The sequence below is a fragment of the Arctopsyche grandis genome, chromosome 1 (assembly GCF_051622035.1).
Source record: "Arctopsyche grandis isolate Sample6627 chromosome 1, ASM5162203v2, whole genome shotgun sequence".
NCBI classification, from domain to species: domain Eukaryota; kingdom Metazoa; phylum Arthropoda; class Insecta; order Trichoptera; family Hydropsychidae; genus Arctopsyche; species Arctopsyche grandis.
Genome location: NC_135355.1, coordinates 23,208,598 through 23,352,776, shown reverse-complemented (window position 1 = coordinate 23,352,776; position 144,179 = coordinate 23,208,598). Strand labels below are relative to the sequence as shown.

At 34.7% G+C, this 144,179-nt stretch overlaps 7 protein-coding genes across 13 annotated transcripts in view; 2 read left to right on the top strand and 5 right to left on the bottom strand.

Annotated features, from left to right (window-relative positions):
• The window catches only part of LOC143911363 (uncharacterized), a 2,977-nt gene extending 1,119 nt beyond the window's left edge, over positions 1–1,858 (top strand). For both annotated transcript variants that reach the window (XM_077430240.1, XM_077430230.1), the window contains exon 3: positions 1,170–1,858. In XM_077430240.1, coding sequence (XP_077286366.1) covers positions 1,170–1,745 — 576 coding nt within the window. In that variant the 3' untranslated portion in view covers positions 1,746–1,858. The remainder of the gene's footprint in view (positions 1–1,169) is intronic.
• Positions 1,859–5,737: 3,879 nt separating this feature from the next.
• On the bottom strand, positions 5,738–9,772 carry LOC143922417 (uncharacterized). 6 transcript variants are annotated; one of them, XM_077445749.1, is made up of 8 exons: positions 8,227–9,772; positions 7,283–8,018; positions 7,093–7,194; positions 6,875–6,961; positions 6,733–6,804; positions 6,453–6,632; positions 6,176–6,272; positions 5,738–5,953 (listed from the first exon to the last, which is right to left on the bottom strand). In XM_077445749.1, exons 2-8 carry the CDS (start codon positions 7,559–7,561, stop codon positions 5,925–5,927), a joined length of 846 nt encoding a protein of 281 aa, XP_077301875.1. In that variant the 5' UTR covers positions 7,562–8,018; positions 8,227–9,772; the 3' UTR covers positions 5,738–5,924. The 6 variants fall into 6 exon arrangements, with proteins under 6 accessions (XP_077301875.1, XP_077302107.1, XP_077301798.1 ...); XM_077445981.1 differs by having other exon boundaries at positions 7,283–7,518; positions 9,513–9,771; XM_077445911.1 differs by having other exon boundaries at positions 5,739–5,953; positions 6,739–6,804.
• Positions 9,773–11,128: 1,356 nt separating this feature from the next.
• Positions 11,129–15,093, top strand: Rpt3 (26S proteasome regulatory subunit Rpt3). Its single transcript, XM_077427670.1, has 10 exons — positions 11,129–11,342; positions 11,432–11,533; positions 11,612–11,783; positions 13,570–13,731; positions 13,812–14,015; positions 14,089–14,236; positions 14,321–14,417; positions 14,523–14,617; positions 14,685–14,843; positions 14,915–15,093. The coding sequence occupies exons 1-10, from the start codon at positions 11,310–11,312 to the stop codon at positions 14,997–14,999; spliced, it is 1,257 nt and encodes a 418-aa protein (XP_077283796.1). The 5' UTR covers positions 11,129–11,309; the 3' UTR covers positions 15,000–15,093.
• A 91-nt stretch (positions 15,094–15,184) lies between these two features.
• On the bottom strand, positions 15,185–26,294 carry LOC143917244 (adenylate cyclase type 10-like). The gene is made up of 21 exons (XM_077438731.1): positions 26,200–26,294; positions 25,977–26,116; positions 25,563–25,835; positions 25,385–25,485; positions 25,135–25,297; positions 24,352–24,529; positions 19,416–19,624; positions 19,240–19,313; positions 18,989–19,149; positions 18,776–18,914; positions 18,589–18,693; positions 18,279–18,512; positions 17,941–18,206; positions 17,660–17,746; positions 17,469–17,593; positions 17,169–17,276; positions 16,944–17,087; positions 16,495–16,790; positions 16,228–16,429; positions 15,865–15,977; positions 15,185–15,319 (listed from the first exon to the last, which is right to left on the bottom strand). The coding sequence occupies exons 1-21, from the start codon at positions 26,292–26,294 to the stop codon at positions 15,185–15,187; spliced, it is 3,348 nt and encodes a 1,115-aa protein (XP_077294857.1).
• A 3,355-nt stretch (positions 26,295–29,649) lies between these two features.
• Positions 29,650–40,981, bottom strand: LOC143922269 (trypsin I-P1-like). Its single transcript, XM_077445497.1, has 7 exons — positions 40,779–40,981; positions 40,564–40,655; positions 40,361–40,473; positions 32,516–32,678; positions 32,019–32,130; positions 31,631–31,773; positions 29,650–30,363 (listed from the first exon to the last, which is right to left on the bottom strand). The coding sequence occupies exons 1-7, from the start codon at positions 40,816–40,818 to the stop codon at positions 30,148–30,150; spliced, it is 879 nt and encodes a 292-aa protein (XP_077301623.1). The 5' UTR covers positions 40,819–40,981; the 3' UTR covers positions 29,650–30,147.
• Positions 40,982–41,229: 248 nt separating this feature from the next.
• LOC143908988 (uncharacterized) lies at positions 41,230–101,707 on the bottom strand. The gene is made up of 11 exons (XM_077426860.1): positions 101,455–101,707; positions 100,972–101,102; positions 100,754–100,854; positions 87,720–88,816; positions 56,253–61,949; positions 43,560–43,726; positions 43,241–43,435; positions 42,870–43,124; positions 42,609–42,793; positions 42,302–42,510; positions 41,230–42,226 (listed from the first exon to the last, which is right to left on the bottom strand). The coding sequence occupies exons 4-11, from the start codon at positions 88,648–88,650 to the stop codon at positions 42,093–42,095; spliced, it is 7,773 nt and encodes a 2,590-aa protein (XP_077282986.1). The 5' UTR covers positions 88,651–88,816; positions 100,754–100,854; positions 100,972–101,102; positions 101,455–101,707; the 3' UTR covers positions 41,230–42,092.
• A 4,443-nt stretch (positions 101,708–106,150) lies between these two features.
• Positions 106,151–142,370, bottom strand: CenG1A (Centaurin gamma 1A). Its single transcript, XM_077438721.1, has 13 exons — positions 142,087–142,370; positions 137,646–137,913; positions 127,296–127,528; positions 115,301–115,442; positions 115,087–115,221; positions 108,526–109,229; positions 108,278–108,449; positions 107,868–108,140; positions 107,584–107,793; positions 107,377–107,494; positions 107,185–107,304; positions 106,832–107,057; positions 106,151–106,753 (listed from the first exon to the last, which is right to left on the bottom strand). The coding sequence occupies exons 2-13, from the start codon at positions 137,809–137,811 to the stop codon at positions 106,151–106,153; spliced, it is 3,102 nt and encodes a 1,033-aa protein (XP_077294847.1). The 5' UTR covers positions 137,812–137,913; positions 142,087–142,370.
• Between the last annotated feature and the right edge of the window lie 1,809 nt (positions 142,371–144,179).

Sequence of the window (144,179 nt, the reverse complement as noted above, 5' to 3'; positions counted from 1 at the left end):
TAACTAGAGGTAGGATAGTCACAGTGCTATACATTGTTGTAAATCCTTTGTAAAAAAGGTTCCGCAAACCTTTAACAATGCATTTACAACCTTTGAACAATACGCGGCACCTTCTGGGTCCGGTGACTAGATATAACCATGTCTTTGAATATATGTATATAAATATAATGTAGCATAGCAATATGAAAAATTATTACGGTAAATAATAATTACGGATCACAAATGAAATTATTTTATTTAAAAAAATCAATATAATACAAATATACATAAAAAAGAATAACAAAGATAGTAAAAAAATAAAAAGCAAGAAAGAAATATGTATAGTAAAAAAACAAGTAAATAATAATGATAATTATATAGGTTGACCTACCACGGTGTCTACAAGGTTACAAGGCTGTTCTTCTTTTCTCTTCGAAGAAATACTGTCGAAACTCGTCTCTGACTGTTTTTGCATCTGACTTAGCATTTCGATTAAAAGAAGTGGAAAGGCTAGTTATTGTGTCTTTGTCTTCTTCTAATGCAATATAGCTACTATCATTCTGTTTAAGAAGAAAGTTATGCAAGTAGCAACAAGCTGTTGTCACGATTGTCGCTTTTTGCGGTTCCAAGTGTATGGGCGAATGAAATACGCGGAATTTAGTGGCTATCAAACCAAATGCACATTCAACCACTTGTCGTGCAGAAGATAAGCGCGTATTAAAAACTTTCTCTTCGGCATTACAACTTTTGTGTGCATAAGGTTTCATAAGATTCGTGTCTAGAGCAAAAGCTTCATCAGCTACAAATACATATGGAAAATTCGTCGTGGTGTTGGGCAATGGACATGGCTCTGGCAAATTTAATTTGCGTTGTTCATAGAGTTCCCAAAATTTCGTATAGAATAAAACTCCACCATCTGAGATTTTTCCGTTTGTTCCTACATCAATCATGATGAACTCTTTTCTCGCATTAACCAAAGCCATGAGGACAATGCTATAAAAGCCTTTATAATTGTAGTATGAGGGACCCGACATTCGAGGTTTAATAATTTTAATGTGTTTGCCATCTAGACTTCCAATGCATCTGGGGAAATTGTAAAGTTTTCCAAATTCATTTGCGATTTCGATCCATTCTGCATCTGTTGTTGGCATCTGAAAAATTTTAAATTTAAATTTTTTTTTTTTTTTCAGGAAGATTATTCTCAACAACACCAAAATGAAGTAGTACAAAAAGAGTCTTTGATATATTCGTCTCTTAATGATGACGATGAAGGTCCGATGCCGAAAATAACAAAGAATAGGCCAAACAAAAAAAATGAGCTGCTTGCACAAGCGTGCACTATTCTGTCTCGGCCCATTGTTGAATCTCCCCAAACTTCTTTCGATCTAATGTGTGCGTCCTGGATTGAGAGTGTAAAAGGCTTAAATCCGAAACTAAAATTAGATACAGCACATGCCATAAACAATTTAATATATGAAGCTCAAACGAAAAATTTGTATTATACTAATAATTCATCATCTCTCACATATTTATCAAAGTCATCGCCACCTGTTATCCACATACCCGAAAATGCTAGCTTCAATTCACCCAAAATACAAGTAATAGAAGGGTTGGAACCATCAACACACATTACCAAACGTCCGCCAATTATCCACATTCCTAAAAATATTAAATACAATCCAACGGGTATACGAATAACAGAAGGGTTGGCTTCAAAAATTTTTATAAAACATCAAACAACATCACACATAAAGATAATCATCTAGTCATCATTTATTTTTTACATACCTCCTTTATTATTGTATTTCATTATAATTTGTTTTTTGTTTATGTAAAATGTTTACTATATAATAAGTAATATAAATAAAGTTTTTATATTACTGGTTGGTTTTTATTTTTACCTTTATATACTTCTTGATCATCGGGCCGAGACTAAAGTTGATGTGGTCGAATAGTACCTAATAAATAAATTATTTTCTAAAAGTAGTAATATAATCAAGATGATTACCATAGTCAGCACGGGTTTTTCTACGTTGGCCAAAAAGCTCAGTTCGTGAAATGTCGAGGATGATGGTATATGTATATATCTCATCAGCTCCGCAGCCCGACCTTTTAGATTGCTCTATTTTTTTCAACTCTTTCCTGAAAATCACATTTTTCAATAAATTAGCAACATTTTTTAATAAATGAGGGTCACAAAACGAACTAGGTAGGTACTTCAATATTGACATTTTGATATTTGTGAATTCTATAAATCTGTCCGTTTTTTAAAATAAAACAATTTTGATTTTACATATTCTATCTTCTGTAAATGGTCCGATATTACCTAATCAATATATATATATATATATATATATATATATATATATATATATATATATATATATATATATATATATATATATATATATATATATATATATATTTGTACTCATATACCACCCCCATATATGTATATATGTACATATATATGGAGAAGGGCGAGAGAAGTGACGGTGTAGTTTAGTCATGTCATCTCGCTTGGAGTTGAGATTGGTAGAAGGCTGTGGTGTGGGTGTGCTGCGAACAATAAAAGTTGCGTGTTTAGATGACCAGTTATGAGTAGAGTACGATAATTGAACAATAAAGTGGTTATGAGGTGATGGTATGCACTGCATTTTGTTATGACAGAAGAAGCGGTATCACACGTTGGTTTACGGCCAGTACCTGGGGAGCTGCCACATTAGATTGGCCATGTTTAAGCGGTTTATATTACAAATACCGAGCGAAGCCGGGTAAATAGAAAGATAATTGAATAAAGTAATGAGCCGAGCAAATGTCGTAAATATGTTCGCGACACGCTCTCTGAAATATCGACGACATCCCCCCAAGGCAATCCTAGGGGTACTGCCCGAGCTATGGAGGGGCGTCGTGCGGCTCGCGGATTGGTGAAAAATTGGATCACGCTGTATGTTTCCACGCCGTCAAATACCGCGGTATCAACCGCTAGTGTTAACGCTGCCATTGTCTAGTGTGACCAACAACGACCATACTCTTCAGTCTTCACACTTCATATTGCTTTTGACGCTACTGTATGCCAAATTCCAATCAAATACCAATTCACACCACTATATAGCATATCATCCCTGAAACGATCACTTTGTTTTCATCATTATATGTGAGCCTCGATATACTGAAGATTGGACGACCAATAACACTGTTCGACAAATGACGACTTTTAAAATGTTTCAGAGACGAGATATGACTTTTCTTATAGATCTATGCCCAGTGAACACGAATCTGGTAATAAAAAGTGTTGATTGGCTCGAGATTCGGAGATATATGTGTTTTTTAAATCGCGCGATTTTTCTATATCTTGGTGTTGTTCGGTCGATTTCTCAAAATCTGTTAATTTTCTGTTCAAAATGAATATTGGAAACTACAGTCGAGTATTTTACCTTTCATTTGCAGTACTTTTTAGCTTTCAAATCTATCTAAGTAGAGTCATCCAGTTCAAATCAAAAGTCAAAATTACGTATTTTCACTTGGGATTGGATGTGTGCTGAATTTTTTGTTTTGTGCGCGTAAACGGTGCTCTTTACGCACCGTTTACGCTGAAGGCGCGAGTGTGTTTCACTTCTCACAAATGTTGAAAAAACTCTCATTGGCTGTAAGTATGCACGGCGCTCTTTTCATTGTATACAATGACGCACATTACAAGCGAACCATGCAGCCAAACACAAATTCGTGCTCTACTAATACGAATTTTTTGCTCGTAAATTTACAGATTTAAAATTCAGCACACATCCAATTAACCCTTTTAAACGAAATCAAAAAATAGTATGGCCAGAAAACTATTCTAATAAACATGTTTCAATAGAAAATACTCACTATAATATAGTATTAACAGTGGGAAAAAATCCCAAGTGAAAATACGTAATTTTGACTTTTGATTTGAACTGGACGACTACTTAGAGAAATTTGAAAGCTGAAAAGTACTACAAATGAAAGATAAAATACCCGACTGCAGATTCCAATATTCATTTTGAACAGAAAATTAACAAATTTTGAGAAATCGACCGAACAACACCAAGATATAGAAAAATCGCGAGATTTAAAAAACACATATCTCCGAATCTCGAGCCAATCAACACTTTTTATTATCAGATTCGTGTTCACTGGGCATAGATCTATAAGAAAAGTCATATCTCGTCTCTGAAACATTTTTCGTTTCGAACAGTGTAATCGTTGACCGGTGGGGAGCTATCATCGTTTAATCAACAATCGACACTCTATGACCGAGTTGTGCTCAACAGTCTGAGATCTCGCGACTAATTGACCAATATTTATCACCGCATTAAGGTCTGTTCATACCTAGTCGGCACGAACCGACTTCAGCAGGTATCCGGCCGTACGAAAAGTATTCTTTGGTACATTTTGTATGGGTATGTTCATTTCAACCGTCACGTTTACGCCACGGCAGGCTTACAGCAGTACCCGACATTTCCTGTTCATACCTTACAGCAACATCCGTCAACGTATCGTATCCGTCTTTTTAGCCATCGTGGAGATATACATACACGCGAATTACGTGCCATGAGTCTGCCGCTTTGCTGTTTTGGACCAATTATCGATAGTGACAGTTGACAGCTGTTCAATCTTTCGACATGCTTTTGGCGCAAATATTTAAAATATATTTTAATTTTTTACGGAAATATTTAAAAAAATGTTGTCCATCATCCACAAGCTCCTTATACAGTGTCCAAAACTCTCCTTCGGTTTTTCTATTTTTTAACATGGGATGCACATCAGAACGCCTCCGTGCTTTTTTATTGCCTTCTTGAGCTTCTTCTTCAAACAACAACGCGATTATACATAATTTTTCGTTCGATAAACGCCGAAACATTTTTGCTGACTTGTATTCTGACGCGTAGCTACGAATGCACGTGTATGCATTCATATTGTAAGTACTCGACAATACGGCGTAAGCAATATTGCGCCGTATCGTCATGGCCTGTAATGTATAATTAAGCCGATTTTGCCTTGCAAAAGTGCTGTAAACGTGACGTGACCGCGACGTGTAGGTATGAATAGAAATGTAATAAAATGACATATTTGAAACGGAGTCGTGCAGTGCTGAAGCCGTGCAGTGCTGTTAAGTATGAAAAGACCTTTATGTATATTGCGGGAACCCTACGACATTTTCTAACTTCGGTTTGCCGTCCTACTTGGGCACAGGTTCGAGCATATTGGTAGACCCCACTTTACTTCCCGCCGTCATAGTAAATAGTCGTGTCTTCAAACTACATACAACATATTCGTTTACTCCTACCGCCACCCATGATACGTTTTATATAAAAGATCGATGGATTGCTCCGTTGATTTATTCGAAGCTGGCTGTCTGAGGTATGAACGATGCAGTTATTCTACCACTACTACTCGTTGCATCTTTCACTCCGATCTGGAAACACCTCTTCACGACCACGCAACAATACCATCAATTTTTCTTCAACATACAAAGTCAAAAAGAAATTTTAAAATATTAGCAAAGAAAAACTAAAAAAAAATCCGGGGTTATTTGTTTTAATTCCAAAAAGTACTGCTCATGAATGGTAAAGTTTTTACCATTCATGAGCAGTACTTTTTTCCCATGTCAATTGACCTCTGGTCTGAATATGTAGTGCTAAGACCGTGGCTTGACAGCTCGCTGTTGTTGTTATTATTCTATCATTTTACGAACCTCCTTAATAGAACTAATATAATTAAATCATATTTTTTTAAATATTTTTTTATTAATAGAACAAGTACTACACATATATGTTAATATTTGTATTTCATTTTAACATTTGAAACACATAAAATATTTAGAATTATGAATTAAAGTTCAATTGTTATAAAAAAGCTCTTAATAAAATGAGAGTTGAAGACATTTAATCAACATGCATAAATCTTCTCTGATGAGGAATTTATGAGCTTCTTGATGGATTTCCAAAATCTATTAAACAAGAAAAAAATAATATAATATTTAAGTGAAGATTATCATACTTTATAGCGTTTCGTGAACATTATTTGATTGCATTTGGGCTACATATTTTTATAATACAAAGAATCTTTATCGGATGAAACGACGGAAGCTATAAAAATTGGTCATTAAAATCATACATATTTACATATGCATATTATACAATGAATAATAAATAATGAAATAAAGTTTTACCTGTAGAAAAATCATTGACAAAAAGTAGATTCTCATCTTGAATCATCAGATAATTTAGCGGATTATCCTTCAAAAACTTACTTACATTTCTACTAGCCTATAAATCATTAAAAAAAAACACTAAAAAATGGTTCAAATATATTCAATATTCGACATAAGAAATTACTCCCATCGTGGAACACGATGAAAATTCAATCTGTTCAATTGTTTTATTCTGGTGAGAGCCAATTTTTTCGTCACAAATTAATATTTTATCCTCGTGTTGATGATCACTTACCATTTCTACGCTATCTTCCGATTTATTGTATTCAATTTTAGACTCATTTTGAGTGTACCCATTAATACTAGCCTCGTTTATCATTACATTCATACGAGTATCGTCGGTGAATTGTGTCAAAGATGTATCACAATTTTTATCATAAAAGTATTTGGAATATTGTAGCTCGTTGCTAGAAATCTAAACATACAAAATTAAAATATAATGCGTTGGATTCAAAAACGCCATTTAAATTTTGACTCAATATGGTTTTGATCAGATTTGAATAGTTATCGTTTACCAATACCAATTTCTCATCTTCTTTTTGAGCCGGATACGTAAAAACGGCCACACTCTCATTGAATTTTACTCTCTGAAAATATTATTTTATTTATATTTTCATAAAATGTGTAAAAGATAATAGATTCGTTTGTATTACTTACTTTGTTCTGTTGACATTTTGTTGAGGAATTCGTTTGGTTTTCTGACAGATATTTTCTTTTTAAATTGCAATCCTTTTTTGATGTACCCTATAAAAATCGTAATGCATATCATTATTATAAAATATACATAAAATAAAAACTGTAATAGAAAGTTTACAATTAAAGCATTCATATGCTCATTTATTTCAAAAGGACGTTACTTATTCTAAAAACATTACTTTTTCTTCCTCAGTCAGCTTAACAGATGAAGATTCGGAATTATACCAAACTAATTCAGTCATTTTCGATTCGTTAGAATCATCAAACAGATAAGGCGGCAACTGAGAAATCATAATATAATTTAAAAATATTTAATAAATATGTAATTTTTGTAAATAATTGAAATACAATATATGTATATATACAAACATTCAATTCAGGAATTATTATATCCTGAAATTCCAGAATAGGCAAATCGATGGTGTTATCGTCCACGAATGTATTAAAAGGATTTTCTTCTGTTTCTTTCAGATATTCAATATCATATAGAATAGGTTTTTTTTCTGCCATCAATGTTTCACATTCTATTTTTCGTGGTTGTGACATATTTAAACTTTTACTGAATAGACCTTCAGGTTCGATGTCAATTTTCTTCGAGCTCATCTCTTCAAGAATTTCCAGAGGGCAAGTATTAGGAAAATCAGCCATTTTGTCAGCTTTGGAAGCGAATGCAAATGCAAAGCGGTCGAAAATGGCGCTTGAAAATTTTCCACAGCCGCGTTCATTAAACTAAAAGCGCAAATTTCGGCCATGTCTAGGCATATTTTTTATCGGTTTAACACTTTGGTGGACACGACTGCAATTGCAGTCATTTTGTTGTATGCTCGTGGGACACGACTGCAATTGCAGTCGTCATATAAAACTTGTTTATTGCGCCGGACTAGCCATATACGGTCTCCGTCACGGGCCCGAATGTGAAACGCCCGAAAACGCAAATATCGGAAGGTGGGCCCGTGAGGTAGACCTGTGTGTGTGCGTGCGTGCGTGCGATTTCAATTTCGATGTGAGCGTGTGCGTCCGTCCGTGCGTGCATGCGTACGTCTGTCCGGCGTACGTGCGTGTGTGCGTGCGGTGTTACGCACACAAAATTTCAATCACGTGACAACTGGCTCACGGGCATTATCGAATGTACCGATACTGGTGGTATTAGTATTTGACCGAAAACAAACCTTTGGAACTACCGGTAATACAAACTAAATAAATGCTTTTAAAAATCCGCAGATTTGTCAAAATAACTGTTGTGAGCTGTTGTCGCGTGAGTGAAATTTCGTGCGCGTAACACCGTCGAGTCCGTGAGCCAGTTGTCGCGGAACTGTTTGTAACGGACCGTCCACTTGTTTTTTTTTTATATATGTACATATACATGTTTACCTAGCCCGACAAGTCTGTGCATACAGGGGCGAGTGAAAAAGTAAGTTGGTGTGCCTACACATCACAACAGTGTATTTCTGTTGTTTTTCACAATAGTGTTTTTCAGTTGTTTTTCACGACAATACATACAATTTTTTGTTTAAATACGAATACGATTTTGTGTATAAATACGATTTTTGTATAAATACGAATACGATTTTTTGTATAAATAAAAAAGTAAGAACAACTGCTTTTAATTATTATTACTTATACTACTAGTTGATGTTTATAATATGTATCGCAAAAATCAAATTATTTATTAAAATGATCTGAACGATAGTTGCAGGGGCTGCATGCGTGTATGTGTAGATGGATGAACAGCGGAATGTGTATCGTGTATGTGTTGTCGTCTTGATCAGCTCGCTCTGGAGCACGTGCTGGAATGGTGCGGGGTGGGGGAATTAGACAAAAGAGTAAGGTTATGACCTCGTTCTTATTGACTTGAATGGCCGCATCTGCCCCCTTTAAGGCGGGGCTGTGGATGACGCCTGCCTGACGCCGGCCGGTCAGGCAGGGTAGACCAGTCACGCCAAGACCTTCTCGGTCGGCGTCTCACGAGCGTCTGAGAGCTCGCCGTGTTCGAGACTTGGGTCGAACACGGGGTCGAGCTGGCCATAGTCGGTAAGGCACGGCTATGGAAGAAGCCAGACTCCTCGGAGGGCTTCTATTATGCCAATGAGCGCTCGCCGTGATCAGACTTGGGTGGATTAGGGGGCCAGCCTGCCTTGGTTGAGGCCGGCTTTTACGAGAGACGCTACATCTGGCGGTCCGCGCCGGGATCACCGGGCGTACGGACCCACGGGAGCGACTGACAGATGGTCGGTGCAAAGAGAGGGAAAAAAAGGCCGAAGCCGTAAGACAACCAACGGCCATGAGGGCTTTCAGCTCGAACATTTTCTTTTTTAGAAATTAGAAATTAGAAATTAGAATTACGAAGTTGTACGCCCCCCACTTCCCATGCTGAAATCAAACATCAAATCAAATACGATATGACCACGGTTACCAAGCACGACCAGTCACGATAGTGACCGGCGGACAACTGCCGAAGTAGAAGCGACTATGGGGGATGATCTAGTTGTGAAGGTGTTCTTCACCACCAGTCCGCCATGTATTATAGACGAGTTCGTCTGTGTTTTAGTAGTTAATACTGCTGTTTGTTTGAATAAGGTACTTAATTGTTTGAATATACAAGTGTATAAATATGTTGTTGAAGCGGCTGGAATCGTAGTGTTCTCGAGACGGCTATTGGCTGTTGACTTGGTGTCATGCGGGCCGCTGGATCTGCAATGTGTCGTTGCTCTGGATCCGGCTGAGTTGCAAGCGTTCTTCCATCGTAGGGTAGTGCAGTGGTAGCTGGTCAGATGCTGGATGTCGACTGCTGTCGTGGTGGCTGCTGCCTGTTGACTGGTCTGCTGCTGTGTGTCGACTCTTGTTGCTGTGGGTCGACTGAAGTTGTTTGGGGTAGACCTCCTTTTATATTGTTTTTGGGGATCCACGTGACATGTGTTTGGCGATTGATTCCGAGAACCGCAGGTGGTGTTTACGTGTGCGAGTTATGCGAGGAATGTGGTTTGGTGTTTACGTGTGCGAGTTATGCGAGGAATGTGGTTTGTTGTTTAGGGTGGACGTTTCTCGAATGTTTGGCGTCGTTCCACTCGATTTAGTTTAATGGATGCAGGTGTTCTTCGACTTCGTGTCGTTCTGCTTGGTTTGTTGGGGTGGAATATGCTCGAATGTTTGGCGTCGTTCCACTTGATTTAGTTTAATGGATGCAGGTGTTCTTCGACTTGAGATGACGTCAATGGTTGAGCGTGAGAAATGTATTCTCCGTCGCAATAGATTTTGATAGTTTCGATTGCGGTGACGAGATTCCTACACGACTATAAACGATATAAGCGATATACGATAATTGTGGGTTTTAGTGACGGTTTATCTATGTTTTAAATGTTCATGAATTGCATCGATAACACTGAGCAACAAAAAAAAATACCAGAGCGGAGACTAGCCAATCTTTACTAAGTTTGACCCACTAAATTCGAATATGATATTGATTTTTGTTGGTGGGCGACCGTTTACGAGATATGAGCGTTTAAAAAAATCCGCGATTTTTACAGTTTCTTGGCTTTTGCGGGCTTTAACTCAAAATTTAGGATTGTTACGCTCAAACTGAGTATTGTAATCAATAGTCCGACCGCTGTACTCTGTGAGGTGGATTATATGCCATCTCGCTTGCACCTAACATATTACGCGATACAACCATATATACAACGAAAGCATTTAAATTGCAATTACCGCTTTAGTTAGTACGTTTAGATAAAAAAAAATATTGAGATAGAAAACCAATCCTTATAAACGTGGTGAAATAAAAAATTTGCCAAATAAATGAAAAACAGCACAGGAAAAAAATCCGTAAAAAAAATATATTTTTGATTTTTAAAATTCGCTATACAATTAATTAGAAGTATTTTAAAGCAATGAAATTACAATACTCAGTTAGAGCGTAACAATCCTAAATTTTGAGTTAAAGACCGCAAAAGCCAAAAAACTGTAAAAATCGCGGATTTTTTTAAACGCTCATATCTCGTAAACGATCGCCCACCAACAAAAATCAATATCATATTTGAATTCAGTGGGTCAAACTTAGTAATGATTGGCTAGTCTCCGCTCTGGTAACTGAAAAACGTGATTTTTTGTTGCTCAGTGTAATTGGTGTCCCAGGCGAGGCGCAAGTAATTTTGAAGTATCCAAGAAGGCGTTAAATAGGTAATGCATATCTAAAGGAGCAATGGTTAATCGTTTTAATCCTATATCGTGGCCAAAAAGTGAGTCTGCCAGTTGGGACCTCGAGAATTGTGATGCGTAATGGTCGTGAATAATATCGTTAAGAGCGGTGCGTGAGTCGCCGCTTCGAATCCACCAGTCACTCGTCAGCCGTCAGTTTTGAGTTGAGGCCTCGAGTCTCCGATCGTGATATTCGGATATTGGGATGGAGGAAGTGGTCGTACTACCGGCCGACAAAGTATTTTCTCATTGCCATTGTGTTGAATTACGCGTGAATTGCGTGAATTATGTGAATTGTGTGAATTGTGTGAATTGTGTGGGTTTCAGGAGGAGATGGCAGTGGACGCGAAAGGAGTGTTGGGCGCGGGAGCCGCCGGAGCGCCAAATCTTGACGAGCTCGACACGGAGGACCTCTACACCAAGTTTAAGGTTCGATATCGCATCGCATCGCATCGCATCGAATCGCATCGCCGGCCTAACCTCGACACTATTTTTATTTCCTTACAGAAACTGGAGCGAATGCTCGAGTTCATTCAAGTGCAAGAAGAGTATATCAAAGACGAACAGCGCAATCTCAAAAAGGAATATTTGCACGCCCAGGAAGAAGTCAAGAGAATACAGTCGGTGCCTTTGGTCATAGGACAGTTTTTGGAAGCTGTCGATCAAAACACTGGAATTGGTTAGTGTTTTTTTTTTGTCTTTGTTTGCTTTTAACTTTGGCCTCCCATATTTCCTACTACTATTCAGTGTATGCGTGTGTATTTGACGTAAGATACAAAATGGCCGCCACGCCAGTTTTTGTTTGTTTTTCACTCGTTCGTGTTTTCAATTCGTTCGTTGTCCACCAAGAGAACTTTGTGGATCCAAATGAATGTGAATTGCATACATAAAATGTTGAGAATATGTCGAATACACACACACACAGACTCACACTGAACCGCCACTGACCCTAAAATGAACCTTTGCAGTCAATTTTCTCATTTTACTCGCCACCTGTCCTATTTTCTCATCAGAATTTGTCAATGTCTTTGAGATCATTTCATAGAGATTTTTGCTTAGCAAACAAAAAATCAAAACAAATCTTCCTCTACTTTTTTTACTATCCCATTCACACATTTCCATCATTTTATATGTATACATGTGAAGATATCCTATTTAAATGTCCATTATAATCATTAACTATTGCGCAATTTGTTGACCGGCTAGAGCAGTGCCGCTTTACTTTTCTGTATACCTACACAAGCTACTTTTTTAAACACGGATACCTCACGATCTACCCAAGTATGATCTAAAAATTATAAAAATAAAATCCAATTTCAATTCCAATAAATCTTTGGAATGCACTATTTTTTTTATTTTTTAGTTTATAAGACGGGAGGATATGTGTTAAACGTGTTCCTGGCCTATAGAAACTCGGTTGAATTTTTAAGAGGATCTTTTATAATGAGATTATGTATGGTGAAGAAAGAAGTTGTTTGAGAAGTGGTCTGGCTAAACTCAGTGGGACTCCACTGGTGTTCAAAGCTATTGCGGTTATTTATATCCTGTTCGGTTGTGCAATGTGTAGCTGTGTGATGGCATTATGTTCCCAGGCATGAACGGGCTCGAGGTTATTCATGTGGAGCCAGTTGAATCTTTGCCATTGTGTGAGCGAAGAAATTTCGGCCAAAGTTGACTCTGCATGCTCGTACAGAAACGTAATGATGCATTCATGCGACTTGGGAAAATGAATGAGATCACTGACTTCGATTTGGGATTGTACAAGTTGTACTACATTCGTAGTTGATAGTCTTTTAAACCTGTTAATGTTCATATACATATTGTTGTGTAAGGGTGGGTTCAAGATCCAAATGAAAGGCCAAAGTCGTTTCACAGCATTTATTCAACAATTCGGGAGGTCCACACGTATCCACCGCTCACTCCAGAATAATCTGATCTACCTTATAAAGGACAAGTCGCACACCATAGCTTCCTCGATCCATTTATGTATATATTGTCTAGGCACATACAGGTCTACCGTGGTGAGTCGCACACAGTCGCCCAGGTCTGAGAACTTAGTCCAGGCACTTACTGAGTCGCATTAGCCTAATCCGAGGTCTCTGTTGTTCACCCACGAATGCACTTAGTCAGTGGATACTCTCCTATGTTCCCACCGTACAATATGTATGTTAAAAGATGCAGTTAAATATTCATCATATTTTGATGGCTCTTCTTACACTCTACACTGTTGATCAGATGGCTTTTATCCCAAGAGCCACCCACTTTAAATGTGATTTTCATCCTAATGAGCATACATTGACAAATTCTATACAGACATTATATACGGAAAGCGTCATAAGGTTTCTAGTCCACTTTCCACCACTTGAGCTTCACATTTGGTACTTTTCAATACATTGGTGCTGTTTTATATCCATTATATGTATACGTTGTTTACATTTCACATGTGTTTATTAAATATTTTTTAGTTGGAAGCACGACGGGATCTAACTATTATGTTCGCATATTGTCAACGATCGATCGTGAATTATTAAAACCATCGGCATCGGTAGCGTTGCATAAACATTCAAATGCATTAGTAGATGTTTTGCCACCTGAAGCTGATAGCAGTATATCAATGTTACAAGCTGGTAAAAGTCTTCTTTATTTTTTTACGTGATTTAGTATTTATTTTATTTTGCATTATGTAATGCTGGTGTATTTTGGATAGATGAAAAACCTGACGTTCAATATTGTGATATTGGTGGGATGGATATGCAAAAACAAGAAATAAGGGAAGCAGTTGAATTGCCTTTAACACATTTCGAACTCTACAAACAAATTGGTATAGATCCTCCACGCGGAGTTCTCATGTATGGTCCTCCCGGATGCGGTAAAACAATGTTGGCTAAAGCTGTTGCCCATCATACTACAGGTATTTTGTAATATCATTATCCTTAATATACGTAGTATTGTGCATCAAATTTAAGTGAGATTTTATGTTTTAGCTGCATTTATAAGGGTGGTAGGGTCAGAATTCGTTCAGAAATATTTGGGCGAAGGACCTCGGATGGTGCGTGATGTATTCAGACTAGCTAAAGAAAACTCGCCAGCTATTATATTTATTGATGAAATTGATGCGATTGCTACTAAGAGGTATTGGGCTCTGTTTTAATTTAATATGCATATGTATATATTTTTAAAAGCTTCTATTTCAATTTACTTTGTATCCTTTTTTAGATTTGATGCTCAAACTGGTGCAGATCGAGAAGTTCAAAGAATTTTGTTGGAATTGCTTAATCAAATGGACGGCTTTGATCAAACAACGAATGTCAAGGTAACGAGACGCGTAATATGTAACAATTTTTACATTTTGTAATAATCTGTAATTATTACAAAATGTAAAATTATTTAATAATCTGTAATTGTATTTATTCCAAAGGTTATAATGGCAACAAACCGTGCCGATACTTTAGATCCTGCTCTTCTACGTCCCGGTCGTCTTGATAGAAAAATTGAATTCCCTTTACCGGATAGGTGAGTTACATCTTGCAAAGTGCAATTTGTGTGTTGAATATGTCGGAAATGCATTTTTTTTTTGCAGGCGGCAAAAGCGCCTTGTCTTCTCTACCATCACAAGTAAAATGAACTTGTCAGAAGAAGTTGATCTTGAAGATTATGTAGCTCGTCCAGATCGTATTTCTGGCGCTGATATAAACGCAATTTGTCAGGAAGCTGGTATGCATGCTGTTAGGGAAAACAGGTAAATAACTATTTACTCAACATATTATAATTTATTAGTACATATTTACAAGTATTATTATTTTTCTGTAGATATATCGTTCTTCCAAAAGATTTCGAAAAAGGATATAAAAATAATATCAAGAAGGATGAAAGTGAACACGAATTTTACAAATAATTAATTTTCATTTTTCTAACAATTTTTTTCATTTATATCGCTGATAATGTCATTAAAATTTTTATAATAAAATAAATATACATTAAGAAAATTTAAGTGTTTTTTTTTTTTAATTTTACTTATAGTATACTTTTACGTAACCATAATGATAATTTAGAATTATAATTGTCTAATATAGTGGGAAATTATTTTAAATGTGAATTTGCTATTAATAAGTTTTTCTTGGATTGATGTACCAATGGATTATCTTTATTCAATCTCAGAGTCAACTTATATGATCTCTTGGCTACCATGAGAGCCATTTTCCAGTCTTCCAACTCCTTAAGGAAAGCAATTAAAATTTATTTATGTATGTAATTATTTTTTAACTATTTGATTGAAAACGTACAACAAATAATTCAAATAAATGACACAATGTTTCCACAATCAGCTTGAAAAGTAGTTTAGTTATACCAAAAACCTCTTGCGATTTGTTTAAAAAGCGTAAATTAAATGCAATATTGGATATTTTCAAATTGAATAAATTTCTGTAAACGAAGAAAAAAGCAAATCAAATATTATGATGAACAATAGAAGTAAATATATTTTATTTGTGGAGATACATGCATTTTAGTTGGCAAAGATACGTTGAATGATTTCATTGCTGTATATAAATATAATTTTGCCCTGTCAAAATTTTTATATTTCAACATTGCGTGTCCTTTCAGTGAATAAATTGTGCCAAGTAGAATATCTTTTTGCCATCTGGGAATCTCTTTAAACCAATCCGTTGTAGATAAATTTTCTTTCTGCGTTTTATATTATATATATATTTCAGCTAAATTAATACGTTATAAAATATTAGTTATTAACTAAATATACTAACTTGCACTAGTTTCTCAGCAACCTCTATTATTTCCATTGCTTGAGGAATATTTCCAAGCTTAATGCTTATACCAATGTATTCAATAAAAGTCTCTAAAGCTTTGTAGACTTTGTCTAAAAAATTACCTTAAATAATTAAATATGAACAGAATAAAACAAAACAAGTTTGCTGTGATGCTTTATGTATTACCCAATTCCAGACAATGTTTTACAATTTGTGTGTACATAGCAAAAATAATTTCACATGTACATTTTTCAGATACGTTTTTGGAATCACCTTAAATATTAAACACATGTATGTATAACTTAAAAAAAACTTTTTATATGATAAGAAATTATGAAAATAAAACAATGAGGAAGGAACCCTTTTCTATTGCATCATGTAAGTTTTCTTGATTGTGTACATTCACAGTGTTTACAAAAATCTTTTCCGTAGAAAATTCGTTATTCAAAATATTTGTTAAAAATTCTTTTGATACTTTGTGATAGTCTGTTTCGAGTGATTCAATTTGAAGTTGCCGTAAATGTTCGCTCAGTATACAATATGCAATTGTGTGATATGATTGCTATAACGTTTAATTGTGACTTATTTTTAATGCATTTAGAAATTAATAATATTGTTACCATTTACCTTTTGATTTTCTGTTAATGAAGTGTAAGTAGTTTTGTAATAATCTTTATAACAAAATCTCATATAACCGCAAAACAATCTAGCTGTATTTGTGGTTGAAAATTTCGATTGAAAATTTAGTCCTTTACAGTAACATATCATTTGCTTTTCTACGATTACTTCTTCGTTATTGGACAACGGCTTAGCCAATAAATATTCTTCATTTTCGGTAAAGTCTCCTGCAGCGCATCTCAAAATCTTTTTTTTAAATAGGCTAACTATAGCCGAAGAGTAACTTCTCTCAAAATTAATTGTATCTGAAAAACATCCAGTGTTTTTATTCAATGCAAATAAAATAAAACGTCTTCAGCATCTGACATACATATTTTTAAATGAACTCGATGGTAAATTGTACTTGGAAAATCTTATATTATATGTATTAATTATTTAAAATTTATGACAATATTTACTGTGAGTTATTGATGTTGCTTTAATAACTACTTCTAACAATTTAAACAATAGGGCCCTTGTAAAATTTTCTCCCAAAATAGATGCACACTTTAGAGTCAATTGTTCAAATGTGGTCAAACTATCATAAATATTCAAAAACAACACTGAAAAATTAAACATCGAAAACATTGCTTGATGTGAAAATTAATAATTAATATGCCCACAATAACCTCAACCAGACTCACCTTCCAACGGAGAAGTGTGTTTAATTATAAGTTCTTTATTAGAAGATTGCAACGTTGCAACGTGCACTTTTGTATCGTCATGGCTGTGTATAACACGGGTTGTAATGGCTGTCAAATTAGTCTATAAATTTAATACATTATCACAGATATATATATATATATATATATATATATATATATATATATATATATATATATATATATATATATATATATATATATGTACATATGTATGTATGTAGTAGATAATTTTATGTTGTTATTATTTTACTATATAATTTGATTTGAAAACGAGCCAACAATTAGGCGAGCTGTCAGCGTCTGGTAAAAATTTTGAAAACCTTTCTATCTCGTCATCTTCGTTAAAATGCCACCTGAACGGCATCATTACACTCGACAATCTTGGATCATCTTGTTGCAGTGACCTTAATATATTAATTTTATTAACAATCGGTCTGAAAATATCGAAAGTTGGTTTGTAATGTGCTAACCTTATGGTTATTTGACCTTCTTGCACTAGAGTCCATATAAAATTTTCAATCCAACCTGGGGTTTTGTCACTGTTGACTTGGATCAAGCTTAAATTTGACACATCCATGTTTTTATATCCAAATTACACATTTTAAGTATGCATTATTAATAACACGTAATTAAAACCTTTCTAACTAAATAAAATTTATAGAATGAAGGATATGTAATATGTATAAGAGAAGATTAGTTAGACATTCGTTCGACAGTGGTTGGTGAAAGACTTGATGATGACGATAATTACCTTTCTAGTTCGGGTGTAATCCCTTGAACGTTAAGCAGGTTACAGACGATGTCAGAATTAAACGATCGATCAATGCCTTCGAGCTTAAGAACTGTGCAAAAGTTTAATATTTCTTTGTTATCTGTTCCTCGAATAACTTTATGATTATCATAAGTCATCAATATTATTAGATTTTTATTGTTTGCTATTGCAGAAAATATATGTGATGATTTGTTATCAATGTAAATTGCTCCGACGACTGCTATCACATAGATCTTAGAAAACACCTAATATGCGTAAAACCAATCAGGAGTAGATATTATTTTTAAATTACAAAAATTTGAGAATTTTAATATTACTTGTGAACAGATGATATCTAATATTTCAGTTGTTACTTTTTTGATTTCCAATTCAGACAATATTATAAAATCAGGATTCACAGGAAATTTCGTCCCAAATATCGCATTTAAGACATGTAACTTGCTTGTTGCTTTTCGATTATTTTGAGTAATTTTTTGGATATTTTTCATGAGTTCTTTAGAAAATCGACCTAATTTTTGTTCGAATATACATCTTATGAAACTATAATTTTTCTGTAAAAATTAGATTATATAAAATAATTAAACATTTTAGGGTACATGTTCAAATAAATAAAAGTCTTCATTGTACATGTCTGTCTTCCAAAGTAAGATGTATTCTATTTATTTCGATATCATCTGGGATATATTTTAGTGTTTCTCTAAGAAGTTTTGTTTTTCCAAGCATCGCCTCCCCCTAAAATATTTTAATTTTCAGTATACATACATATATGTTTGTAAATGTAGATGCTTTATAAGCATGGTAAAACAAGAAAAACTTTAGGTACACGAAGTATGATCACGTTACTCTTCTCAGTTACATTTTCTTTATTTATGCAATCATTAATTTTTTTTTTCAATTGGCGTAATTCATTATTTCTTCCAAACATGGGGGTTTTATCATCTATAAATTTGTGTCTGTGTTCGGAACAACAATGTATGTAAACACCGTACACGAAATCTTATAATATGAATCATTCGAGAAAACTTACTGTTCAATATTTTGAAACTCGTAAAGAAGTCCAACTTGAGTAATTCCCTTCATGTACTTTGTTTTCAACAAAATGAAATTGGCTTTGTGAAGTTTGCTGTTTAAAAATGTAGATTTGTCGCATGTCACTTGATTTGGATACGTCATCATCATCCTAGCAGCCTGATTAGTATGAAGGTGGACATTATTCATATATATATTTATACAATGAATATTAGATCTCTTTAAAGTGAAAATTTATTAAATACAAGCCTTATTGACAGTCAAACCGATAGCAGTATATTCTTGCCTTTGAGGATGACCCACAATGCCACAATATACATTTCCTGGATATACATACATATGTCTTGTATACTTACATAAGTAAATATTAAGAACAGTAAATTTATTTATGTACATATTTTCAGTTGATCAAATATATCCAATACCTGATGTTATAGCGACGGAAACAGAAACGACTCCTTGAATTTCTAATAATTTTTTTCTGACTCTATGTCCACATTTCAATGCGAATTGGGCTTCCAACTCAGACTTGAAACCCTTCACTCCAAACATTATCAAGAACATTAAATCCTTGTCGAAGAATGATAATTTGTTAACGCTGCCACCATATTTTACTATATTCCTGAAAATTATTTTACAAACAATGTTTATCAGATTTCAAGATCTTAAAGATGAGAGGTCCTAAGTAGTAAATTTTCAGGACAGTTAGATAACATCTTTAGAAATAAAATAACTTTTATGTATAAATAACTAGCTGTATTACCCGGCTTCGCTCAGTGTTTATAATATAAACCGCTTAAACATGACTAAGCTAATAGTAAACATTTAATTTAAAAAAAAAAAAAATTTTAAATTTGAAAAAAAAAAAAAAAATAATATAGCTGATTTGAAAAATTAATATACCATAAAGCTGCGCCCCCTTCGGGGCCCCATGCGGTTGAGCTCCATAAGGCGGCGCCCCATAAAGCTGCGCCCCATAAGGCGGCGCCCCATAAGGCAGCGCCCCATAAGGCTGCGCCCAATAAGACTGCGCCCCATAAGGCTGCGCCCCATAAGGCTGCGCCCGATAGGGCTGCGCCCCATAAAGCTGCGCCCCCTTCGGGGCCCCATGGGGCTGCGCCCCCTTCGGGGCTCCATGGGCTGTGCCCCCTTTGGGGCCCCATGGGGCTGCGCCCCATAAAGCTGTGCCCCATAAGGCGGCGGCCCATAAGGCAGCGCCCCATGAGGCTGGGCCCCCCTGCGCCCCGCTGCGCCCCCTTCGGGGCCCCATGCGGCTGAGCTCAATAAGGCGGCGCCCCATAAGACGGCGCCCCATAAGGCGGCGCCCCTAAGGCTGCGCCCCATAAGACTGCGCCCCATAAGGCTGCGGCCCCTTCGGGGCCCCACGTGGCTGCGCCCCTTGTGGCGCCCCTGGCGGGGCCCCATGAAACTACTCGCCTTGCGCCCCCGCGGGGGTAAATCCATTGAATCGAAAAAAACAAATCGGCGCCCATGGATCGAAAAAAAAAAATCGAATCACGTGTTCGATGACGTCACCGATCTACGGACGACGACGACGAAGGATACTTACATACATACATACATACATACAAAGTCTATTTCCAAATTATATATTAGACTAGCTGAATTACCCGGCTTCGCTCAGTATTTATAATATAAACCGCTTAAACATGACTAAGCTAATAGTAAACATTTAATAAAAAAAAATAAATAAAAAAATTTGAAAAAAAAAAAAAAACGATTTTTTTTGCCTTCTAGGGCTTCGCCCCCGGCGCCCCCCTGAGCCTTTGCCTTCTAGGGCTTCGCCCCTCCACGCCCCCATGAGCAATTGCCGTTTAGGGCTTCGCCCCCCTTAGCTGATGCCTTTTAAGGCTTCGCCCCTCCGCGCCCCATGATTAAATGCCGTCTAGGGCTTCGCCCCCATGATCATTTGCCTTTTAGGGCTTCGCTCTACCGCGCCCCCAAGATTAATTGCCGTCTAAGGCTTCGCCCCCATGATCAGTTGCCTTTTAGGGCTTCGCCCCTCCGCGTCCCCATGATTGATTGCCGTCTAGGGCTTCGCCCCCTTTAGATAATGCCTTTTAGGGCTTCGCCCCTCCGCGCCCCCATGATTAAATGCCGTTTAGGGCTTCGCCCCCATGATCAGTTGCCGTTTAGGGCTTCGCCTCATAAGGCTGCGCCCCCTTCGTGGCCCCATGCGGCTGAGCTCCATTAGGCGGCGCCCCATAAGGCGGCGCCCCTAAGGCTGCGCCCCATAAGGCAGCGCCCCATAAGACTGCGCCCCATAAGGCTGCGCCCGATAAGGCTGCACCCCATAAAGCCGCGCCCCCTTCGGGGCCCCATGGGGCTGCGCCCCCTTCAGGGCCCCATGCGGCTGAGCTCAATAAGGCGGCGCCCCATAAGGCGGCGCCCCTAAGGCTGCGCATGAGGCTGGGCCCCCCTGCGCCCCCAGCCCCATGAGGCTGCGCCCCCTTCGGGGCCCCATGCGGCTGAGCTCAATAAGGCGGCGCCCCTAAGGCTGCGCCCCATAAGGCAGCGCCCCATAAGGCAGCGCCCCATAAGACTGCGCCCCATAAGGCTGAACTCAATAAGGCGGCGCCCCATAAGGCGGCGCCCTTAAGGCTGCGCATGAGGCTGGGCCCCCCTGCGCCCCCAGCCCCATGAGGCTGCGCCCCCTTCGGGGCCCCAAGCGGCTGAGCTCAATAAGACTGCGCCCCATAAGGCTGCGCCCAATAAGGCTGCGCCCCCTTTGGGGCCTCCCTGCGCCCCGCTGCGCCCCCTTCGGGGCCCCATGCGGCTGAGCTCAATAAGGCGGCGCCCCATAAGGCTGCGCCCGATAAGGCTGCGCCCCATAAAGCTGCGCCCCCTTTGGGGCCCCATGGGGCTGAGCTCAATAAGGCGGCGCCCCATAAGGCGGCGCCCCTAAGGCTGCGCTCCATAAGGCAGCGCCCCATAAGACTGCGCCCGATAAGACTGCGCCCGATAAGGCTGCGCTCCATAAAGCCGCGCCCCCTTTGGGGCCCCATGGGGCTGCGCCCCCTTCGGGGCCCCATGCGGCTGAGCTCAATAAGGCGGCGCCCCATAAGGCGGCGCCCCTAAGGCTGCGCATGAGGCTGGGCCCCCCTGCGCCCCCAGCCCCATGAGGCGGCGCCCCTAAGGCTGCGCCCCATAAGGCAGCGCCCCATAAGACTGCGCCCCATAAGGCTGCGCCCGATAAGGCTGCACCCCATAAAGCCGCGCCCCCTTCGGGGCCCCATGGGGCTGCGCCCCCTTCAGGGCCCCATGCGGCTGAGCTCAATAAGGCGGCGCCCCATAAGGCGGCGCCCCTAAGGCTGCGCATGAGGCTGGGCCCCCCTGCGCCCCCAGCCCCATGAGGCTGCGCCCCCTTCGGGGCCCCATGCGGCTGAGCTCAATAAGGCGGCGCCCCTAAGGCTGCGCCCCATAAGGCAGCGCCCCATAAGGCAGCGCCCCATAAGACTGCGCCCCATAAGGCTGAACTCAATAAGGCGGCGCCCCATAAGGCGGCGCCCTTAAGGCTGCGCATGAGGCTGGGCCCCCCTGCGCCCCCAGCCCCATGAGGCTGCGCCCCCTTCGGGGCCCCAAGCGGCTGAGCTCAATAAGACTGCGCCCCATAAGGCTGCGCCCAATAAGGCTGCGCCCCCTTTGGGGCCTCCCTGCGCCCCGCTGCGCCCCCTTCGGGGCCCCATGCAGCTGAGCTCAATAAGGCGGCGCCCCATAAGGCTGCGCCCGATAAGGCTGCGCCCCATAAAGCTGCGCCCCCTTTGGGGCCCCATGGGGCTGAGCTCAATAAGGCGGCGCCCCATAAGGCGGCGCCCCTAAGGCTGCGCTCCATAAGGCAGCGCCCCATAAGACTGCGCCCGATAAGGCTGCGCTCCATAAAGCCGCGCCCCCTTTGGGGCCCCATGGGGCTGCGCCCCCTTCGGGGCCCCATGCGGCTGAGCTCAATAAGGCGGCGCCCCATAAGGCGGCGCCCCTAAGGCTGCGCCCCATAAAGCAGCGCCCCATAAGACTGCGCCCCATAAGGCTGCGCCCGATAAGGCTGCGCCCCATAAAGCTGCGCCCCCTTTGGGGCCCCATGGGGCTGAGCTCAATAAGGCGGCGCCCCATAAGGCGGCGCCCCTAAGGCTGCGCTCCATAAGGCAGCGCCCCATAAGACTGCGCCCGATAAGGCTGCGCCCCATAAAGCCGCGCCCCCTTTGGGGCCCCATGGGGCTGCGCCCCCCTGCGCCCCCTTCGGGGCCCCATGCGGCTGAGCTCAATAAGGCGGCGCCCCATAAGGCGGCGCCCCTAAGGCTGCGCATGAGGCTGGGCCCCCCTGCGCCCCCAGCCCCATGAGGCTGCGCCCCCTTGGGGGCCCCATGCGGCTGAGCTCAATAAGACTGCGCCCCATAAGGCTGCGCCCGATAAGGCTGCGCCCCATTTGGGGCCCCATGGGGCTGCGCCCCCAGCCCCCCTGCGCCCCCAGCCCCCCTGCGCCCCCTTCGGGGCCCCATGCGGCTGAGCTCAATAAGGCGGCGCCCCATAAGGCGGCGCCCCTAAGGCTGCGCCCCATAAGGCAGCGCCCCATAAGGCTGCGCCCGATAAGGCTGCGCCCCATAAAGCTGCGCTCCCTTTGGGGCCCCATGGGGATGCGCCCCATGAGGCTTCGCCCCCCTGCGCCCCCTTCGGGGCCCCATAAGGCTGCGGCCTCTTCGGGGCCCCACGGGGCTGTGCCCCTTGTGGCGCCCCTGGCGGGGCCCCATGAAACTACTCGCCTTGCGCCCCCGCGGGGATGAATCCATTGAATCGAAAAAAACAAATCGGCGCCTATGGATCGAAAAAAAAAATCGAATCACGTGTTCGATGACGTCACCGATCTACGGACGACGACGACGAAGGATACATACATACTCGAAACAATCGAAAGTCTCTTTCCAAATTATAGATTAAGATTTTAGAAAAAATTAAGCATTCCTATAATAATCTTAATTTCCTTGACAAACTTACAACATTTTAATTTGATGTCTTCGAATGATTAGCAGATAACAAAACGGAATACCTAATTTTGTGAAGTATTGAGCGTATCATTTATGAATTCTAAGAACAAGATTTTCACATAGTTGATTTGGTTCGGTGATTATTCCGCAAAAAGCGCACGTCACTAAAATCTCGATCACGGAACATATGTGTCACTCAAAAACTTTATCGATCGAAAGCTACCCATATAATATAATAATACGAAATATTATACTATCGGAAACTTGAGTGCCAGATATTCCGTATTCGCGATTTGTGTGGCAACGATTATTGCGCAATTTTGCGTTGTTTACCAGTTGATTTATAATGCATTCAGTGATTTACTTTGTGATGGTACAGTAGATTGCGTTTAGCTGATCAAAACTGTTTGGCGTCGCTATGATGTTGATGCATATCACAACAAGTGATCGTATTTCAGCTTGGAGTTTGAACTGTGCCTCCCTCGGAACGAAGTGTCTTAGTTTATACGTCTCGACTCCCTGTTGCTTCAGAAGCTCTCGTCCTGTGATTTATTATACATACATTAGTCATCATCATCGAGTACAATCAATGGGTTTGACGCATAGATATAGAATAACCATAGATGCGCCCTTACGCTCTAAACCGGTCACCCTGTTGGACCACGCACAAACAAAGTAGTGCATGATCCAACTCTCAGTAGCTAGTTAGCTTCTGTTCGCTGTTCCATTACTGCATAATATCGGCGCGATTCTATGCAGTGATGGAACAGCGGTCGACAACCTCTGCCATAGGTTTTATTAAATGCATGCTTGTAGAAGTTACTAATGTTTAAATATTGTAATAGTTAATGATGGTTTTATTATAGTAACATAGATTTGTAGTTTAATATAGTGTGGATAGCTAAATATTTTTTTCTTAATATGGCTTTATTAGTTTGGTTTACTGTCACGCGGAGTGTCCAATAAAATAAAGTTATAAATAAATATATACATAAACTGATTGCCGACCGCTGCGTCCTTCCTTTTTTTCACCACTTCCCCGCACCCCTCAGTTAATGGCGACAAAATCTCCGACCAAAAATGTTCGTAAGGGCGCATCTATGGTTATTCTATATCTATGGTTTGACGCTAATTTTTGTTTGTGTACCTCCCATCATAAGTTCAGTGCGTTTCCACGTCTTAGTAATGCCTTCGATCTTCATATGCGTTCCATTTGTCTTTTTAATAGTTGAATATTGCCCAATATTCATATATTTCCAAACACTCGCCGTGACTAGTATATCGCCAGCAGTGCAAAACTTTTCAACAATCTGTGTGAAACTTTTGATTTATTATATAAAATATAAAGCACACAATTGTATATGCAAATTTAAATATTGCTGTAAATAAATTGTAACCTTTAGATTTGATATTTGTTTTCCGAGAATTATATAGGTTGAATATTTACTATCTCCTAGTATATAAAAATCTGTTTCTCCGGCTGCTATTACTATTTTGACTTAGTAATAATGCATAAAATTAATTAAATTATTTTATATAATTGAAATCTTTAATGGAATGATTTTTAAATTGTACCTCTTAAAATAGTCTCGATATCCGTTTTGTAAAATCCAAATTTCTCTTGAATAAGTAGAGCACAATCAATTGCCGCTTTCACCGCATTGTCCATGGAAAGTTCATGTGTGCTTTTCCACATGGCAAGAAAAGCATCACCAGCAAATTTAAGCAAATCTCCTTTCATAGATAATATTTCTGCAACCATATCTCCGATATAGGAGTTTAATTCTTGAGTCAATCGTGATACACCATCTTTCATTTTAGTATACTTTTCGCTGAGATCGGTGAATCCTAACAAAAGGGCTATTAGAATAGTGGCATAGCGCGTTACGATCAATGTGATGAATCTGGTTTGTAATTATCATTAATGCTATTGATTTTTAACTAAACCTACCTTATATAATTACCTAGCATACATATGTATTAACCCACCTGACACATCGACTAGCATGAGAGCCGAGTTAAATCTGCGTATCTTTTCTGTAGGATTGTTAATTATTTCATCAGGTAACATGAATGAAGTTCTCGAAAGTGTTGGAATATTTTTATCGATTTTTTTAACAAAATCATCACTAAAAAAATTAAAAACTTATATTAAAAACATTCTCATTAGTCGAATTTGATTTGGTTTTATTATATAAGTAAGTATTCAAACTCAAGAGATGGAAATGGTTTGAAAATTGATGTTTGATATTGTTTAGTGTTGGTTCTAAGTAACATTTGCACAATTTCTTCATGTTTACTTGACATTTTTAAAATGTTCCCATAAAAGATAGAACAATCAAAAATAATCTTAGTAAATAGCAAATTTACTTTTTAATTCAAGGAAACAAAACATAAATTATTCAGTATTTTTTATTTAAATATTTAATTTTGTTTTTATCGACGTTTCAAAATTTTAAAAAGGTCAAAAAATAATGAAATATTTTTCAAAAGAAAAATACCCACCAATTCCATTTGATTGGGAACTCTTATCAACTGTGGTATATTTTGTAAGTTAATAATATAAATATGTTTTTCAGCTGCCAAATGTATTGTGTTAAATAACCTTAATTGTGATATCACTCATATGTACTGAACGGTTCAGTTTAACAAATATTTGAAAAGATACTATTTTACTAAACTCGTTAAACCCCGAGTTTTGTTAAATATGTATGCATATAAAAACGTGAAGCTAAATTTGTTTACAAGTTGAGAAGAGAAGAAAAAAATTTGAAAGGAAAATTAAAAAGAGGAGATTGATATGAACAACTGATTTTTTTAAAATTTTTGTACATGATTTATGTGTATTTTATTACTTTCTATTTTTACCTTTTTTATGATCACAAAAAATATGGCATTATTCATTTAATTATGGCTTAAATGTATTATATATACAAACACAAATGTTCTCTTAATTTTAGGGTTTGGAGTTTCTTTAAATGAACACATGTACAACTGCATGAATCAAAAGAAATACGTCGACGTCAATTTTAATGTACGCGGTGTGAGGTTTGTCTTCAAATTTAATCTTAACAAATGCGATGTCATAATAATGCTTATTAATCGCATATATTAAAAATTAAAAATTTTTGGCGACATGCGGAAATTGACGCGGCTTCTTATGGAACTTTTTTATTTATTTCATCAATGATTGAAAAATAAAGTAAAAGATGCCTATAGATAAATCAACGAATCTAATAATTGTATCAATTTGATTTTATATATGTAATTATATAATATTAGAGCAGTGGTTCTTAACCTGCGTTCGATCGAACCACCGGGGTTCCGTGAGTCAATCTCGGGGGTTCGGCGGAAATTCAGCAGAGCCAGGTTCAACAGCAACTCTTCAGAACAACAACGCTCTCAACGTTTTGGTGTCAACAAATGGTAACGTACCCTGTTATTGCTAAGAAAGCTCTGGAGATTTTCATACCGTTTTTTACAACATATCTTTGCGAGCAATCCTTTTCGAGGATGCTGGACATAAAAACGAAGACAAGGAACAGACTTTGTTGCGAAAATAACATGAGAGTAGCACTTGCCAAGGTAAAGCTTCGCATTTCTGAACTGATCTCTGAAAGGCAACAGCAGAAGTCACACTGATTTGCAGTAAATATTCATTATTATGTTTTTGTTTTTATGTGAAAATCATGTTTTAATGGTTTTGTTCTATGAACACAGTGATGTTGATGCACGGTTCATTTTGTGCACCAGTAAAATACTTACCTATGATTTGAATTTGAAAACAATCATATTTTATTTTTCAAATTAAGAGGGGTTCGGTGAATGCGCATATGAAACTGGTGGGGTTCAGTACCTCCAACAAGGTTAAGAACCACTGTATTAGAGTGAAAATTATAATCGATATATTGTCTATTATTATTTTTAGGTGGAATGTATAGATTTGACATTTTTGACAAATGGAGAAAAGTCATCTGTGGCATCTTTAAAGCAGGGACGTTGGAATGCTGTTGCAGTAATAATAATATCAGGACTCTCTACTCACATATATATCATTAGAGGTGTTATTAGTGAGGCTAATCCGTTTAGATCAGTAGAAAAGTAATATATACAAACAACACTTTAAACATTCATATCTCAGATGACATGAATATGTTTGAAATTATCAAATTTAATTTGTATTTAGGTGTAAGTACTGTGTCACATGTACAAATACCATGACGTGGGAAACTGACGATGCTAACATGCTGGTGCCATGTCATGCTCATGGTGCTGCTGTATTTAATGGTCACATATGTATATGTAAAAGGAGGTGCCACTCCAACCATCGTCAAAACTGTCCAAGTTTACACACCGGAAACCAACTCTTGGTCATATTGTGCGCCTATGATTAGAAACAGATATGATATCTGTAATATTTATTCATTTGAATCATTAGTAAAGAGGTGGTCATTTCAGATAACAAAAAAAAATATATTTTTCATGATGGGTCAAACATCTTTACATTTAAAGAAGGAACATTTTGTTCAAATCTAATATTTTGTATTTTTGAATAATTAAAAATTTACATATAAATTTTAGAAGAGTTTTATGCAATTTATATACACACGAATACATTTTCCATAGATAAACTTAGAGAAAAACTTAGTAAAAATGATCTCTTTATAAAAAAAACCGAATATAATCTGCTTAGCATAATATATGTATTTTTGTGTAACCAATAGCCAAATAATTGATTTAATTTAATATTCTAATTTTTTTTAGAGTGCTGCAATTAATGGAATTAATGGTGGTCAGTGGTGCCACAGATTACAGTAACTCATCGACTTTTATAGCAAACGTAGAGTTGTATGATCCGAATTCAGACGTGTGGACTTTATTTTGTGAATTGCCAAGTCCTCGAACAGCTGCTAGTATTTGTCTATTCCGTAACAAATTCGTATTTATAGGTGAATTTACCTATTGATATTGTAATAAAAATGTGTCACATAGTTAAACTAAAATATTGTATTTAATTTTCAGGCGGGAAGGAAATTCGAGTGGTTTATTGAATCAAGTTTTGGAGTACGATGTCGATAATAATAGAACTTGGAAAAATCTCGCGAGTTTCAATCTAGCGAGAGACGGAACTCATTCACTCTTGGTACCACATAATGCAGTTGTTTAGCCATATTATCCAGTACTGATTCGAATGATGTTTTATATTTTAGAATTTTTTGTTGTTTTTAAAAATAGAACTTAATTCAACTATAATACAATACACATAATTAATATTATATGTAGATGTAAATATGTTACGCATTGAAAATATATTTCAAAACAAATATATATATTTTTCATAAATGTTCATAACCGGGGAGATTTACCAGATGCAGCCATTTATGCCACATCAAAAATTATGCCACTAATTATAACAAAAATTCAACGTTACTCAGACTTCATAAACTGGGAAACGAATTTAGCCAATTTGATTTTTTTAATATTAGTAAACAAAATTGTAAAAATTTGTTACATTATCATTTTTCCAATTTGTAAAAATGCTAAATGCATTTTATTTTATTCCTTTCATTTTATTTATTTTATCACTATTGTTCTATTGTTTTATGGTGCAATGGTCCTTATGGCTGTATATGTAAAATAAAATAAAATAAAAACAAATAATCCAGGGCTCATTTCTGTCATATCATTGACAAGTCATTAGTCATTATAATCTGAGAATGTGATAAAATTACGTATATTTATTGGTATTTTTGTGATCGTTGACATTATTGTGATTGAATAGAGTAATGACTAAAGAACGGCGATCAAAAGACCTCTCCACTGTCCGAGAAAACAGGAGACCAAAAAAATGATAAATAATAGAAATTTATTTTTATGGCCGTTGAGCAACCTGACCGCCATCCCTTAGTAATGACTTGCGAGTAATTGTTGTAGACTAGATTTAAATGAAGATGACACTTACAAGAAATCATGGCTCACCCTCTGATTTAGGGTTACTTGATTATTATATTTATATTTAATTTTTGTAAAATAAATCTAAAAAATCTTTAACACTATAGATAAAAGATTTTAGTATTTCTCAAAATAAAAAGGATTGATTTAATGAAGTACAGAAATGAAGACAAATATATGAAATACATACAATCATAGTATTACAATTTTATTTATTTAGATAATATGAAGAAATAATTACGGAAACAAATAAAAGAGGCAATGAAAAATTTATATTATTTCCTGTTGATTGTTTCGTAATCCATTCTTTATATCTATACACCTCAGTGTATACTCCAGGATAACCACGTTGTGCGCATCCAATACCATACGAAACAATACCGACTACTTGTCCATTACATGTGAGTGGTCCACCCGAATCTCCCTATAAATTATGGATAAAAAATAATTAAATATTTTATTAGACCATTAAAAACAGTTTTGTAATTCAAAAATAAAATGAGATCATTATATGCAATATGCATCTATGTATGTACATCAACATTAACATCTGTTTGAATGAGAAAAAAACGATACTGTGATATGTCCATATAAAGTATGAGGAAATAATTCTGGCTACAGCTGTGATGTAAGTACATACATATGTATGTACTACCTATCCATAATCTATTAATCAGTGGCGGTTTATCATACTCGGCGCCCCCAAAATAGGCCTTTTCTACCAAAATTTACAGCTTACAAATTATTATCATTTTCCACAATACGTTCGTAAGCAAAGAATAAATGAAATTAATACCCATTTTACATAGTATTTTAAAATATTAGCTATTTTATTCCAAAAACTATTAGTGTTTCATGTACATATAGCAAATAAATAAATAAAAAATGGTTTTGTATGTAAAATCCTAATGAAAAAGCATATACTGAAAATCATGGTAAAATACGATGATAATATATTTTGTTACTGAAGTGGGGGCCTCAAATTTCAAATGCGCTTGGGGCCCCCCATTTACTTGATCCGAAACTGCTATAAATAATTACATGTTTTGTATATTTTACTAATTTTAAGCCCTCTATACACGGGCGATATGTTGCTGTGCAGTCTCCGTGACGGGCCCGAATGTGAAACGCCCGAAAACGCAAATATAGGAAGGCAAAGATCGAAAATCGAAAGATCAAAAAAAAAGGTTGCATGGTAAACGGTACATACTCACTTAATTTGCGTGAGCAGGATACAACAGGAACAAGAGGAACAGGCTTGTCCTCCTGTATTAATGTGCGCGCGCAGAATACGGGAGGAAAAGTCTGTTCCTCTTGTTCCTGTTGTATCCTGCTCGCGCAAATTAAGTGAGTATGTACCGTTTACCATGCACCCTTTTTTTATCTTTCGACAAGATCTTTGCGTTTTCGGGCGTTTCACATTCGGGCCCGTGAGGTAGACCCGTTGCTGTGATGTGCAATTTATCGCCTATTTGTAGCGGACTTTAAGGTGATTATTACATAAAAATCATAAATATTGGCGGTTGTGGTTTGGTGACGTTGCAGCATAAATGCACATTTTCTTTTGCTCTAATGCATAAATAATTCATTTTGAGGAACAAAATTGTTTTTTTCAATGCACAGTTAAGTCGTATCCAATGCAAATGATATGTACATATGTATGTAATTATTATATTCTATTCATGTAGTACCTGACAAGCATCTTTTCCCCCTTCAGCATAACCTGCACATATCATATTTCCAGTAAGACGTGACCCATAAGCAGCTTTGCACTGATTGTAATTATATAATGGCACGTCTACTTTCATTAATTGATTGGGTAGTAAAGTAATATCTATATCCGAAAAAAACATGTATTCATATTTTATCATACTAATCATTATGGGTATGTATATTTCACACAGTGACTGCTCGTGACTAGGAATTACGGCGTTGCAGTACCCCCAGAAAAATTATGAAACAATCGCATTTACATATATGTAGATATTTGACATACTCATTATTAATGAGTATATATGTCAAATATCTAAAATACGAGCGGTCACTGACTTCACATCTAAATAGATCATATTATCTCACCAGGTGACAATCTTCCCCATCCACTAACAAAACACATTTCACCAGCATTCGATTTTGTTCGTCGTAATGTCGCTAATCTTACTGTTGTCGTTACATAGAAATCGGGATATACCTATGTATAATAATATTCAAAATAAATGGTTAAAATACATATTTATAAAATAGAATAGCTTGCCATAAAATAAAGTGGTCAGACACCCTGCATTATGCTGGACAGAATTGCATTTGAGTATTTTATCCCATATTGAAAAATACTCCCATTTGTAAAGTTGGCCTCATTGGATATAACCTTTTTTGTTTAACATTTTAGCAACAAAAATTACTAATAAATAATATCTGTACGTATATATTTAATATTTAAATATAGTTATTTGATTAAATAAATACTTTTACATATTTTTTTGCTCATCCTGCATTCGAACATAAAATATCTGGCCACTTTAAATAAAAAAATTAAAATACATATAACAGTATACATATTTAATTAAATGTCTCACTTTCATTATTGCAATATCGTTGTTAAAATCATTAGGAGCAGTTCTGTAACCATTGTGAGCACTGATGAATGAAACTGCACGTTGTTGAGTATACATTGGTGATGTTTGATTTATAAATTCGTATCCTGCCACAATTCGGAGAGAACCAGGTTGAAGTAATTTCCTTTAATTGAAAAACATTCATTAGTTTATTATGAGCAACAAAATTTTATATACTCAACACAATATATATATATATATATATATATATATATATATATATATATATTTATATATATATATATATATATATATACATATATATATATATATATATATATATATATATATATATATATATATATATATATATATATATATATATATATATATATATATACATATATATATATATATATATATATATATATATATATATATATATATATATATATATATATATTATATCATCATCATCATCATCATTTACAGCCACTCGCCATCCACTGCTGGATGAAGGCCTCTCCAACACGCTTCCACCCGTCTCTGTTTTGCGCAACACTCATCCATCTCACCCCGCACATTTTCCTAATTTCGTTCACCCATCTTCCTTGCGGTCTTCCTTTTACCCTTTTGCATTCTCTCGGGTACCATTCAAGCAATTCTTTTGTCCACCTTTCGTCCATCCTCCTAGCTACGTGACCCGCCCATTGCCATTTCAATCTCTTCACTCTATCCACTATGTCCACTACTCTTGTCATACTTCTCACCCACGTGTTCCGCTTTCTGTCTTTTCAGGTTATGCCAAACATACAGCGCTCCATACTTCTTTGAGTGCATTGGATTTTATGTAGCATCTTGGTGTTCAGTGTCCAAGTTTCAAATCCATACGTAATCACTGGCAAAACGCATTGATCAAAGATCTTTTTCTTCAGGCAGAGTGGCATTTTTGATTTAAAAACAGCATTCATCCGTCCAAATGCACTCCATCCTAATTTCATACGTCTCTTTATCTCTTCATCTTTATTACCAGACATGTCAATTATTTGACCTAAATATAAATAATTATTTACTACTTCTACTGGTTTATCATCTAATGGGATGCTATCAGGCATGCAATACCTATTGAACATTAGTTTGGTCTTATCTACGTTAATTTTTAATTCTACTTTTCTACTTTCCCTGTCCAGCTGTGTTAGTCTGTTAAGTAGGTCAGCTGAATCACGAGCTATTAAAACTATATCGTCTGCGAACCGAAGGTGACTCAAGAAGCGACCGTTGATGCTTACTCCGGCTTTGTCCCATTCCAAGTTCCTGAAAACTCCCTCAAGCACCGCATTGAATAACTTGGGCGAGATTGTATCTCCTTGTCTTACTCCTTTTCTTATGCTAAATCTATCTGTACCTGAAAAAATTTTAACCGAAGCTGTGGCATTCTTATATATTGCAGCTAACAGCCCCACATAGGGTTCCGGTACTCCCTGTGTTTGTAGAGCGTAAAGTACTGCATTGTGGCTCACTGTATCGAAGGCTTTCTCATAATCGACGAAACCTAGGCAAAATGGCCGTTGATATTCGTTGGCGCGTTCGATTAGTTCGCCAACTACTTGGAGGTGGTCCATTGTACTGAAATTTGCCCTAAATCCTGCCTGTTCTATAGGTTGGTTCTCGTCGAGGATATTCTTCAGCCTTTCTGTAATAACCTTCGTGAAGAGCTTGTAGACCGCTGAAAGTAAACTAATGGGTCGGTAGTTCTTGATATCGCTTTTATCACCTTTTTTGTGTATTAAGATGATAGTTGCGTTATTCCATCCTTCCGGTATAGCTTGGTTCTGGATGCATTTGCTGAAAAGCCTAGCTAAGATATTATTTAGGGGGGAGCCGCCACATTTTAGTAAGTCAATGTGAATATTATCTTCCCCTGGGGTTTTACCGTTCTTTGCAGTTTTTAGCGCGGCCTCTACTTCGCTAGGCAATACTGCAGGAACCCTTTGGCCGTTTGTCGATTCCAGAGCGGGGGATTGGCCGTTGTCGTTCTCGTATAGTTTTGCATAGAACGTGTAAACTCTGTCTATGATTTCTTCTCTATTCCTAATTATTACTCCGCTCTCTGATCTGATTGCGATCAATTGGTTTTTGCCTAAGAAAAGATCCTGTTTGCACTTTTTCAGGCTACGGTTATTCTTAATGGTACTTTCTATTAACTTGCTGTTAAAATCCCTGACATCCCTGACTATTCTCTTTTTAATTTCCTTATTTACTAGATTGTATTCTTGCTTATTATTATCCCTATCTAAACTCCTTTTATGCTTAATTAGGTTTTTTGTTTCCGCTGAAATTTTGCTTAATTTAATCTGTTTCCTGAATCCACCTAATTTCTTACCTGTTGAGGTTAGAACCGAACTAATTACAGTGTTCAATTCCTCGATGTCTGCTTCTGGGTTTAATTTCTCGTATCTATTTCCAAGTTCGAGTTCGAATTCCTTTTTCCTAGACCTTAGTTGAGCGAAGTCTGGAGAGCTACTGCATCCTTTTATTAGTTTCCTACGTTCGCAATTTATATTAATGGCCATCTTGGCCCGGACTAATCTGTGATCGCTACCTATATCTACTTTACTTAAAACACTAACGTCTTTAACGGAGTGCAGGGTATTTGTTAGGATGAAATCTATTTCGTTCCTGTCTCCTTTAGGACTCTCCCAAGTCCACTTATTGTTTGCGTTTTTCCTGAAAAATGAATTAGTGATAAAGAGCCTGTTGTGTTCTGCGAATTCTATGAGGCGATCGCCTCTGTCGTTTCTTTGGCCGGTACCAAAATTGCCTACTGCTCTTTCTGTGTTTGCCTTTTGTCCTATTTTTGCGTTAAAGTCGCCCATGATTATTTTAAAGTGGTGGCGGCTATTATCGTATGCGCCCTGTAGTTTTTCGCAGAAGTCTTTTATTTCCTCGTCTGGGTGGCTAGATGTGGGGGCGTACACTTGGAAGATTTGACAAGTGTACCTGCTCGAGATTCTTAATACTACATAGCATATACGTTCCGATATGTCGCTTATTTCTATAATATTTCTTTCTATTCTCTTATTGATAAGAAACCCTACTCCTCCTATTCTACCATTTGGTAGCCCTCTCCAGTAGAGACAGTTACCACTTTTTAGGATTATTTGGTTTTCCTGTTTTCGTCTTACTTCGCCTAAGTCCTAAGCCTTAAGTCTTAAGTCTAAGCCTTAAGTCCTACTAAATCCCATTTGATACTTTCTAATTCATTCTCTAATGCAAGCACACTTCCTTCACTCGATAACGTTCTTACATTGTACGTGACTAAATACAGGTTTCTATTAACTAAGCTATCATCCATCGTCACTCTTACCTTGTTGGAGGTTTGGATATTATTTTTCTCGCATTTATCCAAGATGTGTTGAGAAAAAGGCGGTACTTGAGAGAGATTTCCATTCAAGGAGTGAGTTCTTACCGCCATAGACTTGTAGGCGGGGTACACGTGTGTTGACCGTATCCCGGCCTAACGAAACACTGTTGTGCTAGTTTTATAAAGTTTTATTGTTTGCCTATGGTTGTACAAAGGTATTATATTTGTGGGCAAAAGTATGTCGTTCAGCGGTCTCTGGATATGGTAGAGTGTCGCTGGCTCGGCATTCAGCTATGTTCAGAAGGTCTCTGGATGCGGCAGTGTGTTGCTGGCTCGTTGTTCGGCTATGTTCGGAAGGTCTCTGGATACGGCAGTGTGTTGCTGGCTCGTCCGGCTGGTTGATCTTCCAAGTACACGTAGTGTAGTGGTGGCTGGTCAGGAGCTGTATGTCGACTCTCTGTTGCTGTGTGTCGGCGCTTGCTGCTGTGGGTCGACTGGCGTTGTTTGGGTTGTACCTCCTTTTATAGTGTTTCTGGAGTCACCTGATCGATGGTGGGGTTGTTGATGCGTACGAGAGGAATTTGCTTTTGTCGAGGCGTAGAATTTTCTGGAATGCTTGATGGAAGTGGTTGTTGATGCGTAAGCGCATGTGGTTGTTGATGCGTAAACGAGGAATGCACTTTTGTCGAGGCGTAGAATTTTCTGGAATGATTGGCGCCGTTCCGCTCGATGTAGTTTAATGGTGGCGGCGTGTTTCGACCGTTTTGGTTCCACTCGACTGGTAGGGGCGTTCCGCTTGAGTTTAATATAATGGTTGCAGGTGTGCGACGTCTGGTTTTCGGGAATGTATTCTGCGTCGCAGTAACTGCTTTGATGAATGTGAGTTCCACAAGGAATGTGGTTTGTTGTTGCGGAATATTCTCGAATGTTTCGATGACGATGACTATGACGAGATTCCTACATGGCTCTCCGGTGAGTGTTAGCGATGTGTGTGGTTTTGTGGGAATCTTGATGTGTTGGAGTCTGTTGACTCGATGGCGTCGTTGTTTGTCCGGTTGTGCTGGAGAAAGTTGTCTCGACAGCGGGTCTTGTGTTGCATGCCGGTCCAAGTCTTGTTCTCCACCAGGTTGCTTATTTTGGGCGAGCTGCGTTGGTAGTGAAGGTTTGTGATGGCTTGGATGGTGCTGTTGTGCAGGCTGCTGTGTTCTGCGTGGAGTCATTCGCGTGACTGTTTTGCTGGTTGTGCTGGAGTTAGTTGTCTCGGCAGCGGGTCTTGCGTGAAGAACGTTGGTTGACGAAGTGCGTTGAGTGCTGGTCTTCGTTGGTTGTGCTGGAGTTAGTTGTCTCGACAGCGAATCTTGCGTGAAGAACGTTGGTTGACGAAGTGCGTTGAGTGCTGGTCTTCGTTGGTTGTGCTGGAGTTAGTTGTCTCGACAGCGGATCTTGCGTGAAGAACGTTGGTTGACGAAGTGCGTTGAGTGCTGGTCTTCGTTGGTTGTGCTGGAGTTAGTTGTCTCGACAGCGGATCTTGCGTGAAGAACGTTGGTTGACGAAGTGCGTTGAGTGCTGGTCTTCGTTGGTTGTGCTGGAGTTAGTTGTCTCGGCAGCGGGTCTTGAGTGAAGTCTGCGGTTGCATGAAGCTTGCGGTTGCGTGAAGCTTGTGGTTGCTCGAAGCTTGCGGTTGCGTGAAGGCTTCTGGCTGTTGCCTTGTCGTGGCGTTTGTTGGCTGCTATGTAGGCTGCGATGTGGGCTGCTATGTAGGCTGCGATGTGGGCTGCTATGTAGGCTGCGATGTGGGCTGCTATGTGGGCTGCGCTGTGGGCTGCTATGTAGGCTGCGCTGTTGACTGCTGTCGTGGCGGCTGTTGGTTGTTGTGGAGGCTGCACTGTGGGCTGCCGTGTTGACTGCGCTGTTGACTGCTATGAAGGCTGCGTAGTTCAAAGATGGGGTCACCAATGTAGGCGGGGTACATGTTTGTTGACAGCGCTGTTGAATGATCAGAAGGTTGCGTAGATCACGTCGGGGTCACCAATGTAGGCGGGGTACATGTGTGTTGACCGTATCCCGGCCTAACGAAACACTGTTGTGCTAGTTTTATAAAGTTTTATTGTTTGCCTATGGTTGTACAAAGGTATTATATTTGTGGGCAAAAGTATGTCGTTCAGCGGTCTCTGGATATGGTAGAGTGTCGCTGGCTCGGCATTCAGCTATGTTCAGAAGGTCTCTGGATGCGGCAATGTGTTGCTGGCTCGTTGTTCGGCTATGTTCGGAAGGTCTCTGGATACGGCAGTGTGTTGCTGGCTCGTCCGGCTGGTTGATCTTCCAAGTCCACGTAGTGTAGTGGTGGCTGGTCAGGAGCTGTATGTCGACTCTCTGTTGCTGTGTGTCGGCGCTTGCTGCTGTGGGTCGACTGGCGTTGTTTGGGTTGTACCTCCTTTTATAGTGTTTCTGGAGTCACCTGATCGATGGTGGGGTTGTTGATGCGTACGAGAGGAATTTGCTTTTGTCGAGGCGTAGAATTTTCTGGAATGCTTGATGGAAGTGGTTGTTGATGCGTAAGCGCATGTGGTTGTTGATGCGTAAACGAGGAATGCACTTTTGTCGAGGCGTAGAATTTTCTGGAATGATTGGCGCCGTTCCGCTCGATGTAGTTTAATGGTGGCGGCGTGTTTCGACCGTTTTGGTTCCACTCGACTGGTAGGGGCGTTCCGCTTGAGTTTAATATAATGGTTGCAGGTGTGCGACGTCTGGTTTTCGGGAATGTATTCTGCGTCGCAGTAACTGCTTTGATGAATGTGAGTTCCGCAAGGAATGTGGTTTGTTGTTGCGGAATATTCTCGAATGTTTCGATGACGATGACTATGACGAGATTCCTACAGACTCTTCTCTGTGGTCAGCTTTGTCTGATAGTCATCCTAGGTATCACTTGGATCACTTATGAGTTATTACATGCCATTTAACAGGGTTACTTTGTAAGTGAAAGTAGTTAGTTATGATAATAATAGATTAGCAATTGTTATACTACTTTCTTTACAGATCTTTATCGTGAGACGCCTCTTTGGAGACAACGGATTTATATATGTGTGAGTGCGGTTTGCAATTTAATATTTTAATAATAAATTTAGTAAAGAATATAAAATTACACGAATTACTTTAATATAAATTAAATATGAAAAAGAACTATTAGACAGTTGGGAAACACCGTTTCTGTTTGCTATTATTCTATTAAGTAAAGTTCGTTAAAAATTTTTGTCTGAAAGCAATTATGTGGAAGATTTATTGCTTCTGTGGGACCGAATTTTGGCTGACGAGCAGGGACCCTTATTTTTTTTTGTATTCAGGTAGGGAGATGTATCTCGTTCGTATACGCTTTTGTAACTGACACAAAATTAACACAAAAATTTTACGCAATCACTGATATTAAAAAACGCTGTTAACGGCCGATCATCTGTTTATTTTTACACTTAAATTATACTAGGATGCAATTAGTTAAATAAGTGAGTAGACGGTTAGTTTTGTAGTGATAGATGGGTGGGGAGTCCGAGTATTTCGAAATGCAAAGTGAGAGCGAGAGAAACGCGCGCGGACACGGTGACAGTCGGACTCGGACTCCATATATATATTATATATATATATATATATATATATATATATATATATATATATATATATATATATATATATATATACATATATATATATACATATATATATATATATATATATATATATATATATATATATATATATATATATTTTGCAGTTTCAGAACTTTGATTACACTGTTCGACAAATGACAACTTTTGACGAGATATGACTTTTCTTTTCTTTACCGATTTTAAATTCAGCACACTTCCAAATAACTCTTTTAAACGAAAAAAATAGTGTGGCCAGAACACTATCCCAATAAACATGTTTCAATAGAAAAAACTCAATATAAAATAGTATTAACAGTGGGAAAAAATTCCAAGTGAAAATATGTACTTTTGACTTTTGATTTGAACTGGACGACTACTTAGAGAGATTTGAAAGCTGATAAGTACTACAAATGAAAGATAAAATACCCGACTATAGATTCCAATATTCATTTTGAACAGGAAATTGACAGATTTTGAGACATTCACCGAACAACACGAAGATATAGAAAAATCGCGCGATTTAAAAAACACATAAAATCTCGAGCCAATCAACATTTTTTTATTACCAGATTCGTGTTTACTGGGCATAGATCTATAAGAAAAGTCATATCTTGTCTCTGAACCATTTTTCGTAACGAACAGTGATATCACTATTTTAAAATATTAAATTTGAAATATACCGCTTCACTACCATTTGGAAGAGAGAGAAATTTCGATATTTTAAGTTTTCAATAGAAAATACGATTCCATGTTGTGTCGTAATTAAAAAACATATATTTTAAACGGAATATCAGGATTTATGTTCAAATATGATAAAGTTTGGAACTATATAGGTTAAACCTAGGCAAAATATAACAAGCATACCCATTATAATCATATACGCAATGTGCAGCTGTAAGAATATGTCGAACTGTAACCAACATTCCACCACAAAAATGTCTGTATCCCTGTATACCATAATAGTTCTGTATAGACACCTAAAATATTCAAATACATGTAATATATACAGAATACGAGTAATATATACATACATACACACACATCAAGTCATATTTTTTTTTAATTACCTGATAAGGTATAACCGACGAAGTAGTCGGTATACCTCCTACAATTCTATAATCCGGTTGGGTGTTTTTACTGATATTTAGACAGTTTACCACTAAAATATTACCATATTTATTTTATTAGATTATCATTTTATACTTTGTTCAATGTACATATATGTATAATGGAACACAAGGTACTACATAAGTTTGTATAATGTGATATAAAAATTACTTACTGCTAAAAAGTAAAAGTACATAAGCTGCACAGGTGTTCATGGTGTTGAGTTAATATATAAAACTTTGGAGAGAAGTTAAGTCTTCTAAGGTTTTTATCACACTAAAAATTCATTTACGTACATATAGGTTTAATTGAATCATTATAGTGTGGTGATATGGATAACAATGTGATTTACGGGTAGATAATGAGTCATATGATATTGTCTGCTATTGCGAGATAAAATATAATAAAATCATTGACGTTTACGTCAAAGATTTTATCATAATAAATTCGCACTAATCTATGATGTATGTACATTGTATCTATATAAATATTGGTGAATGGATTACGTATAGTTCGATTTGTATTAAAAAATATAGTAATTTAAATCCACATGTTATGTAAACACATTTTTTTTCACTCATTCACTAAATTCAATATTGTACAAATAAAAAAAAAAACAGTATATTTAGAGAAAAAAAAAAGTTATATTCACGAAGTAGTAATTATATGAAGCTTAAAATGAGTAATTAAATAGTTTTCAAATTTATACAAAATTTATTTAAAATATACTTTTCATATAAATACAAAATTAAAATTAAGTCATCATATCAATATTTCGATCACAATAAGTGACAGTTTTAAAATACAATCTTATCACATTCCAATTTCATTATATAATATTTAATAGGATTAAGAAAGAAGATTAAAAAAAATCAAGTGTATTTTTAATGAAAATAAAAAACTATTTTGTGTCATGTGTGATACAATCCAATTTGATTACATGGATATGTTTCTGCAAGGTATTGATTTTCCCTTTACAATTGGCGGGGTCATTAAGTTTTATCATAACAATAAATATAAAAGTCTAAAAAGACATAAATGGATAACGAAAAACAGTTTCTGAAGATTTCTATATTTAAAACATGTTTTAATTTGTCAACTCTAAAATATTAATATCAATAAAAATAATAAAAAAATTAAGCCCTCTAATGACAATTCAACAACTCGAAAACATTATCAAATATATTCTAAGAAAGATATTAAAATTGCGGCAAGAAAATAACAATATTTATGAATTAACAGATTTTTTACAAACGCAAGTATATCACACACAACATTTTCAATATTGAAAGCATTATAAATTCAAGTACATAATTAACATGTACATATATAATATTATTAACTAGATGATTAGAAGTGAAAAGAAACAATGTATGTATATAGATGATTAAAAATATTGCAATGTTAATTATTTCGTTGTTCGACATTTGTGCCTACATTATATGTATTATAAAACGATCAGCCTTTTGAAAGTGATAAAATGCAAAAATCAATTGCTGAGTGACGGCCTCAGTGGTACAGATCCTTCAACCCAAAAGTTTGGTCGCTGCATCATTGTTTGCCATAGTGATACTTCTTTTCCTATACTATCCATCCACTGCACTGGGGCACCTAAATATGAGCCTAAAATTTGATAGAAAAATATTTATATACGTACAGTATTAAAACTAAATAGTACAATTATGAATATTTTATTACCAGTGCCTAGTGAGAATCGCACACCACCCATGAAATCATTGGTACTTAGTCTATCTCTATCCCAAACGCTGAGTTCTAATGCTCGCTGTTTTAGTTCAAATAAAGAAACACCCCTGTATAGAAAAGAATGCTCCCAGCGTGGTGATAATGTTCTTCGTATCACAGGTGTTTTTTGCTTAACACTACGCCCTCTCTCTGGTAGAAGGTAGCTGAAATTAAGAACAATTTATATAATATATATGTATATGGAAGATATAATAACAAATTCAAAGCTACATATATGTATATTTTCTCATTAAGATTATACCTTTTGCAGAAAACATCACATAATCCATTTGGTTTTGTCGCGTATAAGTTCTTTGCTTCTTTAACAAGAACATGAAGTGTACCTTTAGTTCGCATATTGGATGTGCCTGACTGTTCAGGAACTTCAAATTTAAGACCAATTATCAAATCGCCCTTGCTTCCTTGTTGTTCTTCGAATTGTTCAGTCTGAAATATTCACGTTACAAAAATAATTGAAAATTTACCCAAGCGCTTCGAGAAGCAGTTAAAAAAAAATACATACCCTTTCTTGTAGATTGTACCATTTTGGTGTGGGGTCATCGAATACCTTGTCTTCGAGAGATAATATCACTTCACCTAAGAAGTCATTACGGCCAAACATGTCCGCATGCCAAATGCTCAACCACAACGAACGTCCACCGAGGGCTTCAATCGGTTGTATAAATCGCAAGGTCTCATCAAAAACAGGTCTGAGCGTATGCTTACGAACCTTTGTTTTTCTTTTACCACTTTTTGACTTATCCGGTAATAAATAAACCTAAAATTTTTAAATTTAATTATAAAAACTGAGTGAAACATTCGTTTGGGAACTCATGAATTTGTTTGCTATAAGTATTTTGAATAAATTTTGATGAATTGTAATTGTGGGCTTACCTTAACGTAAGGATCTGATCTATTTCTTTTTGTATCTACGGGTGCTAAGTCGCGACATCTTTTGATATTTATTTCTAGAGCTCCCATCTTGTAATTATATAACAATCCAAATTCAACTTGACCTCTCACTGTAACCGAACCATAATTACCATCTCCTGCACCTGAATACACACTGGCCATTGATTCTGAGCGTGTCTAAAAGTAAGAATTGATTTTTTTAAGTAATTTTTTATACATTAAAACATTTATCAGATTAAATTTTATCGATGTTAACAAAACAAGCACATATGTACATAACAAACTCAATATCATATTATACCTGAAGTCCACTTCTATTTTGATGCAAAGCCACTAGTCTGTCGATATCATCGTCAGATTCTCTAGTTTGTAACGGTGAAAGAGGTGTCATTGGTGGAGTTGGTGATGCTGATCTCCGAGAAGCATTGACTCTTGGCGTAGATGTAATATCAGCTGAGCAAGATTCATCTATAAAAGAAAAAGTAGAAAATTGAGTACTTAGTAAAGTATTAAACTTTTATTATTAATTGTGACGGATAAATGATTTACAATCTAATATATAATTTCGAAAGAGACTTTGTATGTTTGTTTGGTTCGTAGAATCCGTGACGTCATCGAACAAATCAAAGTTTCTATGCCGACGATATTGATATCGATGAATATTATTTTTTTTTCGATTCAAATAAATTTAATAAATAAAAAAAATAATGTTTAGGTTAGCCATTTGTTTAAGCGGTTTATATTACAAACACTGAGCGAAGCCGGGTAAAACCACTAGTATATTATATAAAAGACCTCAAATTTTTAATAAAAAAATCCCAATGGATCACGAAAACTATTAAGTACCGTCAGAAAAATTTGTGATCTTCAAGTTGGGCACATTCTTTTTTGTTTTTCCGAGTGTTCCGTCGTTAGAGTATTCCAATTTTTGCAAGAAAGTATCTTTACAATTCAAAACATCGCTGATAAATTTGGCAGCATTCGTAGATTTCTCCCCAAATCTCAACGTGCTGTTCCTGCTAGGAGATTTAACATCTTCATTGATACCACTCTTGTCTTGTTCATGGTTGACTAGAGGGAATTCCGCATCCACTCGATCTGAATTAGCTGAAGCGTCACGATCTACGCAGCAAGGACAACAATTGGATAAAATCTTTCTCCATACTCCAGCAGGTTTCCTGTTATCGACTTTTATCTTAGGAGCCGGGACTTGGTGAAATAGATCAACGGTCGTGAACTTGTTCACGTCTTCCATGGATCCTGGATTAGTTGAACTGAATTCGTTACAAAATGACGAATACTTTGATAAATCGTTGTTTGCACGGTATCCCACTAATTTGGGCATTTTCAACACTTAGCTATCACAAGCATAACAATAAAATCGGCATACTTGAGAAACCAAGTAGAGAAAATTAAAACACACACATAATCGCTTATGTCCGGTGCAGATTAAAAGTGCATGTGGTTTGTAATATATATTGATATAAAACCGCAAAATTTGTTTGGATCAACCGAAGCGAATAGTGCTCCTGCTAAACCCACAAATGGAACTGAACAAATTGTCCTAAATGTTTAAATGTTATAAGGTTTTCGAACGCATCCGTTAACTGGGTCTGACATGTAATTACTGGCTGCGTAGGAAGTATGGTTTTCAACATATATATGTTAATTGAACATTAAAATTTATGCTGTTACGAAATGTAACCTTATGGTTATATTTAATTCAAATATTTGACTTCGAAAATAAATTTTATTAATATGTCAAAACATCTGAAAATTTATGTATGATAGGCAAGTTAAGCTACAAATGGACTTTGTTGAATTTTAAACAAAATTTAACTTTCATAATATGTATATGTAAATCCAATGTCTGTAACAGAATTTAATGGCACGGTGTGAGGTTACGTTAACAGATACGTAAGGCGAAATAATTGGTGTCGGAGAGCATGAGGTTAAACGATCAATTAAATTATTGAAAAAAATCATAGGTGAAATAAACTCAATACAAGCTCACAGATGCGTACGTACATTTATACAGACGTATGAGAAAATACTCTTTCCGCTAGCGTTATTTGCGAAACTTAAGCAATATGTGACGGAAATGTGGGAAAAACTTGTTTATTTTTTAACTTGTAGATCGAATTGCTATCCACATGCGGTGGTTGAAAAAAAACCGAAATTTTTGAAATTGGGGATAAAAGAAACAAATAACACTGAGTAACAAAAAAAAATTACCAGAGCGGAGACTAACCAATCTTTACTAAGTTTGCCCCACTGAATTCGAATATGATAATGATTTTTGTTGTTTGGGTCTCCTTTACGAGATATGAGGGCTTAAAAAAATGTGCAATTTTTACAGTTTTTTGGCTTTTGCGGTCTTTAATTCAAAATCTAATATTGCTGTGCTCAAAATGAGTATTGGAATCAATAGTCAGATGTTTTTTCTATTGATTGGGATTTTTTATTGTTTTAAAATACTTTTTTAATTTTTTAAATAATTAATTTTCTAGCAAATTTTAAAACGATTTAAGATTAACGATTAAGATCGATTTGAGTTTTAAAATTTGTTTGCGATATCTAATAACTGTAAAGGGCGGATAGGAAGCGTGCTTTTTCCAGCAATCGGGGCGGTTCGGCTCTATTTACAAAGATACGCTTTGGATCTGCGTGTCTACTTATTACTGTAGTGAGCGGATCGGAAGCGTGCCGTTCATTGTTAATTGTTTGCGGTGCTTTGTTAAAGGTTCGCCGAACCTTTTTTTTTGCACTCTAGCCTTGTAAATAGACCCAAAACGCCCTGATTCCTGGAAAAAGCACGCTCCCTATCCGCCGTTTACGGTTATTAGATATCGCAAACAATAATTTGACGTATATTTTTCACTCCAAATTTTAGATCAATTATATATTATGTAACTTAACTATATTTGTAAAAAATATCGGTAATTAATGAATCTATGTATGTACATATGTATTAAAAATGCCCATACATGTACATATGTATAATATAATGATGCCATATATAATATTAAAAGTCCTTCCGTGACACTTAAAATTTAAAAGTATATTTATAGCGATAACACGCCATATACTTTTACAAAACGTCACACAAGGAAACTTGTACGAAGGTTATTGTCTTATATTTAATGTGAGAAAAAGCACGTTAACAAAAAGAAAAAGAGACTTTGTCCAAAACCCACACGCGCTGAGGCCAATGGCCACGATTTGTCAAAAGCATGGACGAGATTTTAATACCAGATGTGAGATAGACATTTAATTGAAATTGTAAAAATTATGTAGGACACACAAAATATAAAATTATAACCAGACCATAATTGTCATAATGGGGGAAACGTAATTAACATTAGGGCAGGGCAATGCATGGACTTTGCTTTAATTACGACGGAAAAATAAATTATGTATGCGAAATTGTACTCCTGAAAATTGATGGGAGCAGCTTTGCGTGTCATTATCCCATTTTTTTCCACTGGGACACTCCCACAATGGTGATAATTAAACACGACCTCAAAATATCGCTTGTCTGTGGACATTTTAAAATACAATAACATGTAAAGCCCACAAGGCAACCTCGACACAATGCGACGTACATTTCCGATAGAGACCAGCTTTGTAATAAACTGAACACCGTTCGTTGCTCAATAATTGTGATGATTCTCAATTTGAACGCGACAACGCATACACGTATGTATATACATACATATGTACAAACATATGTGAGTCAAGGTTGGGCCGAAACTGTGCGTTTGGATAACCCAGTTGCCAAGCGAGTAATTTTGCCGATCAAAGTCCGAATTTCAAATCGAAAGTGTCCAGAGAAATGCTCTCACTGGCGATCGACCACTTCTCTCGAACATTGCCTTACATTTGATGTCTCGAAAGCGATCATTCGGTTCGGTAAATGGACTGCCTTCGTTGGCTATAATTGGATAAAGGTACATACATGTTTGACTGTAATCTTATTATTGAAACAAAAATTTCTGGATGTATGACATTGTATGAAAAATGTAATATGTAAGTGCAATTTACATATATATAAAAGGTATTTAAAAATAAAGCTTTCTTTCTGTCACTGTAAAAGTTCAATGATTGATAAATCTTCGTCCGAATACTTTACTTGTGTTGTACTCACTCAACTCAACTTACTTTAATTAATTTAAAATGATTTATTGCCCAAATATTAAAAAAAAGTAATGGAATGTTTTGGTAGAAGCCCGAAATGGAAACAAGCATTTTTTCGGATATTTACCACGAAAGCTACGATTTATCGGCAAAACCTACTTATGTAAATGTAACTATTTTCAAAATTTTAAAGTAGCATCCACATATATATCGTTGTAGCGAAGTGATATAGGATATAGGAAAGAAAGTGAAAAAGTTCTAACATTTATTTCCAATTTTGTGTGTAAAAAAGTACGCTATCGACTGTGTCGTTAACTGTACACTATATTACTATAACATTGATGAAATAAGCGTATTAATTTGTTAAGCATGACCGAAATCAAGGGGAAAATTAAAAATTTCACTAAACTATTGTTTCTCAACTATGGGAAATCGTTTTTATGTAGTGTCATCAAAACAATGAACGAAGAGGTTAATTTATCAGTTGCAACTTTGCCACTTAAAAAATAGTCGAAAAATAAATAGTTTTGTTTAGGTGAAATATAAAACCATACAAAATCATCATTGTATTTGATGTTGTAAACTTACTTTGATTAGTTAAGGCAAAACTACGGCCATCTTCTTAGTTACATATGCACACTCCAGTATGCACACATCATTTTTCTCCAAGTACAATGTGTGATATTTCTATTGATTGACAAAACACCCTATAGCTGATTTAAAAATAAAACTAAATGCTATCACTACAATCTGAGAAATACACAGCAAGTGAAAAGTCTTCATACAAAAATAAATAAATAATTCGTTTAATATCTTCTTATAATATAACATATGCATGTAGAAAATCATGCAAGTTCACAAACCCCAAAGAATCTACATACATACCTATATATGCAGATATTGTTAGTTTAAGTAATCGTATTAGATGCTCAAATGAAAGATCAGAATTTTCGCAACAAAGATTTTTCACTGGTATCGAAGGCGTTGCAATCAAAAAACGAATTCGTTTTGATAGTTGTATGGGACATAAATAGACGCCATTAAATTATTATCTCGTGGTGAGCGCGGGTGCGTGGGTAGACGATTCACAGAAGGACAAAATGTCATGGCCGCAAATGTCTGAATACAAGGCACGCAAACTATTTTATTCGACACACACATTTATGTATGTTTAAAATGTTTTAAAACTAGGTAGCAGTAGCTGCAATTACACAAGCTAAGTCTAAAATCATGTACACTTCTAGTAGCAAATCACATGAATTATACATGCAGGTATAATCAGATTGAATAAAAAAAAGATGGTAATATTGAATGTAAATATCGCCTATACATAACCCACATTTGGCATCGAATTGACAGCGTCTGATTGTATGTAATATATTATGGGAACGTGGTATGTCTTTGTCTGAAGTAAAGAAATGAAGCATTCCATTCTAGGAGCACCCACGATCTGACATATCTGCATGAAAATTAGTGCAAACGGTCAATCAGGAAATTCAACTATATTGTAGGCGTAAATGACCGCGCATATCCATCGCAAATTCAGTATTTTTAAGTATAGTTTGTTTTTTAATAAAAAAAAGGATGGAAGAAAAATTTATCTCCATCACTGATTTGCTTCGGTAACGTTACGTTTAGTTGACAATGTATCCAATTGACACAACTCAACGCCCTACTCCTATTTTTAAACCAATGCGTGTTGGATTTTGCTACATTCTCTCTTCGTAAAAATCTTTATATGTATACATATCATTGTCAGGGCCGGCTCAAAGGGGCAGCAGTTAAGAAACGTGCCTAGGGGCACCCTCATTTTTTCTTTTTTGATTTGATTTGTTTCTGTCGCTAGCGCGGAAAAGAGCTTTTCTCAACTGTTATTTTCTCAAAGTTATTTAATAGTTTCTGAATTCAATTTTATGTATTTTTGCAAATGTTTCTCTGGCAAATTTTAGTTTATTAATTTTTATTAACATTATACATACATACATATATTGAACATAAAACGTGCCTATTTTCAATAAAAAATTTCTTAATTAATTTAATTTTAAAAGGTATATTTCGAACGTAATTTTCTTCAACAAATATATTTTATAAAATTTATTGTTTTAAAAAAATTAAAGGGGAGGGAGTGTGGTTTACTTTCGTAGAACAAATATGAAAGTAAATATACATATATATGTATAAATATGTGAAGAGATGATACAAAATATACCTTTTTTTATTTTTATTCACGAATATGTAGTAGTAACTTAAAATTTTGTATATTCGAACATGCAAATATAGCCATCGAAGTTTAAGTGCATATTAACTGTGTGTTTGTATTATTAAGGGTTATTTGTACAAGTTCGAAATTTCAAAATATTATGGTAAAATTGTGATTTTGTGGTCGTATCCTGTTTATTCCCTCGCATCTATTGTTACTTCAGACAAAATAAGGAAACGCAAACAATGGCAACATTTATGACTCAACGGAAAGAATCCAAGTGGAAAACAATGTAAGACGCCACTGAATCGAACTAACGACGTCAGATCGATTACCAACTCAAACATATAATAACTGAAATTTTTTTAATATATAGTATATCTGTATATGAATATATACTTTACAAGTGTGAAATGTTTAGAAAATAACAGTTTCCAATGGAGCGATTTTCGTTTTTATAGTCGGCACAATACAGGGAGAAAAAATAAGTTAACAGACCGGTATTGAAAGAAGTTAACGTACGTGCGTGGAACTGTTAACCGCAACCAGACAAACCACTTTCGCTTAACTCTTAGGAGAAATAGAAGAAGTCACCTTCGGAGGACATGGTTTTACAATTCGCCAAGTCGACGAATAAAAGTATACCTCCAGGTATTTCTTTCAAACGATGCTAAAATATTTTTTAACCGTGAAATGGTTACACGATCACATCGACCTATACGAGAGTATCATGCAAAAGAAGCAATTATCGAGTAATTAAATCAGAAAGAAAATTATAAGAGTGGAACTTTGTATTAAATATAGCATATTAAAAGATATACATACGTCATGTTACGCAAAGCGAGTTTCTAGTCTATTTGCGTCTAAAATGTTACTATTTCGTATCAAAGTACATAAATTCCTGTAAATATTTAGGAAGTACTGGAACACTAGTTTACTATCGACATTCATCAAATTAGAAACCTATATGTATATTATAATAACAAGCCTCCACTGTTTTAGTGAGTATTAGAAAAGTACACTAAATAATAAATAAATAAATATATTAATATATTTCAATTAATAAAAAAGTACGCAAAAAATTTCAGTGAATGGCAAGTTACTTTTACCGTTTCTAATGTAATTATAAAATTACAATACTTTCTTTTTGACATGTCGTTTACGAGTTATGTCAACATTGAAAGACAGTTGAAAAGTTTTTCTTTATGGTAAAATTCATCGGAAACGCTACAAAAAAACAAGAAAAAGTGAACTCAAAAACGAATACAGTACACGATAAAACGGCGATAAAGATCAACCGATCGTCCCAGTTTCTATCGCTAAGATTTATGAGATGTTAATCTATTAACATGTGAAACGAACGAGAAGAAAGTAATTTTTTACACAAATGTGCAACCGCATAACGACATTATCCGAAAAATATATCAAAATCTCTGAAAATAGCCACATATCACTAACACATAGGAATAAATTAATTTTGAAATCGTTTGAGGGCCGTAATAACCAATTGTTAATGTAAATTTTACAACAATGCATGCATGAAAAATATGTAAGTAGATATGACAGGTTTACATCGCGAATAATGCAGTTTTTAGAATTAACGCTCGAGCGCAGAATGTAATATTTGATTAAAATTTAAACGAAACCTGCTAACTACATATGAAAACAAACAATGTACCACTACTGCGTATATGTACATATTATAAATTTTAAAATAAACACAAATATATGTATGTATTTAGTTAGATATATAATATGTATTTAGTTAGATATATACATATATGTATGTACATGAGTGACCATGGTTATATGATGAACATAACTACAATTACCTATTGTTAATAATATAAAATTGTACTTCGAATGAATCAACACAGCACGCTTTAGTACATATGTAGGTAATAGAATAAGAAAAGCAAAGGAAAATGACCTAAAACGTGAAACGCCATTTAGACTCTAACGCGCGAGTAAGACAAAAACCCATATAGGTAATTTACATACATACATATGTAGATATGTATGATGCATGCAAAGCACAATTTAAGTAAAAAAATACTTTATTTCAAATTTAACGACCGAAAATATATATTTAAAATTAATAAAAGCGCAAATGAAAATAAATGTACCTACATATGTACATAGATACTACATTTATACTGATACTCGAGTACTAAGCGACATTGAGCGATTGTTTTTCTACGCATCTACCGAATTTGAGAATCATCAAAATAAATTATCGTTTCTAATACTATTATACCTACTTACTTATCTTACAATCGGCAATTTAAATTGAATCAACACGCGAACAGTGTAGTACGTACGATAATAAGTACCGTTTCTTTATTTAAACATATGGTGACATTATTACTAGCGGTAACACGTAAAATAATAACAACACACACACACATGAAACTAAAAATTATTTTATTAAAATGTATGCCTGTTATATTGTGTACTGAACGGTGTGAGAATTTCTGATCTAAGCGCTGGAAAAGCCGTCAAGGCCGATAACTCTTCGTTGCGATAGAAAGGCAGTCAGTCTACCGAGTCACCAACATCATTGCGAGGAAAGGTAGTCGGATAAGAACCGAACAAATATAACACAATGCTAAAACAACACTCCAAACTCTTTACATCAAAGTAGGTATGTGCATACGTTGTAGTTTACGAGTGAAAAGAAAGCGTATTTGAAGAAAATTGTGCTAACACCCGTACATGTGGCGCACAGCTGATCAAATCTCGCCAAGGTTTTTTAGTAACTTTATAGTAAACGTCAACGTAGTTAACGAGGAAGCATTGTGTATCTAAAAAATATATGATTTCCATGATTCTCGTGCATCTTCAGCGTGCGATTGACCTGCCGTTGTTGTTCTCCGATCACAACCTCGCGTGATGATTACATCATCGTCCGAAGGCCTAAAATAAACCGAGACAAAACGTTCGGGTACAAGCAAAATAATTTCATACGAAACTGTACATAATTCCTGATCGAAAACAGAACCGTTAAAGCGTAACAATTCGAATTTATCAGATCAACGTGACATGTCAAAACCCACATGGAACGAGCGAGAGGTCACGTGCAAAAAATTTAAATGGGAAAGTCGAACGTAATCAATAAATAGTTTAAGTGGTACTTTATCTAATGTGCATGCACGTTGTGTTTTATCAGCAGAAAATGATAACAAACGTACAATCGTAAAGTGTTCGCCTAGTATTATTAGAACACTTCAAAATGCTTCTACATAGTACCTATGTACTTACAAAATGCACATATGTATGTGCATTTTAAATGCACCGACTGCTGTTAGTCTATTAGAAAGCTTCAGGTGGCTAACATTATGTAAAATGTAGAATTTTGGTACTAATTGATTCTAATGTACATCTGAAGTGACCCTAAAAAGGGACCGACAGAGTGAGTTAACAGTGATCTGATAGCATCTAGTGTCACGGATTGATATAGTTTATAAGCATTTAAATTTACGCAACGCAATAACTTCTCTTGAAGCTCTAATTTACGTTAAAAGGACAATTTCGATTTTTTTTAATAATAAGCATCCCAAGGAAGAGCAAAGTAGGGTTGAACAATATAAGAATTCCTAGTAAGATGTACACAATGTAAGTAGTGGCCGTTTCAAATACGAGTATTTTCATTAAAAGGCATTTTTCACAAGTGGCCTTATACATCTGTCCATAAGAATTGCATGCATATATAACAATGAAGGTCTATTCATACTATCCACCAGTTTACAACTTTAATTCATACTATACAGGAGCACACGATTCGGCACGTTCAGACTTGTTTTAGCCAAGTGCAAGACAAAATCGGCTTACATATATTTACAATAAAGAGCGCGATGATACGGCACAATATTGCTTTGCATCGTATCCACGAGTCAATGCTGTCACAATATGACGTTTCCGAAAATATCCAAATGCGCATGCATGCACACTTTTGTTAGCACGTGTGCACTCGCTACTACGAGGACACGCTGTGGGTGAATATATTCTACTGTTGGCCAAGGAAAACCGGTTTTGCTTGATACGATATGGTGACATGCACTGCTGTATAGTATGAATATACATATTAGACTGTTGTTACTTGCTGTTACGTCTACGCCACGTAGATATGGATGTGTCTATATAATATGTATCTAAGATTACTTTTCGGGTAAAAGTCGGGATTCTCGACAGGGCGGACCCTCTAGGCTCGGAAGCGAGGCTAGGTCGACCCGCTCCTTCCTGTGATTTTGGTGCTCTTTGTGAGTACTTTAGTATTGACGTGCCCTGAATTAACTCGATTTTTACCTGATGAAATACTCCGAAATATACTGCCTGGTTCGCATATAATTTCGGACGGTTGGACAGCGTACGAAAATATTCCACATATTGCGAATGGAATATATACGCATTCGTTTGTAGTTCATTACAAATTCATCTAAATGTGAATCAAAACGGGCACGCGTTGTGCCAAATTGACGCCTCATCTTTCTTTTAACACGCATCCACATATTTTCCACATTTTGCGTATGTATTTCATTATCATTTGGATCCACGAAATTACAACCACTTTTACCGGAATTCGGAATATTTCCGTACGCTGCCCAACCGTCCGAAATTATATGTGAACCAAGCAGTATATGCCGGAGTATTTCATCAGTTAAAAGTCGAGTTAATTCAGGGCACGGAAATACTATTGGCATCGCAAAGAATAGCCAATCACAGGAAGGAGCGGGTCGACCGAGCCTCGCTTCCGAGCCTAGAGGGTCCGCCCTGACGAGAATTCCGACTTTTACCACTTTTCGTATTACTGGTTATGTGCAGTTGCCAGCAAGCACATACTGTGGTAGTATGAATAGACCTTGAAACGTAAAGATATTTTGAAAAAGTTATTTTTAATAAAATATTGTCGCTTTTACTGGATAAGGTGACACACTGTCTAAAAAATATTATTACAATATAATAAGCCGAATTTTCAATTAAAACGTATGCCTAAATTTTTACGGTAAATATCGCAAGACATAGTGAAGATAGTGGAAATTTGCCTAACAAGCTAACACTGTTAAGTAACTGTAGAAAATTTGGCATTCTTCTGTATTATTTGAAGTGGTTGCTTAATTTTAACTTGGAGCGCATATGCATATAGCGGTTTGTTTACGTCGATTAGCATACAATGGCGACGATGGCCGATACTACATAGAATGCTTGTACGAATTGTCCATAAGACAGGTCGGATAAATTTGTTGTCAGTGGGCTACAGAGAATAAAATAAACTTCAGTAAGTTACAGAAAATTTTGAACTTTGACTAGGTATCGAGGAGTCCTCACCCACACGTCGATATGAAGGGAAATCGTAGGTGTAATTTGTTTATAATATTTTTTGCTTTATCCCACTTTTACTTCGCTAGTACCCAGCACTTTTGCTCGACGCGGCATTTCAAAGATCCGTTCCCATGACTCGAGATTCTATTGTTGCCGGCTTCGGCTCAAAAACGTGGTAAACGAAAGTTGGAACGAGACAAGAAAAATAAACGCGGCTTTGCGGTATCGATCGGCACGTGAACATTTTCCGAAAACAATACTCGCCCGTAGAAGAAAACACGCAATTTCCACACGCATGCAAATGAATTTTACATAGAAATGTCATCGATGATTATTTTTGCCACAAGTGTGGCGTATATCGTGCTATTTACTTATCAATAGATAATGAATAATACGTCTTGTACGATCGATAATATACAATTGCAGACAAAAAAGGTTTCGTATATCCATATGTACATACGTACATATAATATTATATTTACCACATACCACAACGTTTAGTATAATCGAAAAATGGACTTATAAGACAATGGAACTAACCCATATTAGTACTTACTGTTTTTTTTTAAATCAATAAGAAGACACATACATTTTAATTTACAAATTTTTGAGAAATGGATTCGAGATAGAAAAAAAGCCTTGATTTTACAAGACTTTATGTTTTATATTTTGCTTTGAATTACTTACTGGGTGTGGCATATTTTGATTTATTATCAAAATTATCAAAATATGCCACACCCAGTAAGTAATTCAATGCAAAAAATAAAACATAAACTCATTTAATAAAATTAAGTAAAAAAAAACTATACTACAAAAATAAAAAAAATATTTTGTAATTTATTTAATGTCATTAAAATATATTTTGTTATTATTTCAATTAAAATCATATTTTGGGATGATAATTTTGATCTATGAGATAGTTTCATTCTACGAGTAATCATTATACGATAAATTCTATAACCCATTTTATAACGTGCGAATCACAAACAGCCCGTTGAAATGCGAAAGTGTATTAAGAAACGATTAAAATTACATTATCTGAACAATATTTGACGCACTCAAAACATATTCACGCAATAACAAGCGATGATGTAACGTTCAGAACTCATCGTAAAAACCTGTCCGGTCTAAAGGTAAATACATTTGTATATTTCGTTAAATTAATTATAAAATTAATGAGTTACGATTCTAAGCCGCCAAAGTCAACTGGTTTCGCTCTACAACGAGCTCTAGCACAACACTCGAGTTGCGATTGGAAAGTTGCACATTTCTTGTTTTAGCCATGCGAACGAACAATCACTTGCACTTTTAAAAATACTTAAATGTATATTCGCTTACCTGTAGCAAGTACGGAGGTGGATGAAGAAGGTACTGGAGGAGCACGACGACGATCGCGTCTAGCATGCAGGCCAGGTGCTGAAACTGCTCTCTGAGCCCTGCTGAAGCCTGGGGGTCTGTAGCGTGCGCTTTTGACATAACTTCCTGTCGTTGTGCTGCTGCTACTGCTTCCGACGGTTGGAAGTCTCGGCAACGAACCAGTGGCTCCTCTAGGCCTTCTCTCCTCGTCCTCTTCTCCATCAGCAGAGTCGCCAGAATCAGGTACACTTGAACGGCGTCTGGGGCCTCGAGCACCCCCTACCCACAACCTTTCTTCGCTGGCAGCACCCCCGATAGACCCGCAACTGCGCACTCTGTCCAATTGTTCCCGCGAAGGACTTTTTTGATGGAATAACAGATCACCAGCTGAGCGTCTCTTTGCGGCCAATGCACTAGCACTAACGGAACCTTCGGCACCGAGCAGAGACAATTTGTTGCGAGAATCGGCGGCCATGAGGGCCGATTCGAAACTTCCCCGCCATGAAAATCGTTCATAGTCACTGGCTTCGCGTTCTTCCGTTATGTCTGAAACACCTCCGGATTGATGAAGCGTGTTTCGCGTATTTTCGCCCAAAAGCAGATCGTGGGATTTGCTGCGCGGCAACAGGCCGTAACTCACTGAATCGTCCAACCTGTCCATCAAAGGCATGTCGACCGCACTTTCATCGTCTTCAGTCGTAGATGCCGATGAAACTTTGTGTTGCAATCTCTTATGATATCTCACTTTGGGTGAAACGCTCGCGTGCGACTCACCACTGGAAACTTCATGCATTAAAGCCACTAATCTATTGCCGATGTGATGCATGACTTTGGCGAACAAGGGTGGAGAATTGTGAGGGGAAGCTGCGTCACTTATCAACTTATCTGGTTCTGCCGTGGTCATTTTACTCAAAGAAGCGACCAATTTTTGATAAACGAAAGCAGTGTCCTTGTTGAATCCAGAACCGTCATCGTCGACAGTCTGGTCTTCATCGACAATAACTTCATTGGCAGCATTCTTATCAAAATTACTTATTATTTCTTTACAGCTATCGGAAATTTGTTGTTGCAAAGCAGATTTCATTCCGCTGGCACCTTCCAAATCGGAACTGGTGTAATCGGAAGAATCATAAGAATCACTCCAGGTGTCCTCACTAGATAAATATTCAACGATTTCTCTCACTTCTTCGTCGCGTATTCCAGGAACCGTTTTCATAAGCCTAGTCAACTCATTTTCGAAATATACAAGTTGTGGTGGTTTTGTGCCTCTCCTTACACGTGGACTAGGAACAGGTCGATTCAAAGTAGGAGTCGTTGGCTTAGAAATAGTATTGGAATTAGGAACATTGTGCATATTTTGAGCATTTGCAGAGGCAGCTACCATACTTTTAAAGAATTGCCTCATTTTGTTCATCATTAAATTCGTTTCTTCGTCCGAAGACCAGTTATTAAAACTGTCTTTTCGAATGAGTGAATTGGCGAGTAAATTTGCCGTCACAGGAGTATCATATTTATCTTCTAAATCGATTTTATTTTCTTCAGCTATTTCTTCTAAATCTAATTTCAATTCTGATGTTCTATTCACAGTCCATTCGTTGCCATTACTATTATCGTTTCCATTCTTCAATAAGTCATCACAACTGCCGACAAAACCACTATCTCTACTTGTTTGTTTTTTGCTATTTGCCAAATCTAAAGCTAATGGTAAAAATTCCGGTTGTGGGGTTTTGTGGCCGTCTTCTTCGCCTTCTGATACGGAACGCGTATCGTCATTTAATTCGTCTCTTAATTCCATTGAAAATCGTTTTTCTTCGCCGGGAGAATTCCGTGACTTTTTGTTCTGTTTCTTACGTTTTACGGTATCACTCTGACTGTCAGATTTTTCGAAACCTCCCAATTCATCATACGTGTCCGCTTCAGTGCTAGACTCACCCGAATCGAGTTGAGTTTCAGCTTGTAATTCACTATTCGTCAAATCAGCACTAGCCAAAAGATTATCCAAAGACGACGAGTGTGACCTTCCCGTACCTCTCGCCCTAACGAGACGTTTCCTCCTCTGTTCCGGACTGGGTCTACCCTCACTATCACTACCCACACTACCCGACCCATCAGAATCCCTCCTTTCGGTCGGAAATCCCATGAAACCGGTGAGAAAATATTTTTCTAATCTAGAAGAAGCCAACTCGGCAGGATCTCTCGACTCGTTCCCGTTGCAGTCTTCGTTTCCGGGTAGGGAATCTACCCCTTCGCTGCATATACTGCTCGTTTCCGATATAATGTCTTCGTTGTCGTTGATGCCGTGTTGTCCGTCGCCGAGTCCGAAGAAAAAGTACTTTTCCAATTCGGTCGCCGATATCGGTCTGATTTTTCTGATGCTCTGTTCAGCTTCGCTCTCCTCGCAGCTCTCTTCTACGATTGTGTGTAGCGTGAAATCGATCGCCGATCGGTGATATCCTCTGAGCTCCTCTTCGCGGTCCATGGAAGAGGAGAGAGTGACTTCGTCTCCGGAATCGGTGTCGGTTGGCGAAGTGGTGACCCTGTCGTCTTCGTCGTGGCTGAGATCTTCGACCCAGGAGTCGTCGTCGGCGAGACCTTCTTCTAAGCAAACGACAGCAGAGAGGGTGTCGCCGTTGGTGACGACGGTGACGTCGCCGACGTCATTGTGGTAAGCAGCCGGCGGGGTGGGATGATGGTCATGCTCACCACCCTGCCAGTTGGTATGATGGACTGTGACGTCAGCCATGAGTCTGGTGGTGTCAGTAGTGACGACAGAGACCTGGGGCAGGGCGTCCTGCGTGATCATGACGCGACTGGTATACCGCGCAGCGCCGTCTGCGCGGCCGCGCCGCCACTCCGCGACTGACGCCGATTTCTCTTCTGGCCCACCGTTTTCCAAGCAGGTAGCCTCTTTAATTAGTAGCTCGCTAAGCGTACGTTCAATCCCCTTTACCAAATCAACATTGCCTCCATTGCACCCATCCAAACTCCCCTTGGACACCCCACCCACACCCGACGACCACCCACATCCGCGATCGTCCACATCATCAACGTCGTCCTTGGTCAACGTCAAACTCTCAACATCATCCTCTCTCTCGGTCGATTCATATGCGACCTTACTGCTAACCTTAGGACTGATATCGTAAAAGTCAATCGTTTTCGAGTCATAATACAAGTCATCATTTTCATAAGGATTCGTTTCATAATTCTTCGACCGTTTAGAGTTGATTTCATTTTGCACGCTATCGACGTTTACATCTTTCATGTTTGTAATCAAGTCGTACACTTCACTATCGTTGCGCTCTATGATGGAATTAACAGTTTTCACCTTATCGCCGAGAATGGCTATCTTTTCCGAGATGGTATCTTCGGCGTGACCGTTACTTTTCGCTACGTCCGACACAATCAAATCGCCATTGTACGTATTCAGCATGTTGTCGTCGCAGAACCGCTTGAACTGTTTCGACGAGGATTTGGCGCTGAACTTTATCGGGGGTGATGTAATAATGCACGGATCGGAAACGGCGGCAGATTCAGGCGGAGTGTCATCATCATCATCATCATCATCGTCGTCGCCCGGCGATTTCAGATCGTTGTTTTCAACACCGGAGTCCGACTGTGTGTCGAATGTTGGGCTTTTCGTTCCGCCACGCGGATTTTCATTGTGCGAGACCGCTAGTTGCGAGTCCTCTGGAGCGCAACGTTGCGTTTGCTGAACAAGTGTTACGGCACATTGTTTTGATTCATCATTTGCCCCATCTTCGGCCGTCGCACTGTCTGATTCCACATCCTTAACGTTAATGACTGCGTCCATGTCTTCAGTCGAGTGCTGTTGGTTCAAAACATTATTAGCGGCCTCCTCAATCGTCAACGGTTTCGTTTCGTCAACAATAGGTGACAATTCAGTTTTCAACTCGCGCACATAATTCAAAACAATTCCACAATCCAATTCAGTATCCGTATCGTTATCAGAACTACACGAGTCACTGCTATCTGTGTTGTCTTCGATATCGGAAGACGAATCTTCCGCGTTCATTTTGAACACTTTAGAGAATCGTCTACTGCGTGGTTTTTCAACATTTTGCGATTTATCTTCAGAATCAGAACTAGAGGAATGTTCGTCTTGATCTACTGGCGATGCTCTAGAAATGGCAGCGTCTCCATCACTAGTACAAATGTCACTGCTGTCAACGGTGATGTTATAACTACGCCTCACTCTTACTCTATTTTCGTTTTCATTGTCGCTGGACGCTGCAGATTCTGACGATGTGGGGAAAGCACTTTCAGCATCCAAATGTCCGAGCGGTACTGGCGATGAAGTCTCGACGCGTAATAGATTTTCATCGTTAATGTCATTATGAAATAGTGTTGGCTCGGCCAAATCAGAAGGCGATTTCAAATCGCTGGCGTGTAAGGCTTCTAAGCTGATGATCGGGTTTGGAACCATTGTGGTAGATAATAAGGAGCCGTCCGGGCTATTGACATTTCGGGTATACTCCTCGGCTATCGCGGCGGTACTCTTCACGTCGAGTAGCGAACAGTTGTCGGTTGTCTTATCAGGCGATTGCACATCCCCACCACAACTGTTTTGTCGTTCAATAAGTGAGCTGTCGCATGTTGGTAGTTCGCAGATAGAATCAGACATTTGGATAGTGTCGTCGTCGTCATTAGTGGCTTCGACGGACGAGGGCGTTGCCTCTGAAACGTCAACGGAAGCAGCCAATTGACAGCTGTTCACTGAGGCCTCTTCGACAGCCTCCGATAATTTTCCATCTGTTTCAGATTCGGGTTTGCTCACAGACTGTTCAACGACCGAAGAAGACGGCTTCGCTTCGTTATTCGAACGCAATTTCAATAATTCGGCATCACTTTGCTCTGCTTGTTTAACTTCGCCTTGCAACAGCGCACTTGCGAAATCTGGCGGCATCTTGTAAGCGCCTTGTGTGAGAGCCGAAACGGGAATATTAATATTTGGATTCAAGCTTTTATAAGTAGTGAGATCAGCCGGTGATTGTAGAAACTCTGGTGGGAAGGGCCAGCCTATTCCTTTTAACTTAAGCTTCATCAAATCAGGGTATACTAACATAGAATCCCAGAGCGGGACAGGAACGGGAACGGGCACCGGGACCGGTACAGGAACATATCTAGGTACGGCACCGCAGCTTCTGCAGCTACCGTCCGAAGCACACTGCACCGTTCCCGCCCTCATACTATTCAAAACTCCACACACATCGTCATTTTTATCACCACTATCCGGAATGTTTTTGCTTTGTCTTAACTCTTTTCTTCTAGCTAATAAACTATCGGTAGATGAATGTGAGAAACTGCTCGTTGTGGGCTCATCATCAGTGTCACTTTCCCTATATTTTCTTCTCACCGATGGACTACTGTAAGGTGATTCATAGCCAGTAATTTTACGAAGCACTTTTGGGCTGCCGAAGGGTGTACTCCAATTCCAGTCTTTAAGTATTGGTTTAATCGCGTTGCTGCTCGATTCAAAATAGTCCCAATCGCAATCTTCCAAGCTGAAGTTGTGCGTTATCGATGATGCCGAAGACGAACTATCCTCGTTCTCTTCCTCTTTCGACGACGAATCAGAGCTGATGAATACCAATTTGTAATCCTCTGGATGCATGCGGCCTGGATCGAGATCGGACACGTCTTCTCGAAGAAGACCTGCGCCTGAAAAATTAATAATATAACATTAAAAACAAAAAATAAAAACCAAAAAAAAATCTGAATATTAATAAGAACTTTAAGGATTTTATTTACCACATGAGTATATTTTTCGAAAACTACAAATTTGTAAACCTTTCGGTATGTACATATTATGTCAAAGCGAAATCATTGATTGATAGTAAATTACAAAATGTATATTTTTATTCCACGAAATTTCAGATGTAATAAAAACCTCTCATATGCGTTGGTACTATTAGGCAAAACCACATCCACATAAGGATAAAACTGAATCCCTGACACGAACAATTTATAGTATTACCCTTTTCGACTAAAGATCAGATGAAAAAAATCAGGTTTTCCCCACCTCGAAATTCTTTGAAATATTAGATCAACACTACTATGACTCATTCGCAATCGATGCATCTCAAATTGTAATAGTAATAATAAATATATTTGTACAATTTTCCAATTCACAGTTGAGGGCATATTAATTATCAATTGCAATGCAAATGTGACGCATTTGCAGTAAGTATAAAAATAAATACAGAATACAAAACCATCCATAAATTCAAATCACGTAAGTTGAGTCGCTTTTACATATATACTACTAGTTGTTTTACCCGACTTCGCTTAGTATTTGTAATATAAACAGATTAAACATGGCGAATCCAATAGTAAATATTCATATGTTTTTTTATTAAATTTATTTGAATCGAAAAAAAAACCAACTCGTCGTCATAGACATTTTGACTTGTTTACGAAGTTCCCAACCAATGTTACTTACATACAAAGTCTCTTTCGAAATTATATATTAGATTTAGGAACAAAATCGTTTATAAAATACGTTTCTTTACATGTATGAATGTGCCTACATAAGCCTGAAGAAAATTACACAATTGTCAAATTGAATAAAGCGATGAAGAAATAAAAGATTTCTTACAATCGGTATGATCTCGACCTCATTACGACACAATACTTATTATTTCATTACTTTTTAACACTTCCGCTGCTAATGTAACATTCAGTCAATGAATTTTTAATTGAACAATATTACAAAAACATAAGGCATTTTTAACTCATCCCCAAATTTAACGCGCCCTTATAAATATGTAATATGACTAAACAACAGCGTATTGATGTCGCTAATATTATCCGCACGGTTGAGTACCATTATTCATTAGACATAAACACGTATCACTCGAGGTAGCAACGTAAAAATTTCACGTAAGAGGGTGGAAATTCGTAAATTTGAAATACAATGAATAATTACAAAAATAATCACTAATTCGGAAATTTCATAAACGACTGGAAATTCGTACATTCGAAGTATTGTAAAAAACTTTTAACTTACAAATAGCACGTGGTTACACAGAGAGCGCGATAATTTCCACACTTTCCAATGTGATTTGTCTTCGTAGAGACGTCACTGGCACAAAATTAAAGTACGAACTGATCAAGTTCAACATTGGCACATGGCGAATTTATTTATAAAGTGCATGTACAAACAATAGTTGGCCGGTTACGAGACGGTCGACATGTTATGCAAGCGAGAGCAGCGGCGGCGCGCGTCACTGGTCGACTCGCCGCACCGCACTGAACTAGTGAGCCACTGGACCGGCAAACGGGAAACAAAGGGGCCCCCTGTCCGCCCCTGGTGAGCCGCCCCCGCTGTAGGCTCAGTCGCGTAGGACGCCGCCCCCAAGTTTCGCCTGCATACGACCATATTTGCAAGGCAACGGACTGCAACGACGGAACCACCTGGTGGGGCAAAAACCTGCACTCGAAACCAGACGAAAATAATCGAAAGTACAAACACATCTCGATTTCAAAACGTGTATCATATTATATGCATGTATAGGTAGGTATACCCCAGGGCTGTGGATTCGTTAAAAAAGTCTAATTCTCCGATTATAAAAATTAAAAATCGACCTTTTCCTATGCCATTGTGTAAGAACATTTCCAGATACCTACATCCATAAAAAAGTTGTAATTTCACCAAGCAATTCGACGAATGGGCTAATTTTCGAACATTTCTGGCTCGTCACGGAGATCGCTTTCATACATACCTATGTATATTTGGGAATATTTTTTGCATTAATTGTTTAACCCTTTGAGTGCTGACGTCTTTTCTGTTGAAAGCCTGCCACGCTGCAAATTTCGCCAACATTTCCAACTGGAATTATTTAGAAATCCAATAGAAAGCAGGTATAAAAATTTTAGCTAATCCAAAAAAACCCTAGATGACTACCGCCGAGGATTTCGAGTTTTGTAAAGGTGTGTTTAGACTCTCTAATATATCTTGCAACAATATAAAATAAACAAAAAAAGTCTATCGATGAACGTATTTTTCCAAAACTAGTTCCATCTTCTTCATTGTTGTTAAAATGTAATGCTCAGTTTAAATGCCAAGCCACAATCTAAAATACTCAGCAGTTATGGATTTCCATCGAGAAATTATGCTATGGTTATAAATTCAGAGATTCAGGTGCAAACCAGTCTTTATAAACATTGTCACGGATTACACGACCCATGTGCAATGCATTTTTTTCAATGCTACCTGGAAGGGCTTAGCGGATAGTATTCTTGTTTATTTTTTACATACTCAAAAACAACGCCTATCGGCGTATTTCCGGCTCATAGACTTTTTGGCAAAACGGCGATAGGCGGTGGTCAGCATTCAAAAGGGTTAAAAGAATAGCCGCCATATTCAACTTCAACTAGTCAGGCTAATTCAAACGCCTTTTCCATAACTTTTATTAAGATTTCACGTCTTAACACTTGTTAGTATCTTGTCTAATGTACATACATATGTATTTAGAGACAAAGACAAAGATAATAAATGCGTCTTAGATCTGCATACATTGGGTATTGGTAAATCACTTTTGTCGCAAACGCGAGCCATGCGTTTATTAATATTCACATACATACATTATTTATTATATTAAGTATTGCACATACATACATCTATTAATTAAAAAAAAATTAATACATAATCGCCTTAATCTGTATGTAAATGTGTAAAAAACAATCTCCTTTCGATTCGACATACGTCACAGTTAAAAGACTGCCAACATGAGCTGAACGTGGGGGAACTCAAATGTGAAGAGCAGATCCTTATGTTGACCAGTGGACAAGACGCGAATCAGCCAGAGTGCACGTGAACATGCAAAAATGAGTTTGATGCCTTGCTAGCATCTTTTACTATCATCTTCCTGTTAGCACGGTAGACCGCAATCTGTTTATGCTCTAAAGCAGAGCATCGTAACCTCTGGATATTCGCGGCATACATTGTTTACGACTCGTAGAGTTTTTCAGCTACGTACATACATATGTAATCGGCAGTCGCTAGTTATTCCGTATATGCATAGGTGACAAAACGCTAACTAACATCGGTTTTCTCCCTCACACGCGATCTCACTCGCACGCATTAGGCCAAAGTGCTGTTTGGGGAACAAATATTGCCACGGCACACAGGTTAAGATGCTCTGCTCCAAAGAATATTTTGTTAAACAAGTGTGCACAGAAACGGCTAAAAATATTGAAACTACATATGTTGCTTCAAATCTATGTATGTAGCTATATATTGTAAAATCTGATTCGTTTGGAGAGATGAACGCGCGCGCACTTAACACAAAATTCCGACCAAATTTAATTAAAGAAGGGTTAAATTTTTTTGTTACGAAATTATCGTTCAAATGAAATAATAAGTCGTTATAGATGAGTATTCATTTGGAGAGGCACAATTTCGAATGTTTGGTGAATAAATCAATGAAAATTTTCAGAGCGGATGTAAAAAGAACGAACTCATTTGTAGATCGACAACTATAATTTGCATAAAAGAAAATCAAAGTTTAATTGGAATATACTGACTCGGAAGACTCTATGTATTTACACATATGTAGTCCATTACACATTGTACACAATGTCCATTATAAATTCAGATATATGAAAGTCTTGGCATGAAACCATTAAAGTTCATATAAGCTTTCGAACAAAATTTTGTCGACTTCACAAAAAACGTCTTAAAATATATACATATGTGATTTAATTGATAGAATTTTGAAAGAAAAAATTATACAACGGACGCCTAAAAATGGTGGAAAAGTGAAGTGAAGTAAAATTCAACGAAAACAAATTTAAAAATCGTCTGTGTATTATGCGTAAATAAGGTAACAAACTTCTGTATGAAGGTCAATTTCTGAAAGTTATTTAATACAATAATTTTATTTTTGCTTTATCATGGACATTAATTTAAACTAAAACTCATAATTCTAGAACTTTTACGTTAATTATTATGACTCTTTATAGAAGAGTCATTTTATGAATCGTCTGTAATATGAGTGTATTAATAGTGGTAACATTAACTGACATTTTAAAAATTAGCAATATTACGAAAATGACAAATAAACACGCATTCAGTTCTATTTATATTATCCAGCACTGCATGCCAATAGCTCGGCATACATAAAACTGCACGAAAATGACTAGTTTTATTCATACATATGGATACATACAGAGCGCAGTATTGCTTGCGTCGTATCGTCGATTCAATATTATCACAATATAATGTATCTGAAAATATTCGTTTACGCATGGATAGCACTTTCATTAGTTTGGGTGCACTCGCCACTATGGCGTAACGTCATGTGTTAATATTTCCAAATTAGCCAAAGAAAATCGGTTGTGCTTGATACGTTTCGGTAACGTGTACTGCTGTATAATATGAATAGATCGAGTCGGTTACTGCTGTTACGGTACGCCACGTACATACATACATACAATTACGGAGCATATACATATATGTACATATGTGTCCATAATGGTTGCAAACCAAGCGGCTGCATGCTCATTTCGATTGAATTTTGACTGTTTGAATGGTGTTGCGCTGATAACATTTCGATGTACATTGATGATAGGCAATTCTTAAAATTGAGTTGGATCTTTCTGGCAAGTTTACAATGGCAAAGTATGAAATGAGCATGCGGCCACGTGGTTCACAACCATTTGTACTGCTACTGTTATAAATGAACCTTTAAAGGGATAAAGATCTAAATTTAATGAAATCTAAACACAAGACAAGACAAGTAAACCAGACTGATAATATTATAATAATTTCGAACTGATTTGTCAGTATCATAAATAAAATAGGATACGTGTGACGCAAGCATAGCATATTTGAAAATTTAATAAAATCTGACATTAAAAATATTTTTTACGTGTAAAATCTGTTACGGAAGCGTTATTAAAACCTCATCGCACCGATGCGAATACTCGATTCAGACGTAAAACCGAGGTCTGTGATTTGGAAAAAAAAGTTATACTGTAAAATAAAAAAAAAATCGAATAGCATTGTGTACAAGGAAAATCTTTACAGCGGTCGCTGGTAATTCGCAGACAAAAAATAAGTAAATTTAAACAATAATGATAATGCTGTCGTGACGACACGGTGTCGTGTCCGCTTTATCGACGACCATCGACATCGACGCTGGCTTTCTGTGATGATGACCAACTGAGAAACTGTTCGTCTGTGAAGATGTATAGGTACATACAATGGAGACCGCGACGAATTATCGAATGTAATCGCAACGAGTATTAGCATTGTGCTCGGCACGAACGGTTACAGTCCCGCAAGATAATCGAAAAGACATTGATATTAAATTAAATACAACGTAATACAAAAAAAGGTCACTCCGCAATAAATTATTTAACGATAAGGTAAGATTGATGGACACCAAGTATAATTACACAATACGACTATAAATATTGACGAGCATTGTAGTGCTACAAAACACACACTACAAAGCTCATTATGTCCAACATTAAAAAAAATATTTTTTTTAATATATTAGCATGTCATTGGAAAAATAATGTCCTTGAGTGTTGTTGTGTATGACAGACGCTCGAATTTCATTAGCGCTTCATGTATTAAGAAGCGATTGTATCCATTTGTAACCAGCAACATGGACTAGTGGTTAACATATCTTGTTATGGTTAATGTGTTTATGAGTTCGAGTCACACTGGTTGCTGCTGGCCAGACCTTGGTTAGTGACCAGGTCGGTCGTTTCCTATCAGAGTTTGCCAATTTTTGTGATTTTCATTGAAACGATTCCTGCAAAATTGGCTTTCCCTCCCCGTTTCTCTCGCAAAATCTTGAGTTATTATGTTATATCTCAAGGTTCGCCGGGTTTCTCTCCATACATGTCTCTGTGGATGATTGTTGTATAAAAATTCGTATTGTTTGTTGATCGTATTGTATACGATGTTTGCAATGCACTTTGCTATATTTGACGTGTATAATTTCGAATTATATATATACATAATTTGATGTGTTTCTTGATCTATATAGTACACTCGTCGTATTAGAGCGATCTGTAATGACGAGTGAACATAGATTAATTGTTATCGTTACATAAATGTTTGTATCTGGCGAATGCATCGACAAGCACGAAGATTTCATAATTTTAGAATTAACTTATTTAAAATTTCAATGTTGATTCCGATTTTTTTCTATTTCCAGTTCCGATTGCAATTTCAATTCCCGATTTCTTTTTCAGTTCCGATTCCCGATTTATATGTCAGTTCCGATTCCCGACTGTTCTTTCAGTTCCGACTCCCAATTCCTATTTCAGTTCTGATTCCCGGTTCCTATTTCAGTTGCGGGTCCAATTCCGATTCTTATTCCTATTCCGGTTCCGATTGCGATCCCGATTTCCGATTTCTATTTCAGGTCGGAAGTCAGTTCTGACTTCGGTTCCGACTTCTGTTCCGACTTCTGTTCCGACTATTACGATAATTACGATATCCTATTACGACGAAAATTGAGCCGTTATATTTGAAAATGGCATAAGTCCACTTTTCTTTATTTCGAGAAATATTTCGCAAAACATTAAATATAATGCTTAATAATATTAAAAAATACTGATGGCCTGTAATACGTTTATTCTGCTTTTCCGAGATTCTGGACATATCGAATTAAAATAATTGATAAATTGTGAATGAAGTCAAACATTAATAGTGTATTTGGAACTGAAAATTTGACTTTCAGATATAACGGCTCAATTGTTGTTGTTTGTTATTTTTATTTTACATGTAACTTTATTTAAATGCATGTATCAATTTTTTCCCAAAACTACCTATTGAACGTGGAGAACACGCGTAACTACATACATACATATGTAGTCTTTAACCAGAAGATACATATGTCAAAAGATTTTTTTTATATTAACCATGGTGCCATTACAGGTTTCTTCAAAGCGACACCTATGGCCAAAGTTGTACATATGTACTGTAGAGGTGACACGTAGTGGGTAGGTGGCAAATTTTATGAGAAATATTTTCAACAAATTGGCAAACTCTCATAGGAAACGGTTGACCTAGAATCACATACATACATACATATATCCAAGGTCTGACCAGCATCACCTGGCCAGGACTCGCACCCGTGACCCTTCAGCTGTTAGTATTATAAGCTAACCACTGAGTCATGTTGCTGGTTATTTGAAAGTGTACATGTTTTAACAGCAACAGAATTAATGCAATACGTGTCAACATGACTACCGGAAATCCAATAGTCGCATTTACATACATATAATTTGAATTGAAATTTGTAACTACGTGAAAATAAACTCAGTCCCAAGAATATATCATTGCTATGTAAGCTACTGATACGAAATACGTAGTGTCAATACATTTTTGTTTTAAAAATAACGATGTTTATTGGGAAATTCTGACAAATGAAGAATACGCATATTCACATATTCGCATATTTCATTGATAAAACGAAATAATGAGAGAGAAATGAATTGATAAAATAATACATATATAGTGATGAGCGTTTAATGCTAGCAACTGGGGGTTAAGAGTCTGATCCCTGATCCAGTGTTGCTGGCCAGACCTTGGATATATGTGACTGCAGGTCACCATTATTAAAATTTTATAATAATATTATAAATTTATATGTTAGTACATATTTACAAAGTTGGCCATAGGTGGCAATGACACGATGGTAAAATTATTTTTTAAATTAAATCTAATTTAAAAATTCTATACTAGCTGTAAAATGCGTATATATGTACATATGTACAATATGCAAATGAACTATTAATAGTTAAAGAATGCGTGGAATTCAATGAATATAAGTTGCACAAAATATGTTTGAATGGGAGATGATTGGCTAGGTCGATTTTAATGATATTATATCTATATTAATATTATAATTTTTAAATAACATACCTTTAACGGGAAATTTCATTACAAAAATCATTTCAAAACAATAAATATGAAGCACCAAGTCGCACATTTTACTTGCAACACTGTAGGTAAGCAACTAGCTTGAAATTCGTGTGTACATAGACTTTTAAGTTCACCTTTATTATATTTAAATAAAAATATAGAAGCTAATTGAACAATAGACGTACGAATAAAATAGTGATGATCACATAAGATAAGATGCGTCAAAAGGAACGTTTGTATTACATACAGATGTGACGTCAGTAAGTAATCCGAATAAAGGAACTGTTTCAACGTCAATGTAAATTTATGTGTTGATTCAACTATTTTTAATACAGATTATGTAGGCTGTGGTAACGATATCGAATAGCAGAAATGTAACGATCGAATCCTTTAATCCTGAACGCACATGGAAACTTGTCTTGACAATGTGTATAGTGCTTCATGTAAAATATATTGAACAACATTCACTTCTGCATTTAGACAGATAATGTGGAAAACGCGAAGAAAAATTGTGAAGGCTGATTTTTTTTGTTTTTAATGATTTTCTTTTAACTTTTTTCTGATTTCAGATCAACCAAATCATAATCAAAAGCAAGATTTGGTAATTTTGTGGTCACACCTTCCCTATATACATGCTGCAATTGTTTCGTTATAATGGAACGAAAATAAAATGGTGTATCTTAATTGTCTCTTTGAATATAAATTGGCATACATCGATTCTTATCTATAAACCTTGCCAATGCCTAATAAACCTGACAAACCTCGAAATATAAGTGTCTAATCCGACTAAAATATAATACAAAAAAAACAAAAACAAGAAACGCCCTTTAAATGTATAAGATAAGTAGGCTTTACACATCAGAGGTTCCAAAGCTACGATCCGCGGGTCAGAATGTAGCCTATTGCCCTCTACCTAAAAAATTATAGAAATATGTATTATTAATTTGTCAAGAAATTAGATGACGATCATTTCATAAAGAATTCAGACATATCCTGTTGCAGCGATCAAAAACCGACAAACGACACCTCATCTGACCAACTCTTACATACTTACCCAACGAATAGCTATAAGTTATGGATACAGCCAATTATTATCTTATTTGCCAGGTTTTCATCGAAGTAACTAACTGATGTGTAACTAACTCGATCAGCGGATGCTTTAAATTTGACACAATCAATAAAGTTTTGTTGGACATATGTATAAAAATCCGTTTATATCATCCAGCACTGCACGTCGGAACAACACTGTACAGAAAAGACTACTTCTATTCATACTATACAGCACCAACCGTTTTCGGCACGTTCATCCTTGTTTTGGACGAATGCAAGGTTTAATCAGCTTAAATATATATAACGAAGATAAGGAGCAAAATGTCTTGCGTTGTATCGGTCGAGTCAATATTGTCACAATATGACGTTTATGAAAATATTCACGTCCACATGGCAGCACTTTCGTTGGTACAGGTGCACTCACCACTTACAGGTGCATTTCCACAGTAGCCAAAGAAAACCCCAGTAGCCGGTATCATGTGTATCGCCTTCCTGATAATACATACATATATTGTTGTGTATGTTCGAAATATCAAAATCATTGCTAAAATTAGTGTTTCTAAGAGAAATACTTATCATCACGCAGGAAAAATGCAAAATTTCTAACTAGAGTGGTATTCCAACTATTGCAAGTGAATTTTATATGAATAACTTATATACATTTTAGTAAGTATGTATGTAGACTAAATGTGTAGTTGGAGAAAGAGAAAAACCAAGGTACATATGTAGGTAAAGTTAAAAATACATAAATAGCTTGATCAAATCTGATTTTATCTCGAAATGAGATAATTTATAAAGGATGTCAGTTCAGCATCCGTCCTGTCATATCATTAGAATAAACAGGAAACTTAGTTTTAACATATTTACAGACATAAGCGGATATCCTCCTTTTAAATGTGCACAATGCGTAAATTTAATCAAAATTTACCTACACATTTATTATATACGTATGTATACATGTGTACGTATGTACATGCATACATATATTAAGAGGGCGCAATCTGGAATCTGTAAATACGCATGTAAATGATTTCTAAAGTAGGTATTGATTTGTCGTCGCTTCTAAATTTCAATACGATGAATTGTCAAAAAAATGGGTCAATCGCATGCAATCTACAGTGGAAAAAAACACGTTTTTCGATGTCTATATTCAAAGCAGCCTTCATTCGACAATGCAAGGACTTTTGAATAAAAGAATGATAACTAATTACTATCGCCGTTTCCGCAATCGTGGGCGATAGATTTGAATATTGTTACACATTGTATTATCTCAACTATTTCATCGAAAAAAATCAGTGCATATATTGAAATTCAAATATATCCAGGTAGGCACTTAAAATAAAAGTAATAGTTTTATTTATTTTTAATAATATATTAAAAGGTTGAGAAATTCGCCCCCGCTCCAAAGCAATGTACAACACCCACCTGACTTTACCGAATGTGGAAAACCTACAAAATTTACGATAGGCACTCTCTATAACAATCGGAAAATCTAAAACTAGGGGGAAAATTAGTATAATTTCAAAATCTTATTGAATATATTTGGCAGTCAGCGCAAACCATATTCATCTAAAATTTGTATCAAATTATTAAAACTCCCATGACGGATACCTACATATATGTATATGTATGTATAATATGTACGTGCTCTGTGTAAAAATCGTGATTTGATTTCGTGACAAAATTTTGAAAGGTGTGCGACAGAATCATGCTAGAATCTCATAAGTAAGTTTATAGTCTGTTGAATTAGTGTAATACATTAGATAAATTTGGACTAAGCTTAATTACTGTTAATTTGAGATAAAAACAATCAACATTTTATTCCTTTCTATTCATGTCCACCACACACAAATAGTCAAAACCTCATATGTATGTATGTAATCCAGTAGTGTGCCGTATAAATCTCATTGTTTTTATTGGAAGCCTTACTTATGTGTGCTTAAGTAGGATAAGAGTATACGTGAGTGTACAAATTAACGGTAGCCGCAACACACAAATCCGAGATACCACAAGGTATCTTTAAGGTACGTGGATACATAGAGAGGTACGTGGCACGTGTTATTGCAAGCTTTTTTTTAGATTTAGTACGTCTAGCGTTTTTAGATTTTTAGAAAAAAAAAACAATGCTAGACGTACGCTAAATCTGTACTGCAGCGTCCCTTCGCAAGCCTCACCCCTGAAGTATTTTCGGTGATATTTTATCCTTGTATTGACACAGAGTTAACGGTGATTCCTATATTTGAAAAAATGTATGAGGAATTTGTTTAAATAACGAGATCGTACGATTTAATAACGGCATGAAGATACGCCTCTCACTGTCGGAGTTCACGCACGCGTCACGTGCCACACTTTTGAGACTGTTTTTACTACGATACTTATATATGTAAATATGTATGTATGTTAAAGCCGAAGTGACTTTTCAGTTGAAATATATTCCGATTAGCGTTTTAAGTCATTAATATTCGAATAAAGTTCAACTAGTAAATTATATCTCTACAAGTGTGTCAGTTGTGATATAACAGTTCTGATGTTTTTACGAATGCTTTAGAACTCAATAATCGTTAATATTTGCAAGATATTACGAATAAAGGTAATGAGTACGGTTATACTGAACAAAAATGTGACTTTTCAACTCAATTTACTAGTCGAATGGCGTTTTCACGAAAACCAAACTTCTTTATTTTACCTGGTACCAACTTATAGTTTAACTGTATTTTCAGTCGTAATATAATTCGCCATATGAATCAACTTATTTAAACCAGTCAAAATATATAATATACAACTGAAAATACACCTCAATTATAACGGTAGTTGGTATTAGATTAGATGGAATATATTCCAACTGAAATATATTGCAACTAGAGGATACACTTCAACTGTAACATATACAATAGATGAGTAGAGCATTAATGACACTTAGTGAGTCAGTATGCAGTATTTGTTGCGTCAAAGTTTCGTTATTCCAGTGCTATTTGCAAAACGAATCTACATGACAGTGTTGACAACGATGAAATAATCAAATCTTTGTAAAATATTTATTTTCCTAAGCTGGAGGTTTTCCTGGGCTTGGAACCTTGCTACAGTTTCAGGCAATGTCAGCAAAAGCATACCAACCCAAATGTTTGGATATAATTATTTTAAATTATACTGTTTTATAAAATTTAATACAATGAGGATTAATTTTACCTTGAACTTTATTTGAAAGAAAGGCTTTTAAATTGATAAGTTCATTGCTAATAAATATGTGATTTTTAATTCGCGGTGAGCTTAATTTGAAGATCGGCTCATTCCAGTAGATTGTTTACAAAATCTAAGATATTTTTTTTAGGAATATAATTGTACGTTATCAGCTAGAATCTTCCAGTGATATATTGAAAAAAGTTTGCCATGTTACAGAAGATTTCGCAGCGTCATATAGCACAAGATTTAAATTGTGGTTGCCACAGGGTAGCGTTAATAAATATAGAACGGAATGCGCATTCACTCAATGAATAGAATTTGCCGAGTACAAATGTTTGAGTTTAGAAAGTAAAGGTGCCTTTGGCGCTCTAATCTGAAATTTTGTAGGGCCTTTGGCGCTCTAATTTTAAAGCACCTTTGGCGCATCGAATGGCGCCCTTGGACGCCGCCCGACCCTCCCCCCCCTAAAACCGGCACTGTACATATGTATCAATGTAATATTGTGTATACATATGTATAGCAGTGACATGCCGTGAAAATCTCTCTCCTGTTTCTGTCGCAGGCCACTGATGCATATGTATGCATACATGCACGATTTGAGTCGATGTAACATACCTGTGTATAACGTTAGCGCAGCGTTTCGAGCTGGCTCCGAAAGGAGTCAAGAAGTCGTGAAGGCAAAGAGCACAAAAGGGTTTCGCAACAGTTTCGAAGGCATGATTCACTCGGATCTGCCTACAATAGTCGAATGGTGAGGTGCGTTGACCCGGCGAGTTACGGCTCTCTGGCGCACCTGGCCGCCCGTGTAAACAAAGCACCGGCCGTGAATGACAATAAACCCAACGGACCACGTTGGTATATCCCTCGTCTCAAAACTGAACGCTATGCACTCTGGCAAGACGTGCTTCAACGAGATTCTCGTTCGAAGGTGACGCACGGTGACAAAATGCCAAATGTCATACATCATTTAAATGAGCTTTTTGTTGAGATAAGTTCTAAACAAGAGCTTGCCTGGCCTGGAATAGTGAGTACTCTTAAAATCAGAGCTATGGAGTAGAATAATAAAAAACGTAAAGGAGGTATGTAAAAAGGAGTCGGCAATAAGGTTGCGAGAAGAATAAAACACGAATCCAACTCCAACTCTATGTAAAACTTAAGTTTTTCCGAATTTTTTTCAGTTTTTGAAAGTGAATCATTGACTTTTAATTAAGTTTTTTTCTTTCAATTTTTTTTTAATATTTTTTATTTGCTGATGTACATACAAGAAAATAATAAACGTATTTGGAAAATATCAGTCTTCTCCTCAATAGTCTGTTTTGAACGAAATTAATTTTAACATTAATGCCCGATTCACCAGGTGTAGAAATCTGTTCTATACATCAATTTGTCATAACTAGACTACGGATAGAGAGCGTGCTTTTCCCAGAATCCCAAACCAGGGCGGTTTGGCTCTATTTACAAAGCTAGAGTGCAAAAAAAAGGTTCGGCGAACCTTAAACAAAGCATTTACAACAATTGAACAATAAATCCTTACGCTACCTTTTTCCTACCTATACCCATTCTACTGTTTCCGACATTTTAAAAATCCTTTCTTTTGACAATCTTTCTGTCAGGCGACGACATACTGATGCTATATTCTTCTTTAAGCTCATAAATGGTTTCCTTGATTGTTCTGATTTACTGAATAAGGTTAATTTCAGAATCCCAGTTCGGTACTCTAGACGCGTTGCACTCTTTTCACTTGATCCTTTCAATACTAATTCCCAAAAATATTTTTATCTGCAGCGCGTTTATCGTATGTTTAACGGAGAGCTGAATGAGGTTGATCTATTTGGTATTTCCCTACATCAATTCAGGTCTAACATCAAGACAATCTTGACCGATTGATTCATTTCTTCTCCTATTCTATTTTTCCAATATTTCCATTATTTTTATACTTTAGTTTAGTTATGTAATGTGCTATTTAATCATACTATAGCTTTCATTCTTTTCCTTTCATTTGTTTATTTTGCATTTACCTTTTTCATTTGTTTTATATTTGTAAATTTCAATTTCTTCTTATATTCTATTTTATAACCTTTTCCAAATATTTTAATACTATAGTTTAATTATGCAATGTTTTACATATTTTGTCATGCCTTTATTCTTTACTTTTTAATTTGTTTTCCTTATATTTATCTTTTTCATTTTTGTAAAAATCTATTATTGGACTCGGATGTTACATATATTATTTATTTACTATTTGTTTTTTTATACATATCTATGTACATCCTGTCTGTTGATTTTTCAATTAATAAAATAAATAAATAAATAAACGGCGCGCTTTGGGTCTTGAGTCTAGTCATAACCAACACTTCATTTAGGGCTTGGAGCATCCGCTCTAAAATCGCCAGATTAACAGAACGCCAGCTTTAAACGTAATTCTCGTTTTCTCGAATGATAGATTGCACATCAGATGACGAGTAACCTTTCGATGTGCACAGATACAATTATTAAAAATGAGTTGGATCTTTCTGGCGAGTTTAATAAGGCAAGATTCGGAACTTATCGAATCTTGGCTTATTAAACTCGCCTGAAAGATCCAACTCAATGTTAATAATTACCATTTTAATAATTGCATCTGTGCACATCGAAAGGTTACCCGTCATCTGATGTGCAATCTATCATTCGAGAAGATGAGAATTGCATTTAAAGCAGCCGTCCGTTAATCTGTCGTTCAATTTGTCTGGCGATTTTAGAGCGGATGCACCGCATCCCTTCATTTAATAGTACAATCGCACGTATATGCCGTCTTTACGATAGTGTGGATGATTGTACCGACCTTTTGCTGACTCTTTCAGTACTTTTAGGGCTAAGGTGAAGAAGCAAATCTGTGGTTGATTTGCTTCTTCATTCATTTTTTTTGTAATTTTTCTTTTTTGTTTGCTTTATATTACCATGTGGTGCTCACTGTACATGGAATATAATATTTTCATTTATATTTTTATATTTTTTGTCTCACTGTACTGCTTCTTTTTTATATTTTATTCTGTATGTGTGCCAATTTAAATAAAATAAAATTTGGTCTAAAGCCTAGACCGCACTAGGTGGTACTGCACTGTAGGGAAACAGCGCGGTCAAATATTGTTTGTATAAAATTGTATGAGTTAGAATGCACTACGAGTGGCGCGACACAGCGCGTCAAAATTGCCTTTTGTACCGATTCTGATGAGCTGCGCTGCGTCGCTGCAGCCCAGTGACGCCTAGTGCGGTCAAACCTTAAACACGAGAAAAAGACAATGATCTGCATACATACTTTTGGTATTGAGGAGTCACTCTAGGCTAGTAATTCAATATTCATATACATATATACGGGTCTATTTTGAAAAGTGGAAAGTCAAAATATCGAAAACCAAATTCAGGAAATGTATCATCGAAGTGCATATGTACAAAGAACTATCGACGACCAAAGAATTTGGCTTTTCAAAGGAAGAGCCTATATAATTTTCCGATTTGCACACTAGAAGCGTATATACATACATATGTAGAGATCTTCCCGTGGTCCTGATATCTACATACATATGTAGGTATACCGGTATACGTAATTCAACATTCAAAATTTCCCAAATAACCCAGGGTGGTGCGATGCCTTTAATATTTTACAGCAAAGCTTTACAAAGAAATTCATTGACTACTACACAACATTACCAACTTGTATTAATTTATATGGAAGTATCCTTTTCGAGAAGTACCATCTGCTGCTATATTGTCTAAATTTAAATTGTGCCTAGTTTTGAACTTTTACGTCTCATTATAACTATATTAGATACGGTTGGCAATAAATTGTTTCATATATGGTCGATGGACAGACAGACGGACACTTCACCGTATGAGTTTGGTGTGTTGTATGCACTTGGTGGGTTTCCCTTTTTAACTGGTCTCAGGTTTCGTTTAGGAAGTGAAACCATTTAAGGCGAGATTAGCATACGAGCACCCTGGAGCCGAGTCCTTTATTGGCTAACATAAAGGAAATCCAACCGGTAGGATAGAGCCGGTTTCTAAGTTCGGCCACCTCCAGTATCGTTTTGCTACTCGGTCGAACTTGAATCCAATATTGTATGTACATACATACATACATACATACATATTTATGTACATAATTTATGCCAATTCAATTTCCGAAACAACAATTTATAATATTCATATATTGATTTTGCGTGAAATTAATACAATTGGGATTGTGTTTGTGACGTATTCTGAATAACACCTGTATTTGCTATACGTATGCATATGATGGTGTACTCTAATGACGTAACAATTGATTAACACAAAACGTTAGCAAATTGTAAGGTGATAACAAGGCAGTAAAAATAATGTCGATTATATTAGTGTACGAATTCAAATATAGAATAATAATCAAATAATTCGTAGAAAGTTAAAAATGAATCTATATGTAAATATCGCCATGTGTATAAATTTGGTAAAATTTTACGGAGCATGGAAAATGCCAGTAAAGAAAGAAAAAATTGAAAATTTCACTTCATGAATATACGTGCGGAATACTGACGAAATTAAATGAGGCATCAATAGGTTTAGATAATAATGGTAATAATTAGATACATATTTTTCTCAAAGGGAAAAATATGAATATCAACCGTAAAGATATTAAAGTTGAAGAAAAAAAACTGGTCACGTTTTTCTTCATATTCTTACTCGAATGCATTCAGCAAAAGAATACTCTAAAGTTCGCTGGACTAACCCGGATGTAGAATGCGAAAAGAGAAATAGCAATATTTAGACTTGAAGGTAGAACGAGATAGATTTAATATATTCGCAAATTTAGTTATCAACAGAGACTGTAAAGCAGAGAATTGATCTGCATATAAAATAAAGTACGGTATATAATGAACGATTGATTATAATGAATGATTTGCACATAAAATGTCTAAAAATATGTTTAAATAATAATTTTATAAAATAAAATAATATGCAATGTAATAGCATTAGAGACATCTATTGAATATTGCAAAATTTAAAAAGGAAAAACCAATTTGAAAGTTGTCTGTAAGTAAATGAAAGTCCATATAATATAAAATCAATAAAAAATAAGTATAGAATAATTGCAATAGAAAAATTAAATGAAATTGAATTAAATGCTGAAAATTTAAATATTTTAAATGTCATTATTATCGCGCCACTGCGGCATAAGTTTACACTTAATTTGCAATAGGAATCTAACTTACCGACTTGAAATACATAGGCGAAAAATGAAGGAAAATAGCTAATTTTCAAAATAATAAATTCAATAGCTACTATAATTTTTAACTCAAAATCATGAATTCATATTATGTACAATATAAAAAACATTAAGAATTAAAACAATGTATTTTTAGTCGTTAAACAAAACTTTTAGATAGTCGATTTCAAAAGCATGTACATATGTATCAAATAATCCAATTTAAGCTAAACATTCATATGACCCCGTTATATGTGATAAGTCCACTTATCTTAATTCCGAAAAATATTTCGCAAAACATTGAATATAATGTTGCATTTAACAATATTTAAAAATACTAGTGGCCTCTTATACATTTATTCTATTTTTTCCGATCTTCTGGACATATCGAAATACAAAAAGTGATAACTTGTGAATTTGTGAATTAAGTCAGAAATAGTGTTTTTGGGACCGAAAATTGGACCTCCGCCACTTTCAAATATAATGGCTCATATGTCAATGATTTTGTTGTAGCCCAGAAAAGGCATTATAAGTTTATACACATGTGTGTAAGTATTTAAGAACTTTTTCACTTTTTGGTTCGGTGATTATTCCACAAAAAGCGATCTCGCGCACGTCACTAAAATCTTGATCATGGAACGTCTGGCACCCAAAAACTCCATCAAACTTCATCACGCGAAATATTGTACTAACGAGAACTCGAGTGCCAGATATTCCATAATCACGATGTTTGTGACAACGATTGTCGTGCGCGCGATCGCAATTTGCGAAATAGTCCATTTACCATTTGTCAATTTGTTTAAATAATACTATTCCATATTATTCTTTGTTTTCCTTATATTTATCTTTTTCATTTTTGTAAAAATCTATTATTGGACTCGGATGTTACATATATTATTTATTTACTTTTTGTTTTTTTTATACCTATCTCTGTACATCCTGTCTGTTGATTTTTCAATTAATAAAATAAATAAATAAATAAATAATAACTATTATACTTATTACAATTGTGCACTTATATAACAATTATTTATTTTGCCAAAAATAATTTAATTTTAATTACATTGATTACAGATTATTATTTTTACATTAGCACTTGCCTAGTGCCAAAGTGTTTGAACAACATAATAAAACAATTAAAACTAGCAAACGAAGTCAAAAACGATCACTCATGGTCGAATGCAGCCTCCAAAATTATGGACAAAGAAATATTCAAGGGTATTGGTATTATATTTTATAGTTCTAAATTATATTGTGCAATTGTAATGTATCTAACTACATATGTAGTTACTGGGTATCAATAAACAATTGTAAATTACTTCAATACTGACCGTAATTCTAAAAGTAAAAGTGACAAGAGTAAGAAATTATTACGAACTGAAGTGTATGCTCATTGGACGGTTAATGAACCAATGAAAAATATATCAAATCGATTATAACAAATCCGTCAAAGTCATAATTACACTCACTAGTCATTATGGAGTGACTACACTGTACAATCACAGCTCAAAATGATTGAATTCATTATGAATATGAAGTAGAAGTGTGAAATTCATAAGTTGCAAATTTTTAAAAATATATAATGACAGGTTTCATTTTGCACAAATTATACAGAGCAAAAGACGTATGAAATATAACCAAACAAATGGCCATTCGATATTGGTGAAATATTTCACGGCAGAATGCATTTGTGCAAACACTGGGTGAAGTTGCAAATTGGCATATACATACATAGCATGTACCTAATCCAGATATGTACATACATGTTAATTGGTCAACTTACACATCTTGACACGAATGAAGCAAATCTAGTCCCACACTATTCAGCGTGACATGCAAAGCAGTCTTATCAAACGTTAAGATTGAATTTTTACGACCCACACATAAACCAAAGTTCTGATTCATTATGTTGATTGATTGTGTTGACAGAAATTGACATCGACTATCTAAAAGTTTTGTTATGTATAGGTATATACATATGTACATAGTTTTAATTTTTAGAATCAATTATCTCCCAAACCGCATAATATGTATATTTGTATTTTTTTTTAAATATTTTTACCTCAACCAGGAGTGCTACTTTTACTCTAGAAAATCAAAGCTTTTTGAGTTTTTCTGACAAACCTTTCCGCGTATTAAACTGAAATTTTCATATCTATGTAGAAGTTATATTTTTATACATGCATATATATATAAAAACCAGCAGAATAGACCCTCGGTTAGCATATAATGTTTTGAACAGAGTGGTCACGGGATCAAAATCTATTATGACCTTGGATTTGTGACTCCAGGTCGATCGTTTCCTTTTTTTCGCTTTTTATGTATTGAACATAAAATTACGGTCAATTGAAAAATTTAAACACACATACATATCAGTGGCGTGCGGTGGAAATTTCTGTTTCTATCGCACAGCTTTATTTACATTTGCGCGAGTAAGATACAAGAGGATGCTGTGACGTCATACCGCATCCTCTTGTGTCCTGCTCGCACACACGTAAGTAGGGCTGTGCGACAAAAACATGGAGAATTTGACCGCACGCCACTGTTACATATCTAAAAAGTATCTGTTGCATGATCTTCGAGTTTTTTTTTATATCTGTTTTCAATAACTTTGGATGACAAAGTATATTAATAAAATAAATGGATACTTCAACGGTTTATTTCGCACATGACAATCGTTGTCACGAAAATCGCGAATACGGAATATCTGGTATTCAACATCTCGTTAGTGTCATAGTTCGCGCGTTCAATTTTCGATGGATGGAATTTTCGAGTGCCAGATATTCCGCGATCGACATTTTAGTGTAGTTAAATAGTCACCGAACCAGTCATAGAATGGATCTCACATCTCGGGGTACTCGGGACTATTTAAATGGAAATTTTCAGTTCAATGTTACATATACATATGTACATATGTATATACATAAATCAATTTCGAATAAAATTTGTATCCTGGATATCACTTATCTGAAATTTCATTCCCGACCACTTCAAAATGATTTGCTACCCTGGTTATACATACATAATGTAATGAACTATAAAACATAATGTAATGAACTATAGAGCCATCTGTCAACTATCAACTATTCCAAAACTTTTTGAAAGTTTAGTATTAGACGAATTTATTCCTTTCATTAATAACATTATTATTCCACAACAACATGGTTTTACTTCTGGTAGATCTACCTTATCCAATTTATTATTATATGAAAATTTTATTTCTAGTGCCTTATCTGTTAAATTGCAAGTTGACTCAATTTACACTGATTTCAGTAAAGCATTTGACAAAGTTGATATTGAGATTTTATTATATAAACTAAACAGTATCGGAATCAGCGGTGTATTACTAAACTGGTTTCGGAGCTATTTGTCCAATAGATCATTATTAGTTAAAATCGGCCATTCTAAATCTTACTCCTTTAATCCCACTAGTGGCGTTCCCCAAGGATCTCACATGGGACCAGTCCTATTCAATATTTTTATAAATGATATTATAAATATATTTAATGATGTTAAAGTGCTCTTATTTGCAGACGATTTAAAAATATTTAAATGTATAAAAGACACTAACGATTGTGCTACTTTACAAACTAATTTAAACTCATTAAACGATTGGTGTTCTTTTAATAAATTATATTTAAACATTAAGAAGTGTTCTGTTGTCAGGTTCAGTAGGTCAAATAACAAAATTATTTATAATTATCATATAAATAATGAATCATTACCATCATCATCGCTAATTAAAGATCTAGGAGTTATTTTTGATGACAAATTAACTTTTAATTCTCATATAAATTGTATCACAAAAAATGCCATCAAAACACTTGGTTTCTTAATAAGAAATAGTACTCACTTCAAAAATGTAAATACGATTAAAATTTTATACACCACTCTGGTCAGAAACCAATTAGAGTACAATTCTACCATTTGGTCTCCTTATTTAATGAAACAAATTAACATAATAGAGTCAGTGCAAATAAAGTTCATTAGATTCATCAAATTTAAATTTTTTAAAAGTCATAATCATTACGTCAGTAACGTTATTATTTATAGGAAACTTAATTTGCTAAAATTATATGACAGAAGGAAAATTAACGATATTTCAGTTCTGTGTGGTCTTCTTAATGGCACTATTAAATGCTCTGACTTGGTGAGTTTAGTGTGCTTCCATGTGCCGGGTAGATCAATTAGATGTAACCATCTTTTTGATATGCCCAGGTTTACCACTAATTACTCATTGAACTCAGCTATGTTGAGACTGCACAGAGTTGGAAACGAATTGTCCATGGTCGATTTATTCATTGTTAGTAAATATAACATGAAATCTATTTTATTTAAATATTTTTTTAATATAATTTAATTTATTTTGTAGTATATGAATGTATGTGTATTTTTCTTTTATATTTCATTTTAATTTTTTTTTTCTTTTTCTTTCTCTATTTCCAACATGTAAAATGGTCAATTTTTTCTTGACCGTAAAATAAAATAAATAAATAAATAAATATATAATTAAAATATTTAGAATATAAAATATGGACGAGTGGATAAATCCGTAACTATAATATAGGTAGTTCCAACGTTGTCTTGTGGCATAAAGACCGTAACAAACTTTCATCGGATTTGATTCATATATAGCGTGACTGGTCAAAAAGTTGTGTGTTAAAAACACTGGAACTTCTTAGCTAATGGAGTCGAATCTCACGCGAATTTCAAAAGTTCGTTAACTTAGCCTTAAAATTCAGAAATTCATTCTAAGCGACCAAGTTTAAACACTCAACTGCTAAACACGCACAGTCAGTTTTATATATTTTTACTGTTAGAAGAATTGAATTCTACACAACGTTTACGTTAAGCTTATATAACAACTGGAACAGAAAAATGAAAATCCAGTAGATTCAAAAGCGATTACTGGTTACTGATTTTGTGCACTCAATGTTATTTATTAATGGCGTCGTTTTCCACGCCCAAATTGATTCAAAATACGCCTGTTCTCTGATTTGTCATGTCAATACAATTATTGTTTGACGAAACACATGTACAATTGGTGCATTACAACAGATGCGAACGAGATAAATAGCAGATTTTTTTTAATTGCGTCAAACGTGAGTAGGCAAAGTGACACGAAATGTATGACAAATGATTTTACAATTTTCAATGCAAACATTTTTTTTGCCCACTCACAATAGATTTAATAAGTTGATGTAAAGGAACGATTAAAAAAGTAATCAAATACTTCTTGTTCGATTTTTAAAAATACCCACTGAAAGCATAATATATCAGGTCAGGTTGATATGTATCGTTTGTTATTAGGGCTATATGGATTTTACGTTTTACGTATACATATGTATGTATGTACATATGTATGTATATACACAGTACTCGGTAGTGACATAAATGCCCACGCAAACAAAAACAAAATCCTTGAATTTACATACATATAAAGAGAGAAATAAAAAGTCACACAAACGCGAAATCAGTAAATGCATACATTGTATACGGTTCTAGATTTTAGTCATTCAAATTAATTTAATGAAATTGCATTGTTTGAAATTGAATAGGTACTGAAATAAAATGAATAGATGTATTTTTCAAAATGAAGTTGCAGAAAGACCACAAATTGTATCCGAATACCAATTTTGTGGGTATTCAAAAACCGGAATTTTAATTATTGTCTTCGTAATAAAATTCTTACAAAATGAATATTAGTTACTGATAAAACAGTTCTCCTCAAAGCTTTTTATCGTCTTTTATATGGTTTTGTTAAATTAAATTGACGATGTTGTATATTTTACAGTCGAAGCGTTTAGTCCGGCTCGGTTCGTTCATGAATATACTAGTTTGTTCATTTATTAACAACATATAGTTTCAGTTTAAGTGCTAACAGTCAAAACTTCCACCATATGTCGTATGAAACTTTTAGCTGTCAAAGCATTTAAGCTGTTAAAAAGCAAAAAAATATATTCAAAATGAGTAACCTATGGAATACTTCTTGTTTTCGCTGATTTTTTAAATAGTACCTAGGGTACGAAGATGGAATAAACGATTGAGAATACTTATTCCTAATTCATAATATGATAACTTATACCTAATAGTTTATGCATGAACAAACTAGTACGTTTGTCAATTTGTTTTTTGTGTACAATGTAACTGAATAGATTGGTTCGAATAGTGTGCGTAGGACAACTGAGCGTATGTATGTATACAATGAAGAAACCGCATCAAAGTCTCAAAAATACTGTATACATACATATGTGAACAAGGATTATCGATCAATTTTTGACCTACTCATATCCAGCCAATATTATATCAAAATTTGAATTGATCCTTCCCCATAAAAATGTATGTACAATGTATTCGAATTGTTAGCGAGAGTAAATACATACGTATATACATATATTAGAAAACGGTTTATGTTACCTTGAATACCATATCAATTAATTAACATTCAATACTCGCAATATATGTGTGTATATAATGTATTTTTAATAGTTGAGAGATGAAAAATTAAACATATATATAAAAAAATAAAAAGTAATCTGTGTGTGTGTGTGTGTGTTTAATGCTAGCCGAACATAATTAATGAATCGATGAAAAGCCTAAACTTTGTATAAATTCGTCGAGACTTGCGACGGTGTCGAACTGGTGAACTCTCGAACACAAATATCCTCTTATAGGTATATCTGAGTTTGGCGAGCTAACCGATTACGTCATCGTCCAATTTTGAAATCGTTCCTTTTTTTAAACATTAATTGAAAATTTTTCGTTCTCGCCATATAAAAATTCGTAATTATAATAATTTTATTTAGCAAGGTTTTGAAAAATTTTTTTGTTTTCATCTTAAACAATTAAATATTATACATATTTTTAATTGAAATTAATTTATATTTTAACGATGTTTGAAAAATAAAATGAATTCCGGATCGCGGGATCGCGAGGTAAGTTCGAGACCGTTCGACTATAGTCTCGATCGATAAAATGCTTTAAATACCACAATTTAATTGCAATATATATGTATATATATATATATATATATATATATATATATATATATATATATATATATATATATATACATATATATGTAATTTATAATATTCAAGGTTGCGAGGTCAATGACCGAGGTTTGTTTACATATAATTGTGGGTATTGGGTTTTGTAAATTAAACATACATTTTTGCTTACGTCACGCGATGTAAAAATACGTACTTTTCATAGATTCCCGATTTCTGTTTCAGTTCCGATTCCCATTAATTATTACTATTCTTATTGTAACTTTATTTTAAATCATCAATCAATCCAAAAGCAGCCGTTGAAATTTCAACGCGCACAAAACTAGTTTACATATAAATACGTATTTGAAAACAGTCTTTTATTTTTAAGTTGTTAGTTTAATGTGTAATCTTAAAATTTAAATTCTAATACAATATCAATATTATCGCGACGCCCCTGACTGAAGCTTAAAAGTCCATCATTTTGACAAACAGCAACTAAGAAAGATTTTTTAGTATCAGTATGTACATATATATGTATGTATGTACATATATACAAATTGAAAACGTCCCAATAATTAAATTTATTGAATATGCACAAAATAGCACTTTGCATAATGGAGCAAGGAATACTACATATACGTACTTCATTACTTATTAAATACATGTGCTTTCAAAGCTAATTTGCTAATAACAGCCATCAAAATTAATTACCCTAATGTGCACCAAAGAATATTCAAAAATAGCTATGAACTTACACAGAAACAAATGTACATACATACATACATACATAAGTATGTAAAATAATTAAATATCTTGCATAGGTACATCGTCTATAAAAAAAACATGTGTCATATTCCGCTGACGCACGTTAACAAGCGAATCGATTGAAATTTGCATGTTTACAATAATTTTTGTCGAATGCGACATTATAATTGTGGGTTTGACAGCCGATTTCGCAAATCTCACCAAACGACAATCGCTTTCTGTATTTTCGAAACGAAATTGATACGCGAAGGCCGATTTTGCGGTGGTTTTGCACCCACCTCCTCGAGACATTCAAATCGCTTAAGTATCAATATTGATGAATGTGTGTAGGTTCTTACCGATATCTGGAACACGTCTTCTCCTTTTAACTGGTATTCTCTTAACGGATGTGCCAGGAAGGCTACCCAGCTCGTTGCCAACATCTTGAGAGATGTGCTGCCTCGCGAATTTGATCATGGGTTCCCGAGACTGCTCCTGGAAAATCCTGGTAAACTCGGAAGTTAAGTAGCCAGGTTTCAGGGTAGAGACAGCCGTCAACTGTTCCGTGAAGGATTGGATGCCTTCCTTGAACCGAGCTTGGATTTCTTCGTTGAGCTTCTCGATAGCATCCTTGTGCTGAAATGTGGTGTTTTTCACGTCTTGATTCTGGGGTTTGATTTCTTCTTCGTTGGGTTGTACACTGATTTTTATTTGATCTGAAGACACGACCACTTCGGGCGTGTCTGAATTTTTAATATCACTAGACACATTTTCTAGGGCACTATTTATAATATCACAATTATTGCTTACTATAGAACTTTTATTCGATTTCGATACGGAATTGACTATTTTTCCGTTTTGTTTGTGTTTCTTCTTATTCGCAACCTGATCCTTCGACGTTGGATCGTTACTTTCGCATTCATTTTCGTTAATTTCGTTTCGTTCACTAGAATTTGTTCTCGGTTGGAGTCTAATATCTTGAGTGGATTTACTTTTATTGTATATTGTCTCTTTTTTAGTTTCGTCTTTGAAAGGTAAACTATCAGTGGAGGGATGTGAATGTGTTCTTTTAAGACTACTCTTTCTGGTGTGCTTAGTTTTCACCGAACCTTCCGACAATGACCTCTTGCACTCAGGTTTGTTAGATGCAGCAGGTATTCCATTTCCATTTGTAAGTGGTTGAGATGAAACTATTGAATTCGACGGAGAAAGCGATTTTTTCCTTGAATTCCTTCTCTTGTTCGCTTTTTTAGATTTAGTGGGAGTATGCTCCTTACTGGCGTTCTGCATATTGAATCCGGTATCCTACATAAACATGATGCCGATACCAAAATAATCAACATTTAAGATGCAGCTTTTTCAGATAAAGCACGTCTCATTAAATGCATTTCATTCCGCATCCACTCATGTAAACTTCGCATTTCCGGCAACCAGGAGTCGTTTCGAATTAGTTAATCTGAAAAAAAAATTAATTATTTAATAAATTTATATATATTATTTAAAACACAAATATAGACTTTATATAAAATGTGAGTATAAATTTCACGCTAGAAAACCTCATGAACTCAATGCTTACACTTGAATAATATGTACATAATACGATGCGGGAATTAAACTTTTTTTGCCATAGGCCCGAAGAGCTCATTATATTCATTTCATAATGTCAAGAAGTAAATAAGCACATAATTATCTGAGACAATAAATAAAATGCTTACCCATCTCCCACAACTATGATTAGCTATTTCGCGCTGAGTATTGTTCTTTGATGATAATACAAAGATACAGTGGGAAAGAGATGAGGCAAAACCCCCTTATAAATGACTAATTAGATTTATCATATTTAATTTACAATAATGTTGTTTCATATGAACATTCAAACAATTGAATGTAAAAAAGGGTGAATATTTCACTAATATGGAGATAAGCACACATTATGTACATATACTGTATTTTTTAATGATAATATTATAAAAGCAATAACTTTTTCGAAAGCAATTATATTTTCATGAAACTGAGAAGGTGGAAAGAAAAAATAGAGGAAACCCCAACAGTGACTAGTGTAGAAGGGAACGATATCCAATTTGAGAAACCTGACCGCTGAGAAGATAAACTGGAAGTGGATTAGTTCAACATCAATAAGAGTCAATTGGGTCACCGTCTTAGATGGTATTATGTTTACTAATTATCTGCTAACGAACAAGAAAGCCATCTCACCAACGTTGATTTCAATTCCGATATTTGATTCGATTCCATACATAAATACATACATACACAGGTATACTCACCCAATGTTATTAACTTATTACAAGACATGTTACTAATCCAAAACAATGCGATCACAGACGACAAATCAAATTTATGTCATTTAAAAGTCAGTGCAACCTTTTCGAATGCAACGTATTTATTTTTATATGAGACAGGATATTTACCGGTTCTGTAATTAACTGTGTTTACCCAGAAGTGCTAGCCGATTACTCATCAGGTTCACCGGCTTCCCAACAATGAGCTATGTGCGTCTGGGAAATGCGCTTATGAATATATAATTTCAATATTTCATCAACCGCATCAAAGTTCATTGCGAACAAAGGTTGCAAAGAAGTAGTTAAACATACATACATATGTGGATGTCAATAAAAATTATCATAATTTAGCATTTGATAATCCACAGATGTACAAGTATTAAAAAAAAGGGTACAAAATAATCAAAAATCAATTTTATACTAAGATTTTATATGTAGTCTAATTTATTTTCAATCTCATAAAAACTGGAAAATATGTATCAAAAAAGTCGGATGAATTAGGTCATAAAAACAAAAATTTGCGAGACATGTCTTTAATATATGTAATTAAGTTACCACCTAAAGAGCTCATAATATTTCCATTGTTGTGCAAAATAGGACTATCAAATTGCCGATGTAAAATTACTGTGAAGCACGTGCAAGTTAACGGAACATGTACCAAAAAAATATGCGAACATACATACATACATACATATGTATGTGTCGACTTTTGTACCAAAATAATGCATATCTAATATTATATTGATATGCGGAATATACATATGTATTTTATATAGCCATCAATTGTTTGCCATGGAAATCTATCTTTTTTTGTCGCACAGATTTTCATTCGTGTGTGCGAGCAGAATACAAGAAGACTTGATTATATTGAATATCTTGTATCCTGCTCGCGCACACGTAATTAATTCTGTGCGACAAAAACAGAGGGATTTCCACGGTACGCCACTGCTACACACACTATTCATACGTCCATTTTATTAAAATCAAAATTGAAGAAATATTAAAGTTAATTTACATACATATATGTATGTACTAGCACACTATAGACCGGCAACTGCACATAAACAGCAAAACGAAAAAGATTCTTTAGTAAATACATTCATACGTTCCGTAATATGTACGAGGCAGCAACCGACACGATCTATTTATATTATACAGCAGTACATAATACCGAAACGTATCAAGCAGAATCCGATTTTGTTTGGCCACTGGGGAAATATTCACGCATGACGTAACGTCATACGTGACTGTGAAAGTGCTATCACGATGCGCATATGAATATTTTCGGAAACGTCATATTGTGAAAACATTGACTCGACGATACGATGCAAACAATATTGCGCAATATGCAATAACGTATGTACATACTCATCCAAAACGGGTAGCGCTGCACAGTTTGCATAGAAGCAGTCTTTTACGTGCGGTTCCGTGCCGAGTTGTTGACGTGAAGTACTGGATAATATAAATAGACCTTTATACACATATTTTGTAGCAACAAAACAAAAACAAAAAACGAAGGAAGCGTAGTTAGATAGGATGTCCTGTAATAGTCGACCGTATATGTAGATCGAATTTCGAACGACGCAATGCGATGAACTGAAACGGAATTTGGAACTGCAAGTGATGAAAACAAATAGTAGAGGTAAACGCCCCACTGTACATATGTATTATACATAGAAATGACAGGAAAAGAGTAAAGGTGCAAGCTCACCGGTAACCATATTTGGGACGGCAAATATGGTTTTGTCCCGTTACCATTATGAGCGTTTTCGATATGCTATGCTGGGTTCAGCGAAAGTTCACCTCAAGTCGGAGCTGTTCATTTTTGAGCCCCATACATATCGAAAGGTCTATTGTGTATGGCGGTTCCTTGAATTTCGCTGATGCATCATATACATATGCACATACACGTCAATAAATGTTCTCGTAAGTAACAAAAAATCAACCAAACATGTCGAATTTTTTTTAAATAATTGCAGAGCAATACAACAGAAATTTCGTATAGAATATGTATAAGCAATCATCGTTGATTTTTATATGAAAAAAATAACAATCTGACCTATACAATTGGACATTTTACATGGTAATTTAATAAGAACTGTATGTAAAATTTGGTTAATAAGTTATTATGTATTATATTTAAAATTAAATAATTTAAACGAAAAAATCTACATACATATGTACATATGTACATAGAACACGTACGCATATTTACAACTTACCAATGATTAAATGCATCGTTAGAATACTTCGAGGGGAAAGTTTAGTGATTAAACCTTGCACAACAACTGCTGCGCTTTGAATCTTACAATATTGCTAATACGTACTGAGATACATAAAGCGCAATCATCTTCTATGAAAAAAATCACTACGAGTGAAGCTCTCTCACAATTATAATAATCAATGTAACAAAAAATTATAAGTACTTAGTATTATATTTCATAATGGAGCATCATTCGTCTTGCATACATACGAATGTATGTACGTACATGCAATTAACTTTGATAATATTATACATATCATTAACGAGTTATGTACATTTTAACACGATAATACGAGCAAAAAGTGTCTTCCTTCCAGAATAAGTCATGGGAGACTTTAAAGTGTTGCCAGCACTTATTATATGTATGTCCACAGAATTGAATACCAGTTTTGTAATTTATTCCAAACGTAAGCGCCATTAGATGGCTCTTTGAATCACGCTTCAGGCGTTCGAATTCAGAAAATGAGATCGAAATTGATAGTAAAATTAATGAAGCTAAGAATTGTTCACATCGTTCGATGCAACCTTGCAAATATTTACACGTATCTAAACATCGCAATTGAAATCACACACATGCGTTTTATAACGGAAAACAAAAAAAAATGTTTACGTTTTACAATCGAAATGTATGTATGTATGTACGTTCTCACACATTCGTGTACATTTTTTTCATTGCCATTAATCTTACGAATACATCTGTTACATGATGAAAATTCATTATTGATTGACGAGAAAAAAATACACAGCTACGCAGATGAAGGAAAAAAGCCTTCAAACAACAGATAACATGAGGTGAATGCAAATGCAAGTGAAATCATCGCTAACGCGACAACAATATGCTCTACAAAAAGGATCCAACCCACAGTTTAATTTTTTTTAAACAATTCAAAAGCAAACAAACATGTAAAATAAGGCAAACGAACGCCATATTATAAAAATATCGATGTATTGTTAAATTTATACATTCAACAATACATAAATTCATGTCGCGCTGATTAGAATTTAACTGGCGTTGGTTGGTTCTTTTTGCAAAACTACATACAGTTAGTAGGCGAATACGGGAAGGGGTACGGTTTGATTCACCTTGATCATATTACGTGTCGTTAAGCTGTATTTGATTACGTCGAGTTTCTCGCATTCCGCGCAAATTTGCAAAACTTTATATCGAAACGGGTCACAATTCGCATTTTAATTTCAATAATTGCAGCACGCAAATCTCTGTCAAAAACTTCCGAGCTTTATAATTTAGGATAAATAAACATATAGCGTATCATTTACGCAAATCGAAAGCTTCTCGTGCCGCAAGGTAGTCTTGTCCTGCCAAACGTGATGGTACCAGAGGCCGTTGGCTTATCAGTAGAGTGACCATGATGTGGGCTTCGTAAAAAAATTGAGATGAATAAAGCAAAAATTAAAATCATGGATTTTAGATATACATACATACAACAGACGACTGTTGTCAAAGGCATTCAATACCAAACAAAGCTACAAGTATTCGGGAGTGGAATTTTCGTTTCTTGATGGAAAAAGATCAATGACCTGAATATCTGAATGAGAGTCGAAGGGCGAGTATTGAGATCCTTTTACAGTTCAATTGTCAAAAGACGAATAAAAAAATAACATATTTATGATAAAATGAACTAAGAAGAGGTTAGTAATAAAATAAGCCAGTGTACATCTACGCAAAAAATTATGGGTCTTAAAGAAATGAAAGAGCCAGGGTCCAGAGAAGAATTACAAGGTGAGATTTGAGATAGAATACAAAACACGTGTCCTTACAAATCGGTTGACTAACCCTTTTTATTGAGAGTTTGTACATAGGGTTAAAAAACAACGTTGACTCTTTATTATGTATGTATTAAATATTAATAAACGGTTTTGTTAAAAACAATACCACACTAGGTAAATAGTAAAGCAACATCAAATTTGTCATAGCAAATCATAAAATATTGAATAACATAATGGCATCATTTTAGAATTATGTTATCATTCACACACTGGGGACGTGAATGATAAATTACACCCACCAGTTGGCAATGCACTTCGATCAAAACGCTTCAATTTTAATTGACAAAAAAAACATATGTACATAGTTTTTATCGTTTGCAAGCAATCATCAGATCACATCGCTCAAATGAAATAAGTATGGTCACCCCGAGCATTGGCGGTCGGTCGTTGTCATTAGTCTGGACTTTTCAACACGATATATTGCCTGAAGATGATATTCAGCCAAGTCATCGAATACAACCTTGGTCTTCAAACAGTCTTTCACAACTCATTTGCAATATTCGCTACCATTGCCAGCTCCGGTCAATAGTCCAAAAGTACCGGTCAATGATCAATGGCGTCATAAAAAAATACTAATACATATTAATACTTAAATTAATTAAATTACAACACAAGTACAAGCAAATCATCGAGAAAAAGAAAAACAGTTCATGCATGAAAAAAAAACTGAAGATTTTACTCACATTCAGGTAAGAAATATTATACGGGAAATGTATGCAGCCAAACTTTCCACATATTTATTCTAGTTCTTTATCAACTCAAAATAAAATAAAATTATATCGCGCGCTCATATTACCATTATTAACCTATGCTTCACCTGTATGGAATAACGCCTCGAATACTAACCTTTCCAAGCTCCAAGTAATACAAAATAAATCCCTAAAAATAATTTATAATACACCCATATATATTATACTAACTTGAAAAAACTGCATGCCATATATAATATTCCGTTGGTTACAGACATTACTAACAAACTCACCAGTAGATGCTATGACAGAATCACTAATAACCATACTAACACACTTGTGAAGAGGCTCGGTGATTACAACAAAATATCTATACCCTTCAGGTATAACACACAGATTACCTGAACACAATCTGCTTTAGGTCATCGACTTTAGTGAGTCTTTAATTAATATTATGTATTAGATGTATTATGAGCATTTATAAGGATTGTAAATAGGTTTTTGAGCTATTTTTCCTATTATGCTTTATATTAACATTAGAATAATATAATACTAAAATTACTAACCAAATTAAATTAAATTGTAAAATAGAAAATGATCAGTAGATCAGTAGCTATTAAAATAGATATAAGATGTATTGTGAACATAATTTCGTAATAATAGAAAGTATTTAAAAATCAACACATTTATTATATTATATGTACATACATATATAGATATAAGTACATATAGTACGATTATGAAAGTTCAGTGCTTTGGTTAAATTGAAATTATTATAACATTACTGCAAGACTAATTATACATACATCGGCGAAAATGTCATCTCAAGGCCTCCAACTACCACTCTAGGTCTAGATGATAAAACCTCGACACTGTCTAGTTTCACTTTACACGCTCGAGTGGAAAGTGCAATTAGTGTCGTCGTACAAGACAGTCCGAATAGATACATATTATAAAATCAATAAAATCAATTGGAAGGTGTTGAACTTATGTACATGTACATACATACATAGTTATTATACAACAGGCCTTGAAAGCGTCTCTGAACCGACATAACCTTTCGCATTGAACGGGTCTAACTTCCTATTGAACGTAGAATCTGCATTAAAAATATATTTACTGTAAGATGATGCTCTCCAAATTGCGCTGGGGTAGGGAAGGGGTGCTTTCAAATGGTGTATATAGCAGTAAAAAATATTGTAAGGTACGTATTTAGAATATCGCTGTGCAAACTTAAATATGAATTTTCTCACTGTACTTTTATTTTTATGAAGTTATCTTTTTTGGAATTGTCTGGTAACCAAATAATCAAAGCAACGTTTTTAAAATACATGGCAGTAAATCAGGATAACTGAATTATTCATACATTTATTTCAGTTAACCTGTAGGAGTACCTACTACAGGAGTACCTATGTACTACTGCAGTCTTGCAGGAGTACCTACTACGTTCCATTGACTTTTACATATTTTCTATGTATTCTATGAGCAGGCGTTTCATTTTTAAACAGTATTTTAATGAATAATAAGCAAGATACGTTTGACTAAGAAAATAATTACAATATTTTTAACTGTAAAAAAAACTCATATAAAAGTAATTTTAAAAATAAACATCAAGTTTAAGTTCATAAATTTATGAACGTTCTCTTCGTTATCAAAGACGCCCCTGAATCTAAATTTGTGACCAACAAGTCTGGTTTATATTTAGTCACCTTAAACGAATAGAAACGTCTTAATTTTCGATAGTTGCTCCGATGGTTATTGAAAATAAATTTTACATGTGGCTCACATTTATACGTAAAATCGAACGCGGATAAAATGGCAAAGCCTATTTTATTCAAAAATGAAACCTTTAGGAAGTGATGTCCAACACTTTGATATGATGGGAATATGATTAGTTTACGTTTTTTCTAAATCTTTCCCCCAAGGTCTTGAATTTATCCATCTACGTCATTGACCTTTTAAAACCAATCATTTCTAAACTTAAATTGTCAATTTTAAGATATCCAAGGGGATCATTTGAAATTATCAAATTGGTCACTTGGGAGACCCGTTGGTCGTAGTATGCCGATGCCAGTACTAGTGTCTTGTTGGTATTTCAAATGATGGTTTTGAAAAATTATTGATGCGTAAAAAGGTTCGTACACTATATCGCAAAAAAACATGTTACATTATTTTAAAAAAATACTTTATGTATCGATATTTTCTTGATAGAGTTATATTTTTTTAGAAGGTATCATTATATGTATATGTATGTACATACATACATACATGCGTGCAGGAAAATTAGCAACTCGAATTCATATTGATAAGAAATCGTCTGAACGTTCAGGTCTAATACCACAGAACAGCTTTGAAATTTTAATTGAACAGTGAATGTTGTACTGAAATAAGTTGAGTGGCTTGTTTTTGCATCAAGAAATCGAGATACGTATTACGAGAATATGTGGATATGACTACCTTATTATTGATTTATGAACAAAATTGTCGATGAAGTTCGATTAACTGTTCGAGAACTTAAGTAAGTAAGTAAGCATGATCAAATTTAATTTTGCTTTCGTTAGCTACCACAGAAACATGAGAAAGGCAATCATTGTTATGCAACGGAAATCGTGCTTTGATTAACAATTAGGTAAATGTTTTTTTTTTGCATCTTATCTCAGCTATATATAGTCAAAGATATCCGGTAAAAGTGGAACGAATATCTGCATTGCATATGCATCCACTGGAAGAACATTCTCCGCAAACGGAATGAGAGAAGGGAAAGGAAGCTGTCCGTCTGACCTGCTTCTGAACCGAACAGTTCAACGGTTAAAAGTGATCGACTAACATTAACGAGTGTATTTCACGCTCTTCTGATTTCCGAGTAATATCTAAGAATTTGAATTTGCTCGATGGAATACTCCACGGTATTTGGGTTGAGAGTTGAATTTCAACCAATACGCTTTTATAGACGAGTCACGGTCTCGGAGGCTCAACGGGCAGAATAAGACAGCAAGATAACGAGAATGATGATTAGATATGTGAGTCCAACAAAAGCAAATAGAGTGTGGGTTCGTTTTTACCAAACGTTGGTTCTATGACCTGCTCGGCTGGTGTTGCGCAACTGAATTCGTGGTACGCACCTCTGCACGTTTCTTCGTCCGATAAATATGTATCTATAATATACATACATATGTATGTATACCATTGTATGTATGTATGTAGTAATGTTGTACATGGGTCGACTCTTGTATGTACATACATTGTAAAATCGCAATTTTCGTTATCTAAAACAAAGTTTAGGATAGCACTAAGTGAATCTGTTTATCGCCATCTAAACATTTGAACCCTTGTAACGTGTATAACTTACAGTTTAAAAAAATCTGGGTTGATAAAGCAATGTCATCTGAATATATTTTTGAATACACACTCGATAATGATATAAATCAGGAAAATAATAAATTTAAACATATGTATATGTAAGTGTTTGCTACTCATGATGTTCGTTTACCATTCTGTATGTTGTGCGAACGCTGTTTGACCAACGAATTTATGAAAAAAGGATGACACGCATTTCAAAAAGAAACATAACACTTGTGTGAATCAATTTAAGAATTTAACAGAAAAAAATCAACAATAAATTAATTGCTAGCTAAATCGTACTCTTGAAGCTAGTTGTGATATTTAAAAAAAAAATCATATTTCATAATCAAATAATTTGCTTAAACCAGTTACATACATACATTTGAGTTTTTATCTAAAAATTTCTGGGAGTAGATGACAAAGATGTCAGAAAAGCCACAACAAAAATAATATTAGAAATTTTATAAATGAGATGGCTAAGGATATAGAAATACAACTTATTTAAATGTTGAAAACAATAAAATCTCAATACAGATAGGGGGCATGGATATTTTTGCATTGAAGTAGAGCGTGGCACAAAAAGGGGCTTCAACCATAAGAAATGTACTCTTTAATTTTTAAAGAACGCATTTTATAAATAAAAAATTAATTAAGGCCACATTTCTCCTGAGTTATAGATAGGTGTAGCCAACCATACCCATGACAAATCTAGATGTAAACAAATATGGGTAAATCCCAAACTGCTCCTTATAAAGAAGCCGAAGACGACGTCGATTAAAACATATTATTCATATTAATAAAAGCCCACCTTCATTTGCGAATTGTCTGATTGAACATACATAATTGGGATTTACGTGGGAATTGTAAAAAAAATATTGTAATATTGTAACACTCCAAATTCAACATTTTACAAATCAAATTAAATACTCTTCAAATCAAATTCAACGTTTTACAAATTGGATTCAACAATTTACAAATCAAATTTAACACAATACAATTCAAATTCGGAGTTTGCAATCTTTAAAATTTCATTTGCTAATCATTTATCTCAATGAAGTTTACAATGATTCCGAATATTATATGTGACCTTAAGGCTTAAGTATCAAAACCCAACAAATCCATTTTCATAATTTTGAAATAATCACAAAAAATTTTGTATCATTCAGTTTAAGACTATAATATTAAAACAAAAAAATGCAGCGATACTAAAAGTTATCCATTTGTTAGTTTTTTATTTTAAAAAAATTATATGTGAACACCAATTTTTCATTTTTATTTTGAACATGTTTCGTTTAGAGTTTGGAAAATAGTTTAAGGTCTCATTACATGTAAATCTTATAAATTTCAGGTTGTATCTTATGTACAAGACCGATCAATGCGATCAACTGTTTATTGTTTATAATAATCGGTTAATGTTATTCATTGGGTTAGGAGGGTAAGTTAGACTTTATGTTGATTTATTCTATTGACATAGATTGGGTTCACCTTACCTTGGTTTGGTTAAAAATTAAAAAATAATATTATTAGTAATCATATTAGCCGATTGTTATTAATAATAAGCGGATTTGTCTTATTTAACTTATAAACGGATATTTGCATATGTACATACATATGTATGTACATTCGTATACGGATATTCACAAAACTTTCTCGCCCTTTTGATGAGTTTCCTTTGGTACGAACAATTATCAAATTTAAAATAGGCAATGGGGAAAGCGAGTCGAACGGATGAACAGTAAAGTCATATTTGTGATTTATTTATTTTTCTATGGCTCATTCATTTCCTGGCCACATAGCGATTTTTAACGCAGTGCTCGTTGAGTATTTTGCAAAATTTATGCGGTGAGACATTATTGCGCCGAGTGTAATTATAAGGCGCCATTTCGCTTTTCGTTAATTGCGCAAGAGATTATCGCCTAGTAAAAAATCATGTAGATATTAATAGAAAGACAAAAAAAAATTCACAATATAGCAATTCGATAGCAACCTTCGACGTCGTAAGTCGACCGCACGAAAATTGCACGGGAAATGTCAACGGCGAATATTATGCATACACATGTATAATAATGTGGCTGAACATGTTATAACGCACCGTTACGGACTACGATATCGATAACGCTAGGTTACGTTGCTCAAATAACCTGTTTCTTTCGTTTAAAAACGCAGTTTATATCCAATATAAATGATAATGGCGATGTACATATTAGAAACCATTCAATGGTTGCACCCCATGCTGATTATGACACGACACTCGTATTCAATCATAATAAAAATCCTTTCTGAAAAACGAAACTTTCCCGAGTTTTTTTAAGCACTTGAGAGATATTGCCATATTTCAACAATCACATTTAAAAAAAACAGGCAATTAGAATACTTTAATTATCAATAGAAATCGGATGATCATGGGGGCATTTGTAAACAACAATTCACCATTCCGACAGTGTTCAAAATAAGAGAGCAAAAATGGTTTTTCGATGAAATTTTATATTGTACGACAGATTGTATCTACTTAGAAATTTCAAACTACATCACACCTAAGTTTTCTTTTAGAATATTTCGCAAAAAGATACGTATTCAATTGAAAAATCCATTAATCGTGCTATGAAAAATGGTTGGTGTATGTATGTATGTATGTACACATTTATATACATAAAGTAAACTAGAAAAATTTGGCTCGCACGCAAAAATTACCAAAGAGTGCAGTTATTACTTTTAATTTTTTAAATGTGCGGTCTATATTAGTAGTTTGTTAAGTGAAAAAAATAACAATAATTTCGTGTTCATACACTTCTCTTTCCTTACAATTGTATTTCGATATTAACAAGTCTGAAAGCTGTTTTATGGACATGGTAACATTAATATTTGGAGATTTCCCCCTTCCCCCCCTACCTAGAGCCCAAAAGCCTCCAAGCACACTTTTTAAATGACGCAGCATCAAAAACAAATTTTTAAACCTGTTAAAGCAGGGATTATGCATACAATAAAGTAAAAAGTCAAAATGGCTAATTTACCAGTAAACAAATGAAAAACACGAAAAGTGACCGAAACACTGCTTGAATCATTTTGTCAGTGGATTTTTTTTAAGAAGACTTTTGGAGTGGAATTTTGTTTCCTATAAAATTTTGTTTCTTAAAAAAGTTTGTCCGTTTTAGTGAAAACTGTCATAAAACAGCACAGTATTAAATTAATAAAAAATAGTAATATTAGAATTATAAATACGACGACGTACATGACGAACATAAACGTGGACGACACTCATCGAACACGTTCATTTTTCCAAGAATCAAACACATTTTAACAGGTTGACATCCGCGTGCTTCTGCAACGTCGACTATGGAAGCAATCTCGACGCTCTCAGACCTTATTCAAGGTTAACATACAAAGCGCATAAAATAAATAAATAAAAAAAAGAAAATGCACAATTCAAAATGAATTTGAATTTTTATTTCGAATACGTGTCGGCTCAATAAGTTTGTAACTAACGACTAAATGTATTCGAGGTTATGTGTCGATGTTTTGAAAAGGTTAACAATGTCTTTAATTCTTTACAATAATAAAATGGCGTTTTCTAAGAGTGGATCTTTGTAATAAAAAAAGACGATGCTAGATCCAGTTGCAAACCGGGCTCGACCGGGAAGACCAGTTCGGCGGCCGCTCGGAAGGACGTGGAATGGGAGTGGGAGTGGAGAGGAAGTGGGAGTGGAAGATTTACCTGTCTCTCCAGCAGGTGAGGCTTGATGATGAGACTCATGCCGAGGATTAGCATTCCATGACGATGAATCTAATGTTATCGGTATGAAGGTGTAAATGTAGGTGTAGGTGTAGCACACCGCGCCCGCCTACCACTGACTCCGAGAACTGACTGGTGTTGAGTGTCGAGTGTTGACTATACAGTAGAGTCGAACAGCCGACGAGTGCCGGTGCGAGTCTACCTTGTGGAGTTGTAGCCACTCAGAACTCTACTCGCCGAGACAACAGCCTTTAAAACCAGTCTCACACGAGTGGCGATTGCCGAATATGCTAGACAGGTATCTACACAGGTGCTGTGGGTATTTCTCCGGACGCAGGTACCTAACTACCTACATATTTATGTACATTGAAACTAGGGTTTCTGATTTCCCAGACTATTTCAATTCCCAAGAGACGGGACAGAGCTCGGGATCGTTCCTGAGACAAATTATGTAAAAAAAAAATATTCAATTTTGTTTACTTTATATTAAGAGGGAAACCTTAATTTTGTTGCCGTTCCTTTCTTCGATATATATATATATATATATATATATATATATATATATATATATATATATATATATATATATATATATATATATATATATATATATAGACAAAATCGAGGTTTCATATTCTCTTATTTTCTCCTCCGAAATTGGACCAATTTTTAAAAAAGTTTCATGATTGGTATGAGAAAGATATTTTCTGTGCAACTATGTGCGTATTTTTTTTTTAAATCGACCGTTAAATAAGCACGCTGGACTCTTTTCGTGGGTGTAAAAAAGAGGCGATTTTATAGATGTTTGGCGGCTCCTAGCTCCTATAAAAAATAACTAATCAAAAAAATAACACGATAGATGCAACCCAATGGTGGATATCCATAGCATATTAAAAAGTAATTTCTCTAGTGCCATAATTGAGGAAGGGAGAAGTCTAATACGTTTGTATGGACAAGGCGCTGGTGTCCAGCCCTCTTAACTGGAGAAAGTAATTATTTTGAAATAGTTTAAGAATACTAAAATATTTACATAAATGAGAATCCGGATGATTCTGATTTGGCACAAATATTTCCAGCAATGGACAACTCAGTTTCAAGTTGGGATAAGAGCAGTGGCGGCTCGTCTATATGGGCTGCGGGGCTACAGCCCTCCCAGTATATATGCAATATGCATGCTATTTTTGTCTGCATTTGATCACCGGTATGGTCAACGAGCTATTACATCCCGATTAATCTCTGCAGCCCCCCCCCCCTCTATGAATTCTCACGAGCCGCCACTAGTTAAGTTAATATATATTTTAATTTATTTTTTTAAGTCGATTCTATTTTTATTTACATTATTTTGTAGTTTTTTCTTTGATAACTCCTTATTTAATTCTTTATTCATCGTCAAATATGTAATTGTCTCATTTTCATCGGAAAAATGCACTAAATCGCACTGAATAGTGGCGCAGTTTCAAGAAGTCCTAATTTTCAAAGGCACTCAAAAAGAACTTACGCAATATAGTTCCACAAAAACCCTCGGATAATATACAAAACCCCTTGACGCTTTTTTGTGGAATTGTATTGCGTTAGTTCTGCAAATATCTCGAGTGCATTTTTCCGGTCACCGAAGATGAGAAAATTATAAAAAGAGTTTCTTCCACTAAGTGATCGTCAATACAAGAACGATACTACGTATAGAACATTTGTTCTCGAAAATAAAAGTACTTACATTTTACTACTTTTATGACGTCCCAGTTTATACAAATCTCCCTCCCCCCCCCCACTCCCACCCTAGCTCCCCCATTAAAAGTTATTATATTACATATGCACATTAGACCCTCTTCCTTTTCATTGAGATGTGACGTTATATGTACATAAAAATATTATGTATTGAATTTGTAAATATTTTTTACAAGCTTCATTATACTTAGCTGGAAGACAACGATTTTTTTTGTTGAAATATTTTCTTAAAACATCCCACAAAGCGACGAAATATAATGAGATGTGTAGATATGTCGACAGACAAGACTACAACATTTGCTGCCGTAAATGTACATACATATGTACATATATCAGAGACCAGAAATGTTTTCAGACTTATTTGTCAACCAATAAGCGTTTATTCACAACACGGACATTTTCTATATTATATTACGTTTTTTTTGTTAGTTTGATTTCTTAATTATTTTTTTTATTCAACAAAAGAAGTATGAAATGAAATTGATAGAGGTCTCCACACAGGTGAGAATATGATTATACAAAGTTGAACTTTAACTTAAAATCATTTCGGATAAACCCTTTATCGGATTCCATTTTTTATATTTATAGTATAAAATTAACTGGTAGGAATTATTACATTTAAATGCCCATATTTATAAATCTATCTGCTATTTGAATATGCAACAGGTAAAACTTTCGGTCGTGTAATACAGGCGTGCGACAAAAACAAACCAGTCGTTGGCTCAGACGATGGACAGGTACAGCTAATCTTAATATACGTATATATGTACATATGTATGCAAGTTCTAAGTGGATTTCCCCTGAATGTTATAAATACATATACATATGCATATGTGCGTATTTGTGCATTCATTTTTCTACCCTCAAAATTGTAGATACTATTTTATCTATAATATGTATTATATTCATATATATATATATATATATATATATATATATATATATATATATATATATATATATATGTATATATATATATATATATATATATATATATATATATATATATATATATATATATATATATATATATAAATATATATATATACGTACTTAAGAATTATAATATGTATTATGAAAAATTATAAATTAAACGCAAGGTATTTTTCATTGACTTTTTTATTAACAATTAAACACAAACATGTTATCGACCAAAGAAAAACGACTTTCATATATTTCACATACATCACCAAGTAATAATTATTAAACATATACAGCAGGTATATTGTAAAACACTAATTCAATTTTTATATTTATATAATATTATATAATATATAATATGTAATTTAATAATAAATAGATTGACTGAATTGACAAATGTATAATTTATTAAGTACACATGAGTTACAAGTTATTTATTTAAAATAATGAATGAATGAATGCTTGTTTCAAATCTAATACTTATCACAAATAATATCTAAAAATTTCACAATTTGGCAATAATTTAATTAATATCGGAATAAGTACAAAATTTTGACACATTTATAATCAAGCAAAATTGCAAAAATCACATCTTATAATATAAATATAATATCTTTTATATATATAAATTTATAATGATCACTTTTGAATTATGAATAAGGTTTGGTGCCTTTTTTGTACTGCAACTGAAAATATTTTTGAGAAATAAAAACAATGTTTTATTTACAATAATAATAAATAATTTCAACAACATTTTATGACAATTTAAAACTAATTTGTTTATTCTTTCATAAAATATAGGTAAGTATATACATCAGTGCAGCATTTTACATCTTATTTTTAGGTGCGAATGTAATTTTAAAATGCATTAATAAAAATCTGATAAGGGAGAATACAATATGAATGTCAGACAATCGGAAAATAAATTTGCACACACATATATAATTTACTGCAAATGACATAACATATGTATTATATATGTATTTGTTTAAAACAAATATTTTAATTTAATTTAGGAAAAATATTGTGAGGGTGAGTTTCAATATGCTACAAGCTAAAACTCTATATTTTGCATAATCATATTAATGAAATGTTGCGAAATATACATATGAGAATCATCATTTAATTTTAGTGAACTCTCATGTCGAGTATAATGAAATGGTTTAATACATTTATCAAGTTGCACAAAATAATTTATATTTACTTTTTAAGTTAAACGAAACATACATAAAGATGTATGTATATATGTAGTACGTGTACAGACTTTTCTAATGACAAAACACTAAACAGTAAGTAAATACAATAAATCTTACTTTCTTAATTATTAAATGCAATAATTAGCGCATAGACAGACACTTATTATTCAGTTCTACGAAAAAATTTAGCAATCAGTCTAAATATTCGACATTAGTATTTGTGCAACTGTAATTAACATTTAGTCTAGAGAAAGGATACTCCAACATCACAACACTACCTAGGTAGCAATAGCAGTCATTTAATGAAGGCAAGTATTGTTTGTTAGCCTTTTTGAATAAGGTCACAAATTTATGTGGTCACATGCACAATAAGATATATTTTTATAATTTTTTAGGTATACGTGACAGCAATAAATACACAATCATTAAAAATATTCAAGTATATCCACTATACTTACTTATTTCAATTGTGTAATTGTACACAACACATATTATACATATTAAAGGAATGTGACTTTCTAAACAGCATGTATATCAAAATATTTTAACTAAAAATTAATGAAAGCAAGATGACAAAAGTAACTTGAAAAATCTGTGAATAAAATATAATGTAACAATTTCAAATCTAAAGTATCAAACTTCATAAGATATAATAGTATATTTACTGTTAATTTACAAAATATAATAAATTATTATAAATATTATCTAAAAAATTTTTACTTACATCAATATACAAATATTACATGAAATCTTTAAATAGATCTGTGACAATTTATTATCTATATAATTTTTATAGGATAAATTCGATATAAATTGGAATAAGCACATCACTTTCATTATACAACACTACCTCCTTCGGAGAGTTGATGACATCTACCGTTACTCATACTCATATTGTTACTTTGACTTGTCTGCCTGTTCAAATTTATTGTATTAGCAGGTAGCATAAAGCTATTCGTACTGTTTAAACTTGTACCACTTCCATGAGAATCATTTCCAATTCCACACAATGTATTTTGACTATTATTTAATGAAGCGCTACTCGATACTGTCATATTTTGACTCAAGGAAGCGGCATTCGAAAGTGAATTTGCAATTGAATTATTTTGAAGTGCTATTAATAGGTCTATAAGGGCATTGGCAGCGTTTACGGGGGATAACATATTTATGAGAGTACACAAGCAGGTAGATTGCTGAGAAGGTGATGAGTTATTCGATTGACTTTTAGTTTGATTATTTGAATGACTGTGTTTAGCAGAACTGGTAGAGCTGTTGGTGGAGTTGTTCCCAGAAATGTTTGGTTGTTGATGTATAGTACAAGTAACTTGCAGGTGAGAAGTTCGATGCGCTGGTGAAGTGTTGATCTGTGCTGCAGCCATTCGAGCTAATTGAAGGCATGATAAATTATCAGCATCTAGTAAATTAGGATTGGCATTGTTCTGAAAACGATAGAATAAAAATTAGGATAAATGTTGAAAATTATTAGTAATTTTGTAAAAAAAAAACAATACACAAACCCAAATGAGTAATTGAGCTATGGGTAAATCCCCGGCAGCACATGCTCGATGTAATGGAGTGCGTCCATCTGGGGGAGAAGGTCGATTTACATCTACTGGACGGGATCTAGCTAGAGAATTTAATAATGGAGTCAGTCTTCCAGATAAAGCTAACCCACACGCTACAGCAGGCTCCTCGAATGATGTGCCTAGGAATGTTTTTCGTTCATATTTCATTCGTATCCATCTAAAATTGCAAAAAAAAAAAAATTTACTTTACAAATTACAATTTATGTATATACAAATTAAAATTTATGAATTGTAGCAAACAATTAAATGTATGGATAAAGCGATTTAAAATTAAATTATGATACCTTTCTTTGTCTTCTCGAGAAGAATTTGGATGTGGTTTTGTATAACCCTTCAAGTCAGCTTCCCAGACCGAGTTTGCAAAACTATTTCCAATTGAAAGCATTACACTTAAATGGCCAGGACTAAAAAAAAGGCGAGGTTAATTTTTTTTTACCAATTATTTTAATAATATATGTATCTTGTAAAATACTTACGGCCACTCATCCAGCTCTAAGGATCTAACGCGAGATATATGGGAGCCCAAGTTTCTATGCACACCCGAACATTCAATACACATTAAAACTCCAAGATTCAAACTTGCCCAGTCTGGATCTATGGAAATAAATTAAAATATTATAATAAAACATTCAGACACTTACAAATACAAAACACAACATTGTTTAAAGTGCATATGTATGTACCTGGTGAATCACAATCTATACAAGTATTATTTCCAGGAACAAGATGAACATGACGTGAGAGAGCTTCAGCACCGCCAGGACCTTGAAGGGAGGCGAAAATTTGACGTTCTACTGCCGAAACCCATGCATCTCTTTCTTCACAATTCCCAGCTTCGAATCTCCAATGTTTACCATCAAGTGATACTATGCAAAACTCATAAACTTCTTGATCTGAAAAAGGATATAAATTACATTATGCATAGTTCAAATAGGTTTCAAATTTTAAAATTGAAATAAAAATGTACCATCTCCATCACCATCTTTCTTGAGTCCACTGCTTTTCATTCTTCTATGTCTTTTTTTAACGTGGGGTGTTTCCAATTTACTGGCAGCAGATCCAAGACTTGATGCCTCTCCGTTTGTTGATGCAATTATGCTACTCGAAGAACTGAGATCATCTTGAGCTTGACTGGATGTTGATCCAAGTGCTGTTCTACCGGGCTCCTTCAATACCTCGAACGCTGTCAGAATAACTTTGTCAGTAAATCTTTGTGTTTTACCATCTTTAGATTTATAGCCTGTAAAACATTACACAAGCCTTGTCTCCAAATATGAAGTAATAAAATACAACATTTAAGTAAGAATAGAAAGTGTAACATTAGATGGAAAATGAGTTTGGAAATTAAGAAAGAATAACAAAAAAAATATATATTACCACTAAGAGAAAGTCCTACGATACTGTCGTGTATGTTGGAGCCATTGTGTGCTTGCTGACCACTGGGTAAAGTTGTTATTATTGATTTTGAGCCCCGAGGTTTCTGTCCTGGTACTTTTACAGTAACATATTGTAGTGAAATTTCTTTCCCGTGAATATTTTCCATATAATCCTAAAAATAATAAAACCAAAATTAAAAAAAGGGTGTACAAACAAAACGCACCATTTAATATTGAAGAATTACTCACATTAATATTGGGATGATAAGTTAATCTTCCATCATCACATAAAGCTACATATTTTTTCTTCCACTCTTTATTTAGGGCCTTGCTGCTCTTTTTATACAAATAACCTTGTTTGATAGGAATCATTCTGCCAGAACCCAACTCCCCATTTTTGAATTTGTCATCACCTTTTTTCGAAGGGGTGAATAGATTCGATCGTCTTCTTGACTTTCTAGACGTGGTCGGAGTTGATGAAGGTGTAGGTAGATCTTTTGAATCCTTGCTTCCAGAGTTGGGTAGCTGAAGGCTATCCAAACAGGCGGGAGCAGCAAATTTAGCAACATTATTATTTTCAGTGGCAATGGTAACAAGTCCTTGGGTGGAAGCATGACTTGCTAGGGAATGGCCCCACCTAGCATGATCACTACCATTGATACCGTGAGATTCAATCAAATGTGGTGTGGAATTATCACCAATGGTGACATTTGATCGGTGTAGATGGTTCGATGATGCCGAAAGCGCATGATGACCGCGTGATAAAGTATCCTTATGAACGAAAGAGGAATGGTTATGACTAGGAGATTGGTTCGGATGCAAAGTGGATATATTCGCTTGCGGCCTCAAAGTGGGAGCCGATGGTAGACCCAATGGTGTCGATGGACGAGAGTTGCTCGGCGTCAAACATGATGTCGACGAAGATAATCTTTGTTGGACTATCTTTTGACAAGCTGTGAAAACAAAAAAAAAGAAAAATGTAAATATCATCATATAATAATACTAATAGCCATAGAAACTTTTTTTGTTTACGAAGTTCCCAGCCAAAGATACATACATACTTACATACATACAAAGTCTCTTTCGAAATTAAATATTAGATTTGATTCATATAATGTATAAATATTTTTAAATAATTTTATTAATTATGTGTAAACACCATAATAACAATTCAAGTCTAAAATAAATAATTACTTTAGTTTAGACTTTTATTCGATTTCAGTCGTTAATAATTAAATATTCAAATAAAATTCGATTTTAAAGGTTTTTCTATTTTTTAGAAACTTTTCAAACACTAAAAACATATATTAATAAATATGTCATAGGATGGTCAAAAATCAATTAAATTTATAATCATATATAATATCGCTATTCTGTGTATCAAAGATAACGCTCGAAGTACTAGTTGTAATAGTCGTTTCGATTCGACATACATATGTACGTCACAGCTAAACCACTGCCAAAAAAACGTATACAAATTTAATAATAAAAGAAAAAACTCCTATATATACTACTTGCTACCAATGTTTCCTCTAGGCAAATAGACAGCGCTAAGTCTCTGAGCATTTACCACCATCTATTGAAAATGAATTAAATTAAATAATTTTTCTATTGATGTTTTATATTGTTTACAGGTAGGTAGGTAGTTTTTACCATTCTTTTCATAATAAACAATTAAATTAAAATATTAAATCAAATACATTAGGTATTTGAAAAAAAATTCGACCGCGTACGGATCAAACACAAAACAGAAACATTTCTTTTAATTAAGAGGGCTGTACACCCGAAACCTTAATTTTGTTACCGTTCCTTTCTTCGATATATATATTGAGTTTATGTATATATTGAGTGAATGCGACAATATATATCAATATATATATTGAGTGAATGCGACAGTTGCGCTTCGACCAGATAAAATGTATTTTAAATTGACAAAATCGAGGTTTCGTATTCTCCTCCAAAACTGAACCGATTTTTAAAAAAATTTCATCATCGGTATGAGAAAGATACTTTCTGTGCATCTATCGGCGTATTTTTTTTTAAATCGACCGTTAAATTAGCACGCTGGACACGTTTCGTGGGTGTAAAAAAGAGGCGATTTTATAGATGTTTGGCGGCTCCTAGCTCCTATAAAAAATAATTAATCAAAAAAATAAAACGATAGATGCAACCCAATGGTGGATATCCATAGCATATTAAAAAATAATTTCTATAGTGCCATAATTGAGGAAGGGAGAAGTATAGTACGTTTGTATGGACAAGGCGCTGCTGTCCAGCCCTCTTAATAATTTAATATGGCTACAAAGACTGAGATGATATTTCTTCGGGTACATCACTAGTAATTTTATATAAAGGACCTGTACTGCGATAGCAGTCAATACTTTTTTTAAGATTCATTACTTGATTATTTTATTAATTGAAATTACTGTTTTTGGGTTTCAGAGACAAATCTGGATGGAAAATTTGATAATTTTTATGCACTTTCTTGTCAATCATTTTTAATAATATTCCTTTACTAACATAAAAACAATAATGACGAATTGTTGAGAAGTGCAGTTTTATTGTGAAGATCCACTTTAAAATTTCCAGTTGGAATATTTAAGTTTTATTTAATTAAAAAATATATTTGGTGGAAATTTAACACCAAAATTCAAAATGTTTACAAAAATTGATATTTTCATATAGATACTTTTTTTAACTTTCTGTTTTAGATTTATAACAGAAAGTTAAAATATTACTAATTCCCAAAAATATTTTTATCTGCAGCGCGTTTATCGTATGTTTAACGGAGAGCTGAATGAGGTTGATCTGTTTGGTATTTCCCTACATCAATTCAGGTCTAACATCAAGAGAATCTTGACCGATTGATTCATTTTTTCTCCTATTCTATTTTTCCAATATTTCCATTATTTTTATACTTTAGTTTAGTTATGTAATGTGCTATTTAATCATATTATAGCTTTCATTCTTTTCCTTTTCATTTGTTTATTTTGTATTTACCTTTTTCATTTGTTTTATATTTGTAAATTTCAATTTCTTCTTATATTCTATCTTATAACCTTTTCCAAATATTTTAATACTATAGTTTAATTATGCAATGTACTACATATTTCGTCATGCCTTTATTCTTTACTTTTTAATTTGTTTTCCTTATATTTATCTTTTTCATTTTTGTAAAAATCTATTATTGGACTCGGATGTTACATATATTATTTATTTACTTTTTGTTTTTTTTATACCTATCTCTGTACATCCTGTCTGTTGATTTTTCAATTAATAAAATAAAATAAAAAAAATAAAATATTAATTGGCAATCGATATTTGGAAAAAGCATGTTCGCAAGAGCGTCAAAAATCGTTAATAACATTCTACACATAGAACATGGCCGGTTCGGTTAGGTAAGAGACGAGTGGGGGTGAGTGTGGGGGTGTGGGCGAGGGGTACCCGTGAGGCTGGCGGAGGCTGTGCGGGGGGGGAGTGCGACTGCGACTGCGACTGCGATTGGTCGACTGCGACTCGCCGGTGCAGATCTCAACTCTCTGGAGGCAACTTTTTGGAGGCTGTAGCACGAAGACCGCCGTCTCAGCGGGGGTACGCGTGCGTCGCCGAACATTACGCGTGCGACCGGCGACCAACGGCCGACGCCAACTGTCATCGCGAGTAAACAACCAGTGTTGCCAAACTACTACTACACGCACTACCGCTGTTTTTCCCACTAGCCACACCACACCACACCACACCACGCTTCTCTTCTTTTATTCAATATGTATGCATACTGTAATCGAGGATTCACCCGGCTTCCACTCGATACTTGTAATGTACACCGCTTAAACATGGCTAATCTAATAGTAAACATTCATTTGTTTTTTATCAAATTTAATTCAATCGAAAAAAAATATCTAATGACAGCCAATCATAAACAAAGATTTATGCATATATAATACTATTGGTTTTACCCGGCTTCGCTCGGTATTTGCAATAAACCGCTTAAACACGGCTAATCTAATAGTAAACATTCATTTGTTCTTTTATTAAATTTATTGGAATCGAAAAAAAATAGCATTCAACGATATCGATATCATCGTTGTGTGAACTTTGTTTTCGATGCTCCCACCCAAACCTTACATAGTAATAAAGTCTCTTTCGAAATTATATATTAGACTAGCTTTATTACCCTGCTTTGCCCGGGGTGTATAAAAAAAAAAAAAGATTTATTTTATTAGAAGCGGCGCCCCCGACAGGGCTGCGCCCCCTTCGGCGGGGCCCTATGGGGGCTGCACTCCCTTCATTGGGGCTTCATGGGGACTGCGCCCCCTTCAGCGGGGCCCCATGGGGGCTGTGCCCCCGGCGGGGCCCCATCTGGCTGCGCCCCCTGCACAAAAAAAATAAATAAATCGAACGTGTTTTTCCCACCCAACCTACGACGGACCCAACCAATGACTACCCAAACACGCACTGGCACATACATACATAACCCAAACATTAGTGTTTTATATGTATAGATTAGATTATATTTAGTACTTTGCTTAAAATATATATACATATACGACCCGTATAAAGGTCTGTTCATACCTTTACAGCACGACCCGTATCCTGCAGGTGTTATGCAAGTGCGGATAGTATTATTTTGTAGTAACATAACTATGTTAGTACAAAAATAATACAAATATAAATTTTCAGCTAAATATGTTTAGGGCGTGGAAAGAATCGTTGTCAACATTTTTGGCTTTTCTAAGAGGAAAAAAATTCCGCTTCCGGTTTATTATATTTAGTGATTTTTTTTTATTTTCATATTGATACAACAATTACATATACTTGAATTTTTACGTGAAGAGCACACATGCTAAAGGGGTCGAAAAAAATAGTGGAAGAAAAAATTGAACAAGAGTATATGTACTGCCACTTCTGGTCGACGGATGCTTACCAACTTTTATACATAACTTGGTAAAACTTCAGTTCAATAAATTAAAGGATTTCCTAGAAAAACATAAAAAACCGTGATTCTCTAAATTAAAAGTACTACTTTCGGTTTAGAAAAAAATATTGGGGTATAATATTAATAATTTCTATTACAAGTAAGAAATTTCAGTCCGATTTGATGAGTGGTTTGAGAGATAATTTAATTCAAAAACTTAAAAAGAAAGAGGACACCTATAAGGGGAGGTACCATTTCCGGTCAACCTAAAAGTTTGAAAAAAAATTACGGTTTATCGATAAAAATTTCAGTAACCAATACTAAGTTTCAGTTCAATAGGACGAACAGTGTTTAAAAAATCCCCAAAATAGACTGACACACAATAAACATACAGACACTCACACAGAAACACACACACTCACACAGAAACACAGACACACACATTTTTTCTAGATCACGAAAATGTAATCAGTGGTCGATTCTGAGTTCGAATCAGTTAAAATATGCTTCAAATATCATTGCGGTTGAGTACAATATCTGCGACACAATACAGGCCGTTCATACTATTTCGTGGAAACGGCAAACCGGCGTCGAAACGGGTGGAAGAAACGGGTAGCAAACAAATGGACTATGACTCTCATTGCTCATCCCACCATTGTTCATTATATAATGTTGTTTTATGTTTTTTTCAATATTATTAAATTATTATATTATAAAGAAATTTCTGCCAGCACCGTTATCCCGGTATTCAGACGTGTTTCAGCACCGGGATTCACGGTACCAGAAAACACCGGGATCCCGGGATTGGAAGCCTTAGTTATTATTTTGTTTCTTTTCTTTTCTGTTATATTTTTGACCATTTTGGCGCATTAGGAATTCCTGTAATGCTACAATGTCCAAACTTTAAATAAATAAATAATATGCAATATGCATAAATATAAATGAAAAGCCTCCCGTTTACCAAATATTTTGTTTGCATATTTACATTATTGATGTCTTTATTACTTAATAATATCTGGAAGACGGATGACATAAAATTTGGTGCCACTTTAGTATGCGGTCTACCTTCACATATCTACTTTAGTATGCGATCTACCTTCACGTTTTTACTTTAATATGCGGTCTCACTGTCTCAGTTCTCGCGTGTGAGAGTGAGACTGAATAATACCGACCCTAACAACCTAATCTTAAATGAATAGGGCCAACCCTAACTTAACCTGACCCTTAAATAAATAGGTGTTGATTGGTAAGATATGTTTTTTTTTTGTGAAAATATTGATAACATAAAACATAAAAAAACACATATCTTAGCAGCCAACACCTATTTAAGGGTCAGGTTATGTTAGGGTTGGCCCTATTCATTTAAGATTAGGTTGTTAGAGGGTCGGTATTTTCTTCGCTGCTGACGATATTTCGATAGAAATGTTTCGACAAAATTATAAAAAATTATAATTAACAGGTCGTTGCTACGATACAAATAAAAAAAAAACAGTCGATTGCAATTCAGAGGTAGATCGCATGCTAAGCTAGACCGCATACTAAAGTAGCACCTAAAATTTTATATTGTAAATAATTCAACTATTTTGAAATTCAAATTAATTTCTTTTTATATTAAAACATCAGTTCTTACTAAACAAGTTTAAGGTTCTAAGAAATAGCGTAAGAGGTCGTAGGAGGTTCAATTTTAATATTTAACTCTCTAAATAAGATGGGCACATTCTTCCCATTTCATCTAATGTTTTAGTCCATTTATGACAAAACTAAGACAAATCGGTATTATACGAAAATGTTCCGAGGGCAAAAAAGTTCTTCGTCAAAAAATCACTAGCAATTATAATTATAATTTTAGTACGAACAATTCATCAAAATCAATATGATTAATTTTGAATGCTCACCATCTTGAAATACTCTTTCCACGTTTAGTCCGTAGGTGGCACAAGTTTCGTAATATGAGCACCTTTTCAAATCATTGGCCATTTTTCTTGCTTTAGCGTCATCTATAACTCTCGGGCTCATGTCACTGATGGTATCTGAAACACAAAAGATAAACACAATAAAAAAATAAATCAAATAGGAGACATTAAAATTAAAATAATGAAGTCTACCGACCTTGAGTTCCAACTAAGATGAGAGGGATTTCAGTGGAATTCCTATATTGAGACATTTGGTTATAATAGGTGTGGATTGCGTTGAAACTTGCCTCGTTTTCCAAACTAAAAACGAATATGACAGCGTCAACCCATGCAGCAAACTGTAATAAATAATTAAAAAAATTGATTATATATTTAGACGTAACATATGTAGTATATAAAATAGTACATACGAGTTGTATTAATAATAAAAAAATCGGTAATTTGTTGTTGAGAGGAAGCTTCGATTGAATCAAAATCCCTGCAAAGACCACGTCCTAAGTATGTAAATTGTAAAAAAAAACGAAAACCAACAAGTGAAGCCGAAATATGAATTAAAATCTATAATATTTATGGAAACTTAGAAATATATATTATATATATATATATTAAATATATATTATATATTTATATATATAATACTATATATATATATATATATATATATATATATATATATATATATATATATATATATATATATATATATATATATATATATATATATATATATATATATATATATATATATATATATAAATATACTTAAACTATTTTCATGGTTGAAATATAACCTTTTAGAGAAACAATTTAATGTCAAAACACCAAAAGTTTAACGTAATATTTAATGAATTCCATTTTCATTTGCTACATACAAGAATTTTGCAAGGGGGATATACATTTCTACGAAAACCAAGTTGATTTATTCTCTTATACATACATATACTTAAACCTTTATTTTAAATAGGTGTATGTATATATTTAATTTCTTAGTAAATTATACTGATGAATGTACATACATATGTATGTATGTATTACATGTACATTATTACATAAATAGAATATGAAATTGAACGACAATAAATTAAATACCTACATATGTATTTGTATATATGTATGTACACACATACAGGGAAAAATTAGCTTTTCCAAATGCTAGTAGAGATCAGAAGATATTGCAATATCACGATATTTTTATAATTGAGTAGACAAAAATACATATATGAAGATATGTATGAAGCCTTTCAAAGACAGCACAAAATATGTATTTATCGTCGTTTCCAATATATGTATGTACATTATGTAGATAATGTTTTGTAGGAAACAAAAAAAATGTAGAAAAGCATACGAGCAACGTGACACGATACAGATTCTGAATCGAGTACATAATAACAACACGTAAACTTTTACCATACATGTAATTTAAGTACACTGTGGAAAATTACTGAAACAAAGCAAGCGTTACGTATTAAGGCGAGTAAAATTGTATAAGCTACAATATCGTGAATGCGTGCAATAGTACAGTTAAACTTTTGACAATTCCGGTAGAAGTCAAGACTTATGTATATATTACATATAAACCCGCTATTGTGTGCACAATGTTCATAAAGCAGAGGAAAAATCGCCCCACACTTATTTTAAACAGTATCATTTATATACAACCATATTCCAACCTTTCAATACCAGAATTTAAATATCCAATATTAAATATACCACTAAAAATAACATAACCCATCGATATCGATATTAATATTCGACTACAACGCTAATAGGACGTCCCTGGTTGACTTAAAATAGGCTATGGATAAATAAGTTAATAACGGTTCAATAACTGGAAAAAAATTGCGAATATTTTATCTTCGCATGTTTTTTTGAGCGAACATACACACATATTCGGGGAACGAGGGCTTGGCAAATCGTAAATTAATAGTGCGGCTTCCAAATACTTAAACCGCGATATAAGAAGATTGGGGGAAAAGAATCAACAGGAAACCATAAAATCGGTCGTGTAGACCAAGGCCAAAAGCAATTTTCACCAGTGGCGGAAAAGGGGAAAAACTCGCTCATTCGGCACAAATGACTCGTTAATTTTAACCGGGAGTGAATTGCTAAACAAGCAAGGACTTGGCATAGCTCAAACTAAAACAGAATAAGAATAAAATGATCAGTCATGAAATCTACATTTAAATTTGCGATGGTTTAAAAAAATATATGTAATACTGTACTATGTATAACCGAGATTAATAATAATACTAAGATTGTTAAAATTTTAAAAATGTGCCAAAGTTAAAATTTTTTTCACAATATTCAATTTTAAAAATCATATTAACTCATTCTCATTAGGTCCGCTCTAGAGAACAGTCGATCGTTACGAGTTAGGCAGTTCGCTCACAAGTAATTATTTATGTAGTACCTACCTACTAGTTAGGCAAAGCCTATTTTTTTTTCAAAGATGAAAGAGCTACCAATCAATTAAGAAATTTGCCTCGAATTAACCATCGTATTTCAGCTTGTAACAGCAAATCTCCATATTTACATTAAATTTCTTTCAAAAAAGCTTTTAAGTGCCTGTGTGTTAATGCAGATAAGTTTCTTAACCATTTCCATTACATCCTCAAGTTGTTGCATATATGCCTCTACAAATAATTTTTCTTCATTGAATGCCAATTACGTCACTAGATAACAAATAATTTTTGATCAAACCTTGAATAAAATGTTAAACCTTGAATAAAATGTTTAAAAAATATTATTTTTCGTACTTTCGAAAAAAAAAACTCAAGCCTTAAACAATTAGTTTAAGTGGGTTACTTGGTGACGGGTCATAGGTTTCCGATGACTGCACTTAAGTAGACCTTAACTCATTATTAGTGAGCGTAAATTGTCGGAAATTACTCTAACCCATTTATCTGGTAGTCTGCGCTCATCATTGTTTTCATGATTGATTGTGATTTATGAGTAAAATTTTGATTAACTCTCTTCCATTTGGGCCTTACAGGGATGTTTTGTATTTGTAGTTGTTTCTTACATATTTATTGAAACTGCCTGTAGGTGCAAGGCATATATTTATGCTATATATTTTTTTATTTGATATTTTTACTTTATCTGTTATTATTAAATGCTGTTTTTTATGTTATGTATGGATGTATTTATGTTTATGTTCAAATGTATTTTTTATAATTGATGGGTGTATTATTTTCGTTGTGTATTGATTTGTGTTGAATTGTTATTTTGTGTTTTTTTTGTGTTATGTTTTTGACCATTGTGGCGCTTTAGGAATTTCTGTTATGCCACAATGGTCTGTTTAGAATAAAATAAATAAATAAAATAAATTATTAGAGCCCGGATAACCAAGGTGTCGTTCATTTGTCAAATGTTGTAAATGCATAGTTAAAGGTTTGCCGAACCTTTTTTACAAAGCATTTACAACAATTGAACAATAAGCGGCACCTTGGTTATCCGGGCTCTACTCATTATGGACCGCCTGAATTTTCCGAAATCTCTATGAGAATCCGCGTATTTTTCGCATAGTCATGGTAAAAATAATATTTTTGTAAATTGAATATAGATGATAACTCCTAAGCCTTCCTATCCATTAAATTAAAAATTGGAATACAGCTTCATTGCAGTTGTCTTCGACCGTGTGAATTATCAGATCAGAATTATATATCGAACTGTGGTATTCTATTTTGTATAAAATTTATATACATTTTCACGTAATAAACGATAGATCATTGTGTAATTCATTTGAATGAAAGTTTCAATTTGGGAAGTGTATTCTAGTGTATGTGAGAAATAAGCAGTCAATTTCGAGATCTGGGGATTTGAAATGTTTTCTGAATATTATCGATAAATTCCTTTGAAAAAATCGAGCTTTAATTTATTTATCCAATATCTTGGATAAAGATTTACTGGTATGATTATCTACGAATGGAAGTTTGTTACTAAATATTTAAAATAATACTTTTTTGTATGAATTTTCGACGATTTAAAAACACGTTGTGTTGACGGCCTTAGAATGAAATTTTATTAAAAACAAAGCATATGTGTTTATGTCCATAGTAAGTTAATAATTCAATATATTTATTTCTACAAATGATAGATAGCGGAGGAACATGTGTATCCTCAGACATCATCATCATAATAAAACATGTGAATAAATGTAGTGGTGTTATAATGCGAACACTATGTACAATGCATTATATAACATATGTATGTACAAAATCATACAAATAGCTTATATGTGCATATACTGTTTTACCTCGAACGATAATATGAACACACGCGATACTAAAACAAAGAAAAGCTTTCGTGTAAAGTTACCGAAAAATGAAATTACACAACAGAAAATTTTGGAAAACTTACTGAACGGTTCGACAGTCACAGTCTATATAAATCACTGAGCCTGAACAATCACCGAAGTTTTTCTTATACACTTGGGCTATCGCGTCAAATTCGATAAAATTGCAACAAGTAACAAGACGAGCGCTCGCTACGAAGGATTGACTACGAATAGGCGCCGGCGCCAAAAGGCACCTGGATGGCGCCAGAGGGGGTGATGCGGAGAAGGGGATGGGAATCAAGGAGGGCAGGAGGGCAAGAGGACCGGGGGGTTTGCATAGGCGAACGGGAGGCCGGGGGAGGAATAGTGCACTACTGGGGAGAGCGGTATGGAAGAGGATATTTTTTGCGCGCGTTTTTCCAAACAAAGGAAACTGAAACGCATACATTTCAGCCGGAAAATGATGTGGAAATTCAATCAAACTTAGAATTAATTAAAATTACTCCCGATTAATATAAAATTAGTTCTGCATCATAGTAATATCACCGATGCAATTTTTTTGCAATATATAAATGTACATATAGATAAATGATATTCATAATTGGATTTATTGGGCAAAACTACGTTCTGTTGAGCATTAGTTTAAATCAAAATAAAATATTAGTTTGCGGCTGCAAGCTTTCGCAGACCATATATCATGTAAGAAACCGTAATAAGCGTGTAAGAGACTGCCAAGATTTTCTTATCATTGAGCAGCAAAGCGTTTCCGAGTGTAACAGGTGCGAAGAGGGCGCATTTAATTTACAAAAGCCTAACATTTATCGCTGTTTACTGAAACTGAAAGTGCCCATTAAGGAAGTGAAAGTAATTTCGATAAATTACCCAGAAAAAATAAAATATTTATTGCACTTGTTTTCGGGGCGAATTCTATGAGACGTTAACGGCAAATTGAAGAAGACATAAAAAGTTTGTCGAAGGGTTCTTCACCCTTCCGAGGTAGTATATGTTCGGTCAAAGGGTATTTGCGGGGGAGTGAACCGTCCCTGTGGTGCCTGTGTCCTGATGTGCTCTACAGGTAGGGCAGAGCACCCTCTCGCGTGCACTGACAAAGGGGGTGGATGCGGGTGCAATGCTCTGACAATCAATATAGCACCTCGTGCCCCACCAATCGAACCACTGTCATCGACGCTAGCTAGTCCCAGGTGCTTGTGGTCAATATCCCGAAACTATCCACACAAACGCACAACACGGAGAAAATGACTTATAAATAAACAAGAGAGGGCGTAATCGATTTTTAATATCCTTGCCTGTGAATAAATAACGCTTCTGTTGTATATTCTTGTCGCAAAGCAACGATGGGTAAATGCCAACTAATAATTCATTGTCAGTAAGTAGATTATAAATCCATAAAACATATGTAGGTTTAGTAGTGTAATTGAAAAGTTGACTTTTAACATAAAAGCCGTTATAATTGAAAGTGGCATAAGTCCACTTTTCTTCATTTCGAGAATTATGTGTCAAAACATTAAATATATTGTTTTGCGTTTAGAAATATTTAAAAATACTAGTGATTACTAGATTTTGGATATATCGAATTAAAAGAAATGATAAAAATTTGTGGATTAAGTCAAACAGAAGTATTGTTTTTGGAACTGAAAATTGGACTTCTCGAAATTATTCGAAACCCTATTCTGTAGATAAGTGCTGTACTGTATGCATATTCATAATACTATAGATATACATATGTATGTATGTATACTGTAGGCATAAATCGACGTTAAAAAATCTCAGGGTTGGCTTTTCTCACAATCACAAAATTTCACGTATTGATACTTCGTATAAAGAAAGTTTTGAAATTAAAGACAAAATTTATATGTACATACATACGTTCATTTATCAATTCAAAATATTCAATAATATGAATATTTTGAATAATATTATATTTGAATTGAATTGTCCATCGATATGCGAAACAAGCAAGACTTCTAAATGAGGACACACAAGTGCAATATATGTAGAATGATTCTCAATCATAAAAAGATTGATGATATAGGATTTGTGAAAGAGAAAATTACGAAGTATGGAAGGTGTGGAATAATTGATTTTTAATTACAAAGGATTTTTCGTAGAGAGAAATAAAGTTGTGTGCGTTGTAACCGTGACACACTTTAAAGGTCAAACGTGACACCCCCACAAGTTCACCCCTGTCCGATTAGATTACTGTGATAAAAAATAATGAGTCGAAGGCGTTCGAACCAGAAGAAAAAGCTGTCGAATGTATTTTCCAAAAAGTCTTCAGTCGTTTGGTAGATAAGTCACGTCCTTTTAGCGTCCCTTATCCCTTATTAGGAGAGGGAAAAAGTGCCGTTTCCTGGCACAACTCTAAGCAAACTGAGGAATTTTAATCAAAAGCTGTACAAAACGAGAATTTATAAGAAGAAAGTTTTATTTTATGAATGTTATATGCCAGAGACATGGCCAGAGTTATTTCGTAGCAACTCAAATACAAAAGAATAAAATTTGTTAACTAGTTAAATGAAGTATTATGACATACATACATGCGATTCATACATATTAATCTTCTTTAGTGTAGAAAATGTATAAGTAGATATAGTGTTCTCACATAAAAATGTAAAGTAAAAGTGCATAAGTTGGATAAGTTAAAAAAATGAACATTTTTTTATGAAAATAAGGTGGAAAATTGAGCGTATTGAACATAAGTAAAGCTAGCTTTAGTAAATTTTTCAACAAGAACAAATATTATATGTAATCAAATCAAAGAAATCCGCTTTTAGTTGACGTATATAGGTCGAAAGTTGCATTGAATAAGTATATACAATGTATGTAAATACATACATATATATTTTATCTGATCGGTTCCTGAAAATTGGTATTAGATCTATTTCTGTTGTCACAAAAATCTGCCTGTGTATAATTTGTAATAATTATGCACAGTAATCTGAAATCTATAGATATCTCTATAATTTCGTATTTATTATATGTATAAAAATTGTACACAAAAAAAAATCTAAAAATAATCCATAGATGTCTCTATGATTATTATTTCTGATTAATTATTATATGCTATATATTCTGATTGTATATGTATTACTGTATTTCTGATTGTTTATGTATTCTGTATTTCGTTAACGTACACCCGTCACATTAGAGCAAATCTGTAATGACGAGTGTATATTGATTTGTAACAATAAAAAAAATAAAAAAAAATATTATAATCATTATCATTAGAGAAAATACAACTATCACAAAGTCAACACGCTTCTTAGAAATCTTGAGTATATTTAGGACTATGGGACAGAACGCAATTACGCACCCTAAGGAAAACATAAAGTTTAACGGTAATGTTCAATTAGGGCGATAACTGATTCAACGCCAGATTACATTCACAATAGCAATCTTGGGTACTATTCTAGCGAAATATGTATGTGTATGAAAGAAATTTATGTCAATTAAATATTGTGCAAAATGCATAATAATTAATGAACCAATGGATTCATTTATGTACCCTTCGAATTGCATATTAAATATTCAAGCTTTTAAAATACAAATATGATTGCTTCGGCGTATAAGGATTAGAATTGATCGATTTTGTCAGGGGAAATTTTGAACGTATGCTTTCGACGTACATATTATACACACATATGTACATACATCGAATAGCTCAATAATTTATAATGTTCATTGGAGCCTTGTACGGTAATTGAATTTAGAAGCGGGCGAAAAAAATGAACTAAACATGAATACTTATATAATGCACGTCGCATAAAATATAATATAATATATTATTTCTAAGCCTGTAGTCCTCGGTCTTTTTAGAGTTCCGTGGATAGATTTCAGGGTGCCGTAGCTTTGCCAAGTAATTTTGTCACATACATATGTAGATAAACTTCAACTTGTTCAGAATAAACAGAATATTCAGGATAAAAAGCAATGAAAACACAGTAAGACATAGTTTCAAAATTACAAATTGTAAAATTACTCTGTGATATAGATTTCGTGAAGCCGAAGAGCTCGGCAAAGTTAACAAACGTTTCGAAAGAAGAAGAAAAGAAAGGAAAAAGAGAAACAAAAGCAGTACATGGAGTGACACGCTAAAACTCTGCATGTGTGTGGAAAACTTTCGTTTTGAAACTTTACTGGTTAGAGCGTGCGCAAAAACCGGGAGCCATTATCGACTTGCCGACGATTTTCCAACGTTTACACCGCAGCGGAAAAGTTTCAATCGCTTGTAGGCAATTTCCCGATCGTGATTCGTTTTATTTTCGTTAATACCCGCAGAGCGACGAGCACAAAGAAAAAATGCGCTAATGTTAGAGAGTACGCAGTAACCCATCGCTCATCAATCTTGCTCGTTTTTCCCAACATTTATCGGGGAGTAAAGGAATAAATGACCGGCAAAGACATACATACATACCTCGACCAGACGGTTGGGGGACATTGGCGCCTCATGCAACTGAAAACGGCGCCTCACGTGGAATATTACCGGCGACAACGAGGGTGGAAAACGCGCATGGGGAGGAGGGAAAACCAACCCAACATAACTATACTAATTTTCTGTGAAGGCAATTTATGTAAAGTATATGTACGTGCGTGTGGAGACAAAGGATTTGAGAAGGGTATTAGAAAGTGTTCTGAGGAAATGTACACATAGGACCAGGTGTGGTTAAAAAAAGTAAGTTATATTATATGTACGTTTGTAATGTATGTACATGTGTAACAAACTTAATGTAAGTTCATTTTAATTTCAACTTTATTTCTATAGCCAGCAGCGTGGCTCGGTCGTTAAGCTTCTGCTTAACACTGAGAGGCGCCGGGTTCGATCCCTTGAGCTGACCTCGATTGAAAAGAATTTTTCTGAGTATATCTGTAATGCTGCTGGTCAGACCAGAATTTGTGCTCCTGGTCGATCGTTTCCTATCAGAGTTTGCCAATTTCCTCTGATTTCATTGTTGAAACGATTCCCGATTAAAAATTGGCTAAAAATCCTCCCTACCCACTATGTCACCACTATTTTAGTATGATTAATGTAAATATTACAATAAAATGTATGTAAAATTCATAGATGTCTCGTTAATTATCGAATTTAAGTCAGTGTCTCGTAATTTAACGACTTCTATAATAAAATGCTGTATTGTTTGTAATTGGCCAGGAAGGCGCATTGGGGTTTACCTGTAATGCCTTCCTGGTATGAAATATATAATGAAAAAAAAAATATATATATATTTTAAAAATCATAAAAATGCGACATTGCTTTTTATTGCATACTATTTATTGGATCGTCAAAATGTAGGTAAAATTGTTTTCTATTAGGATTACAAATATTTATATCTATTCCGTTAACCTATCTTGCATACATGTAGTATTCAATTTTAAAACCTGGAAGACTGCAGGTATAAATGATTAAGTTGGCAAGCCTGTGAGACGATTAATTTAATCAAAAAACGTATCTCATTGGCTTGTACCACGTGTCCCTTCAAAAATTAAATCCTACATACATACATACATCTTATGAATATTACGTGCACAGATTTATATATTTATTTAATGTCGCAAAATGCATTGAAGCAAATTGTCGGCGAAAGCTTTTAAACTAATAAAAACGGCAATTCGAAATTGCTTTTAATGTGATGTTTTACAAATACAAAATTTCAATTTCATAACACAAAAATTCAAACACAAATCAGACGCTTTTGTATTTTAGAAATTTTATATAGATGTTTCAAATTGAGTTCAACTTTTCTGTATAAAATAAAATAACGATTGCTTAAATTGATATGTACTCAAAATACATATTTCATAGAATATAGAGAATAATTCATCATTTAAATCGTTTTATCAACTAGCACTCAATCGAAGAGAGGTCGTGTGAAAACAGATTTTACATAGAAACGTCAATGTAGAATTAACTTATTGTTCGACAAGCTATTTTTTCAATTTTATATGTCAAGGTGCTATAATAATTAACGATGATCTTTTATAATTATGAGAAAAGTGTCAGCAATCACGTTTATTTTCGGAAGCACATATTAATTTTATAACCTTTTATAAAAGATCGTAAACGCCGGGTTTATGTTTCACAAAGGTCAGGATTTATTCATAGATTGAAATATACATATTATATATACTGGTACATGGAGCCTTGAAAACTGTGACCTTTGCGATTAAGTGATTCCATTATACAAAATAAAAAAATAGTGTAAGTGACAAGTAAGATAATACAAAGTGCTAAAATATATTAAAAATTAAGAGAGTATCGCTAAAAATTAAAATTTGACGTATTATGTATGTATACATATGTATGTAGATTATATGTAAGTACATATGTATATATCTACGTGTTGAATAACTAATGAATCAGGCGTCGACAGTGACAACAGTGAGTGTGGGAATACGAACACAAACAGGGAAATAATTCGTGAGAATTGAAAACGTAAACTGGTGATAATTGGTGCCTGAAGTAAACTTGGAATGTGACGTTGAGAACAACGAGATTGTATAGCAGTTAATCAAATGAAAAATTCCAAGCTGCGATGAGTGATGATAGGTGAAATAAAAAAAAACGAAAAAGGTTGCAGAGAATGACAACAAAGAGTGGTGAAGAGAGGCTCTTCAACAAGGTAAGTGCAGACGTTGGTGCCAGGGACGATGATGAATGTCATCGCTGAGGGTGCGCGTGACAGGAACATTGCGTGTCAAAAACGACGGGATAATCAAAAGAAAATTCAATGAATATTCATAAACACTGTCTGTGGTAAAATCATGTCAAAAAGACAAGACAAAAGAATAAATTATTTTGTAAAAATATTTAATGCTAAGAAAATGTGATGGACACCTGCAGTTGGGAAATAATGCATCACAGAAGAATTATTTATTATATATTATTTGCACACATGTCACAAAATTAATTTCATACACAAATAACTAAGCTTGCATTTAAATGATGGCAGTTCAAAATTGAAGACGGGGAATGGCGGGTACATTGGCAGAGTTTGGGGTCGTCGAATTTGTAGGATTTTGAGGTCGATGACAGGCTACGTCTAAAGGACGTAGACACTCAACAAGGACGATCGTATTCAATGTAGTTAGTCCTTTTGTAACGAACTTTCTTGACTTGAATGAATATAGACATGAATATTGATTCGATAACGTAAAATTGATTTGAAATAACTTTCAACCGGATTTTAGTTATAAGATAATAAAAATAAATGAATTTATAGGTGCTATATAATAATATAAAATTATGCATGAAAAAGAAAATGGTCTAAGGAAACTGTACCACCGGAGTAGATATCGTACTGAAATGGTTTTGCTAAGAGACAGAGGGGATCAAAAGTGGTGCTTTACGCACAGGAAGTGTAGTAGGGGTAGTTGAGCTCTGAATATGGAAAATTCACGTAGAACGGTATTTGAAGGGAAGACGAGAAGAGAATGAAGAAGGGAGGCAGAAAAGCAAGCAGTGCAACGCACCGCCTTACACTCGACAATATGCCCTTACAAAAAGGGCAGGGGAAGCTCTTATGAAAATATGTATGTATATACATACATACACACCTTTATATCTATGTACGTACATATACATACATATGAAAATATTCAGAATAAGGTATATTCTAACCAGAAAGAAAATTTTCTGCGAAATGAAATCCCGCTTTTTCGAGACACATTTTTCACAAAACGAAGACAAGCGAAATTTGAGAATGCGCTTGGCTCGTTTGTTAAACACAAATTACGCTGTTGTTTATTTTCCTCGAGCATTTTGTGACGTCATAAAAAATTATATCCATTTATTTGATCAACGATCTGCGTTGTTTCAAAAGCTTTCGTAATTTTTCAGAAGTCTTCGCATAGCTCCATACACCTACTGAACTCAAAATACATTAATATGTACAATTACCTGCATTTCTGGTGGTCCCCCCTCATCTCTTATTAGCAGAAGGTAGCTCTGGTTGTCGACAAGAACTTCTTTTTTGAAACGGCCACCTTCCGGACTCTCTTCTTGCATGTACGATCCGGTGAGATATCGATGCACCAATGCCGACTTTCCCGATGACAAAGATCCAACAATGCCCAACCTCAAATCTGGAACCGTTCTCGAAAGTGTCCATTCTTGACTATTGACGAATGAGTCTGAAATAAAACGAAAAATTACAAAAATGAAATAATTATGCGCAATTAATACGGTTCAAAAGTTTTTTTTTCAGTATTTTTACATTTATTTCAAATTTATCAGCATCATTTAATACTACATATTTAATATGAAAAATTTGTTTAATAAAAATATGAAAATATATATGCGGCATATAATCTTGCGAGTTCGGTGTTATCGCCCTAGACAAAGTTGAAGAACCAGACTGCTCTTTTATGACGGTAGAGTTAAAGGTCATTGTTTACATGAAAACGCAAAGATTGACAAATATTTCCACTAGTTTACCATCAACTGTTTAAATAATTTAAATAGAAGGGGTGAAAAACCAGATGGGTTTAGTGAACATTTTCGATTTAACCGTCAACATATCAGATGCGATAAAAGCTAGCGCTTGTTTGATTAGTTTTGGATTGCTTCTGTAATTAGATATGTCTGTGATTGAAGCGTTCCCAGTTCGAACTCGTGTCAATGACAAAAACCACTCCAATACCAAATCTGTCTCCCAACGACGATTGGCTTTTTTTTTTGAGAACAAATTGTCAATGTACACTTTGAAGTATTAAGTCAAAAATACGGATTTTTTTTGCGAACACACACTTAATATTTCAAAGACTTGTACCAGGTACTTGTACCAACACTGTACTAAAGGGAATTCGTTATATTCGCGAATTCATTCAATTTTAAATAGCGTTGGTTTCGTAGCCTCCGACGCTTTTATAAAAATAGAACTCATTTTGTTACTTGTCGGGAAATATCAAGTACCACGGGAATTTCTGTTAACTTTTCATATGTAAAGTTAAAATACATAATTTTAAACCACCTAAGAGTGTGTCTAACGTGAAATAATATAATACAATTATGGAAAATTAGATATATGTACTTCAGTACAGAGACGAATATTGATTAATTTCCTGCTTTATTCAGTGTTGGCGTGATGGCAATTATAATAGGAAATGGATACTGAAGGGTCGGGATTCAAATCCAGTATCCATTTGTATCTCTCATAAGCCATACCAAACGAGTTCTATCAATCATATGTAACTATGGTGAGATGAAGAAGGTTTGTAAAAGGAGATAAATGTCTAAACAAATCTGGGTCTAATGAACCACATTGCCTATAATATTGAAAAATATGTATGTATATCTGTATAATACATACAATGCTTTTAGAATAAATAACAGGATGTGGAGCTCCTACTAAATATATTTACAAGCATTCCGAAAAATGAAAAAATAATTCAAAAAGAGAAAATAATACATGTAGTTTTTTAGACATTTTTTTTTAAATAAAATGATTTTTATAGAAATTTTTCAGGGCAAAATAAAATTTCAATTCTATTTTTTTTTGTCTTGGAACACTTGATTGGGAAACGCTGACATAGTTTAAATGGTTAAAACTATTGACAATTATTGATAAGCATATGAAATGTTTAAATTTTAGTTTCAGAATAATAAAATGTGTAATTTTTATCTCGGATTTTTACGGATCTCTTGAAATACAGTTACTTTAGCGATAAAACAGGAGTTAAATCCACATGTACAACATGCATATAGTACATTTATGAATATATATAACGAAAGCACGTGCAAATATACATATATACATTCGACACGAGTTTAGAATTTCAGTGCTAAAATCATTTTAAGGGTTTCCTGTACATACACATGGAATCACGTAAGCAATACCCCTCGGACTTTCATTTAACTCCAACCATAATAAAGCAAACATACATAAATCCATATTTACTATATGCAAAAAATTGAAAATTGATTTCAAGAAAATATGTACAATGTATAAAACACAATATATTATTGAGACAAAACTGATATTGCAATTGCAAAGATGCATTATAAATATAATACATATACATACATACAACGACCGTTCACCTCTAGATATTCCAAGTAATACGGATAAATCAATCAACTGGGAGTGAATGGCATGAGATAAGAAGAATGCGTTCTGTATTTATATAATTTTTTTTATAAAATTTGAGATATACATATGTATGTACATACCAGTGGCGTGCCATGGAAATCTCCTCGTTTTTATCACACAGCCTTACTTATGTATGCACGAGCAGGATAGAAAAGGGACTAGTTTAAAATATAAATTTAAATTTCATTTAAAAATATATATTTAATTGTATAATATGAAAAGAAAAAAAATGGTTCAAAACCTCGCTAAATAAAATTATTATAATTACGTATTTTTATATGGCGAAAACGAAAAATTTGAATATTCTACGATGGTCTCATTGCTAACTCTCTGAAATCAGGTATTATAAGAGAATATTTGTGTTCACGGGTTCGACTCCGAATGAGAATTTATACAAAGTTTAGGCTTTTTATCGATTCATTCATTGTGTTCGGCTAGCATTAGGCTACACGCACACAGATTACCGTCTTTATATATATAAAATAACTTTATTTTAATTCGTGTATCAATTCCATTCCGAAGCTACCCGTTGAAATCAACGGGCACAACACTAGTGTATGTATAATATTTCCGTCTATAGTATGTATGTATATTAATTTAAATAATTTCCGTGTCCAATTATCAAAGCAGGCAATCTCTGGAAATTTAAATTCTTATAAAATCAAAATTTAATGTTATATTTGAAAACAATATTCGTTAATTTGAAATCATTATTATAAAAAAACATAGTGAATTTATAATTAAATGGTGATAGATTATAATACATAGTTAACAAAAGATCCAATTCCCATGTGAAACGTAGTGGAGGATAAATCGGTTGGTAAGTTTTACCCGTTTGATACGACCACGAAAGCGGATAAGAGACCCAATTAATTTTATGGCGTTGACAATAACACGCATAAGGAGGAGTTTGAAAGTCCACACAACCCCCTCCCTTGATGCGAACAGCGTTATCGTTTTAAAGAGCGAAGGAATTCAGAGGCAATTTAGCGAATGTAAAATCACGTATTAATTGATGGGACGCGAGATGTATTACAAAATTTAAAAGAACACAATGGGCGTATTATCTATGAATGCCTAGGAAGGTGTGTCGCAACTTCCTGTCGGTAAAAAAATAATACTAATCAAAACAATGCAGGAGGATACGCGTGTTCAGTGAAATAAATGCGCGCAACCAAAAAGGGCTAATAACTACAAACATTATGTATGTATAGGTATGTACATAACTGGCATATCTACCCGTTGATAGCTAGTCAACGTGCAAATATAATTCAAAAACTAAGAATCTGCCATCGTTATAACAACTTTTATGAAAATATTTTGAATTTTGAATACTCCCACACATTCATACGTATATAGACAAAGGATTTTAATAATAATAACAACATCAAAACAGCTTGAATTACATATCTATGGTAATATCCAGTTATACCCTGAGGATGTAACGTATAACTTGAATGAAAAATTCGAACATTTAAACGGTACACAATACATATTATACTATCACGGAATCGTTAATTATTACCATTCAGATACACAATAAACTTTCATGTGAATAGTTATTACAACTCGTTATTACTGTGTACAATATATTGTAGCCTCCTAGATCAGCTTTCACGGCGCGTTAATTGGAGACAAGACAACGCGTTATCTTGCATAGTCGTAAAAGGCAAGGAGATAAAGGAGAAGCAAACACCATATATGTATGTATGCAAGTAATATAACAATTATAGCCGATTGGCGTGAAACGTTTTCTGCATTGTAAAGATTATTTTAGAAAACCAGAAAGTCGAACCCAATCAAACCAACGATCAGCACGCACAAAACAAAAACCAGTCAATCGAACGAACAAAGAAATTGAATCATCACACGTTGTACGAATTCATTGCAAGTGGTCTAATCTAATATTCCACACAGCAGCATCCCCCGATATTTTTGTACATAATAAAGAAGCCATAATCCAAAATTCGGTACGTACGGTGAACAAATAAAGATTAGCATAATAAACGAATAAATACATTTATATTTGAATATGTGAACCACATTCGACATTAATTGCACTCGTAAAAGCTGGCCTAGCCTACTAATTGCAAAGTAACGACAAAAAGCAGTAAGATCCCCCATCATATCAACTCGTCGTAAAATTGTGGATAGAATGGAAGTGGAAAACATATAGCCCTCCGCAGAAGCTATGTACAATAGACACGAATATATACATAGAAGACGATTTATGTCACCGGTCTTGACCCCGACGGGTATATATCACCTGGAATAATAGACGATGTGGAGCATAATGTGCCAGTGTAGAAGAGAAGGGGGGGGGGGGGGTAATCTCGGAATAATATTTTATTTTACCTTTTTCTTTTGATAAAAGTTCGCATTCTAGATATGCAACCAACTTCACATGGATCAATTTTTACAAAATTTCTTAATATAATGACGAGGTAGAACATTTCAAATATCCAATTTATGTACATAAATAGAGCAGATATATTCAGAAACTTAGGCCAAACTAAACCAAACATTAATAGAGTGGGAAATGACATTTTGACAAGTCTATAAATGTATGTATGCATAACGCCATGGAACATATCTAAAGTGTAAAGTTTTAGTTACAACTATTTCCCAGGCGAGTTTTCAACACTATGTAATACGAATATTCATATAATTATATGTAGTACATCAATTTGGTAATTTGCATTTTGTACATCAAATCTAACAGAGTTGTGATACCAATTATTCCCATCACATGATAAATCGACGAAGGGAAAGTAATTTCACCACACAGTCGTTCGGTCAATTAATTTCGAATTCCTTTACATACAACATACAACGTATCATTGCCGGAAATGAGAAATTCTGAAATCAATAGTAGCACTATTTAAGACATAAATAAGAAAATAATATAAATGTCTACCTTCCAATTTAGACGTTCGTAAATGTGAAAATGTGTCAGTGGTTCAAAAAATTACATATGTATTTATTTTCATTAAATTTAATATTTCCTTCAATTTATCAATACACAAAATGCCAGCTATTCCATTTACATACTTGATATCATCTCTCATGGCAGTGTTTCCCAAATATGTATTGCGTGAAAAAAAATTAAGTTCTAAGGGAGAACTAAAAAGGTTAAAAACCACTAGTATAATATATCGATTACTAACTAACCACAAGGTTCATATAACGGTAAAAATATTTCGTTGTAATGATTTCGAATCTCGGCTAGACCGAGACGATGTAGTACCAATTATAATGAAATCGGTGGTTGTCGTGGTTGGACCCAATTCGACGAATCAATGGATAGGTCAACAAATATTCCTCTACAAAAACAAGGAATAAAGAGAAAGAAAAATCTGAATAATATATGTGCAAATGTATGGAAATAAAATAACGCAAAAAATTCTACTAATGATGCAGGTTTGTAGGTTAGATCCGCGGAATGTACATAAAAATGTAGGTTTATCATTCAGAATATGTATTTCTCGGCATGTTATAAACATTCAAGTATAAAACGCTGGGTATACTGGGATAATTTACACCGCTTGAGGAATCTCATATGTAGCGATAGCCATACATACATACATAGGTGTCAAGAATGGTGTCCATTATTTACACCTACACAGGTAAGTCGGCTTTTTTGAACCGAATTTAAATTCTAGGATTCAAAAGACCCAGCGAAGAATCGAATATTAATACTGTCGATCCGAATCCAATCTGACATTGACAAACGATCGACTATGAAGTACAATAGCGGTTTGGAAATAGCATAATGCGAACAAAAACGCAAAGAGAAAGCATCAATAGAAGAGCGGATCTAGATCATTCAGATTTGACTTTTAGCGGTAAAATATTAAATGCACTTGAATGTTTTGTATAATCAATCATTTTTGTCAACAACGCATGGCATAAACATACATATAAAATAAATACGCAATTCAATTAAAAATCGATTGCGTGGGTACTTTAGACCTGAAATTTATTTCAAATACATACAATTTATTTCTCTTGAGAATCGATGAAATCCAACGGTATGGCACTACCGAATCGAAATACACGGTAAACCATGAATTAATATGGTTAAGATTAATCGAAAGATACGCGATTAGAGCACGGTTACACACGCTGCCGATTAAGTCGGATGGGAAATATTAAATGAATTGGGTCGGTATAACGGTTGAATCGAAAACAATGCATTCGATACACAATGGTTATCCCAATTTGGCGAGAGCCACGAAAAGAATTAGCCATTCCGAGTACAAAAACCGATACCGCATACAAATAACCGGCATAATTGCGCATGCGCATTTTTTTTTATAATAGTCGTGAATACAGTGTACATATTAATTAAGATGGTCCATTTAAACGACGATTCGATATGAATGCAAATCTGCAGTCTGAATTGAAGCGAGAAAGTTGCCAGCTAAAATTTACTAAAACTGCCAAAAATGGAGTTGCATGTATTCAGGGCCGCCGAGAGGAATCCCGGGCTCTATGACAAAGTTCAAATAAAAGATCTAATAGATATATTTTTAATATGTGAAATATAATCTACCAAAAATTATTATAAAAGTAAGTATATGTATGCTGGTTTATTTTTTTAAATAATTGAATAAGAATGTATGATATAACAGGTAAGATTTTACATGGATACAAAAAATCCGTGAATCGAAAAATAATAAATATTTAACATTAAGTAAATACATTTTTATGTACAGGTAGAATAATATAAAATATCAATATCGGTCAGCCGGACGTCCCGACACGGGTCACCTCGAGTAGTCCAAGCCCTGGAACTTTACCCCCCCCCCTCCTCTTGTCAGCTCTGGCTTGTATGTACATACATATATATATATATATATATATATATATATATATATATATATATATATATATATATTATCAAAATATTTAAAATTATGCTATTTAGTTGTCAAATTAATTTCATCACAATTGGTAGAAAATGCATGGTACTACTAGAATAAAATTCGACTTTTTTCTTAAATAGAGAATTTAATATATTATTAGAAGGTTCATTTAAATCGTATTTGGATATATGTAGTTTTGTTTAATGTAATCAACCCACACGTGTTAATAATAAGTGGAAAAATTTGTATAGAATATGCTACAACTCATTTTAGACTATCTTCAAATCGTAAAAAAATAACTAAAAAATACATGTGATTGTGCAATAATTTCAATTTCGTGAAGGTATTTCATTTTAGTAAAGTACATATAAATTTATTTGTTTATAACAAAAATACGAACATGGAAGCTTTAAAATCGGTATACCTTCCAAAGTTTTAAAATACCGATTCTTCAGGTTCACCCACGCGAAATAAAACGAAAAACGAGATAAAAATAACCAATTTCAAAGAATCTACTCTTAAGCGGATTTCTCGTTCGAATTACATATATAAGAATCATCTCCGTATTGAAATTTACGGTAATGTCAGCGCTACGATTTTAAATTAAAATATATAATTGTACAAGAGTCATTAGAGCATATACATATTTCATAAGCGGAGACTAATATTTCACCGAGGTATACGTAAATGGTACACGACAGAGTTCACGATTCTAAGAGTTTACCTGAGGAGCAAATGCCCTGGCAGCTGTTCGCAACTCACGACCTCGACACGAGGGAAGAGAGCACAAGCACGATTGTCGAGCAAGACAAAAAAAAATATAGGTATATATATATTATACACATAATGGAGAGGAATTAAGGAGCAAGCCGCGCGTTCCATTGTTGAAGAATAAAATATGGAGCGCTCTGGTCTCGCACATCCTCGGATTCCCCTTCCTTGCTAAATACAAGCTAAAAATGCAAAGTAACAGCTGAACACGAAGACGTCCTACAAACTAAGTCTATTATACGCAACGGAAAGATTATGCCCTATCAGCGATATTCAATAGGGATGCGATCAATAGGATTCTATAAAAGTAGAGAAAGCACTCATCATTTCAACATACATATGTACATACATTGAATATAGATTAATTGTGGAGTTTATTCTAGCAATTTAAGCAATATACGAGTATATATGTATATATTCTACACAAATTTTACATACATATACGTATATGTACATATCTATATATTCTACACGAATGTAGGCATGTTCCTTTGGGATTTTTTTAGAACAGCTGGGTAATATGCGACGTATCTGAACAATGACGGACAGTGCAAATAAAATGTAGCCATTGTAACAAAAAAAAAAAACATATGCACATGTACTACGAATGTCAATATGTATTTTAGTGTCTGACGCGCAAAAAATGCGCTGTACAAATATGAAATAAAGATATACAAAATGTAAAAATCAAAATAACAATAAGGTTGCATGTAACATTTTAGCTCAAGAAAATAATATGACTGAAATATGTAAGGTAAATATCGATGAAATAGAAATGTGCATCACGTGCAGTATAGTTTAAAGTACAGAGTACGTGGCGATAAAAAGCGATAATGGGTCGCGAGGAACGACGACGCTTAAACGGAAGTGAAAGAAAGAAAAGGAAGAAACTAGGTTAAATATGTAGATGGAAAGCTCGAGAGCGATGATGGAAAACAGGAAGTAAAGTTAAATAAAGTGCAAAAAATAATATCGGGATGAAATGAAGCTCAGAGATTTAATTTTGTACTATAGTGAAGCATAATTCAATACCACTGACTAGTCAGTTGGGCGACCTACGTGTATGTACCTCCAGAAGGTCAGAGGTCTCAAGTTTTAAATATTTGAAACTATCAGTGTATATGTTACAGTGAAAGCATATTTCATGTGAAAATATATTTTCACCAATTCAAGCAGTGAAAATGTATCAAACAGTGAATTTACAACGTTTAACTCTATAAATTTAACCTAACAACCTAATCTTAAATGAATAGGGCCAACCCTTACTTAACCTAACCTATCATAACCCTTAAATAATACCAACCCTAACAATTTAATCTTAAAATAATAAAACCAACCCTGAAAATGTAACTGGTTATGATTTCACTGAAACGTCAGTAAAAATATATTTTCACTGTGACAAAATTGTAACATAGATTATTAATTTTGTAACCAAAAATTTGCGTGCAAGTTGGATTAAAAATTTAATCCAAGGTCTAAAAACCGTGATTTCGGATAGCAGTATTCAAGTAACCAGAAGTATAGTTCGTTGGTTGATAACCACTAAGAGGTTCCCGGGTTTATTTATTTATTCGGAGTATTTCTGCAGTGCTGCTGGTCAGACTTGGATATTTGCGACTGTTGAAACGGTTCCTACTATTTGAATATGATTTCAAATTAATAATCTATAAATTTATATATTAACTTTTAATACAATGTGTGTCGCTCAGGGGTAAAACTCGCAATGGTAAAATGTAATTTAAAAAAAAATTGATTAGCGTCACGTTAAACAATTTAATTTGAAGATTGAATAACACAATATGTACATAATAGATACTACGTGTTACGTATGTTTGGTAATGTGTTCAGGTGGGTAGTTGTTTATAAATCCAGAGCAATTTTAGTCATTCATGCACCTGCTTTCCGTGGGCAGTGATACAATTTGTTCCGACCAACATTTTACTGTTCTAACATAAACACAAGTCAAACAACGTATACATTTCTAGAATTAAATTATAACCAATTCCATGTATCAAGTCTAAAAGTCAATATGCACATACGCCTTCAACGCAGTTGCGTGAATTATTATCTACGAATGACATTTGCCGGTGCATCGCATTGAAACGATAAGGATTTCTCGCGACGGGCGGTCCATTGTCCTCCATTGAAACTGTTGGGGTAACGCGGCAACCCCAAAACAGCGTTAGGATTTTCATTGATAATCGCAGTTATAACTAGCTGATTATTTTTCAAACGCACGTTCGCGCGTAACAGTGAGCCATTAGTCAGAATTAAAAACAGAGAAAAACTGAAGCACAATGAGTATTTATTGTATTTTCAGGGGGATTGTAATATACAAAACCTAAATATGATCTGGATATATGAGCAGTTTAATATTTACATATAAAGGACAGTTTGGCGGTTACTGGACAAACTACAGTTAATCCATACCGGTTCGATATCGATCAGGTGGCGATGAATAGCGAATCGGTCAAGACAAAAGAGCTATAACGCAGAACATACGGTACCAGTTTGACTCACCGGATTTCCGTTTCTCTTGTACCAGCACTAGAGACTTCGTGCGTTTAGTCCTCAGAGATCTCCTCCTCATTGATCTCATGAAAGCCTCTGGCATTCGCGAAAACCTGGGAGTATCCACGTGCACCTTCTTCTCGGCCGGCAAGAAGAAATTCTTGACAGCCAACATGTTGATCAACCACGATAATTTCACTCCAACAAAACAGTTAAGAACGAACAAAAAAATCACTCAACACTTTTAATGATATCATCGTTTATTTTTTTAATAAACCTGTAATTGAACGAGATAAAAATCATTTGAAATTTTATTTAAATTTCAAAGATTTTTTTTAAAACAATGTGTGAAATTTTGCACTCATATAAAACCAATTCAATTCATTGGGTTGAATTTCAAGGAGGTATATTACTGTATATTCAGAAAAACGGTATCCCTACGTTGCGATCATCCTCATCCTCCGTTCAATTTACAACTAGCAAGAGCTCTCGAAGTCTATGAAATCCAAAGAAGAGTACTGCTCTAAAGTATCATAAATATGCCTCAATTGAATTAACATATGTAAATAAATCCCATATATTTTATTTTATTTTCAGCACAAAATTTCATCACTCAGTAAAACTGACTACATTTCCAGAATGTACAAACCGCGAAGTGCTTTCGTAAACAAACAGTAAAAGTTTATTGCGAAACAAAACCACACAAACATAGTCCAGCTCGGTGCTGAAACTGAAGTACTTCACTGGCCAGACTTGACAGACGGCAGCATCTGCACTGACGTCCGTCTGTGGTCGCAACACATCAGGTCAATTTTATTGCACCAGGATAGACCACAATGGTCACAATAAAATCTGTGTAATCCCAGAAGTAGTCCAATACAAGAGCAGATGTCTGCGAAGGCACAGTGAACTATGTATGGCGATACGAAGATTGTTTTACTTATTCGATGAAGTGGTACATACATAATTGGACATCAATCATTGACGAAGCATACAAGTATGTAGTACATTAGTAACAGTAGCCACAAATAAGAGATTATATACAGTCTTTGATGCATACAGCTTAATGTAAAAATAATCCAAAACTTAACACCCCGTTTAAAAATGAAGGGCAACTTGATGCAAACTTATAGGAACGATTTTTTTTTTCAAATTCCACGTGTGGGTCGAGAGTTATTTTAGTTTTTGATCCATCGAACGGAAGATCCCGCGTTCAGAAATAATATTAAGTAAGCGGCTTATCTTGAAATAAACTCTGTGTATGTGATACAAACGTATCCTTGTAGCGATTGTGAATCAAGTTTGAATAAAAATCAATCGTCACGGTGCGAAAACAACCATGCAAATATTTCTACGATGATTTCATGCCAATTTTGTTTTATTATTTGGCAATTAATATGCACTTTCAAACGAATTCGCGAATTGAAACGAATTGCATCGAGTACCGGTTTTTTTTAAGAAATCAACCAAATATTGCAAATTCAACACGCGAAAATAAGAAATCACGCGGTGTACTTTTCAAGTTTGAATTGAAAATTGGGCACAAACGGCAAATTTATTCACAATAAAAATGAACGATCGTTGACCGAAGAATGCCGGTTAAGAAACGAGCTACTATTATGTGCGATTTTATTGTATTACATTTCTAATATTTAAATTTCTAATATTATGAAATACAGTATGTTGACTGCAATATTTACATAATAACGATTGACTTCAATGTGTAAACTCGCATATTTTTCGATCGATAAAATGTCAAGGCTAATACTAGTTTGTGCATTAAAACTAGAGATTTTTTTATCACATTTAAATAATTAATTACATAACAGGCAATAAAAATTGAATTCATGATTCGAACAGTCTGCGCATTCAGTCATTGCGTTAGATGACACATGGTTGAACGAAGTCTTTCATCAGATTGTACAATGCGAAACGCCATTAATGTTCAACTTTTGGACATGACGAAAGTAAGCGAGTCTAAAAAACTTTTTTGAATAAATTCAACGTCAATTTGCAGCACCATAGAAGAATATATCTACGTATACTTCTTCTGATAAAAGCCGCACTCAGATATCTATTAAGCTTAGCACAAGTGCAGGAGAAAGAAAATTTGTTGAATAAGAAGAGGTTTGAAAAAACATAGTAAAGATCACTGCGTCCTAGGACTTCAACTCCTTTTTATTATTTTCATTATTATTGCGGTATGCGTCAACTAGCCTCAAATTTTAATGGAGTCTAATCTAATCTAATAATAAATTGAAATTTAATAATTTCGTTACAAGAATCATGAATTTAAATTACGTTATAAATAAAACCCTGGAATTGCACGTATTTTGATGTATTGTGGCCAAAACTGACTGTTTCCTTCGTCTCATATGTACTTTTTTATAGTAATTGTTACTTTAATTTTTAATGTGTGAATTTCATACACAAACAATATGAATGTATTTTTTATTTATACCTATTTCATTATCAATAATTCAATAAATTAGGTTACATGTAAATTTTTAGTGATTTTTTTAATTCCTTCATTTTTTATATTCTTAAAAATGCTATTATTTTAATTACTAACAATTTTACACGTTGGCAAGAAAAGTCGATCTTACTAAAATCGTTGAATTTGGAGTCGGAGTTGAATCATACGATAAGGTCGGAGTCGGAGTTGGTAAATTTTGCAACGACTCCATAGGCCCTGCTGTGTACATATGTATGTACATATAGTTCATTTCACAATGTTTGGAGAAAAATACACAATTTCGTTTGGTCAGCGAAGATGTTCTGACCAAATAGGAATCACGTGTTTCGAGGTTCACGTAAAGTTAGATGTTCATAACAAAGCTCTTCGACAAATAGGAATCGGCATTAAGACTTTGCCTACTGTTAAGACTAATGAAATTAAATGTATAACAGTTTGTATGTATCGGAATATAAACAACTATAGAAAATATATAGTGACATACGATGGTTAAAAAATTCGGCGATCCAAGTAACATTAATCAAAATGTAGAATAGGCAGTTTAAAAAAAAAATTAGTTTTGTGTTTCATCTAATTCATTTAAGATTAGAGGAATGAAAATTATAAATAATAAATAATAAATTGAGACTATATGGATGAAAATTTGAGGAATCCAGAAGTTTCAAGTAGAGCTTCGCGACATTGTAAAGAGGATGAAACTCGAGTATTTCACTCGTTAAAAGAATAATACGGGACTGGTAAAAGAAGAATCTCGTGACTGAAGAATCATATAGATCGGCAGGGAGAAAGTAAACCTCTTGAGATAAAATCATTAAAAACAAATGTTACCTTGTTAGAAAAGACATATAAGTACATACATATGTGCAAATACATTTATGATAATTTCGGCGGCACGAATATTGATTTTTTGTTTATGTGCGGTCGTACCATTTTAGCTAGCAACGTAGACGATTTATCACAATTTGCAAAAGTAAAGAAGAACGCGCTTTTAAATTCGGATAAAAATTATGCAAAAATAACCGGTTAACCGGGCATATTACTAAAGCGACCAATAAAACGTCGACAGGCGCCACACCAGTTGACGTTTAACACCCACGTGACCGTTCCAAATGGACGTACCGACTATAGGAGAACACACGCAAGTTGCTCTAGCGCACCTGCCTATATCGTTAATGTGCATGATAGCCAAAACGAAAATTAAACCATTAACGATTCATAAAACTCAATTTTACGAAGTCGACAAGCTCCGTTCGGCTCGTTTGATGAGGCAAAGTGCCCACGCGCAAAATCCCTTCGATACCGACAAGCTCATCGACCCTACTATATATTATATTATATACAAGCACAAAACTTTGAAATATCCTGAGGGCAGTATCGTAAGTATGCACAGTTGCGTATCGACAATATTCGCAATTTATGTTGAATTTCACAGTTAAAAGTTCTATGCGTTGTAAGGTTTTTAAAATATTCGAAGCAGAAAGATGAAAATATAATTATTATAATGATGATTTCAACACTCTTTTGGAGATATTGGTTTTTTTTACTAATCTGATTACAAATAGTAATTTAATTATCTTTAGCTGTCAACGATGTGAAGTAATTGTTATTTAGAAATGATTCTAATGAGTTACATTCAAAATTTTCAAAAGAGACATATTCGAGATAAGAGAATAATCAATTGCGCATGAAGAAAAGCCTATCAAAATATTTACAGTTTGAAACTTAGAGGCGCTTTTATTTACTTTAAAGCATTGACTTGACAGTCAACATTTTTCATATTTTTTATAATTTTTTTTACACACACTTAAGAATCGATGTATTTACACGTAAAACCTATAGCCTTGAAAGCACTGATATATTAATGTAAATCGAATGAAACGGATGACGCAAAGGATAATAATATATGTATGTGGATTAAGAAACGCGGTCACAAAATTTGTATAGAGCGGCATCAAATTTAATTGTATAAATTACGGAATATAAACAAGATTTTCAGGCGACAATTTCACACGTATAATTTGTATACGTGGTGATGATTAAACACTTTCGGATATCACATTAATTATTTCACTTTATTTTTCAGTTTATAAAACTCACTTTGAATTTGATAATTGTGTTCGTGAACTGTTTCGAGATATTTGTTCGATATCGAGAAAACTCGATGGAAATCTTATCGAGCGCGAAAGTAATCGATTTTTCCGGAAGTGACTCGCACGCATGCGCACACGTGCTTACAGTTCGGCTAGCCGACAGCAACTGACATGCGCGATAGAATTGTACTGAGCGTACGCACCTGGTTTCTTAACTGTCTAGCAACCGAAAATACTGATCGAATAATGCGCGTAATCGATACTGATGTATCAATCAGAAGGTAAAGTAAAATGCAAGTATTTAACAATACAAAAACATTTGATACTTTTCTTGAAAGAATGGTGAAAATCAGGGCTGTGAAGCCAGAGTCGGCGTTGTGGAGTTGTAATAAAAAATTGAGCGACTCCGACTCCGATTTCACGTCATTTAATGCATAATTAATAATATACAGGACATATTTGAATAATGAATTATCAACTAAGAGTAATTCAACCCAATATGTACATATGTACATATGTATATGCAGATCTGAGACACATGGTTTATAGGTGCTAATTAAATGAACGTAAATTTTGACGATATTATATTCACTTTCATAAAAATAATGTTAATAAATATTACTCCAACATTTAATAAAATTACTATTGCTGTAATTAATTTATTTACACGTTAAAATCACTAAATTACACTGTAAATGTATTCAGAAATGAAAGATTATCATTTTTAAATAACACTGTTCGACACGAAAAATGGTTCAGAGACGAGATATGCCCGGTAAACACGAATCTGGTAATAAAAAAATTTTATTGGCTCGAGATTCGGAGATATATGTATGTGTTTTTTAAATCGCGCGATTTTTCTATATCTTGGTGTTGTTCGGTCGATGTCTCAAAATCTGTCCATTTCCTGTTCAAAATGAATATTGGAATCTATAGTCGGGTATTTTATCTTTCATTTGTAGTACTTTTAAGCTTTCAAATCTCTCTAAGTAGTCGTCCAGTTCAAATCAAAAGACAAAAGTACGTATTTTCACATGGGATTTTTTCCCACTGTAAATACTATTTTATATTGAGTATTTTCTATTGAAACATGTTTATTGGGATAGTGTTCTGGCCGCACTATTTTTGTTTTTGTTTAAAAGGAAGTGAAAATACGTACTTTTGACTTTTGATTTGAACTGGACGACTACTTGAAAGCTGAGATTTGAAAGAGAAAGAGATTTTAAAGTTGAAAAGTACTACAAATGAAAGATAAAATACCCGACTATAGATTCCAATATTCTTTTTGAACAGGAAATGAACAGATTTTGAGACATCGACCAAACAACACCAATATATAGAAAAATCGCGCGATTTAAAAAACACATACATATATCTCCGAATCTCGAGCCAATCAACATTTTTAATTACCAGATTCGTATTCACTGGGCATAGATCTATAAGAAAAGTCATATCTCGTCTCTGAACCAAAAAAAAAGTCGTCATTTGTCGAACAGTGTAATTTAAAAGTGTCGTAAAATTGAATAAAATCTTAAGTGTTTCGCATTGGTTAATTCGCATCAATAGTATCAACATTTTTGCAAGAAATGCTGACGGAATATTTTCAAGACTGTCAATGACGATGTACATAATATCGGACAGTTGCCCTTCCTGGTTGAATTGAGTGGGGCAGCAGAAATATTGAGGCGCACTGCAATTAAATTTTCAGTTTTGTTCTATGAATTGGGAAAAAGAACATCTACATACATATGCCGGAGCTGCTACAGCGGATTTTGCAGTGGAAGAATTGAGTGGTAGGGATTGTCGCATAGTGTTTTCAACTCATATTTTGTGTATAATAATTATGAGTAATGATGGTATTTCGTACTTTTGTAAAAAAGCAACCAAAAGTCTAGTCACCTTGGGCGAACTAGATTGGCACCTGTATTTGAGGTTAATATATAATCGATTAATAAATAAATATATAAAAACTATTTT

Excerpts from the sequence above, each read along its gene's own strand:
- LOC143922417 (XM_077445749.1), bottom strand. The coding sequence starts at position 7,561 with ATGGCTGATTTTCCTAATACTTGCCCTCTGGAAATTCTTGAAGAGATG. Across the intron at positions 6,633-6,732 it reads AAGATGAGAAATTGGTATTG|ATTTCTAGCAACGAGCTACA; the intron begins GTAAACGATAAC and ends TTGTATGTTTAG. Across the intron at positions 5,954-6,175 it reads TGTCAATGATTTTTCTACAG|ATTTTGGAAATCCATCAAGA; the intron begins GTAAAACTTTAT and ends CTTGTTTAATAG.
- Rpt3 (XM_077427670.1), top strand. The coding sequence starts at position 11,310 with ATGGAGGAAGTGGTCGTACTACCGGCCGACAAA. Across the intron at positions 11,784-13,569 it reads CGATCAAAACACTGGAATTG|TTGGAAGCACGACGGGATCT; the intron begins GTTAGTGTTTTT and ends AATATTTTTTAG. Across the intron at positions 13,732-13,811 it reads TATATCAATGTTACAAGCTG|ATGAAAAACCTGACGTTCAA; the intron begins GTAAAAGTCTTC and ends TATTTTGGATAG.
- LOC143917244 (XM_077438731.1), bottom strand. The coding sequence starts at position 26,294 with ATGTCAAGTAAACATGAAGAAATTGTGCAAATGTTACTTAGAACCAAC. Across the intron at positions 19,314-19,415 it reads TTCCGTCGCTATAACATCAG|GAAATGTATATTGTGGCATT; the intron begins GTATTGGATATA and ends ATGTATATCCAG. Across the intron at positions 17,594-17,659 it reads GAAGGTCAAATAACCATAAG|GTCACTGCAACAAGATGATC; the intron begins GTTAGCACATTA and ends TAATATATTAAG.
- LOC143922269 (XM_077445497.1), bottom strand. The coding sequence starts at position 40,818 with ATGAACACCTGTGCAGCTTATGTACTTTTACTTTTTAGCA. Across the intron at positions 40,656-40,778 it reads TGTACTTTTACTTTTTAGCA|TGGTAAACTGTCTAAATATC; the intron begins GTAAGTAATTTT and ends GTAATATTTTAG. Across the intron at positions 30,364-31,630 it reads GGGGAAAAGATGCTTGTCAG|GGAGATTCGGGTGGACCACT; the intron begins GTACTACATGAA and ends CATAATTTATAG.
- LOC143908988 (XM_077426860.1), bottom strand. The coding sequence starts at position 88,650 with ATGCAGAACGCCAGTAAGGAGCATACTCCCACTAAATCTAAAAAAGCG. Across the intron at positions 61,950-87,719 it reads AAGACGTGTTCCAGATATCG|GCGCAGGTCTTCTTCGAGAA; the intron begins GTAAGAACCTAC and ends TTAATTTTTCAG. Across the intron at positions 42,794-42,869 it reads GGTACAATCTACAAGAAAGG|ACTGAACAATTCGAAGAACA; the intron begins GTATGTATTTTT and ends TGAATATTTCAG.
- CenG1A (XM_077438721.1), bottom strand. The coding sequence starts at position 137,811 with ATGTTGGCTGTCAAGAATTTCTTCTTGCCGGCCGAGAAGAAGGTGCAC. Across the intron at positions 115,443-127,295 it reads GGGGACCACCAGAAATGCAG|TTTGCTGCATGGGTTGACGC; the intron begins GTAATTGTACAT and ends TATTTATTACAG. Across the intron at positions 107,305-107,376 it reads TTAGAGCTGGATGAGTGGCC|TCCTGGCCATTTAAGTGTAA; the intron begins GTAAGTATTTTA and ends CCTTTTTTTTAG.